The 115,880-nt window shown below is 43.6% G+C and overlaps 4 protein-coding genes across 4 annotated transcripts; all 4 read left to right on the forward strand.

Annotated features, from left to right (window-relative positions):
• The first annotated feature begins 41,810 nt into the window (after positions 1-41,810).
• On the forward strand, positions 41,811-51,406 carry AHSG (alpha 2-HS glycoprotein). The gene is made up of 7 exons (XM_067536572.1): positions 41,811-42,097; positions 43,561-43,671; positions 46,285-46,369; positions 48,258-48,421; positions 48,712-48,822; positions 49,628-49,702; positions 50,822-51,406. Exons 1-7 carry the CDS (start codon positions 41,879-41,881, stop codon positions 51,107-51,109), a joined length of 1,053 nt encoding a protein of 350 aa, XP_067392673.1. The 5' UTR covers positions 41,811-41,878; the 3' UTR covers positions 51,110-51,406.
• Positions 51,407-53,384: 1,978 nt separating this feature from the next.
• FETUB (fetuin B) lies at positions 53,385-67,446 on the forward strand. The gene is given in 8 exon segments (XM_067536530.1): positions 53,385-53,478; positions 56,398-56,699; positions 59,528-59,638; positions 61,303-61,390; positions 63,218-63,384; positions 64,447-64,560; positions 65,994-66,083; positions 66,756-67,446. Coding segments are annotated over 8 exon segments (1,578 nt in total). The 5' UTR covers positions 53,385-53,393; the 3' UTR covers positions 67,377-67,446.
• Positions 67,447-70,898: 3,452 nt separating this feature from the next.
• Positions 70,899-84,518, forward strand: HRG (histidine rich glycoprotein). The gene is given in 8 exon segments (XM_067536534.1): positions 70,899-71,188; positions 73,075-73,182; positions 74,821-74,908; positions 75,410-75,576; positions 78,026-78,139; positions 78,970-79,056; positions 82,371-83,073; positions 83,369-84,518. Coding segments are annotated over 8 exon segments (2,346 nt in total). The 5' UTR covers positions 70,899-70,990; the 3' UTR covers positions 84,250-84,518.
• Positions 84,519-87,038: 2,520 nt separating this feature from the next.
• KNG1 (kininogen 1) lies at positions 87,039-109,390 on the forward strand. Its single transcript, XM_067536464.1, has 10 exons — positions 87,039-87,352; positions 90,354-90,464; positions 91,985-92,069; positions 96,232-96,404; positions 98,053-98,160; positions 100,620-100,701; positions 102,146-102,318; positions 104,443-104,550; positions 105,760-105,843; positions 107,951-109,390. Exons 1-10 carry the CDS (start codon positions 87,158-87,160, stop codon positions 108,788-108,790), a joined length of 1,959 nt encoding a protein of 652 aa, XP_067392565.1. The 5' UTR covers positions 87,039-87,157; the 3' UTR covers positions 108,791-109,390.
• Positions 109,391-115,880: the final 6,490 nt, after the last annotated feature.

The following is a 115,880-nucleotide window of genomic DNA, read 5'->3' on the forward strand; positions in this document are numbered from 1 at the left end:
CCCAGGCTTTTTGGCCCTGCCATCCAAAACCAGTTTGGTGGGCTCCATGGAACCAGTCTCCTCAGGGCCTGTGGCTCTCCCATTATCGCGTTCGAGCCCCCTAGCGTTTACTGGAGAGTGTCTTATCTACAGTGATTGCTTCCCCTTCCTGTCAGCTCCCCAGCCACACTGTTGATTTAAACACAGTCATTCAGCACACAGCCCAACAAGCAGGTCAACATACAGCATTCATACATTATTACAGAGCAGCTCCACACCCGGCACACCAATGCTGCAAATGCTTACACGCACGAGTGACTTTACACACGGGAGTATTCCTGTTGAATCCACCTTCAACAGATAATGCTGGTTTGAAAGAGAAAAAGTCCATCAGAGGAAGACGGTTGAAACCTCCCTATAAAACAGATGCTACTTCTTTACAAAAGGCTCCCGTTCTGCAGAAAGGGAGAGCTCAGCGCTTCGTTATTAGCTGCCAGTTTCTTACTTCTAGATGAGTGGAAATGTGTGCTTGGAGCTGTGAAACCACGTGTGCCGTAGACGCGGATTGCAGCTACTCTGAACTGGTACCATCTGTTCAGTCTGATGCCTTCCAGCTGCACGTTGCCCTCCAACATCTAGAATTTCCAGAGGAGAAGTCACAGGGTTGGTGCAGCAATACACACAGTCCAGCCAGTTTTACAGACCTCGAGAGGGGACTGTGAGCTCTGGGGGGCATGCCGTCTCCTTGTTGGACTAAGGGTATGAGAGTCTCCTCTCCCTGGCTGTGCCATTTACTCTCTGCGGCCTGTGACTGCTCCAGGCCTAGGTTCAGCCACCTGTAAAGTGGGACATGTGTTGCACAGCTCACGCAGTGGGTGCTCCAGGAGGGATTGGTCTTCCCTCAGCGCAACCCCACCCACCTCTTTGGACCATCTAGGTGCTCAGCAGAACATGTCCCCCCGCCACTGCTCCTTGGGATGGTGCCCTGTGCATACCTCCCTGCACCTAACCACCTCTATCAGCTGGGGAGGAAGGGGCAGGCCATGGCTCTGTAACGCACTGGTGAGTGTGTGTTACAGGTTGCCTCACTGTGCCCTGGTCCACACAGGAGATGAGTCTGCTAGACCCCCAGTTAGGGAGACTTCACTCGTTAGCTCATGCAGTAGCAGCTCACGCTTTCAGCTCTGGGGGTCCTGAGTATATTGGCCAAGGAGACAGCCGGCACAGCTCCAATTCTCTCCTGCCTCCTTTGGGTGGCCACTCGGAGGGACTGTGAATGGGCCTGGCCATTACACAGGGGGAGTACAATGGCCTGGAGAGGTTTCTTCCGCCCTCCCTCACATGTGTACCCGCATCGCTGCCAGAGAGAAACCAGGCCTTCACGCTGGAAAAACACATTGAAACCCTCAGAGGAAAGGGGTGGCCTAAGAACAAAATATCCATTATTACGTTTCCTTTGAAGAACAAGCGGCATGAATTTGAGTTTTGGAGTTTGATTGATACAGGTATTTTAGCTTGTAAAATAGCAGGATTAATAGACAAGTAAATATCTGCTCAGCACCCTGGATTTCTGTGTCTATCACAGTCCCAATTTTCTAGCATTCTTTGTCATTTCTGCCTCTTTGACAAAAGTAGCAGGACAAAATGACACCAGCAGCAGCAGTTTACATCCACAGTCAAAGCCAGAGGACTTAAAAAAGCCAGTGGAAGAGTCACATAAAACCAGTTAATTATGCTGTCTGAGATTCTTGCATATATATATGATCTCTTTCTCTGCAACATCTGAGCACCTCACAAACATGAGTGAACAGATCCTCACCACACCCCTGTGCTGAGGAAGTGTTATCATCTCCACTTTACAGGAAAGGGAAACTGAGTCAGAGAGAGACTGCAACTTGTTCAAGGTCACAAAGGAAGTCCACAGCTGAGCCAGGAACTCAATCCATATTTCCCAAGTCCAACTCCAATGCTTTAACCACAAGACCAGCCAGCCTCTCTTTAGCCCACCTTCCTTCTCCACTAGCTACTATTCAGCTAAGGTTCAAATAGCAGAAGTAACCATCTTGCTGCAGGGTCAGTGACTGGAACAACCAGCTCAGTGACCAAGAGTTCTTCAATTGTTAGTGAAATGTCCCTTTCTGAAGTTGTTTAAATAACACGAGTATCACCTCTCAAGAACACTCTCATAAAGATGTTTCCTAAATCCTTTTCCTATAGGAGAGAGGGAGATAAGTACATACAGGCACCTGACCTTTGGATTCCCATCTATGCTACTGCTTATGAAGATGCGCTCGGCAGAAATAACCATCAATATGGAACTAACCAATCTCTCCATCTGCCATTCTGTAACTTCTCTTTACTGGGGTGCATCCTGTAGTTCCACCTTTTCTGCAGGATATAAAATACAGGCTCCACAGACACGCTGAATTTGTATTTCCACAATACTTCTAAGGTCCCACTGGAGTCCTCAAGAAAAGCGAGGTCTTTTCTGGGCTTGAATGGGACAGATAGAAATGGCAGACAGGCAGTGAGAGTGCAGGTGCAGCAGCAGGCGTGGAGGTGGAGCAGTATTCAGGTGGGTGTGTGAATTTTAGCTGAGATGTGCCTGCTTGAGAACCCTGGAGCCTGAAGTCCTTGGTGTAGGCACAGAATGGCACGACTGACACGTGGCAGCTAGAGCTTTCCCACCAACAGTGTCTCAACCTTCACCTTAAGGACCATCCGTGGGGCAAAAGGATAGCTGAGTTCCTGCAGTCAGTTCCTCCCTGGGCCTACAAGCAGAGGTGCCAATTAGCGCTAACTCTGGGAGTGCGCTTTGTGACACAGCCGCGAGAATGAAACAAGACAAGCCACGTCAGGCGGGCCGCCTCAGAGCCATGAGAGGGGCAGGCGCCGTGGACCTGGCGCGCACTCAGACGGAGGATGTGTGGCAGGGTGCCATCCCTGGAGCATGCCCCCTCCTGCCCCAGCGCGGCCCGGCAGGCACACCACCCTCAGCTCCCTCTTGCTTCTCTCAAATCACTTGTTCCAGGCCCAAAGTACTGAAAGTCAGCTTGCCCTCCAGGGGTCCAATTTATTATGTCTTTAGAAACATACAGTTTCCTTTGGTCCTCTCAGGCCCACATCCTTTCCTCTGGCTCAGGGATTCCACCATCCTCCGTCCTGGGGCCGTGCAATGGTTCAGACCAGCTTCCCCATCCCACCGGTAATCAGGCTCTGCTCTAGCCCTCTTTCACAGATCCTCTCTTGCTTTCCAGAGGTTTCTTTTTTTACCTCTTCCACCCCAGGAAGCCTTAATTTAGGCACAGGGGCCTATCTGTCATGTGACTCTGCTTATTTTCTCCACCTGAAAGGTGAGCTGAGTGTCACAGGTGGGGCTGGACCCATCTCTCCTTTGAGGGCCAGTCGCCCTGTGACAGGAGGATTGTTGAAGGGCTCTGTATCACATTACCAGTATCAGAGCACGCACTCAGCCCCCTGTTAGCAGATCCCACAGCGCCCATTTTCCTGCATCGGTGTAAATACTTACCAAGAAAAGACAGGAAAATGTTATTCCACACAAGATTAAGCCGTCTAGATTTTTCACAGGCCGCCGTGTTCGTTAGCTGTCAGAGAGCTGCCATGGAATGATGTCTATTGTTTCTGAAAGAATAATTACCTCTGATTAGCCCAGAGCACACTAATTCATCACGATGCAGAATGACAGTTTAACTGGGAGCTGAGGATAACGCAGTGGCTTTACCTTTGTACATGTTCGCTGGGGGCTGACAGGTGTATCCGCACTGGCTTGAGTAACACTTCTTTGTCCCCAGGCACTACACCTCAGCCCTGCAGCTCCGCACACAGGCAGCCACAAACCTCCAAGCCTTGTGTGGTGGGGGGCCTTCCCCCTGCTTCATTGTCTGAAGAAACCTCAGGAACTCACAGCTGGTCAGGCACTCAGGATGGCTCTGGGGACATGAGCACAAACGGCACTGAATGACACGGAAGATGGGAACAAAAGGAGTTTTCGTACAGGGTTAGCTAAGCTCTGTGGGCAGATGTGCTCTGAAGTGACCATTTATCCCTGTTCTGTTCTACTCTGGTTTTTATACAGCCTCCATCGTACTGATGGTGGAGCACCTGTCCTATGCACCTGCCCTCACATGAGGTCTGTGGACAATCTCACCCAAAGAAGGTAGCACTAATCAATGAAACAGTTGACCTCGGCCATATTTGCATTAATTCAGGGGAGTCGGAAGCCCACCTAGACTAACATGTGGGGCTCTCTGTACTGACTTCTGAAAACGAGCATTTTAAAACAAGCCTGGTTTGAATCAGTATGGGGAACTGTAGCATGTGGATGGCACAGTTGCACATCATGCAGCTTACAGCTCAATTTCTGGGGGTCATCTGGAAATCCTGCACACAGTGGGAGGGCATGGGATGGACCCTTGTGCCCTAGTTCTGGTACCCCCTAGAAATCCACAGAAGGTACTTTTACAAGCCTCATAAGCAGCGGCACTCATTTTCTGAATGATCCACACTCCCATCCTGACCCAGTAATGACAGAACAGCTACTCACCTCCCCGCCCACACACACAGATTATTCCTGCTGCCAGCCGTAGACAGTGCTTCCAGAGACAACCATAACGCTGGATCAAAATTGGCAAGGTCCCCAGTGCAGAGTGGAAAGGCCAAAGAGGTAGAGATGGGCCCAAGGTGCAGAATCTGGATCCGAACTTTCCAAAATCGTGGAGTGGGGGCGGAGGGTGAGAAGATATTTGAATTTGGGAGTTTGAATGAGGTCTCCCCATGTCTATAAACCGGTGTGTTGTTTAAATAGTCCCGGATTCTGAAATCCCTCCCACGCAGAAGGAATCCTGCATGAAATTTGAAACCTATCACAAATCTATAGCAACGTGAAAGGAAAACTTACTTTGCATTTCCTGTGACACTGGGCCCTCTGTGCATCTCACGGCTCTGTGCATGGCTGCAGGCACTGTACAGGGAGAGAACAGCTAGGGAAAAATGTGCATATTTATCTCTAGGCATGTGTATAGCACCCATCATAGTATCTGAGCTCTGAGTAACTGGATTTCAGCCTTCGGAACTGTCAACACAGGACCTGTCATCCGCACTAAATTCATTCAAATCAGTTTAAAAACCCCAGAAAAACAAAACCAGAAAAACAAAAACGAGCCAGCTGAGGAGTTTCTTGGCTGGCTGATTACAGGAGAAAATGGATGCCACAAGCGATCAGATACAAGGCCCAGCCCTGCCTTCATTTATAACACACCCAGAATTCCCATTGACGTCAATGCAATTTGCAAATTGAAAGCCTACTCCAATTGAAGTCAATGTAAGCTTTGCCATTAACTTTAGTTAGCCTTGATAATATTACATAGACCCAATTCTCCATTGTCTAGCAACATGTGAATAGTCACACCAATGCAAAAGGCCAGCAGATCAGAACACAAGCATTTTACACTCACTTGGCACTAGTGTCACTGACTCCGGCAAAGTTCAGGGCAACAAAAAATCAGACCCCCAAGCTTTTGGCCAGGTGGGATTTTCCAGAACGTTTTGCACATGGAAGCAGGAATGCCATCAAACCAAATCATTCTAATTACAATACAGACACCTGCCCAGTGTGTGACATCCATTTAAACATCCGGTGAAAGCCTAAGCAAATATTTCAGAGTGACTTCAATTATTGACAATGAAAACATTGCTAGGATACTGCTCGGCACATAGAAGCTAACTGATACATTAGAAGAGCCTACAGCGTAGTTTCAAGTCAGCATTTATTGGCCTAGTTCTGTTTATCACCAATGCATCAGGTTTTCACTTAAGTTTCCAATTTTCCATGAATTCAGAAAGTTTCTTGAATTTTAAAACAAAAAGAAGAAAGGCCCAAATGTGACCATTTCTTAAAATCATCCATTAAAGAATAAAATGTAGAGACATTTATGAAAAATAAATGTGTGTTTCCTCAGGACAAACATTCCCAGCTTTGAATTGTGCACTGAAAATTAAAATAACACAATAAATAAATAAATAAATGTCTTTCTGTTGTTTGTGTTGGCTTCATGACATAAGGACTGATAAATCGGTGGAGATAAAAGAACAGCTGGAAGATACGTTTTTTGTTTTGCAGTTTTAAGTATGAATAAAAATACTACATCCGTATTAACATTAACACATCCAGTTCTCCTCCTCCAAAGGTTGTGTATTGCTTAGTGAAAGTGATAAAGCAGATGTCATTTTCCTTTTAAACCTATCCTGAGGTTGTTCTGGTGATTTAAATTGAGTTACCCAAGGATGAATTTGACCCTCAATGTCTATTTAAAAAAAAAAAAAAAATCCTGATAGCACCCTTGAATCAACTTCATGACAGTGGCTGGTGTTATTTAGCAGTTCTAAGTACAATCAAACCATAAACGTTATTTAGCAGCTTCTTAAACCACTACATTCATTACTCCCTACACAAGTCGTTCAAAATCAGGAGTTCTCAAATTGGGTATCGTGACCCCTCAGGGGGACATGAAGTTATTAGGGGGGATTGTGAGCTGTCAGTCCCCCATGCATGCTGGTAAGCATGACATGGCATGGGGGGGGGTCATCACTTTTGTGGGAGGGTCATCACAGCCTGAAATATTTTCAAAGGGATCCCAACAAAAAATGTTTGAGAACCCCTGTTCTAAATCATCCATCTGACAGCTCAAGGGATCCAGTACCTTGACTACTGGTGCTGCTGAGACAATCAAGGCCCAAACCACACTCCTACAAAGCTCTCCTTTAATCAGTGCTGACATGCACATTAGATTTCACTTCAAAAGGTGCCAGAAGAGCTGCTCGGAGTCTGTGGCTTATCATTAAGAGGACAGAATATTATTTTGTCAGGGGGTCAGAGCTATGAACTCAGCAGTTTACATGATTCCCAGAACTTGACAGCACTAACAAAGAGACTCGCTGTCATTATCAAATCAGTTTTTACCCCTTGAATTCTGAACCAAGACTGGATCTGCTCTGCTACAAGTGAATAACAAAGGCAAACAAATTCTGTGCTGCTGGCCAGGGGGCATTCAACTATCCTGGCATTCAGCTGCCCATACACACCACTGTAACTAAGGCCCTGATTCAGCAAGGCACATAAGAACCACTGAAGTCAATTACATGCTTTAAATTAAGTGTTTGCTGGTTCAGATCTAACAATATAACTCTAGCAGCAAACCCTAGACAAGATCTAAGGTAGCAGTCCCCAAACCTTTTACCCCACACCCCCCGCTGGGGCTGGGAGCGGGGCCACGTTCGGGGGACTGCATTTGGGGGCAGGGACCAAGGCTGGGAGCAGGACCGCCACGGCCCGGGGAGTCAGGCACCAAGGGCCACGGGCCGAGGTATTGAGACCACGGCCGGGCGCTGTGATCAGGGGTTGTGTCGGGCACCAGGAGCCGAGCCACAGCTGGATGCCGGAGGCCAAGGCAAGGTGCCACAATCAGTGGCCAAGGCGGGGGCCAGGCATTGAGGCCGTGTGCTGTGACTGGGGGCTGTGGCCAAGCCAGGGGTCAAGGCTATGGCTGAGCCAGGGACTGGGGGCTGAAGCCACAGCAGGGCCAGGGTACGTGGCTGGGGGATGGGGCCGGAGCAGAGCTGGGGTAGAGTGGGACTGGATAGTGCTCTTTCCCTGCCTCCCCATTGGGGCTGGCCCGGGCCCTGCCACACCCCCTGACTGTTCCTCCATGCCCCCCTAGGCAGGTGCATCCCACAGTTTGGGGACCTCTGGTCTAAGGTGTGAGTCAGCAAAGCAAGTGCTTAATTTTAAGCACATACTTGACTTTAATGGGGCTTAAATGCCTTGCAGAATCAGGGCTTTAGTTGCACTGGTTTATATGCAAAGTAACTCCTTTGATTTCAGTGACATTGGCCTGGATTTATCTTGGTATAAGTGAAAAACAAGATCTGGGCCCTTGTTCTTTGTCTGGCCCTTTTTCCTTATTGCGAAGGACCATGTGCCCCTACGGTGCTGCATCGATTACAATTAGAGATGGTCAGAACATGTGTTGCTTCCTATGGAGAATTTTGACTTTTTGTCAGAAAAGCAAAACCCAAAAGTCTGACCCAAAAAAAAAAGAAGCCTACATTTTCCCACTGAAAGCAGAATGTCCAACCAAAAATAAAACCGTTTTGTCAACTCCCCAATTTTCCATTGAGAAACAGGTTTGACCCGCTCCAATAAAACTATACTATGGATTTCCCTGTGTGCAGTGAGACAAGAGCCTCAGAACCACTGCAAGATCATGAAAACGAAATCCTCTGTAAGCCATACTTCCACTGAGGTGTCCCTTACAGTTGCAGGAGCCTAGGATCCAGCCCTGACTACATTTAACATTCATATACTGGACACTTGATCCTCTCCTGAAGCAAAAGCGTAGCAAGGTCTACCCCACAGCAGGAAGAGCGATCAACGCTGCGCCAGTATCAATGCTAATGTCAGTTGTTAATCTGTCTACAGCTGTGTTTCCTACAGAGTGCTACAGCTGAAACGCTGCACGGCAGGATGCTTTTCGACACCTTTACACTTGCTGCTGGTGCTGAGGAAACTGCTGAGAAGGAAACCAACAACACACTACCGGAGGTGGAATTTTTCATTTCATTTTTGAAGGTCTATCAGAAAGCTGCAAAGGACTAATATGGACGCTGATTTATCTAGTCTGGAAACCAATGTACAATCTCCATGTCCTCTGATCCTTACTCAGGCAAATTTCCACTGATTCCATCAGGAGTTTTGCCCAAGATGGCAAGATGGGAGGCTTTGACTATTTTAACTGCATAACATTTAAGTGCACTTGACATAGAAAATCGTTCGTGATTGTGTATTGAAAAGGTTGTTTATGAATCAGGAAGGATTCTACAATTCCAGTATGGGATTGGGTGAAAATGCTAGCCACTGCTGTGATTAAATATGGCTATTGCTTGTGGACTTCAGCCAGAGGTTTAGTTTTAAGCAGTCTTGTAACTCGTTTCAGCTGTCGACCGTGTCAATAAACTGACAGTCACTGTCCATTTTTTTACCAGTCGGCAGCCCAACTCAGTTCTCACTGAAGCAAGCAGGCGTCTTTCCATTGACTGCAGAGGGAGTTAGACTAGGCTGCTGGGCAGGCCAGGTGGAAAGAAAAAGGCAGATCACCCGGTTTGCAGCTTGCAGGCCTGGTTTCCAAAAATGACTCCACTCTTGTGCCCTACGGAAGGGGTGGCGTCTCATTATCTCCACTTTACAGGTGGGGAAACCGAGGCACAGACATTAAGGACCAAGTTTTCCAACTTAGGTGCCTAAAGCTAGGCATTGATCTGGGGCCGGCTTTTCAGAGGTGCTGACCTCCACAATTCCTACCGAAATCGATGGACTTATGCCGCTGGTGACAGCAGAATCTGGTGACAGTGGAGTCTGGTGACAGCAAAATCTGGCCTATGGTCTCCTTCCCAAAGCCACCATGAGCCATAGGCAGGAGCTGCAATTAGAACCCAGGTGGTATGAGGCCCAGTGCAGGGCTCACTTCACTAGACGCAGAGAAATACTGTTGATGGAACCTCTCAAAGAGGCATTGAAAAACACAGCAGTTTTGGCACGTGGAGAGACCCAGACAATTGCCATCTGCAAGTCAATATGAAATCCTGACCAGGAGGAAAATGACTCATGCAAAATCCAGCGTGAGACATCATGTAATGCTCTCCTATGGCACCAGACACAATTATATTTCGTCCCATTCGTTCTCCCAGCTGACGTCAACTTTTCCATCAGTTTGTCCTATTAGCAGAGCTTTTAGAACCTAAGCAGGACTTAATTCCAAAAGAAAACACCCCGCTGCTCCTATTTTATTGCCGATCTGGCTACGCTGAGCTACGGCTCAGAGCCGGGTTTTTAGTGTACTTCGTTTTACTGTGCTGGATTCATATTGGTCGCTCCCACAGCTTTCAAAGTCAGCCGGAGAAAACAGACCTTCACAGTGAGCAAGGAGGAGAAAACGTATCAGCAAATCATCTCCCGAGGGCAAGCTGGTGAGAGAGGGGGTACTCCACACACAGATCTCCCCGCTTCTTCATATCTCTGGGGGTATGTCCTTCCTCACTGCAGGGTTTTAAACTGATATAGTTAAAGGTGTGCAAAAGGCGGTGTGGGAATCCTTATTTGGGTTTAAGAGTGGCTTATTTTGGTTTAGCTTAAACCTAATTAATTTAAGCTAAACTGAAACATGCCTCTCTTGCACCAAATTGATTACACAGCCTTTTTCTCCAGTTTAAATTCACACCTGAAGTTAATCAGTGCAATTTTCTCATTCAGACAAAACCTATCTTATTCTGCAGCTGTCATTTGCAGTGTTGGTGTACACGTTGGTGCCAGGATATTAGAGAGAGAAGGTGGGTGAGGTAATATCTTTTACTGGACCAACTTCCGTTGGTGAAAGAGAAGCTTTGGAGTTCATGCTCCTCTCCCTTACAGCTGTGTAAATCAGAAGCGACTCTTTTGAAATCAGCAGTTACACTGGTGGAAATCCAAATGTGTGAGAACCGAATCAGGCCTTTTATGTGTATGTCTTCACTGAAGCTGGCAGCGAGCCTCCAGTCCCAACTCTGATAGACAGACTCGTCCAAGCAGGGCAAAAGCTAGCACCCTAAAAATACATTGTGGATGCTCCGGCTCTGGCAGAGACTCAGGCTAGCCCCCGAGGTCAGACCCACAGGATCAGGTGGGCTTGAGAGCCTGTGCTGACTCCCGAGTCACAAGGTCCACACTGCTATTTTTAGCCCGTTAACTCAAGCCCTCCTAGCACAAGTCTGTCTACCTGCACTGTGGGGCTGGCTCCCAGCTGCAATGTAGACATGTCCTATCAGTCAATGACCCTAAAGAGGAGAGAAAAGCCTGAAATAGCCTAGAGACTGATGAGACATCAGTGGATCTTATCCAAAGGGTCAAAAGTTTTAGCAACTGCAATTGACTCCAGGTCACAAGCAGTTAGACAAAGCCCAGAGCGCAGGGAAGGAATTTGTGAACTCCCTGCAGGATGGACTTGCTGGTATAAGTGAGGTTATGGATACAGGCTGTTGGCAGCTTTATACTGCTGATTGTCCTTTGAGGATCACACAGATCATCAACACCGCAAGATTTTTTCTAGGTTAATGGTGCTCATTTCCTGGTTCCTCATTTCAAGCAAGGCTTGAAAGCAATGTATCAAACTGAACTAGATACTGAAAACTATTGGGAAAGCCACAGTGATTACTTTTTTAAATAAAAGCACAGGTTTGTAATGATCCTGCTTGTCCTTTACACTAAGAGTCGGCAGGACACAGGGCTAGACTGGGACTCCCCGGCTCCCAGTAGTCACATGACAAGTTCCACCAGAGCCACTGCAGAGCGACAAGGAGTTCACAATATGGCCCTGTTTAGGCCAGAGAGATATACAGATGAATTGTTCACATAAAAATGGAGGCATGCTTCCTTTTACAGGACACAGCTCAGAGCTCTCTGTATTCGAAGACTCGTCTCTCGCACCGATAAAAGGTGTTACCTCCCCCACCTGCTCTCTCTAATATCCTGGGACAACACAGCGACACCAACACTGCCCACGGTTTATTCCTCGTTTTTGAGCGAGAGTCATATGATGAGCTATAAAATCTCTGTTCTACAGGTAGACTAAGGCCTTGTCTACATTACGAATGCTTTGCCAATGTAGGTGTAGCGCCAGAGCTCGCTAATGGAGACGCAGCTTATCCCGACAGAAGAGGCTGTGCTCTTAGCCACCACCTCCCCGAATGACATTAGCTGTGTCAACCGACACAGTCTTACATCGGCACAGCTGTGGCTACACTAGGAGTTTTTACTGCATACCCAGCTCACCTAGGAGCTGTAGTTTTTTTCACACCCAGGAGTGCCATAGTTATGCTGACCAAACTTAGTTGTGTATCTGGCCCAACCTTTAAGGGCTTGCTCTTGGACCCAGTGCAGGCAGTTCAACCACTGACTTTCAACTTTCAGTTATATTACCCCGGGCCCAGTCCCGCTGGTTCCTATTCAATCATTGATTTCCTTTTGAGTTTTGCCTGCATTAGGATTGCAGGATCAAACTCCAGGTAAGTCACAAGAGCTTGTCCAAGCGATGGAGAGCATTCCCTCCTGTGTATCCATGAGAGATTGAAGGGCACAGCTTCTATCAGTATTAAAGACAATTATCCACCTACAGTAGAACCTGAGAGTTAGGAATACCTTGGGAATGTAGGTTGTTCGTAACTCTGAAATGTTTGTAACTGAACAAAACGTTACGGTTGTTCTCTCAAAAGTTTACAAGTGAACATGGAGTTAATACAGCTTTACTCTGCAGAAGGAAAAATGCTGCTTTTCCTTGATTTTTTTAGTAGTTTATGTTTAACACAGTACTGTACTGTATTTGCTTTGTTGTTGTTGTTGTCTTTGCTGCTGCCTGATTGCGTATTTCCAGTTCCAAATGAGGTGTGTGTTTGACCGGTCAGTTCGTAACTCTGAAATTCTGCTGTATATCGCTGGTGTGCTAAATGGAGTGCAGGCCCCGCTGGTATATCGTATGGCTTTTTAGAATCGCTGCAGTGTTATACGCTTCCTGTAAAACATACTGTACATTGCCATGTGCATGTTTTCAGCCAAACATGGTAAGCAGGGAAGCAATAGTAAGCCGTGATATGTTGGAACCTGCACAATCACACCACTGAGTTATGTTTTCCTTCTTTCTCTCAGGTGGCGGCTGGACAGCAACAATAATGGATTTGCCCCTCCACAACACTGCAGCTTGGCTATATTTTTGAGAAACAGGCCCACTTAGACCCTGATCTTGCATTCCCAGCTAGCTTTTTCAGGCCTCAGTCCTGCAATTTGAGCACATGTGAACGGTCCCAACAAGTACAATGGGACAGTTCAACGTGCATAAAGTTGCCCACATGAGTAAAGGTTTGCAAGAGAACAGCCTTCAACTGGGAAGCACCCATTCCACCATCCCTTCATTGGGAAGCATGTGTTCCAAATAACCTCTATTACATCCAGCACAAGAGCATTGATAAACATCCTTGAAACAGCAGCCATGTATTTTTCAGGCTAAAAAGATGGTAATGGGGACTGACTGTTGTCTGTACATGAACCTCAGCCTTTCACTTGTGTGGACCAATGACACTGCTTGTTTTAACATATCTTCACAAAGGCATGAAAGTCATTAGGAGGCTGAAATAAGGCATATATTCCACCAACTTCAACCTCACTGTCTGAGGAATATTAAGCTGTCATATTTTTTTTTTACAAATTCTTTTTTTTAAATGTATTTTAACTCATGATCTCCTTAGAGCAGGGGCCACCATTGTCAAGAAACTGGGAAGTAGACAGTAGGAGTTAATAGTGATAACATTTACTTTGTTTTCAATGTACACTGAACTTTGATTAATCTTTCCATATTAAATCATCTTTCCAAGGTATATATTAATACCAAATAAAGGATCTTTAACCGGGAAAATGCTTGGTTTATAGTAAATTGATGTACATTTTCTTTTCTCTATTATTTTAAAAACATTTACTGTAAATACAAGATTCCGTATGGTTTATAAAAAGCAAGGGAAATTCACACTTTTATTTTATACACACACAGGCCCTGATCCTGCCAAGGTTTACGCACATGATTCACAGGTTCAGGCTCATCATGTCTGTCTCTTGAGCACTGCTACATGAACCCAGATCCCGAGCATATTTCTAGTAAATGTGTATTATTATTATGCTGTGGTATCACCTTGCATCCCAGGATCTCAGCGCACCAAATCCATGAATTAAGCCTCCCAGCACTCATGTGAGGTGGGTGTTAGCCCCATTTTTCCACTGGAGAAATTGAGGTAGAGAAAGCTTAAGGGACTTGCCCAAGGTCACAAAGGAAGTCTGAGATAACTAGGAATAAGACCTTCTGGTAGCCAAATTTTCAAATATTGCCACTGATTTGGGCTGCCCAACTTGAGACACCTAAGGTTTGAGCCCTAGGTATCTTAGACATGCCTTTCTCTCCATGCTTGGAAGTTGGAACTACCAGTTAAGATGGCTCAGACTGTTTGAGTGTAGACTCCTACGTCAGAGGCACAGTGCTGTAAACAGAGGGGCTTTGTGACAGATAGCCCCTGTTCAGCACAGCCACGTAAGCATGTGCTTAAACACTTTGCTGAACTGGGAACTTGGGCATTAGTTTTATATCAGTTCTCTTGCAGAGTCAATTCTGGTTCAGCAAAGCACGTGCTTCACTTGAAGTGCAGGGACAAACCCAACCCAGAGCAAGGTCCACATGCAAAAGGCAGCATCCTTTCCAATCTTAAAACTGCTAGGGCAATCACTGTTTTCTAATATTACTCCATAGGGCATGGATCTGAGGGGGCTGATGCTTTGTGCAGGTGAACCTTCCAACAACCTCAACTTTATCATCTGTGAACAAAACATGAATCATAGGAGAAGCTTGTTCCATTTGTATTATTATGGGTCATCTCTGGAAAAAAATCAGCTTACACTAACATGTACTCAAACGCTAGAAGAGCCGGCGTATGCCATCTATTTCTGTACGATGACATCCCTGGAGGGTCAGTAAATAGGGCTACCTTTTCAAACAAGCTCAGATTCCTAGTAGGCACCAAAACAAGTGCCTAGATTTTCAAACCAGCCCAGCTCATTGGATGTTGGGAATATCTGCTCATCAGTGTCACAACAGGAACAGCTGAGTGCTGCGTGCTTAAGAACATAAGAACAGCCATACTGAATCAAACCAATCAATGGTCCATCTAGCCCAGTATCCTGTCTTCCGACAGCGGCCATTGCCAGCTGCTTCAGAGGGAACTAATGGAACAGGTGATCCTTCCCCTTTGCTTCTACAAATCTGGCCTTGACTGTCAGATGCACAATGTGTTAATTGTAGCCTTGCTTTCCTCGCTCCACCCTCTTGCTTTCCCTTGCACATATTTTGCTCCATCACTGAACCTGCAACACATGGATAAAACATTTTTTCATTGTCATCTCTATTCAAACTTGTGAACATCTTGAACAGAAAATGATTTTCTGCCTTAGGAAACCGTGCCCTACTCTCCCTATGGGTCACTCATTCCAATCAAGTGAGTAAATTTACAACTGTAAATCCTGATCCTGCACCATTGGACTAAGGAGGAGTTCAGCCACTGAGTTCAGAGGGAGAGGGGGCAGGCACAGAGTTAGTTTCAGGCCGGCAGGAAAATGAAATAACATAAATATTACCAGCTGCTCATGCAGCGCTGGGTAATGTGTGCCACTTTAACTGATGTCAAACACACATGACCCTGGAGACACTCCAATGGACACTCGCTTTTCAGGTGTGGATGTCCCTCTCCTGCATTTCTATAGCCAAAGTCCTAGGCCAAGTTTTTGGTTCCAAACACTGAAGCGGAGATTTTCTTTCTAAAGCTGGCAGTACTGATAAGCATGAAATAGGGACACACATTCCATCCCATTCTGGGTTGTTCTCCTCCATCCTGTCATTCGGGCAGTAACTCTTTGAAAATGAGGGTACTTTGTCACTCCCATTTATTTACCATCCTACTCATGCCTTCCACATCATCGCTGTGGGACTAAGTTGTCCCTCCTGGATCCCCCATCCCCACCCCTGCACTTTTACTGTGCCTGTTCATATGCATCACAAAAGTTAATGGCAGCCTGTTTAATCCGTATCTGGCATCGCGTTGAAACAAAGCCCGTGGTCTGTCATGTTTCTCAGCAGACACAATAACAAACCTACGCTCACACACACACACACACACCGCCCAAATATTCAGCTTTTCCCAATAGGCCACAGGTAATTCCAGGGCCTTGTGATGGACCCTGGAATCTTCTTTTCTCTTCAGTTAGAATCTAGGGATCTCTCTCTCTCCCTCTCAGGTCCTTCCTTCCCAGTCCCTCCACGCCCGGCTCTTGACACGCTCGGGGATGGCACAGAGATGGAGATCTGCCACCCCAGCCCTTGGCAAAGAGCCAAGCCCAGCCTAGAGTGGAGCAGAACACCTGCCAGCGCAGGGAGGCGCCTCTCTGGCCAGGCTGGGGGTGGTGACGTCTGCCATACAGGTGGGCTGCTTTAGAGCCGGTTCCTCCTCTGCTCTGGGACCGCAGCCTGCTGGGGAAGTGCTCAGAGCTGCTGGTGTCATTGCGCTGCTGGAGAAGAGGGCATAGAAGGGGCAGGTGGGGGGCGAGGAGCTGCAGGGGGAGGGTAGAGAGGATGGCAGGCGGAGGAGCTGGAGGTGTGCGCGGGAGGGGAGGTCACTCCACACCTGCAGACCCCAGAAGGCAGCTCTCAGCTGGAAGATGTGCAGCACCAGGCACCGGGAGGCGCAGTGGGTGGTGCGCTCCTTCTGGCTCAGACACAGCGGCTGCTCCGCTGGGGCCCCGATCTCCCTGCGGGGCTCAGTAGCCACCGCCAGCAGCACCAAGCCCAGGAGGAGCACCGGGAAGCTGCCTCCCCTGGCCCACACTGCAAGCCATGAGCTCCAAGCCTCTCTGTCCGCTGCCACCAGGCAAGCTCCTGTGAGCTCCGCTGTGCCTGGTACTGGGCGAGCGGCAAGCTCACCCTGAGGCTGCAGGCAGGGGGCTGTGCCGGGAGCAGCAGCCCATAGCTCGCCACCTGGGTCTAAAGCGGGGAGGGGTGTGCGCTGAGAGCAGGGACCTTCCCCCATGCAGCGAGCCCCTGCAGCCCGCCCTTCAGCCAGCCCCCCACTCTCCTCAGCACCCACCCCGGTGGCAGCCCCTGCACACAGTAACGGGAAACTTGCGCACTTTCAGCTATGGCTAAGGCGTCTCACTCAGCACCCCGGGCGCACGGCGAGCTCCAAGGAGCGCTAGGCATTGTGGCAAGCTCTGAGCAGCGCCCCGGGGAGCTCCAGCGCATTGCCAGCCCCACCCCACACCTAGGGCAGAGCTGGGCTGAGTGCTAGTTATCACCCTCGCAGGGCAGAGAAGAGTGACTGTGCTCAGGTGTCCGCAGCACCCGGCCGAAGCAAGGGGCCAAGTTGGTGCAATGCTGGATTCTGTGCCAGGCGTTTGGTTCCTGGGTTTGGCCATTAGGCTTCATGCTCCCACCAGCCCTTAAGAGACTGGCAACAGGTCATCGGGCTCCGGACACAGTCAGCTGCTAAGCGGAAGGGGTCAAGCATGTTGGAGGCAGAGGCTTGACATCAAGTGGAGAGTGGGAGGTTAGACTGTTCTGCATCAAGGGTTTGCAGGAGGCAGTGAAGGGCCGTGTGTTGTGTGCTGCAAACGGTGGTCATGAGCAATAAAACCAGGCTCCCTGGCGAAGACTTTTCGCAAAGCGATCCCCCCATACCTGATCTTTCAGGACTTGCCCGCACAGCAGTTCAAATGAAGCCCCGCAGGAAACCTGCACAAGGCTCTCAAAAGATGATTTAACAGAGGCGCTGGTTGTATGGCTCATTGTTGTATGGCTGTTGTATGGCCTGCCACCCTTACCTGTCCACTTCAAACCCTTCATACATAACAATCTAACCCCCAATTGCCCGCTTCATTCAACTGACCCCCTCCAACGTGCCTTACTCCTTCTGCTTAACTATCTGGCCCAACTTGTATCTAGCTCTGCCGCTCTGCTTCCTTCCTCAGCCCTGAAGGATTGCTCTGTCTGTGTGGCTCAAAAAGCTTTTACCTTCTGTGTAGCTAGCAAACCAGGTGGCAGTGTATGCCAAGGTCCCCGGGCCTCACGTGAATCCTGACAAACACGTAGCTGGAATCAGACTGGTTCCCCCGCGTGTTAGTATGGTTAAAACAGGCATTAAAACGATACAAATGCGCTTAGTGTTTAGACTTTATCAAATCTCTGTCAGCGCCACGTGCATTAACCTCGCTTGTAACGTCTATATCCCATGTTATAGGGTAGTATTTAAGTGGTTGCATTATAAGCCTCTGTAACTGTAAATCACCGGAGAGGAAAGCAGCATTAACTAATGCGAAGTTCTAGTCTCCAGCAGGAGGTGTTATCGCCTGCCCAGCAGAGAAGGCCCATTGTGGAACATCAGAGCTGCCGGGCACCCTACCCTGCAGAGGAGCTGCCAGGCTGGCCTACCGGCTGGAGCCCCACAGACCTGCCAGAGCTACCTGGGCCTGGGGAGCAATCAGAGCTCCCTGCAGAGGAACTAACTGGGCCCTGCGACCTAGATGAGCTGCTATCTGCCAGCAACCCCATGGAGTTGCCGGACCTGCCGCGGGTCGACGCCGTCGAGGAGCTGTGGAGCCTGCCCCTAGCTGAGTACCTTGAAGAGACAGAGGGTGACTCCGAGAGCCATGTACTCCAGGGAAAGGGGGGAAGGAAGGAGCCCAGGGAAGCCAGCTGACAGACCGGCTGTGTTGTGGCCTGCAGCAGAGCCAGCGCGTTTCGGCTGGAGCCCCGCTGACTCAGTGGTGTGACATCCCGCCACAGCTAGGCCCTGGGCTGGGATGCAGTGGAGTTGGGTGGGCCTGTGTCTCCCTTCCCCCTTTCAACCCCAACCCTGGGGTGATCGCCCCTGGGGCCGGTGCGGCCACCTGGGCCTTCGACTGGTCGCTTGCCCTGCGTAGGGCTATAGACTATTCGCCAGGCTTGCCCCACTCTGCCTGAGAGCCTGGGCTGCAGACTGTTTGCTCGCCCTGCCTAGGGCTATATAGACTATTTACTTTGTCTGGATGAGGGCTAGAAACTGCTGTGCCTGTCCCGCCCTGCTTGAGGGCTGGGGTCCAGACGGTGATGAGCTAATCCCTTGTATAAAGTTTGTCTACACAGGTGCGACAGCAAGGAAGCGGGGGCCTCCCTCTGAGACAGACAGGGAGGGATGGGGCACACCAGCTTTATCCCCAGGTAATGAAACCGAGAGCAACAACCTGCATAGCCCCCCATTTCTGCACATATTTTTGGACATAACGGAGTGGAAGGGTGGTACAGTTTGCCTGGCAGGATTCTGTTGAATCACACGGAAAGTGAGAAAGTGGTTTTTAATTCTGTTTGTAAGACTGACAAAAACAAACACACAGGCCGTGCATATCTAAGAGCAAATTTTACCTCTTAAAAAAAGGGCTGCATATTAAATGTCACTAACTTCCCCATTAAAAGTAATCTGCAAAGGAAAAATTAACATTTGCCTTTTTTTCTTTGTATCTGCAGTACCATGAAAATGCAGCCAACTCTGGGGTGGAGGAGGCAGCGCACGGAACTATGTGCTATAGTGTGGGGAGGGGGAACATTGCTCAGGGACACTGGAAGCAACCCCGCTCACACTTAAGTCCAATGACATTTTGCAGAACAGTTCGGACCTCAGTTTTGAAGGTCACATTTGAAAAAGCCCAACATAGCAAATTGCATGTTGCTCAGTTATTAGCTGCAGAGAAGCTTTTAAAAAAAATCACATTCCATACATGCAGTGAAATAATATTTAACTGCTTTGATGTTCTAGGCAATAAAAGTGAATTTCTTGTTTTTAAATACAGCGTCAATACAACTTTACAGCTTTCAATACTGCTTTAACAATTGGAACTACAGATCTTGTAACTGAAACCTTTCCTAAAACAAGCTGGAGAATTTTTACTAGTGCTAAGAAACAGTTGGTTGCGTATACCCTAGTCAGAAAAGAATGTAAACCAAAACTAGTAAAACAATATAACTGACTGGCAGCATTTTCAAGGCTAGATTTAACCATTTCTTAAATATATTTAGTTTGTCTGGAAATAAAAGGATATTTGCACTGTATAATTTCATACAGATCTGGGAAAAGGCTGCATTCATTAGCTGCTGGATGCTGCTAAACTGAAGAAACTAAATTGAAACCTGGACAGCAGACGCCTTTAGATAAACATGGCATAGATAAAAATATATATGTTAATTTCTAGGGTACCAAAAAAACCCAAAACTCTTTGAGGACAAATGTAATGGTAAGTTCAAAAGAATCAGTCATGGAAATGTACTGAAGATCTGCCTGCTTTATTTGAGATTGTAGTGTTACATGTGCACACACATACAGGTGGACTATGGGCCCAATCCAGCCCCCACTGAAGTCAGTAAGCATCTTCCCATTGATTTCAGTGGGTTTTGGGTCAGGTCATCTGGGCCTTATCCAATTTCTAATGTAGTCAATGGGAGTCTTTACACTGACTTCAGTGGAAGTTGGATCAGGATTATTATTATTATTTTATTTATTATCCTGATTTTCAGCCCTGGGTAAGCGGGCTTGTTCATGTCCAAGCGACCAATCCAGCAGGTGCTGTGCACATTCAACTCCCATTATACTTAATGGGGAATAAGGGTGCTCAGAATTTCATTGCCAGAGCCTGCCCATTGCAAGACCCTTCTGCACACCTACCTAGCCGTGTGCACGCGCAAGCTGGATGTGAATGTTCGCATTCACCAACAGTGCACAATGGTACTCGCCTGGGCAACTTTTTTTGTTTTGACAGTTAAGTAACATATGGTTTGTTTTTCAGTTAGCATCATCTCCACAGCAAAGATGAGCCAAGTGAATTTGTGCCTGGGCTGGTACATTTTCATGATGATGGTTGAAAGTTGGGTGTGTAATTTGTGTGACATTTTTGCAGTGTTCCTTAGTAGCTGAGAGTAGTGCAGCCTTTAAATGGAAGTGGCAGTTGGCATTGGTGCACATAGCTCAGCTGATCACTTAGAGAGGAGGAATGGTTCAGGGGTGAGGATGCCAACAATTTGGTGACCTATGATAAAAACTGTCCAAGTGCAAATTTGGTTGTCTCTTCACCCGTATTCAGCATCCCATAACACTTGAATTTACCAAATTTCAAAGAGCATCACTCGCAAGGGTACCTGACTGGCTGAAATCCAACAAGTAACAATGATAAACTTTGGTGAACTCTGATGAAAAGATGACAGGCCAAATCCATCTCATCGCCCCTGACTCAGCAATTCATAATGAATGAGCGTACCAAATTCCAATAGTCTAGCACCATGGTTTTCAACCTCTGGTCCACAGACTCCTGAGGGACCACAGATTATATCTAAGGGGTCCGCGAAAGGTAGTTGTTACCATAAAACAGTGTTTTCAACCTGTAATCCAGAGACTCCTGGGCGTCCGCCGACTATGTCTAAGATTTCCAAAGGGGTTAGCACCTCCATTCGAAATTTTTTAGAGGTCCACAAATGAAAAAAGGTGGAAAATCACTGGTCTAGCATAATGGCGACATAGATAGTTATTCCACATTGTCTGTCAAATCTGTATTATATCCGTCATGTGTACATGGTGTATGGAATGGCTCCCGGGACCATTCCTGTGCAGTGGACTGATGCCATTTCTGCTGTTGGCAGCACCTGGCATGCCCAGAGAGGAAGGGGTAAATTTGCTCCAAATAAAATAATTTAAAAAAAAAAGGCTGAGAGAGATCAAGAGGATAAAAAAGGTAAAATATCAAATAATCCCTGTGCTCCTCCTATATCTAGACATCTTCCAGCCTGATCTTTCAAATCCTGGCAATAATTTTTCAGAGTGCTTCTACGCTGCAGCACAGACCAGAGAGAATTTTTTATAAACTCAGGAAAATAGATTTAAAATTCACAAAGTCTCTTAACAACCACTGCTCTTCCTGCTGCTCTTCTGCATGGCCCTTTTCCAGCAGATGAAGAGAGAGCACGGCAACGCCCAGTGGACAGAGGAAGGGCCGTGACTGGGCTGCTAAGCGCCTGCTGATGTGTAGGAGATGCTGCTCTACAGCTCTTGGCTTGCACAAGATTTGAGATCTCGAATCAAGCTAAGCCTTCATTTGCACTTTTAAGTTTTGCCTCTGCAGTTCAAAAACCCATCAAAGCCACACTATGGAGTTCCGTTAGCGCCATCTACTGTTACCTAATCAATATTGCACATGAGCTACCTTTCACGTTTCATTTGGTTACCTTTCTAGTTATCTTGTTAAATATAATGCAACCCAGTTAAAACAACAAAGCAGGGGATGCCCATGTGTGACTTCTGTCCTATCGATCCCATTTGAACAACCAGTGTAGCAGTTCAAATGAAGTCCTACCAAGGAGATCATGTAAAAAATCAGGGCCTATTGCCCAAAAGGGGGTGCGATTGTATTTGGATACATACTTTTCTCTTGCCTACACTGTTGCTCTCCTTAGTAGGGCTCCACCAATTGTAGTGTACCAGGGAGAGAGAGCCACTAAATTGCCAGTGCAGAGAAGACTGTTGGCTTTCACCATGCTTGTACCTCCTTTTACTCACTATTCATAAGCACTCTCATGGGGGGTGGGGGAAATGGCCGCTCTACAGACAAATACCCACTGAACAAGGGGACCTGTCTGTGTGCAAATGAGAGTATTCATTATTCAGTTGTCCAGTTAGGGAGCAGAAACCACACCATGGGATTTAAATGGCAACTCACGCGCAAATAGCAACACATCAAAGTGAACGTCTTGGGATCCACCCGTTGCCTGACAATTGCCCACCCTAACTATTCAGCGAATACTCACAAATAACTAAGGCAATCCCAGAGTTTGGGATTGATTCATGAACAGAACAAAAAGGGCTAAATATTGTTGATCACTTATGCCCAGTGAAAAATGTGACTAGCTTTATTACATAACCACTTTCCACTTAATGGTAAATGGAATTTAAATAGAATCCTAGAATCATAGGACTGGAAGGGATCTTCAGCGGTCATCTAGTCAAGTCTCCTGCACTTATGGCAGAACTAGACCATCCTGACTTGGGTGGGGGCAAGGAAAAAAGATTCCCGTTGAAATTTCTGTAGGTTTGTTACTGCAGGTCAGAGTGGAGAAAGTCGAGCAAAATCGTTCCACTAGGCCAGATCCTCAGCTGATATAAATCAGTATAGCTCCATCAACCTCAGCTCTGGCCCAATTAACTTTGCCTTGTATATAGAAATAGGTTATGTATGTTTGCACAATAGGTTAAGTCATCACAAGGGACAGAGATTACGACAGAACTTTTTATCTGCTCTCATTTGCTCATAAAAGTCCAAAGATAAGTGGCCAAACAAGCCCTTAGATAAGAAACATATTTAATCTGAACTATTGCAGAACATGGACTAGATTCTGATTTCCTTTGCACTGGTGTAAATCCAGAGTAACCCCAATCACTTTCATGGAGTTGCTCCAGACTTAGGCAAGTGTAAATGAGGCCAGAATCTGGCCTCATGTCTGCATTTCAGAGTCTATGGATATAGGAAAATAAGATTCTTAAGGATAGTGTAATGGAAAATTGCTTAGCCCTGGTCTACACTTATCTGGCGATTCGGCAGCAGACGACGGGAGTTACACAAGCTATGCAGAGTAGCCTGCATAACTCCCGTCGACTGCTGTGCTTCCCTTCTGCGCGCCGTCTTCACTGCACTGTGCCAATGGGAACCGCGTTCCTGTTGATGCAGTGCTATGCCACTTGAGGGAGTGGATTAACAGCATCGACTTCTGGATCGATTGAGCGGGTCTTCACTGACCGCTCAGTTGATCCAGATAGGTCGATCTGACGGTAGCGACTTTGCCGCCGTCAGTATAGACACACCCTTAGTCACAGTATCCACATACAACATAAGAGAAATGGACAACCAGGGTTTAAGCCTAACTTTTACATTCACTTGAACATATGGTCATTTGTCTTTCCTATCTGTTGTGGTAGATTCAGAAGAGGTCTTGACTATACCGCTTAAGTTTAAACTAACCCACTCTTCCCCTACAAACTCTCCATTGCCATGATGCCTACAAAACCTTGACAAGAGTTAGGCAGCTGGTGTAACCAGACCACTATCAATCCTGCTGACTAGCTAAATCATTCTCTCCTTGAGCTTTCATCTGCGTTTACACCTGTTGTTTCTTTCCTTACCATAAATACCATTCAACTGGCAAACATCTTTGTCCACATTGGGCAGGAATAGAGAACTCAGAACTCACCACCTACCCCACCCCAGAAGCTTTCATTGATTCTGATTTGAGTACAAAACACATGCATTTCTCCTCCCAGCAACATACCAGCATGGAAATCACATAGCGGGTTAACATCAGCAGGTGCAACTCTAATTATGTCAATGGAATTGCATGCCTACCTATTCCAGATGAAGGTGGCCCATTGCTTAAGATTTACTGCAAGTGCGCTGCTTCTGAAATGGCTGCAGTAGATTCTACGAACCAATCCAAATGTCATTTACAACAACACTGTCAAATCTCAAACCATGTTTATTGTAGACCCAACATTGGAAATGCTGTAATAAAACAGCAAGCTCAGTTTTAATCAAAAGCTTATTATGCTTTTCATACTCCCAAATCTTCATTTTCAACATTGACTCCTCTCTCTCTCTCTCTATATATATATATATGGAGCCACATCCTCAGCTGGAGTAAACTGACATAGCTCTATTGAAGCCAATTTACACCATCTGAGCACATAGCCCATAGAGTTTCTGTATCTGTTTAATCGATTTATAGCATGCCAATTGCAGTAACAGATTGTTACTTATTTTCAAGCAACGGAGCCGTAACTTATATAAAACGATCCATTAACATTAAATCATTGCGGCTTGCTACGGAGATGCTGGCAATGATCATATCATTTCACCATGGATAAACAAGATAAACGCGAACAAACAGAAACCCAGAGAACACCAGAGCTAACCCCAAGTAAATAAGTGCTGTGCGGCATCCTGACTCTCCCTTGGGCCCTGGCAAACCTCAAAGATCTGCAAAGTACCTTGAGTGAGAACATCGTGCCAGTGGGATCAGAAGGTTCTCACTCACACACTCACTTGCACGGACACACACAGGCAGATCCAAGAGCAGGAGTCTGCCGGCTGATTTCAACTTCCATAGCAGGCTATAGAGTGACGGGTAGTTTCAGATCATTCAGGGCCTTGCCCACACGTTGAAGAATACCTGAAAGAAGAAGAAGCTAGGCATTGTGGGTTCACGGTGGCTCACTTTGTTGTGGAGCTGGGCAGATGCATTCTGCGCTAGCTGGATCCTCCAGCTAGACTTCAAAGCTAGCATTACACAGAGTACAGGACAATGACAGAACAAGGAGCAACGGTCTTGACAGAACAAGGAGCAACGGTCTCAAGTTGCAGGGCGGGAGGTCTAGGTTGGACATTAGGAAAAAGTTTTTCACTAGGAGGGTGGTGAAGCACTGGAATGGGTTACCTGGGGAGGTGGTGGAATCTCCATCCTTAGAGGTTTTTAAGCTGAGGGTTGACAAAGCCCTGTCTGGGATGATATAGCTGAGGTTAGTCCTGCTTTGAGCAGGGGGTTGGACTAGATGACCTCCTGAGGTCCCTTCTAATATTCTATGATTCTATGGTCTAGCCTGGATGAGACAAAGGCATGGATGAGCATTGTGAGTACTGTATCAGAGAGTACTCACAATCTCCAGAATAGCCATAGATGGGGAAAGGTACCACAGTCTACCCAAGAATCCAGGTGTGGCCCTGGTTCAAAGGGGATCAGCAGCTGCAACCCATGCCAGAGATGAGCAGGTATACACCCTCAATAGATGGTACAGATACTATACAAGTTTCTCCCAGTGTTTTCCCCTGCCAATAAGTAATTACTTCTGTCTTCTCTAGGTGGATTTGCAGCCAGCATGCCACAGCTCCCTGTCTCAGTCAGAGCAATGAGGCTGTTAGAATCTGGGTTTCAGGAAAGGAGACATACCCAAGAAATATTGTTCAAATTTTTGCTGGAATAAAGTGACCATGAACTTTTAATTATTACATCAGAAAGTGTTGGTTTTACAAACACAAAGAAAGAAATTGCTCTGTTGATTTAAACTTTGTCCATTAACCTATTTTCTCTCTCAGTGTTTTACACTAAGCTACCAAACCTCTTATAAACCTTTGCTAGAACACGGCCCTTGCTCCCTTCAAAAACATTTTTGTAAAATATTGACAATAAGTACATATTTGTTTTAAAAAGAACTGTTTGCTTCTGATCCAGGCTGAAACAGTTTTTGTACAGGGATGGAGATATGTTTTCCTTTTCTTAAGTACTGCATGACTGTGTAGGCAAACACAACAGCCATTATGGCTGCAGTAAAAACTCACAGGTAATCATGGGATTAAGATTTATGGAGAAAAGGATGGTTGGCTGGGCCAGTGAGATAATCCCATCTGTAGAGTTTTTGGGACGGGAATATGACCCTTCTTAGCTATGCAAATACTTGAACAGATCTGACCCTGCACCTAAATGCTAGTCTGTACACTACAAATCCCACACAGTGGATGGCAAAAAAAAAAATCCTATGTCAGGAACCCAGAAGTTGGGCTTGGTGATGATAGTTTGCACTTTACATTTGAGGAACTCATGGCCCTTTACGAATTTCCCCACACCCCCGTGAGAAAGGTACCCGTATTTCCATTTTATTGATGGGGAAAGTGAGGGGCAGGGAGGTTTAGTGACATGACTAGAAAGCCAGATAGTTAGGGACAGAGCTGAGACCAGAAGCACTGACTTTCAGGCCTGTACTGGAAACAATAGATCCCAGTGCCTGTGACGCTAGGCCCGAAAAAGCCAAGCAACTTTACAAATTGCAAGGCCCAAATCTGACCTTTAGAGACATATTATAGGAGAATACAATGGTAATGAGAGTTATTCCTTATAAGTAGACTAGAGCTTTGATATGCAAGTGTATTATTGGCAGTTATTTGAGGTTGTTTACATATACCTTGTTAGAAGTTAGCAATGTAGATTAGATAAGCTACTTTCCTGTCTATCACTGTTCTATTGATTGAGTTCAAAAGGAACATATGAACATTTAGATGGAACTTGAATGTAACAATACTATTGCTTGTATTTCTCTTTGAAGTTTAAGTAGTAAATACCTGTGAATGGTTGTAAATGGCCAATTACCTTGTGCTAATGTAACTAGTTACCGGTGTGCACAGGACATAGAAGATGATACTTCAAAGCCACAAGCAATCATCTAGTAATTGTTCAAGGAGGTACCTGCTGTCAAAAAGATACCCGTCAGCCTGCCTGGATCTATAAAAGACTCTAGTGCAGGGGGGTCAAACATCCGGCCCATGGGCCGGATACGGCCCACCAACCTTTTTGGTCTGGCCCCTGGCAGCAGCGACATCTCGCGGCGTTGTACTCTCTGGCGGCGGCGCACGCTGCTGTCAGAGTACAACACTGCGAGATGTCACGGCGTCACGTGCTGCAATGAGATCTGTGCACTCTGGCGGCAGCGTGTGGAGCGCTGTGTGCACGAGACACAGCGCTCCAAAAGGCAGGAGAGGGACAGTGTGGTCTTGGGGCATCGCGCAGTACTGTAACTCTTAATCATTGATCAATTCTTTTAATCGTAAAATAGCAGTAGTTATTGAAGTTAATTTTTTGCAGTTTTTATATTGCTGATATCTAGCAAATAAAATACAATACTACATACAAATGGTTGTGCCTGGTATTTCGATTTATGGTATGTATGGCCCACTTGAAGTACATTTAATTCAAATCTGGCCCGCCATAGCAAATGAGTTGGACACCCCTACTCTAGTGGATTGATCTTTTTATCTCAAATCTGTCCAGGCTTGTCAGGGAAAGTTTGGATGGCAAGGCTGAGATCCCAGCACCAGCCTGGAATCATCCTGCTAATTCTCATGGGAGAATTTGAACAAACTCTGCACATGGACTATTTAGTCTTTATTTCACGGGACTGGATTTCTAACAAAGCAACTCTAAACAAGGACTGATGATCTCCAAGCTGTTTGGGTAATTTCAGAGACTTTGCAATTTAATAACTTTGCAATTCAGTTATCATCTCTATTTTGAAACTGACCTAAGAGCTTTATTTTCATCTGTGTATGTATACTGACCTTTTAACCATTACTCTTTTTCCTTTTTTAAAAATAAATGTTTAGTTAATAAGCATTGGCTTTGAGCGTGTATTTGGGTAAGATCTGAATTATTCATTGACTTGTTTGGTAATGTGTCCGATCCTTTTGGATTGGTAGAACTTTTTTACATATGATAGATAAAGATTTTCAGTAATCCCCATCGTAGCCGCCTTGGCTGTCTGGGTGCTAGCCAAAGGGCTGGTCAGTTTTAAGGAAACTGTGTTTTGTCTACTGAGTGGCCAGTGAGGTCATCAGAATGTGTTTGTTGCTGGCTTGGTATATCTGATGGAAGAAAAACCACCGGTATTTAGGGCTTTGCCTGCCCCATTCTTTGCCGTTTGTCCTGTTTAAGCTATCTCAGCATGGCTCCCCTGGGGCCAACATCACAGCCTCGTCCCCCACTCAGTTGGCCACAACGTGCCATCATTGGGAAGTTCTATGTAGAAATCAGTGGTACAACATGGCCTCGTATCTAAATAAAAATGTGTGCAGGACAAGCGTCCCTGTTTGGGAGAGGCAGCACCTAACTTTAGTTCTGAAGCAAAATATCTGTAATGCTTCCATTCTGTTCTTCCTGTAAGTTCTTCTAGCCCAAAGTATTTCAATGGAGTTGAAAGGGGCCTTCGCCATTATAAAACTGAGCAGAACATGATCAAACCCTATCTCTGCTCTGCCCACAAAGCCAGCCTTTACAGCCCATTAATCAAGTAGTTCCCCACAAGCTTTGCACTTTCTCCAGTGCCACTGGTAATCACCGGCAAACTCACAACCCTATCTCCCTTCAAATTTCTCCTCAAAGCTCACTTCTGCTGTGATACCTACACACCACTCAACAATGGTTAGACAATTGCTGTGCATGACCACTACCTGGTGTGCCAGTCATGACCATCTCACAGCTACCTTCTGCTCCTCCAGTGTGTTTGTCGTATCTATCTCCATCATACACGGAGGGCTTGTCTGCACTCGGAAGTTAATTCGGATTAAAGTAGGGTATGAATTTAAACTGCAATAGCTATTTCTGAATAACACCATATTCAGACACTTTATTTGAGAAGAAGGGTAGTATAAACCACTTGGGCAAGATGAACAGGAACTCTCGTTCCAGAATGAGAGCGTCCACATGTGGAGTTATTCCGGAGTATCTATTCTGGAATAACTCCATGTTTAGACAAGCTGCCAGATTGTAAATTCTTTGGGGCAGAGACCATCTTTGAATTATATGTGGAGATTGAGTCTAGCACAATGGGCCCTAACAGGGACTGCTCTAGCTATGGGCAGACTAGGCAGCTGCCTAGGGCAGCAGATGGTCGGTGGCGGGGGATATGGCTGGAGGGACTGCTTGCAGGAGGAAGGAGCCGTCAGCCAAAGCTCCAAGGAGCAGGAAGTGCTCCCGCCACTCCCCTGCCACTCCCTGCCCCTGACGTGGGTAAGATCACAGCCACAGCTCAGGCACTGAGTGGGTTGGGGTCTAGGTCAGAGCCCAGCCTGGACCTGCCACTCCACGCCCCGCAGCCTTCCGTCCCTGCCCTGGATGCCATCACTGCAGCTACACAGGTTTGGGGCTTTGGTGCTGCCATCACAGGCTCCCACAGCAAGCAGTTCATCTGGAAAGGTGTGGGGGATGCATGAGGGAGTGTGGGAGTTGCTGGGGGCCAGGCAGGAGGTGTGGGGTGGAGGTGCAGAGTGCAAAAGGGGTGGGCAGGGAATTAGCACTGCAGAGGGCCAAGATGCGGGGCCGAGATAGATATGCAGGGGCCAAGGTGTGGAGACCCCCCCTGCTCTGTCCAGCAGGATGGACCCTGCCAACCCGTGGGGGGGGGGGGGGGGGATCAGTGGCCCCAATCCAGAGGGCTTCATGTGGGCGAGAGGTCCACACTGCCCATTAGCTGGGCCCTATGGGCTGCAAGCTGCCCCTTGCCAACGTCCTGTTGTGGTTGAGCTGAGCAGCGCCGGGGAAGGAGCCACGGCTGTGGAGGGGTGCTGAGCTGGGGCTCACTTACTTCTCTCTGGACCCACTCAGAAAGGGCCATTGAGAAAGGCAGTCCCGGCTGGGGCATCTTTTGTCCAGAGAATGGGTCTCAGTCACTTGCAGAGGCTGGCCTAGGCTGGCTCCGCTCACCCGGGTGTCAGACAGTTCCCATCCGAGAGCTGTCACCAGGGCCCAGTGGCCTCTGCAGCCCCAGGCTGGGATCTGCCCTGCCAGCCTTTAACTTGGCTGCATGACATTTGGGGATGGGAATGGGGGTGACAGCAACAGGGGAGGTACTGGAGGTCTTCCGCAAACTTCCAAGGGGGCAGAAAGGGGCCGTGAGACTGAAGTTTTACTGAGGGCAGTAGATTGTCTTGAGCAGCGTCTGGGCCCTAATCATGATCCGGACCTATAGGCACTGCAATTAGGTCTTAATAGTAATTAGTTTTGTCCTCCCACTGTCACAACGACAGAAGCAGTTTGCTTCTCATTGACTGGCGTTTTAGGGGCAATGAGTCTGAACACAAATGATTTAATTATTCACCCTCTCTGTACCTTTGATACCAAAGCAATGTTAGCAGAGGCTGCGGCATAATGCACTTCAAACAAATACCCTGGAAATCATTTCAGGATTTTCCAGGTAATTATTTTTATTAGTATCGGGCTGCTGCAATTTCCAAATCAAACTAAATATACGTTTTCACCTCTCATGATCCACCAGGGGTTTAAAATTATGCAGCTGATTCTTTTGTTAGCGTGTGCCCAGCTGCCAGACTGCCAGGCCCAGTTATTGTCACTGCTCCGCTGTAACACTAGAATTTCTGAGAAAACAGCATGTCTGGCTCTTGGTTATATAAATTAACATGGAACCGAGGCTACAGACTCAGCCTGAACAGAACCAATAGAGTTTTTGTGAGCCCACCAGGTTGGAATCTGCAGTGAGATGTAATTTTAGTGCTGGTCTTGCCCAAACTGATGCTTCATTGAAGGTGTCAAGGACAGTCGAACCTGGGAACTGGCTGACATTCTGATCCCATGCAGCAGGTGCCATTTCTCATTGTCCTTTGCTATAGCAGGATATATTCCCAAGCACATAGGCCTTGATCCTGCAATTAACTCTTGAGTGAGTGTACGCCATACCACAGATTGCAGGACTGGGGTCTTGTATAGTAACAGTTGGGGGAATTATTACAACAGAACTAGGGCAAAAATAAATGGAGAACTCATTTTAAGAGACTAATTATTTTGTACCATAATTTGATCATCAGACCAGTTGTGGCACTTACACTGTATTTGATTGACAATGGTATTTAGTCCAAGAATGTATATATATTGTGACAGGGTCAGACCTGATGGCTACAGGAGGGTAGTGGAGGGGATCTATATTAGCCCCAGAATCAACAAATCCCTGTTCCCTGGGTGATCCAGCAGGCGCTACTCCGGGGCAATTAGGCCAGCTGAGGCCAATCAAGGAGCTTGCCCCAGCAGTTAAAAGCCTCCCTGTCAGGCAGACGGGGGTAGCTGGAAGGGCGTTAGGAGGAGAAGCAGAGCGGCTACAGGACTTGGAGCAACCACTGTCACATATTACAACCCCAAAAGGTACCAGAGACAAGAGGGGGTACCTGTCCGGCTACAGCCGGGGACCCAAGGCACAGGCCTGAGGGAGAACCCCTCCCCACCCAGTTCCAGGAAGCAGACTGCGAGCAGTGGGGCCAAGGACAGGCGACCCAGGGAAAGGAGTAAGTCATGGACTAGGCAGTTTGGAGACTACTCCACACAGGGTCCCTGGGTCGGGGCCTGGGGCAGAGGGCGGGACTGGGCCCCCCTTCCTTCCCCCCTGCTCCCACCCAGGCACATCGTAGTCCTAGCCGAAGAGGGCACAGTACCCACGAAAGGGCTGAACAAGCTGCCCTTGCCACAATATATTCCAAAGTTCTGTTCCATGATCTAATCATTTTATTACACAAAACTGTAAGATCTCTTCCCATGTAGTTGAGGCCCATGACAGTAAAAATACAAGGCACTTAGGCACTTGATTTGTGGTTTAAAAAACGATCCCATTGAAGTTAGTAGCTAATCTTCCTTGGACTTCAGTGGGAGGAGTTATAGATCTGTTTTGGACTCTGAATCTTCCGTGGCCTTGGACAATTCAACAGACTCCCTATCTACCTACTTTCTAGGAGTTTTAACTGATAACGTTTGCAAAAACTCTTTGAAGAAAAAAAGCGCCAAAGAAATACCTACTGTGATTATAAACAGGTAGCTCATAGCATTATAAGGCTACTCATTACTTTGTTTACTTCTAGAGAGACAAGGTGGGTGAAGTTGTATCTTTTATTGGACCAACTTCTGCTGGTGAGGGAGACGCTTTGGCGCTTACACCAAGCTCTTCTTTGGCTCTTTGTTCACTTTTGATCCTTCTCTCTAATTGGCTCTTTAACTTACATTTGGGCAAACAAGCTGTACACTCTTCCCTAGCTGCTGAGGATGGATTATGAGGATGATTTAATATTCAGATTGCAGTCGCACCCACAATGTGCTAGGGCGCTGTCTAAACACAGATGATACAGGCCCCAAAGAGGATACAACCTAAAAATATCTTACATTATGTTTACAGCCTGTTCTCTACCTTTCCAGGGGACTGCAGGAAAAGTGTACTACATGGCTGTGCTAGAAAGCAAGTGTTGCACCAGAAACCATACACCATGGGAGAACTGTGAAGTTGGGTCTTTGGTCGAAACTGTAAGATGCATTCATATATTATACACAATATACCTGGTGCTTGGAGTTTGCTTTAATTCTTGATCATTGAGGCAGAACTATTCAGGTTAGCAAAGCCACATACGATGACAGGCTTAATAGCTGGCACTGTCTGAAGTCTACACAGGATGCGGGAGGAGAGGGAAGGAGAAAAAGAAAAATGTTTCTCCCCCTTCATGCACAATGGCAAATGGTCCAGGCTTATTCTTGTTGAAAGGAATGTGAAGTCTCAATCAGTGCACTGTCTAATGAGTTACCGACATCCCTCTCTCATCAGCAGCATTATTTGAAATGGCCCCTACAGACACTAGGTCTATTAATACAGTGACCCCCCAAGCATCTGAGAGTTCAAGTCCTGGCTAAATTACACTGAAAAGGAATGTGATGTGGTGGATCACAGCAGTGAAGTAAGAACAATCTGAATGATTGCGGGCTTCTTTCTTTCTGAGGGGATGCAGAAATCCTGGTGTATGGTATTCTCCCCAGCTAAGGATTGCCTTTGATTAGGGAGTGGGGAACATGGGAGATCTGAGTCTCTTTTACAGGTGTCCTCTCTATGCAAACATTAAGCACTTCCGTGGCGTGGTGGTTTACATCTCCGAAGCACAAGTAACTCATCTGTTCATCTAGAGTTCAACAGCCTGCCCCACCTCTCCTATTCTGGGGAAAGAGGAAAGCAATATTAGAAGTCAGGAGATGGACACTGGCAATAGCTGGTGAATAGCCTTTTACTCCACCACCACCTCCTCCTCTTTGTTTGAAGATCTGTAGGAGGTGGAGTTAGTGACCTGGTGGTGTCAAGTTATCTTTAACAATACTTTTTATGTTCCAAACATGGAACACTCAATTGTGGCATTGAGGACACTATGTTTACACACCAAGCAAAAGATGCAGGTCAGTGGAAGATGACTAGCTAAATCCCCTGTGCTGCTTTGAAAGTTTTCAGCCCCGTTTTCATCCTAAAGTGTAAAACACTATTGCACGCAATGAAACAAAATGTGGGTGGGCTGCTTTGTCATACGTTAGATCTACGGTAACATCTAATGCAGTGATTCCCAACCTTTTTGTCTCAAGGGCCACAGATATCCGAGGGTGCTGAGGGAGTTGGCTGAGGTGATTTCAGAGCCATTGGCTATTATCTTTGAAAGCTCGTGGCAACTGGGGGAGGTCCCTGATGATAGGAAAAAAGCAAATATAGTGCCCATCTTCAAGAAAGGGAAGAAAGAGGATCCAGGGAACTACAGAGCGGTCAGTCGCACCTCAATCCCTGGAAAAATCATGGAGCAGGTCCTCAAGGAATCCATTTTAAGGCACTTGGAAATGAGAGAGGTGATCAGGAACAGTCAACATGGATTCACCAAGGGCAAGTCTAAGGAGAGGAGATTAGTAACTGTGGTTGGTATGGTCTTGAGAAGATCAACATGGGCCAGAAAAGGAAGCTGCAGTAATCAATGAGAGGTGATCAGGGGTCTGGACAAAAGAGTTATAGCTCTAGTTGTAAAGAGAAGATATGGGTTTTAGAGATGTTTTGGAAGACGAGGAGCAGAGTTTGGATATAATTTGGGATGTGTGAGACAAGGTGAAAGAGGAATCAGAGATGGCTCCCACAGATACAGGCCAGGGGACAGAGAGGAGGGTGGCACTGTCAGCAGTGACAAAGAATGGAAATGTGGGGCAGGACGATAAGGAGCTCATTTAAGGCAATGTTAAGTTTAAGCTGACGGCCAGGCATCCAAAAGGAGAGCTCGGAGGGATAGGCTAAGATGACTATATTGCCAAGCCCTTGAGCCTCACGGAAGTGGTTCTGGTGAGTTATTTTCTCTCTCCTTATCGAGAAGCTAATGAGCATAAAAGCTGTAGCCGACTATTGTCACTTATGTCCATTTAGACATATGCTTTCTCTCTTTAGCTGGTAGAACCTAACTTCACTCTCTGTCTCTGAATTTCTGGTTGTACAGTGCGAACACTGATGTCAATCTCATTTATCAGATGTTACAAGATTTGCCCAGTTCACAATCTTAGCCAACGAAAAGCAGGTGATGCCCCTCTTTGTATAAATCAACACTGCATGGTGCTTGAAATCAGCCAACACTACTAACATCTGTGCCTCCTTTTCCTGTAGGCACTAAGGAGGAGGTCACCAGTGTCTGTTCATACTGCTTCATGTTTATTGCTCTAGTCTAGACAGCTTGGAGTCCACGTCTGCTGTTCTTCTGACTCTTCGTAAACTCAACATGGAAAGCAACATGTCCAGCAACTTTGCTGTGACAAGAGTCCGAGCTTTAAATCTGGCATGTGAATTTTTAATTCGCTAAAAAAAGTCCATATGAAAATTAAAAGTTATGCTAACCAGAAAAGACTCACTTTCCCTAGCCGTCACATGCCCTGAATATTTTCTTAAGAGACTAAACAATCCCTGCCCGAGGAAGCATAAATATTCCTATAACTTTTCTTCTTTTTCTTTTTTTATTCCTAGATTTTCCAGCAAGGTGGCTGAAGGGCAACATAAAGGGTGTGTGTGAGATGGACGGAGGGGGAGGACCCAGTCTGCACACTGTCCCCTCCCCCTGAAAACTAACTCGGCCTTTTGTACTTTTAAAACCAAATCCCAAGTGTTAGAATTGGGTAGGTCTTGTCTGAGGCGTTTCACTTGGGTGTGGCATGGTCTGCAGGCAGTTCCCCAGGCTAAGGTGTTGCCTTTTTTAGAGTGGAAATCAGGAAAGGGAAAATCCAGTTTCGCCATCCTCCCTGTTGCCGTACACCAGCATGGCTGCCTATCCTCTCTCCATTGACTTTACCAGAATGGGACCTCCCATCATTTGTGTGTACAAATCTGCATGTGCAAACTCAGAACTTTGCAAAAAGGGGCCCATCGTACCTAACTAGCAATTATAGATTCTTATGAGTAGTTTAATTCAGATAAGAAACTCAGGGTCAAATCCAGCCCAACATTAAAAGTGCATTGCTCCTCCCATTGACCTCAGTGGGAATGACATCTGCTCATGTCAGGGTTGAACTTGGTTTCCGGTCTAAGGAAGTCTCTCACCAAGAAGGTGTCTCTGCAGCTGACAATGTATGGCTCAATACAGTGCACTAGGTTTCCCTAGCACTCTTAGTAAATTTCAGGCTTTGGCTCACCAAGGCCAGGATTATCATGCAGAATTCACCATCAAAGAGAGGGACTGTATCATAAGACATGACAGCATCAGTGTAAATTGCACATTTAACTCTCCTGAACTTAGTAGAACTGTAAGTAGAAGAAATGAACCCTGCAGGTTTCAGGTGTCCTGCACACTAACCTTCCTCTTTTAAATGGGGAGATGAGTCAGTGATCGGTGGATAGTCATGCAGCAAAAGCATAACCGATAGGCCTTATGATGCGTGGAGCTTTATAAACCTTCTATATCTTGAAACACAGTGTTTCCATTTAAGGTGCTGCAAATCTCTTGGGACACAGCAGCAACCTTTTTTGTTCCTTTCCCCTAGTCACAGGTTGTGTGAGTTTCCACATTTGTAGGTTGTCTTTAATTTTCTTAGGTTGATATGGGCGGAGAAGGGTGCTGTTTAATCAGTGGGTGTCTGTTTGCTTAGTTGTTAGGCATATTTAGTTTGGAGAACTCATTTACGTAATCTGAAATATCTCTGGCTTCGTTTCAATGCCCTTCTGCTCTGCAATCTCTTTTCAACTCATGTTGCTTGTTACTGTACTAGATGCTGGCATGACAGGCAACTCTCAGAGCTGGCAACCAGGAAGGCTGGAAATCCAAACTGTACAATACAGACCATTTATGGTCAGCCTAAAGACTGACTTCAGTCACAATAGATAGATGTGTGAGCCTGCTCCTATAATTGCCACCCATCCCATCTTTGATGGATCTTGTCCTCTGTCCTTCAAGTTGGACAAGCAAGACCTTAATAGCACTCTGAAATACCTGCAAAGCTGATGCAAAAATAACCAGTTGCTATTGCTCTGCAATGTGGCATCAGTTGCAGATTAGGAAATTATGGGTTAGGAAATCATAATAATGCAGATTAGTTGCATATTGAGGAAACCAGAAAGACAGGACCTACATAGCAGGACAGAAGAACATGTGGTAAGACTCAATGAGGGACCGGAAACCTCAGATCAGAAAATATTCTATTCTGTTATTGACCGCATAATCAACACATACCAAAGAAAATGAGGAAATGGAAAGAAAAAAATCAAAATCAAAAACCCAAACCAGACAATTTCATATCATTTTCCCATTGGCAAGAAAAAGAGAATCACACAGGACAAATGCCAATCATGTTGCTCAGTGTTCTTCTGGAAGGTACTCGGATAATTCTGATAAGGGGGGTATAAGAGCAGGAATAAAATTACTCTGCATACTCTCCTAACGTAACCTGATTAAAAACTGCTCCTCCTACAGCATGGCCCCTAATCACAGGGATATTTATGAAATTCTACAATTATTTTATGTATGATTTTTAAAGCTCCCAAGTCCCTGGGATCTAAAAGGGGGGAGGTGAACCCCTCCCTTTCCCACATACACACATGCAATTTAAACCAAAACTGCACTAGGCCAGATGCAGAATTGAGTAAAGAAAAAACCTTCTCTAATGGAGGGACTGGAAGTGTTCTGTAGAGCAGGAAATGGTGCAAGTAGTTCATTAACCATTTAATGTATTGTAGATAAACTTCTTTCTAGTATATACCTTATATCGTCCCTGATTCATGGAAAGCTACCATGCTTGAGGTAGAAAGAATTATCCAATGACTAAAGTCCAAGAGTGTGTTGACACTGCGATAAAAGACCCGCGACCTGGCCACAGCTGGCCCGGGTCGTCTGACTCAGGCTCACGGGGCTCAGGATGTGGGGCTCAAAATATTTGGGCTTGGGCTGGACCCTGTGAATCCATGAGGGGGGAGTCTGGGCTCTAGCACCTAGGCTCTAGCCTGAACCCAAATGTCATTGACACTGCAATTAAACAGCCCCATAGCCCGAGCCTGAGTCAGATGACACGGGCCAGTCACAGTTGCTTAAATGCAGTGAAGACACACGCCCAGTAACTTCCCATAGTCTGAATTATTCAAAACAAGATTCCTCTTCTGGGATACAACTTCCGGTAGCCTTCCAGGCTCAGCCCTTTCCCTGTTGGCTAAGGGATTCCGCAGCCTTCCTTCCAGGGCTTGTGCTGTGTTTCTCCCTGACCCCTTTCCATTGCCCTCCACCACTTCCACCCTGGCCGGCAAGAAGCTCTTTCAAGAAACAGAACTCGAAATGCAACCTTCAGAACAACCGTCCTTCCCCGCAGGCACACCTGCTGGGGTGCAGATGCCCTGCCTTCCTCCATGGCTAGGAGGCCAAGTCACCCACCAGGCAGCAAGTAAGCAGCCTTCCCCTGCTGAGATTCCCCTGGTGTCTTGGGGTCTGTTGCACAAGCCTCTCTGCTCTGTTAGCTCAGACCCCTACTTCACCCAATGTCTTCCTCTAGGTCTCTCCCTCATCTACCCCAGAAGTCTACCTGGGTCACATGACCCACCAGAGCCACGTGACCTTCTTCATTTTCCCCACCTGGAGAGGCGAGCTGGCTGTGTCACTAGTGGGACTGAGGCCCGTCCCCCTGAAAGGACCAGCCACCCTGTGACAGGCTCCTGTATTGACATTTTAGACATTTGAAAAATAAAATAAATGACTGGTAGAATGGACAGTGGATGGAAGACGGAAAGCGCCATATAAGTGCTAGGCTTTATAATTTCACTTATACGGGCCCATAATATTGGACATAATATTTTACATATATGGGCCCCCTACTAGCTGACAGCCTCACAAATGTTATTGACTTTATGCTCACAACAGCCCTGAGAGGTAGGGAAGTGCCATTACTGACATTTTACAGATGAGGAACTGACACACAGAGACCAAGGCCCAAGTCTTTAAAGTTATTTAGGTGCCTGATTCCCACCGACTTCAATGCCTTTACAAATCTGCCCTTAAGTGACTTAGCCAAGCTTAAACAGGAAGTCTGGAGCAAAAGCAGGAACTAAAGTCAGATCTACCAGGCCCTGATGCACTGCCTCAGCCACAAGACCACCTAATACTTCAGATACAGCAGCTGTTTTAAAGGGTGTTTGGGATAATCTTATTCTTCTGTGTGAACTATTTGTTTTATTTATCTATTTCAATTTCAATACATGAACCTAAAAAGGAAGGCCTGTCCCTGGTTCTTGGTGCCCAACAGAATAGCTAAAATGCAATTGAACCAGGACAAAAAACACTAGACAGTAGCCAACTGCTAAGGCCTTTCTTTGCACAAAAACAACCTATTCAAGAAACCCCAAATGTTCCCCTCCATTCCCCCGGTTTCTGCAAATGCTGGTCTCCCAATAAAAATTCACCGTCCCTACCCAGCCTCCTCAGGCCTTCCCCAAATGCCTGCCTAAATATATGAGCTTTACAACATGCAGAAAAGGTCAGCAGATTCAAGCTATTTTAGACCAAGGTGGAGACTGAAATTCAAAGTCCAAAGGACCTCATGGAGAAGAGAAGGGGCCATGAAAACACTTCAGCATCTCCACTGTGTCAGTATCAAATGGTAGAAAGAGATGTGTCTCATGCAGCTAGATCTCAAGCCATTTAAGGGTTTATAGGTCAAAACCAAAACCTTAAAGGTAACCTTCAAAAGACTGGCTGGGACCAGTGGTCTGTGCATTGCCACCCACGCACTGTAATACTCCTGGACTCAAATATTTTCCCATTTGACTGCAGACTAGTTGTTATGTGAATATGTTTGCACTCTGTCTCAAAGTTTGTTTGATTAAATTGGATACATTACTGTACAGATAGGGCAATGTGCATAGCAAAAGGGGATGAGTTGCATTTTATATACTAAAGAGGGAAGTTGTTTAAATTCCTCCTGTTGGGCACCACAGACTATGGCAGATTATTAGATATGGCAATGTTAATTCACAGATTCATAGATTCCAAGGCAAGACCTCACGGAACTTCCTGAAAATAATTCCATTTGAACGAAAGCATTTTTAAAAAAAAAAGTAAATCTTGATTTAAAAATTGCCAGTGATGGAGAATCCACCACAACCATTTGTAAATTGTTCCAGTGGTTCATTACCTTCACTGTAAAAAATCATGCCTTATTTCCAGTCTGAATTTGTCTAGCTTCCGCTTGCAGCCATTGGATCTTGTTATATGTTCAGATCAAACCACACAATGAGTTTCAATTTCGCTAGCAGGACATGCATCACCACACTCCTTGCTCTCCTGATACTCACAGGTAGCATGAGGAATCTCATAGATGGCCCTAGACTGTGGATGTGATGAGTTGGGTTCCAGGCTTGGATGTATTAATGAGACTTATCTGTGTCAGGCTGGATCAAGCCCCAGCTGTGACCCTATCATTTCCTTTTGACAGTGAATGTAAGTGGTGGTGTCTCCATTGGATCCACTCTACCAGTCCATCTTCCTCTTCCAGGACCATCCGGCTTTACATTTCTTGACTCTCTTCAAGGTGAATTTTTTTCTTCACCATTTTCATTTTTGCTCTCCTCTGCATTTCCCAGTAGAGGCAGAGGAGAAAGGCAGCAACACAAGGCAGGCTATGCTTGTGTGATTTCCAGCCCAGTTTTACAGACCTAGCAGATTCAGATAAGCACTCAGAGAGATTTGTCTGATGAGAACAGAATGAAATTTCTGAACCTTTTGAAATCCACCCATCATTTATTCTGAATCTGGAACTAATTACCTAACTCCTTAAAAGGGTTTAATGGATATATAGATTAATATATTTTAAAGCCAGAAGGGACCATTATGATCATCTAGTCTGACCTCCTACATAATACAGGCCATGAAAATACATCCAGCTATTCCTACATCAAGCCTATAACATCAGGTTGAACTGAAGCGCATCTTTGAGAAAGATATCTAGCCTTGATTTACGGACATCAAATCATGGAGGATCCACTTTGGTGAGTTGTTCACATGTTTAATTACACTTACTATTAAAAATGTCTTCATTTCCAGTTTGAATTTGTCCAGCTTCACCTTTGAGCCATTGGATCTTATTGTACCTTTGCTAATAATTTGAGAGGTCCAATATTTTCACACCAAACCACTGTTTATGATTTTTGTTTGCTAGAATTACGAGCCCTTTGCTGCTGTCATGTAACACTCTGGACAATGCCAACCAATTTCTTCATGGAATTCTGTTCTTACTTGGTGCACCTCTCCAAAATATCTCCACACCCCATTTTACATCTAATCTATTTGTCTAGTTTATTATACTGCCCCATCACTGTATTATCTGGTCCCCTACCTAGACTGTTAATAGTGTCATGATTTTGTTAGTCCTGTGTACCTTGGGACTTGATCCTGCCAACCTTATGTGTTTAGTCCCACTAATTTAAATGTGACTATAGATGTGAATAAGGGTTACAGGATTTTTGCCCTTGATTTGTTAGCACAGAGGAATAGCAAACATATCTTATTCCATGGGCCAAATCCTCAAATCTGTATTCCTTATTCCAGTAAAATTTCCACTGAAGTCAGTTGGCTACACCGAATGAAGACTTGGGATCAAATTCTGCTTTCATTTACATGAGAGTAAATTTAGAGTAACTGCACTGAAGTGACTGGAATTATTCCACATTTACTATGGGATAACTGAGAGCTGAATTTATGGTAATCCATAGGGTTTGGAACCTGTCTGCCCACTGCTACTACCATTGAAGTCAGAGGCAAACCTCACATCATAATTTAGTTCATCACTGATTTTGACCCCCGAGAAGTGATTTTGATTTAATTTATGCCACTGTAACTGCATTGATCTTGTTGGACCGTCTCCTGATTTACACCAGGATGAGTGTGCCCCACACCTCAGGATTTCAGTGGCTTTGGGCCCACGTACAATCCTTCTGAATTCTTCTGCAACTCAAGTCAGCAGTAGGACTTGTTTCCCTCTCACATGCACTGCACTGCACATGACTGTCAACAGAGTTCCTAAAACTGTCTTACATTTTGCTGATGCTGTCTTCTTTTTAGCAGATTTTGCAATGTCCTACCTGATAAAATTTACTTTGGCTAATATTCATCAGGCAGGTTGATGTTCTAATGTATTTACCTTTTTTTTTCATTGTTTGCAGTAGCTTCTTGGAACTGGGACAAACATCAGTGCTATGCTTATGCAAATTTTCGTTGTGGTATATTATATAAATGAGTCTCCTCTAGCTCCTTCTATCTTGCCATTAGAACATTGTTCCCAGTTCTATTATACTGACAGGGATCAGATTTTCTCACTAGGCCATGAAGGTGTTCGTAGCTTTACTATTGCTTGTTCAGCTTCTAAGCTACAAAGCCGTAAGGATCAGGCCCCACGGTCCCTTGAATCTACGGGTCATTGACTGTGATGACCCAGAGTCTGAAGAGGCGGCTGCAGTAGCTCTTAACTACATCAATGCCCATCATCCTCATGGATACAAGTACGCGCTGAACAGCATTGAGAAGATCAAGGTGTTGCCCAGGGTAAGTGCTACATAAAAAAAAGAAAAATTGCAGTGAGGTTGTCTGGGAAGTCAAATGCTTGAGACACAAAATGCTTAGAAATGATTGATGAGATAAATGTAGAGTGAGGACCTCAGCTGGTGTAAATCAGCCTGGCCTCATTGACATCAGTGGAGTGACACTGATTTACACTAGACAACAATCGGGCCCATTATCTTTAGGATGAAACGTGTCTCTTAAAAAGCGAGAGGTGTTGAGTGATATTAATATAATAATACGATGGGCCTAATTTACAAATGCGATCTCCTTATTAGGGCAGATTGGCAGTTAGACACATAAAATGCTCATTTATGTGCCTACCAGTGAATCTGAGCATCCAAATTGCAAAGATTACCCTTATGAGGTAAGTAAATATTATTTGATTAAATTTGTTCCTAGTGCAGTTCCACTGACATTAATGGTGTTACACCAGGTCTAAATTTGACCCAGTATCCCCACTGTACAGATGGAGGCAAATGTGGCCTGAATTTGCATTTACACGAAGGCCATTTTACATCACTCTAGCAGTGTCCACACAGGACGTTACTGTGCAGCAAGCTGGTGCTCTGTAGATGCACATCCTGGCTTGCCACACAATAATTCGCTGGGCAGGCAGGGCCTAATTCTCCTCTCACTCGTACTAGTTTTACACCAGTATAACTCCATTGGCTGTAGCAGAATTACTCTTGGTTTACACTTGAATAAGTGAGGAAAGAATAACGTCACAGACAGAGTCAGTGACACAGACAGAGTCAGCGACAGAGCCAAGCTTAGCACTCAGGTGTCTCTGAGGCCTAGTGTTGTGCTCAGATGACTAATGCTATAGCTGAAAAGCTGTAAGTGTAGTTGAAAAGGGCCCTGCAGTCCTTAGGCAATAGAGGCATTTGAGCCAATGCTCAACCTCAGTAATTCAGCATATTTCCATTGAGGTTAGTGGAACTAGCTCAATACTCACCAGCTGACAATCGGTTCTTTCACCTGAGTGGGGCCAGTAGCATTTAAACCGTTCCTGATTCCTTGCCATAACACTAGGGAATTGCTCAACTGCAGTTTTTGTGCCAGCAAAGCTGCCCATCACTTTTAAAGGACTGTCAGACAGTACGAAACTTAATGACTCAGGAGATCTGGGTTTGGTTTCTGGTTTCTTCTTCTTACAACCCACTAAATTCAGATTGGACACTTCAGACATTTATTCCTGAGCTGGTGTAAATCCATATGGCTCCGCTGATATCTATGTAGCGATGTTTATGCACTCCAGCTAAAAATCTGGCCCATCTTTCTTACAGAGTTCAACACTACAGGGCAGTTCCTGATCTCAGCTACCCTAGTGAAAACCTAGAATTATTCAACTGAAATCAGGAACGAGGACCAGAATTTAGCTTGACGGGAGAAATCTGGTGATGTTTTGGGAAGTAATTAGCAAAAATCTTTTATTTTCCTTCCAGAGGCCTTTTGGAGAGATATTTATGCTCGAACTTGACTTATTAGAGACTATGTGCCACATCGTGAATCCCCTACCCATCGAAAATTGTACCGTAAGACCACTGACAGAACACGTAAGTGTCTGAAATCATCATTAGCTCTCTGGGTAAATGTGAATGTACAGCACATTGTATGTGTTGGTTATAGCAGGACAAGGTGAGCTGTCACTGGGTATCCCAGCCTACCATTTTTCTCTTTTTCCAGGGTAAAAATCTCCTTTGAGATCAGCCTCATAAAGCTCCAGGCTGATATTCTGCTTTCCTTACATGCATAGATAATAATAATAATACTTACCATTTTACCTTTGTCTAATGGCTTTCATTCAAGAAGATCAATGCACTGCACAAATACTAATCAGTTAAACTTTCCAACACCTTTGTGAAATAGATTAATATTATCCTCATTTTACAGGTATGGGAAACTGAGGCACAAGAAATAAAGTGCCATGCTGAATGCCCCACAATAGCTCTGTGGCAGAACCAGGAATAGAAGCCAGCTCTTCTGCCCTCCAGAGCTGTGCTTGAGGCAAAAGGTCATCCTTCCTCTAAACAAAGGGAGAAATCAATGGCAAATGCCACATACAACAGAAAAAAACAGGGCAGAATAACAAAGTCGACCATTGGTATGCATATCAGATAGGAGATCTGTGCCCTAAGTGAGCTTGTGCAAAATTAGAGCCTTAAGAAAGATATTTACATATATCCATGAACACTGATACAGAGTGAAGGAAAGCTGGCTTTCTTACTGTATGAACGGGCAAATCTCTAGTTGACTTCCCAAAAGCAGTTGCTGGCCTTGTAGCACACTGTAACCGTCCAAGCAGCCCATTCTGTGTATCTTTGGTTAAGTTCCTCCAATATATTCTTTCTACATCCGTCTCCTAGGGCGTATCTCACTCCCAGCTTGGACAGGCCGACTCGTTCTAGCAGGGCTCAAGCAAGTGTGCTAAAAGGAGCAATGCGGATGCTCCGGCTCAGGCTTTCAAGTCCACCAGATCCCCAAGGCTTCCGAACCCAAACTGCAGCCTGAGCCAGAACACACATATTGCTATTTTTAGTGTGACAGCTTAAACTCTGCTAGTGTGAGTCTGTCTAGCTGGGCTGGGAGGCTTGTTCCCATCTACTGTGTAGAGATACCCTAAGGAAACACACTTTGCCCCATCCACATACGGTTAAACCTGTGAACACAACACAAATGTTTCTTGCACCCTACCTTGAAGAGCTTTCCACGCCTCCCCCCTCCCCTGTTATAACTGTGGGAGTGTCCAGGTGTGTGGAGGGAGGTGGTTAAATTATAACATAGTTCCCAGGAAAGGATCTTTGTTTGCACAGGTCAGGGAGTCAGTGCTACTGTTGTTTCTGGCATGGTTTCCACCACCACATGTTCCAGGCCAAAGAGTTCAGTGTGTTGAAACACTGGTAGAGAACCATGAAGGACTGCATGCAAACATTGCTTAAAACTGCAGTGCCCTTTCTTTCTCCCGGCCACTCACATATGAGCAATTACCCATGGCTGAGGCCACCTTCTCACCCTTCCTCACTCCCTATAGCTCCCTCCCTGCCCAGATTATCTCCTGGATTTCCTTCTGGTCTTGTTATCCCACCTTTCAACAAGAGGGGAGGGCACTAGAGTAGTTTTGACAAAATACCAATCCACCCTGGGTGACACTTTCCACGTAAGGCCTGTGCACATCCTGAAAGGATTCAGCCATGAGTCAAACCCAAGTTGCAGTCAAGGAAAACTGTGATTTGCACCCTTTGAGCTCACCCTCACTTGCTACTAAGGTAAGCTTCACGAGTGCAAAGCACAGCTTTCCTTGGCTCATCTGGGGCTTGTACTGGTGCAGGTACACCAGAGGCTGGACACCCATGGTGAGATCAGAGCTAATCTCAAGCCCTTAAGTAAAGCTTTTCTGGACCTTAAGTGACCCTCTGCATGGGGTGAATTTCACCTCTTCTGACTGTTAGGCCAAAACTGAAAACCTTTCTGAGCCAAAACTCTCATACAAGTCAATGGGAGTTATGCCGGAGTGAAGGCTGAGTGGAAAACAGCCAGAATTTCAGGATTTAGTCTGTTGTTTATAGAGACAGGCCCAAGCAACACAGTTCAGGGTGGGGTCTGAATTCAAACTCTCCCTATGTTCAGCAGGGTTCAGACCCCGTAGTCCATCTCAGGGCCATCGCTAATTGTTACACTTGTCCAGTGAACCCTACTTTACTTTTTGATATCCCCTCTGCTCATGGGTCACATACACTACGTACTCAGGCATCACATTATGTTGCCACTATGCCATTGACCAGCAAATGGTTTATGGGAGCATTAGTGGTTGCACTGCAAGAAGCCTTTATTTACAAATAGGTGTGCTAAAATTGTTCGCTTTCTTGGAACCCTTGTATTAGAGATAGGCTTGAACTAAACTCCTGGACCTGGAGACCTCTGAACTACCAAGAATTCTGACATCTAGATATTTGTAGCTTGGGTCTACCTCTGCCTTTTATAAAGCACACATCCTGCGAATGGTTTGGCAGGCTCTCCAGGAATCAGACTGGATTTGCCAGGAAAACTCTGTGCCAAGCTTCATTCCCCTACACTCACTAATAAAATATCTGTCTTCTTCTAATCCTGCTTCCTTTTTGAGAAGCTGCTACTGATGTGGATGATGTAACCCTTCGCGTTTGTACTTCCAGGTTGTTGAAGGCGACTGTGAGGTTAAATTGCTCAAGTTGGATGGAAAATTGTCTGTATTAAGTTCCAAATGTCACTCAACTCCAGGTAAAGGCTTTGTTCTTTGTCAGGGTTTATGCTTAGGGATGGTGATGGGAAAGCAGGAATGCTATCAGAATAAATTTTGGGGGTATTTGGTTCTCTAGTCCTTCTGATTCTAAAGTATTGCAAAGTATTCTGAGATGGAAGAATTGGCTATCTTAGAAGTCCTTTTTCCCCTGGCTTAAATCCACTAGCAAGGAAGGATGGCCCAGTGGTTGGGGCACTGCCTTGGGATGTGGAAGACCCACATTCAAGTCCCTGTTCTGCCATGATCTTCCTGTGGGACTTTGGGCAAGTCACTGACCCTCTCTGTACCTCAGTTCCCCATCTGTACAATGGGGCTGACCTCAGGAGATAGGCACTGCTCATTGAACTGATGCCCTATGATCAAGGTGGGTGAAGTAATATGCTATATTGGACCAACTTCTGCTGGTGAGAGACAAGCTTCTGCGCCTAAATGGAGTTCTTCTTCAGGTCCCATGTAAGCTTGAAAGCATCTCTCTCACCAACAGAAGTTGGTCCAATAAAATATATTACCTCCCTCACCTTGTCTTTCTAATATCCTGGGACCAACACAGCTACAACAACACTGCAACCCCTATGGCCATGTTGATCATAGCATGGGATACGTGGACGAGGTCATTAGCCTATGAATTTATCCCTCTCTCTTTACTCATGTTCATCCTGAGTGTTGAGATGTGCTAGGGCCGTCTTGGGAACAGATCCCAAGTTTGAACTTGAGGTGGCAGACAGTCTGGCATTCCAACTCACGCCTCTGGAATTTGCTTCCTCCTTAGTATGACGTGGCCTGAGTTTGTTGACCTTCATGGCACTTCGCAAGGCGCAGCTCATTCTCTAAGCTCAAAATGTTCAAAAGGGGCCATTGAAAAATCTCCATTGTGGGGTGTTCGTCTCAAGGCATCTTGGGCCTGATTTTCAGAAATGAGGAGTAGCATTGCTCCACGGAGCACCTAAAGTGCTGCTCCCCTATATTAGAACTGAGTGTTATGTGAGGGGGAGAGAAGGACTAAGAAGCTGATCTGGAACAGGGTGTCAGGCCATAAGGAACAGAGCAGGGTCAGAAGTAGCAACCAGAACGGCAGCAGCAGGAAGGGGAGTAGAGTGGGAAAGCAAGTTGTTCCTTGTCCCACTGCCTAAGTTCTCCATGATGGTTCCAGTTACCTAGAGATTGTGTTGCTTTCTCAGCCAATGGTGTACCATCTAGCTGGTGCCCCACAGGGACCCATTCCTGGGTTGCAACCCACCACCTGAACACCACTTTTGTGGGATATTCTTGGGCAAATTCTGCCCTCATGTAGGCCTGTGCAACCCCAATGAATTCAATGGACCTGGACAGCTGTTGTGATGGACAGTATCTAGTACCTTTTTTCCCATCCACTCATTCTCCCTACCTGGCAAATTTCATGAGACATGCACTCCTTTTAGTGAAGGAGAAACACACACAAACACACAACCAGAATTCCAGTAATTTAGAAACTCCTTTAATTTCTCACATTCTTTCATCAATAATGGGCTAGATCCTGAAGCCCATTTAATTTGCACTTAGGCAAACTTTCATGGGTGTCCCTGGTAATTTATCTCAGTAAGGATGGATTAAAACTGAATAAAAACCTTGAAACGAAGCTGCTGATGATCAGGGGAAATTTTCTTTAATAAAGACTTAAAAAGCTGGCATGCAAAAGCACAGCCACCATCTGCGAAAGGCTGCCATCTCTGGGCTAGAATTTAGTGATTCTTTCCCATAACACACCACCACCAACTGCAGTGTGGAACAGGGTATAAAAAATAATACTGTATCCCACTGAACAGATCTATAATGCATTCTGGTATCTGTCATTTTGTCAAAACATAATCTGTTCTGTTTTGTCTACAGACTCAGCTGAAGATGTTACTGAAATCTGCGCCGACTGTCCAATATTGGCACTTTTAAATGACACTCGGGTGATAAATGCTGTTGACCTTGCACTCGCCAAGCATAACAAAGAACATGATGGTGCCTACCTTAGACTCCTTGAAATTGGACGAGCTCAAATTCAGGTAACCGTTGAAATTATGATCCTTGGTATCTTACAAAACAGAACATCCCTCCTGCGGTTTTTATGCTACGCTCATTTGCTTGTGTTTGCAAACAAGTCTGGTTTCCACTAAACATGGTGTTAATTTCCCAAGAGTTCTGTGGCATCTAGCCATGTGATTCGCACAGACTTTAGAGGGAGAGACCATGCTAAAACCTACCTGGACTTAGAAAATTCACCCCTCTATATTTTCTTGGTAGTTCTGTAGCTTCATGCTGCAAAGACATTTTAACAGTATTAATGTTTTATCAGCATCTCCCAGACTCTGTCTCTGTCGAGTTTGCCGTTGTTGTCACTAACTGCTCAACCAAAGATGCCCAGGATCATGTGGATGACTGTCAGCCGCTGCCTGAAGATCTAACTGTAAGTATGCTGAGACGTTAATCCAGAGCAATCCAGTTCAGAGTTAGAGATGAGCCAGGCTATACTGGGCCTGATCCTGTACAGGATTAGACCCTATATGAAGATAGGGTGCAAGGGGCGTATTCCGTCTGTGACATGATTTCCAAGATCACCTCACATCTTTTTTCCCCTTTATCATACAGGAGTTATATTTTGGCATACCCTAGTGGAGACCGTTTTAAAAGGATGAGGCAAGGGGAATCATTCACACAGAACATTTTATTAAACATGGTGCATGTTATCATGTATTATTTGTACTTCAATAGCGCCTAGAGGCCCCAACCCTGTTGTGCTAGGCACTGTATGACAAAAGAACAGCCCTTACCCTTAAGTGCTTAGTGCACTTTGTTTTGATACCTAAACTCCTTAGAACCTTAGGATCAAATCCTGTATCTATTCAACTCTTCATCTTTTTGATCTATATAGATTAAATCCCATGCAGTTTTACAGACTGTTGGTCTCTTAGCTGGCTGACCATGCAAGCCTCCTTGCATACACACATGGACAAAGGGGCATCGCACTGGAAGAGCGTTAACAGGGAGCTACCACATACTTGCTAACTGTACATTTAAAGATAATTTTGCCATTGACTTCAGTGGGAGCAGAACTGGCCTCAAAAGGAAGCATTTTACAGTCTAAATATGTACACAATGTTTAGGTGCTTGGGGTTTTTTGTAGACTGTACTATCCCTTAGGTACTGTAATGCAACTATCCTCCACTTTATAACTACGGCTTCTTTAACTAATCGTCTTCTAATTTTGACAGCAATTCGGCTTCTGCGAGGCAGCAGTTACCAGCAAAGATAACGTCAGAGTGTCCTGCGCTATTTATGAACATCAGGTACCAAGTCTAAATATCTGCTTTATTTTCAGAATATTTCCACAAGTTTAGAACCATTTGAAGCACCTGTCTCAGAGTTAGCTCTTTCTCCATAGTTGGCACTAGTTTCTAGGTGCAACTCAAGGGGTTAACTTTAATTTATAAAGTCTGGTATGAATTGCTTCCTGGCTGCCTTAAGGTGTTCTGTGCCGGAAATTGAGCCACTTTTGCCACCTGACATCAGACATAGTACCACTTTGGTTCCTCAACCGTGGCTGAACGTGGTCATAGTTCTGTGCAAACTGGGCCAACCTGCGCTCAAGGTCCGTTGTTAGAAAGCATGATCAGTCCCTTATTCTAACAGGTGTCTATCACACTTTCTGAATCAGTTGTTAAACACTCTTTGGTCATGTCCATACCATGGACAAATTGTGTTCAACTAGGGTTGAGGGATGACTAGCAATAAGCCATATTTGACATTAAAAGGGCCATGAGACTGATACCTATGCTTGGAACCACCTCAGGAGATGAGATCAGCTGGGGTGTTTTTGCTAACAGTTTCTAGATTTGATTGAATTAATCTATATTAGACATTTTTGCTTAAAATTTACCATTACTGCTACCACAGGTGCAGTTCCACTGGTGATAGAAATAGTGGGAATGCCCATGTAGACCGGGGCTCAGGCATCTGCTTGTGTTTTAGCCACCATGTTTCTCTGAGCAGGGTTAGATGACAGGGTGGTCAAAATGCTGGTCTCTGCTCTAGCGTTCCCGTCATTGATACCACTGGTAGAGCTGTACTAATGGTAGCAATGGTGGAAGTTTTATGGGGGGAAAAGGTAAGGTGCTGATAGGGCAGCATCTGGATCTGAGTATTTCATTGACTTCATAGGAATTGCTCACGGTTTACTCTGGTGCAATTGCAAATAGATCCCACAGAGCTTCTGGTTATTAAAGAATGCACAATAGCAGGACCTGTATCTTCGTTCACATCTGTAGCCAAAGTCTTCTAAAATTCAGGGATGTTTTGGATCTGGGGCTTTGCTTTTGGATCCATCTCTAGTTAAAACCAAAGTACCCATATATGATAAACTCCAAGTCCCAGAGCACACTAACATGACAGATGACTTTCTTTTCCAGCCTGGAGTGACCCACCGTCACCTGATTCATGATCACTTGGGAGGACAGCTTCCCACCCTGGCACTAGGCGTCAAGCACCATGATCTCAGGCATTTCCACCACGGCTCAGTCCATGATAAGTCACAGTCCAGCTCCGCAGAAATTCCTGTTGGTCTGCAGTCACCAAATCCCGTGGTCAAAAGAGATGTGGGGGCTGTTCTTGACCCAGCCATCTCCCATCCCCCTATAGATCCAACTCCTCAAAAATTCCCTGTATGTCCCGGGAGGATCCGACATTTCCAAGTGTAGGGTGAGGCACAGTAGTTAGCCAGCTGATGAAAGAATTAGCTGGTGGGATCACCCACATGCAGAGCACACTGCCAAGTACAAGTGTCTGAGAGCACTCGAATCCCTACGCTCCAGTGGGTTTCACCCTGATATATGAAAGCGATGGAAAGCTCACAATAATCTGCTCCGAAGAGGAGGTGGCCACACACTGTCAGAGCCGTGCTCTCTATCTGCAGAGGTGATGCTGCTCTAAAACCCATAACCTCATGATAAGAAAAACAACCAAAGGTGCTCCACAAATAAAACGTTAAGCATGAATGCCTCTTCGCCTTCTTTCCACCTGTATTTATTATCTGCATTGCCTCTCGTAATTGCTCAGTAACCTGCTTCATGGGGTGATACACCGGGTCCCATTTTCAAAGGCGCTGAGCAGCTGCAGCTCACATTGATGTCCGTGGGATATGTGGGTGCTCAGCACTTCTGAAAATCAGGCCAACACAGTTCTTAACCCACACACAGAAAGGACTTGGGGGAAAATTGGAAGTGAGATCTTCTGCTTTCCTGCCCATCCTTTGTCTATTTTAGCTCTTAGGTTCTCTGAGGCATGTTTGTGCCTGTCTTTAATATATGTTTAAAGCACCTAACTCACTCGGGGCATGGCAACATCAGTGTTCATTTACAAAAACAAAGAGACGGGCTATTTAGCAGAATGCACATAATGTAACCATAAGATGGTCAGGCGTTCTCCTGTTCCCTAATTAAATAAATAAAAACTCAAGGCCTTGAGTGGTCTAATACATCTGACATTTGCTGCAGGCTGCTCTGCAGTAATGCCACATGCTGGAAGCATCTGCAGTTCAGGAACAGACACACTTGATGGCGCTCGCTCTCCTGGTAGGAGATCATGATGTGCTGTGTAAGTGCCTGGATGTGAGAGGATCTCAGTTTAAAGTAAATGCTACCTGCATGCAGTCCCACGCTACCGTAGCAGGATGGTGCTTGCCATTTACTGTTGTGTTAGTAGACAAGGTCTCTCTGTGCCTCTCTCAAACATGTAAGGGCCAAATTATACCTTGGCTAGTGCAGTGACGAATGATCAGGGAAAGTGACTAGTGTGTATTTTACTGTAGCAATCCGATCAGCCAGGCTGAGATTCCACAGGTCTGGGGGAACATGCTGGACACACACTGATGCTCTTCTGAAGTATACATGCTAACCAGATGGATTTGCGGACCACATGTCTATTTCATTCTATACTTTGCTCATCGCCATAGTATCTGAGCACCTTCCAGTACAGCATTGAGCAACACAACTAACACCTGTCATTGGTGACATGGTGCACTAGAGAATGCACCAGCACAGCCTCTCTCTTACTATCCCCTACAGAGAGATTTTGTCCTGCTGCTTTTGGGGGAGGATGGGGGAAAATTCCATATGCCCTGGTCACACCCACTCATTTCTTGCACATCGGTGCAATACAATGCAGGCTTTATCTAGACTGTTACTGTTTTATTTGTTTTATCGTCAGCCCAAGGACTATACCGAACTGGCTTCTTGATTCTCTCAGAAGGAATAAGGTTCCCCATCTTTTGTATTTGTACATTCTGGTTTTCCCTTCACTAAAACTTCAATGAGTGTCCTGAGTATAGGGCAGTGTGTATTACCCTTCTGAAGGCACATCCAATGCTCTCTGTGGTCAGGAAAAACTTCTCTTCTGTGGCAGTTCTGAGCACGTGTTTGTAGCCGGAATCTCTGCAGATTCCTATGCAATAACGTGGTAGCAGGAATCGTTCTCTTACTGTATTTCCTTTATTCCTTAGCCATAACACACCAAGGGCAAAAAGGAGATTTGCTGCTTCCAGGCTCTGAACCACTCCCTCCCTCCTCCTCCTGACATACGCACTCACTCTCCTTCCTATCCTGGCTTGCGCTGACCTAATGCAGCAGTTAATAACCACAACTCATCTCCCCTCTCCCTGACACCTACACCCATTATATACAACTGACTTTAAACACTGTTATTCCTCTTCCTCTGCAGCATATAGTGATGCAGATACACACCCCTATTGCTCTAGCTCAGGGGTTCTCAAACTGGGAGTCGGGACCCCTCAAGGGGTCACAAGGTTATTATGGGGGGGGGGTCACAAGCTGTCAGCCCCCGTGCATGCTGTGGCTGCAGCTGTCAGCCCCATGCATGGCTGATAGCCAGAGCCCTTCACAGCTGTATGGCTGGAGATTAGCAGCTACTGCCCAAGTACTCTGAAGGCAACACTGACTCCAGCAGCAGTGCAGAAGTAAGGGTGGCATGGCATGGCATGAGAAGAGCCGTCACTTTTGGGGGGGAGTCGTCACAGCCGGAAATATTTTCAAAGAGAGTCGCAGAAAAAAAGGTTTGAGAACCCCTGTTCTAGCTGATCGCCTTGTGCTTAGCACTCATGCTATGGTGATGAGTGACCTAGAAATGCCAATTAACAAATAAATCAAGCCCCCTCCCTTTCTTTGAGTGACAGAGCAAACAGCCGTGTCAGAGCCGCATGATTAACTCACTGTGCTTCTCACCAGTTTTGATTGCCATGACTCGAAAGGCTGCTTTGCTGCGGCATGGCTATTGTTGGTGCATTCCAGCAGGACATACTGAGCTTTACTGACTCAGTGCACCAACTGAAACGAGGGACAGAGATCAGCTACTTAACAGAAAGGAAGCTGTTTATACCCAGCTGGGCAGTGGGGTGAATGGGAACAGAGCCAAGAATGTAGCAATTCTCCACCATTAAAGCCACCAGCACAGCCTGCACTAATTGGCACCTATGGCAGTGTCAGAACAGAAGCCAAGAAAGGCATGGAAACAGAAGGTGAGTTATTACCCTTTACCCATACGGGAGGACTGTTCCAGGGCAGGGTGGAAGGAAGCTGGCAGGAGGCAGGGTAAGTGAGTTGCAATGCTGCTGCCTTCACTCGCCTGGGCTGTTTCTCTGGCATTTTTCACTGGCACTAAAATCATCTTTTTAAAAGTTACCTTTTTTTTTTTTTTTTCTTTTCCTTTTTTTCCCCATAGAGAAAGTCTTTCCCTTTCCACAGCACTCTTCCTTCCCAGGTCTTAAGAACATAAGAATGGCCATACTGGGTCAGACCAATGGTTCATAGCCCTCTCCAACAGTCCACTGGTGTCACTCCAAACCAGTTTTGCTCTGGAAGGAATTTCTGAGACCTTGTTTGGTTTGTATTTTGAAACTCACCTGAGAGCTAATAGGTAACTAGTGAACAACTTCTTAGGCTGATGGATAAACCTCATAAATCAGTAACGGGGTGTGCAGGCTCATAGGATTTTATAGGAGTGTTATTGCTGCTGAAAAAGAATGAAGCCAGCGCACTGATCAGTGCTGACATTTAAAACTAAAATAGGGGCATTGCAGCAGCAATTTACCGTATCTCCTGGCTTGTAGTCACATCAACACAACAGTGCTGTATATTCCTGTTGCATTCTGCAGCCTAAACTGAGATAGGCTATGTCAGTACATGGGTCGATGGGAGAATCCAAAGAGCTAACAGTTCAGGAGGTGATCTTTCCTCTGAGCTAGGACTCAACGTATGTCTGCTTACGGTGTGAGGGGGACAATCACACTGTCTTTTGAACACCAGACCGCGTATAAGGAGCTGCAATTCCTATTTGGCCTTTTAGTGGCGATGTAAACGGCGGTGTAAATGGGTCAGAAAATGAGTGAAAGTGCAAAGTCATGTTTGGTGCACCAGAATGGCATTAAGTGAGCGTGCAACACACATGTAATTTCCACAGACACCAAGGCAGTGTGAGGTGGGGTTAGCAGAATGCGACTGCTTAAAAAAGGCTGTAAGATAAAGCAATTCCTCCCTTTATTTGATCCTGCGCTCTCCTATTACTTGCTTTTTCTCCCAGCTCCTCCCCAGCAATCCCTGGGCCTGGCAGTTTACATTCATCCATGCCAGTGAGACAAGTTTATCATGGACACCCTGTGTCTGCACAGCTCACAGCTGAGGTGTAATTTACAGCAATATCACCACTGGGTTTGGCCCATGGCTAACAGAAATGTCGCTGTGTGTTTTTATGAGCACAGAGGTTATTTGGTGTCCTGCTAATAGACACCTGCCTCCATCTCAACACCCCAGTCAGACAATTCCAAGTGTCTGTCCATGCATGGGGAGGAGAGAGGAGGAAATGGGAGCAACCTTCGCAGTCCCTGGCCATCAGCAGTAATGTGGAGGGGAGGGGAACTTGTGCAGACTGTCAAGGGGCCTTACGGCACGTTTGCAGGGTGAATTGCCTGGGGTTGCCCTTGGAGTGAGAGTGGAGAGTGGGATGGCAAGAAAGGATGTGGGAAAGAGGGAAGTTTGCAGAGGGAGGAGAGGTGGTTGGATGATGATGGAAGGTGAGGGAAGATCAGGGAGCGGGTAAGTGTCAGATAGTGCGCGAGGCATAGGAGGGCAACAGCCCCAGGAAGGGGATATGAGTGGGTTGCGGAGAGGTTGCTTTTTATGTGTTTTGTAACAAGACGTAACTACACAACCTTATTTTGGTAACCTTTGTCCACTCATCCTATCTTCTCCCACCTATGGTATTTGCTCACATTTTGCATCATGTCTGCTAATAATATTTCAGCGTGTTGGGGTAGGGACAGTGTCTATCTATATGTTTGAGAAGCACTTAGCACTCCAGGCTCTTTGTAATAAATCGATCACCATCATCATCTCTCCCCACTGAAGTCAGTGGCTAGTTCTGCTTTAAAACAAGCAACATGGTATGGCCCATAGGCCTTTTTAGGATGTGTCCCTATTATTATATTATCTCATACTGTGAGGCAGAGCTGCATTCTCCCTCTCAAATACACATGGCTCTCTACGTTTCATGGAGGCTTGTTATTTTATTTTATTCAATATATATTTAAGTTAAAAAATTAAAAAGTGTAAACTCAGTTACCCAAACTTCGGTCCTGGTCATGTTTCTGTTAAAGTTTGACTTTAGAGGGAGCAGCATTGGACCATTTATATAACAGATCTTGCTTTCAGGGTATTGCACACAGATCTATTGAAATCAGCGAGGTTAAATGTCTGAGACCCGCCTAATGAAATCCACCTTGGACATATGAAACCAAGAGCAGAGTTTGGCCCTGGTCTACAAGTCGCTACACTGAATGTACAACATTCTAATCATTGACTTAGTGTTTGCAGTTGCCATGTATGCAGGTTTAAAGGTGATGGTCAGTGTGTTCTATAAGGGGGACACAACCAAGTATATAAAGAGGCTTGACTATGTTTCAAACGTTTATTCTTTCCAGCTGGCTGGCCCTGGCCTCTCTGTTGTGGCTTCCCAGACATTACAGTATTTTTTATCTGCTACACCAGTTTTCTTAGCAGAATGACCCTGCTCGTTTTGCTTCTCTTTGGCATTCAGTCGCTATGTTCCTGAGCTACGTCTCCTCCAGTCAAGGAACCCCCACCTGCGTTCCTTTCCCCTGCATGTAATGGCTCTGAAGTAGAGGCAGCTGCGGACCTGGCTCTGCGCCAGATCAATGCTAACCAAAGAGAAGGCTACGTGCTAGGCCTCTATCGAATTTTCAGCATCCAAGAAACTCCCCAGGTAAGGAACTCTCGCATTCTAGGGTCGTGTTTGTCATGGGGCAGAGGCTTTGTCTGGCTGCCCTAGCAACGGGGATCTGAACCAAGGAATGCTCAGAAAGACGTTTCACAAAGGCAGGGGATTCATTCTAATGTGTAGAAAATGTGAAAAGCTAAATTTTCCTAGGACTCTAAGGGCAATGGCAACTTCGCACACAAATGAATGGAAATAATTTCACAAGAGCAAATTAAAGCAGCTAGGGTAATTGGAAGTAGGGGGATCTGGTTCTCTATGGCAATGGACCTAGTATAGTCATTGGCATCTGTCCAGTGGGAGTGAAGCACCATCATTATCACTGAATAACACTGTACACCCACCTTGCTCAGGTCTAGATGACTATACAAGATACAAAGTAATAGTGAATTGGGCCCAGGGAATTTTTTCACATACATTTGGGCACCTCACTGAAGGCTGACTTGCCGAGAGAACTTTGAAACCAGATCCCATGCAAACATCAGACTGGCTTTAAAAAGAAATGCAGATCTAAGAGGAAAGTGGATCTCCGTGGCTATTTTTTTATTGTTTGTATTACAACAGCATCTAGGAGGCCCCACCAGGAGCAACGTGACAGTGTGCAATGCTCCAATATGCCAGGCACTGTATAAACATGGTAGTAACACCCCCTTCCTCTACTGCACACTAATATAATCATATCTGGGTACTCCCTTGCATGGTTTAATAGCTAATAGGGCTGTACCTGAACAAAAAATCCATTGCCAGATATTTAAAGATCTCCCACATCTACTTGAACCTTTCACTATGGATCTCTTGATGATTACCTGTTCTACTCATTCCCTCTGAAGCACCTGGCATTGGCCACTGCTGGAAGACAGGATACTGGGATAGACTAACTATTGGTCTGACCCAGTATGGCCATTCTTATGTTCTTATTTCCTACCCATCAGGACACAGCTTCCCTAGTAACCCACAAAGGAAAATACCACGATTAAATGTATCCTGTAGTGATCAGGAATCGTGTCAATAAAGTTGCACATGTGCTCTACCGCTCTTTGGCCCAGATTCGCTACCCTCTGCACTGCTCATGCGGCACATAGTGAGCAGAGAGCAACCAGATCAGGCCAGCTGAGAATTTCCCCCATGGAGTCACTCTCAGCGCACACAGAATGAGCACAGCTAGTACCAATGTTATTCCCTGAACTGACTCCATCACATGTTAATGGACCTCTCCGACACCTTTGTTCCTCAGAAAGAGTAGAGAAACTTATTATTTGCCTGTGTTATAAATCAGTGAAAAAGCCACTCACTCCCTTTCCCGCTCATTTTTGTTATCACTGCCTATGATGAAAACATTTTCAACATGCCTTCAGACGGAGGCTGATGCATCTGAAACGTGGCAGAGAAAAGTGATATGGACATACAGTATACTCAGAGCCCATCTGTCTGTTAGAGTTGATCCAGTATTGGAGGGCTGGGCTGGGTAAAACAAGGACTTTGGTTCAGTTTGATTGCATTCAAGCCCTTAAATATTCCCAAATTCACCAAGCTTCAAAACAGGTCTGCGTGATTCAGCAGAATAGACATATTTGACATTGAACATGTGTTTGATCGCAAATACACCTGTTTGATGTGGAATGTGTGCGCTCCAGAACACTTGGGTGACTAATTTGGAAGCTCAAATACCAACTTCAGTTTCTTTATAAATCCCTCCATCCCTGTCCGCTCACCTGTGAAATTCAGAAGAATGTTTTTCTACGACAGGATATATTTAAAAATAACGAGTCTGACACCCAAATGCTGCACAGAGACAAAAAACATTGACATTTGCAGAAATGTTCCTACTGTCTGTCTAATCTGTAATCTAAATTAGCCAATAGCCGTTACATTTCTAAGACACATGTCACTGCAGTACCTAGGTGCTATGCACGTTAGTAAAAGCCGCATCTCATTTCATCTGCAGAAGGACCAGCACTCTCTAACTCACTTGCACTATATCCATTGTCCTGAGGCTAATCACTGAGATGATTTTCTTCCAGTGGAACATTTATAGCGGCAAATAACCATCATATTGTATCTGTACAGTGACTGCAAAACGCAGGAGAAGCCTGCAGTGCCTCTTTCCATAATAAGAATAGCTAGCTCTCATACAGCACTTTCCATCAATAGATCTCAAAAGCACTTTACCAGAGAGATCAGTATGATTATCACATTTTACAGATGGGGAAACTGAGGTACAGAGAAGGGAAGTGACTGGCCCCAAGTCACCCAGCAGGCCAGTGGCCAAGCCAGGAATAGAACCTAGGTCTCCTGAGTCCTAGTCCAGTGCTCTATCCAGCTTCTGATGTCATATGCTCAGTGCATGCTAGGAAACTTCAACAATATAAATTCTTTATTTACTGATACAACACACCAGTAGATAATTCTTTTGTTTTCACTAGAATTAGAACAGACCTAAATTTCAACAAACCATGAAGTTCTGTCAACTATTTTAAAAACAATTTCCCATTACCATGGTTCATCCTTATTCTTGGGTTCTGTTTGGCACCAGAACAGGAAGTGTGAAAATAACTCAAGAAAGGTGGTTTTTCCAATAATTCTGACCTCACTGAGGGCTGGAAGCATTAGAAATATTTCAAGAGAGCATGTTGTTACAGGCCAGATACTCAACTAGCATATGCTGATTTACACTAGCTGAAGATTTGGCCCACAACATTTTCAGTCTTTTTTGGGTGCTTGTATGAACTTTTTGACATTTGTCCATCCCTCATTTTTAGTCCTTTTTCTTTGTGCTGGGTGAAATTGTGACGTAACCCCTTCTTCGTTGTGTTTAGATAACCACTGGTTCTGTCTTCTATCTCATCTTGGATGTGATAGAAACTGAATGCCATGTACTCAGCAGAACGTTGTGGAAGGATTGTAAGAACAGACTTGAACATGAAACGGTAAGGATTTTTTTTTTTTAGATTTAAATGTATGTGGGAGAGTATGGCTCAACTACCACTGAAGAAAGCAAAGATCCTTGCACAGATGATTCCTATAAGCAATAGGCTGGTTAAAAATTGAAATTTTTTAATGAAATATATTTTGAAAAGCATTTTAAAAACATGTCCATGAAAATATTTTGCTGTTTTTCAGCCAGTTTATGAGTTCTGAAATTCAAAATGTCAACAATTTTTTTCCAACTAGATCAAATAAGCAGTTCCTAGTAAATATGCAAGTTAAAGCAGTGTTTAGAAAACAGTGGTTTACTTTCTATAGCAATCCTGTAAGGGTTTCTTTGAAAAATAGCCAGACAAAAGAGGAATGAAAGAGACTCACTTTACTGATCTTAATGCTTTTTTTGTTCTCACAATCTAACAAATTATAAGCCTGCAAGAGTAAAAAGAAAGAACAAAGAGTAAGCTAAGCATCACAGACACAGAAAGCAACCTGGGCTCCCTGCTAGAGCCAGTCAAAACTTTTTTTGACAAAATATTTTCACTGAAAAGGAATTTTTGCGTGAAAAATTATTTTAGCATCTGATGAAAATATTCAGGTTTTGGTTGAAAACAAACAAAAAATGTTTGGTTTTTGTCAAGCAGTTTTAATTTTTTTAAACAAAAACCTGAAATTCAAAAATAAAACCATTTCCTGAGCATCACAGCAGCACTTTTGATGGGGTTGGGCCCCAGCCCTTTTATACCTCTGGAGCCTTCCACAAAGGGAGAAACAGTGACAGGTGAGTGGCCCCAATGGAGACTGTTCATCAGAAGATTTCAGGAGCTCCCGGCACAGGTGCCTTGATCCCACAAGGGAGAATATTCTCAGAGGCCATTCAAAGAACCACCTGATCATTCACATTTAAAGTAACTGATAGGATGAACAGACTGGGTGAGATTCTTTTCATACTGCTGGTATAAACTCATGCTAAAGCCAGCGTAATCAGCCCAGGCTCCTTGTAGTATGAGGGTGATCCTGCAGTGCCATAGAGCTGATGTACAGACTTTTATGCCATTCTCCCTCCTTGCTACCAACGGAGCATGGCTGGAAGATAGCGGGAGGGGCTAGGACATTTACTCTGTGCTGAGCTCCTGCTGTTTTCAGCTGGTTGGGCTCTGTGAATACCCTCCTCCTGGCTCCCAATGGAGGGGGCAAAGCCAGGAAAAAGGAAATGTGCCAATGTACTCCATCAATCCCCAGTAGCCAAAAGGATTTGGGGGAGTCTGGGCAGCTGACTGACAGTGTGCAGATGTAGCATCAGCCCAATGACAATGGAGCTGAAAACAGCTCCTTTGTGCTATCTCTTCTCAGCTGTCCTCAGTGGCCAACTGAGAATCTGAACCTACTGGCCAGATTCTCAGTTGGTGTAAATGCGCATAGCTCCACTGAAGTCCAGAGAATTATGTTGATTTATATCAACTGAGAATCTGGCTTTTTTTATTTCTTGAAAGTCTTTTGTGGTGAAACACTTGCTTCATTCTCAGCTGAACATTAATTCAAAATCTGTCTTTGTAAAGAATTATATAAATGTCTGAAAAAGAATGCACTATTTAGAGCCTTTATGGCTACTGACAGGTTGCAAAACTAACTGCGCCAACAGTCACAGCACATATTTATAATCCCTTAGGTTTTTGGACAGTGTAAAGCAATCCTCTACATTAACAAGCCAAGGAGAATTGTTCACCTGCGTAGCTATGAGTGCACGTTACAGCCAGGTATGTTATTACTTACTTGGTTTGTTATAATAAAGGATTGGAGGAGAATGCTTCAAGTGTGGCTCTACTCTGAAAAGTGACTAACAATGGCATCATGATGTTTCATGTTGTTTTTCTCTCAATGGCATCTGCCCTAACTCACCTTCTCAGGTCAGAAAGATACAGGTTTTTGATCTTGAGGACTTTTAGGGCCAACATGGGTACACGTCATAATTAGAAAGGTCCCATCCTTTGAACTGAAAAGAGGATGAAAGATTTTTTATATCTGTATTTGGCATGGCACTTTGAATATGATGCAACCCCTTTGCATCTACACAGCTCCTTTCATCCAATGTTTTACAAAAGCAGCTAAATATCATAATCCCAATTTTACCATTAGGGAAAGAGACTAAGAAGGAAGACTAAGCAATTTATCTAAGGTCCTATTGCTAGTTAGTGGCAGAGCTGCGTGTAGAACCCTTTTCTCCTCACTCTCTGTTTCCTGCTTTAATCACTAGACACGTTGCTTCTCATATTTCAATATGAGAAAATTACTGAATATTTCTGCAAAGCACCTAGCATGCTGCATAAAAATGAAATGCATTATCATTATTTCCAGCATGTATCCTCTGGTAATCAATATGACATGGACAGCAATGGACATGGGGCAGCAAACTCCCCAGAATTGTTAGTGTTCTTTCATGCTGTTTCTGCTAAACAAGAGTAGGTGAGATCCTTCACCCATATTCAGGCAAAACTCCCATCCCTAAATGTTCTTTTATGTCACCTCTCTTCAGGGATATTTTTCACATTTTTCTTGTTCTGTGGGAAATCCATCAGGATGATGCTCCTTCTTTTCCTTCTCTCACCCTGAACTCCATGCTTTTGGAGAGACCCTCTTCCCAGTATCTCTTCATTCCCTTTGAAGCATCTGCCCTAATAGACTTTTCACACCTGAGATGAGTCCGCCAAAAACCCAGATACAAACACTCCTGAACTTTGCCGATGTCTGGATCTAGAACTGACCTTCCTGACTGACCCCAGATCCATAATGGGCTGAACCAAACACCCATATTGGAACGTTATGGTTTGCGCTCAACTATTCACATCTCTCAATAAGTTAAAATCTCTATGTTTTATTTTCCCCCATTGATGCTGGGGGTGCAAACTGCGGGCAAGGACCACAGCCCCCTGTGGAGGGGGAATGGTGTGTGTGAGGGACGCATGGGAGGCATCCCTGAAGGACATGCAAGTGGTGTTGCACCGCTGTCTTCTCTCTGGTTTCCAAGCTTTAAAGTACATCTGTTGCTCTAAGGAAGCCCTGCTGATGGAGGGTGCCCAATAGATGTGCTGAACCATCCTCTGGGTGTCCTGGCTACATGCCCCTTCCTGGCCAGCTCAGCCAAATGGAAGGGCTTTCTTTGGCTGGCTACCAAGCAGAGCAGGGATTCTGGGCCCTTTGTGCCATTGCAACCTCTCTCCAAGCAGCTGGCAGGAGAACTCTGAGGGTGTCTGCCTCAGCAAAAGCCAGCAGTCTCTGGAGTGAACTAAGCCTTCAATGTTTGGAGATGGGGCGGGCTCATGAGTTGGATTTGTGGGGTTTGATTCATGTGGGGAGAGTCACATGACAGTTTAACTACTATATCAATGGCTATAATCTCTGTATTAAATATTGTTGTTAGAAATTCTGTGAAATGCCAAGAGCATGTGTGGGGCTGGGGCTTGAAACCCTAAAAAGATAAATAAGAAAGAAATAATTGTATACCTACCTACCGACACATGTCTGTCAATGTGACCATAGTGCTTTGAAGCCTGTCTTATCAGCTTGTATTTGTTCTTTTCTACAAGTTCCATCAAGCTCATTTTTAAGGCTATGCCCTGACTGTCCAGTCCCTGACTGTCCAACTGAGCCCAAGTATTTGGAAGCTGCTGTTGTGAGCTTGGCCAAATTCAACAAGGAAAGTGAGCAAGCTCATTATTTTTCTGTCCTCAATGTCACCAAAGCTTCAATGCAGGTAAGGCTGAGATTCATACGGCTCATTCTAGGCCCTGGGAAGCATTGATACAACTTCCGAATGTTTTACAAGTTGCTGTGTCAGGTGCAGAGATGGGCTTGAGCACCAACGGCTGGGTCAGGGTAGGATTCTGAACCCTGCAAAGTTTGAGGCTTTGTAGATCTGGGGCTTTGATTCAGCTTATTAGAGAGAGCAAGGCCATTTGCAAAATTCAGATCTAGATTTGAGTTCCATAGTTCAGTGGTATTCCAATCTGGGCTTTTGATTCAGGCCTGGCTCTAGCAAAAGGCCCATATGGTAAAGTACTTAGTGTAGCATGGATGTCCTTTTCTATGCACACCTGTAACTCGCCAAATTATCTTAAAATAATTTAAAATCTCATTGCACAGTGAGGAGGTGCTAATTATCAGTGTCCTGGCTAAATTCCATTTGGGCCTCACAATTATATCTTGCCTTCCTAAAATTAATTTAAACTGGATAGTCTCTGTAATGGTTGTGTAATGTTATTTGGTGCTGTTTACATTTTTCCACATTCCAACCCAGAAGTGGCTGCATTTCAGGACTGGGTCAAGTGATTCCTATAGATAAAAAGTTTGTTGAGCCACAGTGAGGATCTTTGGATGAAAAGCTCTGGGGAAATAACAATTATTAATAATATTTCAAAGAATACTGGGAGGGTGGAGGTTGGACTAGATGACCTCCTGAGGCCCCTTCCAACCCTAATATTCTATGATTCTATGAAAGAAAAAAGCATTTAAATCTGGTTTCAGCTTTGATTGATGCATGAGCTAGAGGGATACTTCAGTGGGAATTCTGTATAAAAGGTAAGGATCAGGTTGTAGGGCAGCATTCAAAGAACATAGAAAATGTATCTCCTGCAATACAGCTAACAAACTCAGAAGTCTAACCTTGCTCCCTCTGTTGTTCATGGGAGTTTTGCATTCAATGCAAAGGGTGCAGGATTGGGATTATGAGTTTGTTTTTCTCTTGCTGGCACATTTGCAAAGGCTAACAATAACACTAAATGCTCTCTCTCTCTCCCTACATACAAAACATTGACAGTGGGTCGTTGGTCCTTCACACTTTGTAGAGTTTGCAATTCAGGAGACAACCTGTTCCAAAAATGAATCCATTGCTGATGTCTCCAAGTGCAAGCCCCTCTCACCTGAATTGGCAGTAAGTAATTCTGTTTGTAAAAATACATATTGTGGATATTATGATTTTGCATTAAGCATTTTGCATATCCCCTTCTGTTTTGTTTTTTTTTCTTTATGAACATGATCCAAAGTCCACTGAAGTCAATGGGAGTCTTTTCACTGACTTCTCTGGACTTTGGATCAAGCCCTATATATATATATATATATATATATATATATATATTTATATATGATTATTTTTTATTATTTGTATTACTGTAGTACCTCAGAGCCCCGGTCCTGGATTAGACTCCCATCATGCTAGGGGCTGGACAAACACAGAACTAAAACAGTTCCTGCCCCAAAGAGTTTACCATCTAAGACAAGATAAAGAAAGTATCCCAGACAAAGTTCTGGATAACTGTCCAGAAGTGTATGAACACGGATGGCATAGAAAAATACAGTATAGAATAAGCAGAGTAGCTAGTGCTTTGCAAAAGTTATTAGTTCTCACGGGCTTCTTCTGTATAAGCAGTCACAAATAACAAATTATAAAGAATGCATACACAATATATGCACATTGTGCTCAAGAAGTCAAATAAAGAAAACCTTTAGGAATTAGAGGAAGGAACTTCAAGACAAGACCAGTTGAAAGGTTAAATTAGCATATAAACTAATGGATTCTGTTCTCTCAACCTCTGTCTGCGCTGAGATTAGAACTGTGCTACCTAACAGCATGTGTCAATCTAGGGCTTGTCTGCATGGCTGCAATTCATACTACAGGGCTGTGAAAAAAGTGTTGCATTCTCATTGCCCAATGTAGATCCTACTGGCATGAACCAAAAGATACCTAGTTTGCACTGATGTGGTCCCATTCCAAACAGGACTACATGCACATGTACTAAATACCTTTTAGTTCACACCAGCAGGGTCCACATGGGGAAGTTAGATAGCAACATGATAGAACTCTCTACAATTCACACTCCTGTAGTGGGGACTGTGGTACCATGTAGACAAGCCCACAGTTGTTACTATCAGTATTCTAGCATGGTTTTCTTGATCTGTGTGAAGAAAATTTTTTTTCTCTGAGAACCGTTATCTAATATTCTTTTATAGGCCTTGCCTCTAGTGGCATTTTCTAAAAGTGTCCGCCATCACCAAAGCAGTGCCACACTGGTATTAACAACAGAGTTAGCATAAATGGGGCACATGGGGCTGCCAGCATTTTTACCATCATGTCAGCTAACCCTACTCAGAAATAAAATATTAATCTGGGAAATCTGTCCTCCTAGGTAACTTTGCCAGCCCCAAAATCAAAAGTTTGTACTAGCTATACATATATGCAGATGTATTTGTGGAGCTAAATCTGTTTGGACTTTCAGAATCTCCTATTTTACAATCATAGGATCTAAATATTAGTGACGCAATGTGGCTTGATGCTCACTTGTCCTAATTAGCCATTTATTTTTCCAGCATACTGGTTTCTGCAAAGGTTCTGTAACGAAAAGCCAAATTGATCATCAGCAGTTTGTCAGCATATCCTGCCAAATCTATGATCCACAGGTATTTCTTCATCTGATTAACATTTTTCAAAATGGTCCTTTATAAATTAAAAGTGGAATTAATAAAGGCTGATCATTCTGTGGTGTTGTTATCCACAAAGAAACAGACTGCATGCATAATGGAAATGTATAGGCCAAATCAGAAAGAAACTCACTTGTGATAAGATCACTGGAAAAAAGACAGTACAATACAATTTCTGGCAAGCCACTGCCAGGATCCTGGGCAGGCTTATACAGCCCATGTAGTCAGGGTTTCACTGCTATTGTTATTCAAGCTAGCTAAATCAAAGAGAGCTTAGCTATGTGTCGTCCTGCTGCAGTCACACGTCAGACCACAGTATAGACATACCCCATAGTCATTAAAACAAATTGTATCAAACATTTTACAATGTAATTGAAAATAATACAGTTACAGAATTAAAGCGACCAGCATAATAAAACTACAGGGAGAGAGAAATTAAGAAATAGCTGAATGACCCTGATTCCAAGCACGGGTAATCTCCCCCTGTGTGTTGCAGCTGCTTTGCTTGTCTACCATAGGACTTTGCACTGGTGCAGCTGCTGGAATTTGGACTGATTCTGAGTAGAGACTAAGTCTGAGTCTTTCTTTATATCAGAGAAAGGTTTTTAAATACCTTCAGTACATGTGTGTGTTTGTCGTTTGCCAATTTAGGTGCCTGCCACTGGAGACCAGAAGCGGCATCCTGGCCGTAAATCTGAAAAACCTGATCAAGATGACGATGAAAGCCATGAACACCCTCATCACCCTAGAAGGAAGGGGAACCAGCACCACCACAAGCATCCCCACAAGCATGAGCATCAGCAGGACCATGAACATGAGCATCAGCACCACCACAAGCATGAGCATCAGCAGGACCACGAACATGAGCATCAGCAGCCTTCCCCTTCTGAAGCCAGTCACATCTCCCCACATCTTGAAAAAACAGTGGGTTGGGTTAAAGTTCTCCCTGTTACAGAGCAGCATGTGTCCCTCCACACCTTAAGTCAGACTGAGCATATAGATGGAAAGCCCGTTCCCCCGGAAAAGGCAACGCTAGGGCCTGCCCTTCCAGACACTGATGGTGTCGCTGATGTGAAAAAGCATTCGACAGACAGGCCAGAAGGAAAGCCAGGCTTGAGAAAGCCAGCTACTGGCCCTGCCATTCTCCCTTTCCCTGAAGGGCCTTCGCAATCAGATACGTGCCCAGGAGAGCCCAAGTTTGTTAATTCCATCATCCTCCCTTTGCTTCCCAGAAAGCTTATCAAAATATCACCAATAGAAGTATCGCCGTGACAAACTGACACTAAATAAAGTTCATGTTTCTCATCGGTGTGTAAGAACTTTCAATAAATAAAATATTCTTTAGAGTTATGGTCTCTGGTGTTGTGTCAGCTTAAAGTGATCTCAGGGACTGGTTATGATAAGGAATTTTATTAGGCATCTTCCAGCAAGAGAATTTTGAGCCAAACTCTGGCTTTTCCCTACAGGGTGGAGCATTAGTGAAGGGCAATTGTAGAGCAGTGACCAAGGCACAGTTGACTGAAGAAGGCAAAACACTGGAGAGTGTTACCAGATTTGCCCATCACCTTGGGGTATGCTCATTTATTAGGGTTTTTGTAGGGAAGAAACAATGGTTCAAGGGAGAACACTAGGTTTGTTTATGGGTAAACAATGACTCAAGGGAGTATACCAGAGTGGTTTTCTTTATGCTGGACAATAGGAGCTGATCATTCTTGGCTATGGGCAGTGTTCCTTGAGGGAGCTCACAATGCAATCAGGCAGATTCAGTGTTTTGGATATCAATAACTAGAATGGTCTGATAACTGCAGAGCTGGGTGTGTGCAGGTGTGGGTTCATTAACATCAGGAGCAGAGATCTCCCATCATGCCGTGTGTCCCTGCTTTGCCAATCCCAGAGTTCAGTGCAGTTCCTCCTTTGGAGCTTGGTTCTCCATTCAGTGTGCTAATTCTTGTTCCATCTTCCATGTAGATGAGGCTTCTCTTCTCCATTCGATGTGCTAATCAAGATGCCTCCTTTTTACATCATCTTTGATGTAGATGAGGCTAGGAGAGTTGCCTTAATCCTATCACCCTTGTTTGGAAGGATTTAGGTGTGTCTCCCACTGCCTTTTCATTGCTTTTGGTTTCTGGTTCAAGCAGAGGCTGGGCGGGGGATTCAGGTGAGCCAGAGAGAGTAGGGGTTTTGCACCCTGGTTCCCCAAGAACACAGAGCTGACAGGTAACAACAGACATAGTCTGAAAGCCTCAGGGAAGAGCATTTTAAGTAGCAACATCAATTGCCACCTTGCACCTAACATCTGTTAGTGGATGCTAGCAGGAGTCCAAGTTGGACAGGACCCTGGCTAGTCTCAACGTAGCTGCTCACAGATGTTTGAGAATGTGAAACCTGGGCATGCTAGCTGCTTAGCACTCAGGCAGCACTAGTGGCAGAACTCTGTGTGCATACTGACTGCAGTAGTCTGTAAATGGGGAAGAAGATGTTTTTATAGATGGAAGCAGGATCTGAATGAGCTTTCCCCTGACATCTAGAGATGAACTAAGAGAAAAGACTTCTGGGGAAGTGTTTTGATCAGTCTAGTTTGAAATGGTCAAGGCAATGAGGCATTCTACTACATTTCACACTGTGTCTGATATTTTTAGATGTTTTTAATTTGAAGTTTCCTCATGAGACATGGCCCCAAACCAAAACCACCGAATCAAACTTAGTGGACATTTGGATCCAAGAGTCTAAAATTTGCAACTGATCTTTAATGGACCAAACAAAAACTGGATCTAAATCCTCCTGTATGTTTGAAATTTTGATATTTCAAATCCAGATTAGGCCCATTTCTATTCTTAATGTAAGTTTAATTATCAAAGGAATTATATTAAGAGGCCTATTTCTTGCACTAAGGATGAAATAGGTTTTGACCTGATTGCTTGATCTTAAAAGACCTGACCAGTCAAAGAAAACATTCAGCTCAAACACAGAATGTACAGATGAGAGAGGCCACAATGGGCCATTTAAAGGCACAAGTCCATGCATGGGGGATAAGGGATGGGGAGAATGCACTATCCCAGGGGGATATCTTAGGGATATCAAGTTTGACTAGCTCTGGTGGTCAGTGTAGCAACTTAGGGTCATGGCCCCACTCCTTCCCTGCCCCTTTTGGTGTGGCCTGTGCCCTAGGAGGTACTTGTGGGGGGCAGTTCCTGCACTCAAAAGAGTGCACCAGAGACTGCAATTGTATCTGGTCCTTCTATGTGGGGCAGAGTGGAGGAGGCCCCACTTGCGCAACATCCAGTCACAGTCTGACCTGAATTGTTTATTCTGTGGTGGGGGGACATGCAAATATCACATGGACAATGTGTCTCACTCAGGAACAGACAGCCAGCGGCTGATGAACTCCAGTGCATTTGGCATTGTCAGCTAACATTTGCAAGGTTTTGTTGCTAAATAAACAGCCTGCATGAACACAGGATGAAATTGGCAGTGACAGTCTGAGCCTGCTGGACATCTTCAGGAAGGAGCTATATTGGAAAAGCCAGTTATTTCTTTAGGTTTTTCAGCTACCCCCTTACACTCTCTATATTGCCAACCCTAAGTGTTCAAAAATCATGAGTCAGGCCCCGCAAAATCCTGAGACTGGCTTAAAAATCATGTGACTGTTAAAAAAAGTAAATTTGGAGTTCTTTTCATTTACCTTCTCAGTTCTGAGCCTTCAGGTTACACTCACTTCATATTTTCAAGCTTTTCTCTGCAACCAGAATTATCTCTTTGTTAGATCTATCCATCTACCTATCTATTTTAAGGTTTTGTATAATACCCATTATCTCAGTATTATACAGACAAATATACTATGGCAATTTCAATAATTATTAGTCACCTTTTTTCCTTTTAAATTTGCCCAGGCATAAAAGGCCATCCATCTAATTTTCAATGGAAATTTGCAAATAGGTGACTAAAATAATGTCCATCCACATTTGCCCAAATGTTATTAAAGGTGTGCAAAACTGCCAGTTCTCTCAAGCACTTTGATACCACCCGTGATGTTATGAACTATCATCTAAGAAGTGGAGTGAGACCACAAGCTCCTTTCACATATGCTATCTATATGCAGTCCTGATGTTATAATCACTTGGAGGCACCTACCACAAATCTGGGCTGGAAGTGAAATAAGTGGTTACCCAGAGGAAAAAAGCCATTATCCTTATCTATCTGGCCCAGTTCCTCTCTTGCCCTAATGTCACCTGCTAACCAGGATCAAGGCTACTAAGAGCCAGTCAAACGTCAGTCCTTGTGAGAGCTCCTCAATATTAATGGCACTGCATTACACGACCCCATAAGAGCCACGCCACGACACCATAAGAGCCACGACGCCATAAGAGCCAGATAAAATAGTCCCTTTGGCAGCTGTACTTTAAGATTTTGCTTTTGTTCTGTCTGCAGCCACACACTGACAATTCTACCCTGTGCAACACTAAACATTTCAACAATACCGTTTAGCACAGAGTTTCTCAACCGTGGGTCGGGACCCAAAACTGGGTTGCCAGAATGTTTCAAAGGGGCGCGTGGCAGAATCCAACCAAAACCACCGAAGGACTTCCATCCATTATTTACTGGGTTGCAACAGGTCATAAACATTTACAAATGGGACCTGTGCCCAAAAAGTTTATCCTGCTTTCCTCAATATTTGCTCAAGCATCATTCAATCATTTACTTTCTATTTGCAGATATTAATCCAGGGTCAAGGTATTAGCCTTTAGTTACACAGTAGCTATAAATTTATATAAACACATCCTTTTGGCAGATCTATACAGGCTTTCACAGGCAATTCTGATATAAACACAAATTGCTGGCTTTAGCAAAGCACAGAAAGGAGAAAGTAATCTCATGTTTTAAACAAAATGAAGCTGCTATTTGCAGAACTCTGTCTCACATTGTTGCTCTGTTCTAATGCGCAAAACCAAACATCTGTAATTTCTGCAGACTGTGGCACTGTTGAAACTGATGCAGGGCTGGCCCTGGATTTGATCAATAAACACCGCAGAGATGGCTACATTTTTACTCTGTTCCGTGTTGCTGATGCCCATGAACAACATGCAGTAAGTATCAATTTAAAGGTTGATTTACGAACTACTCTAGTTTAAAAACAATGGGCCAGCTCCTGGTATAAACTGGCATAGCTCCATTCTGTTTAATGGGCACTATGCTGATGTAAATCAATGGATCTACACTGATTTATGCCAGCTAGGGATCTGGCTCTGTTTTAATTTGAAAAATAGCCTGGTTTGCTGTGTATGAACTTCATGCTGCTGTGTGCCCTCAATTCACATAGACTCCAGTGGGATTTTGGGATTAGGGCTACACCCTTAATAGCTCTGTATGGTGCCTGATTTTAAGCTGCAATCAGGTGATAGGTCTCAGGCATTATATGAACATTTTACATACCTAGAGCTTCTTTCATCTGAGGATCTCTAAGCACTTTACGCACACTAAATTAATTGACTCAAAGCACCTCTGTGGGCTAGCTATTATATTATTATTTCCATCTTGGAGACGATGACTGGTGGGGGAAGTGAAGAACAAAGAGCCGAAACAACACCCAGCAAGTCAGTGACAAAGCTGGGTAGAGAATCCAGATCAGTTAGCTCCCATTCCCATGCCTTAACGACAAGGCCATTCTTTCTAAATGACTGGCTTAAGGTCGCGTAGCAAATCAGTGACAGAGTAAGGAAGGGAACCTAGGAGTACTGAGTCCTAATTCCCTTGCTTTAGTCACTAGACATAATGGACCAAATCCATTCCTGGGGAAATTAATGGACATTGGCTAGGGATTCATTTAGCCCACTTGCTTTTATCAAGTTCCTCGGACTTTTTTATTCAATTATTTCAGTTTTGGAGAGTTCTTTTGGGTTCAGACTGCTGAAAATGTTATTATAGAAAGGACTGATTTGTCCAGATAAACAAGTAATTCTTCCCATTCATCCAGTGCAAGGTCATAAACACAACGTGGAAGAGTAAGATATTTCTGGTCCAGATTGTCTCCCCTGCTTCCCTCTCTTTGGCTTTATCTTCCAATCTGCATTTTTCCAGCAGATTAAACTGGCATGTTTAAATTACTGGGATTTATAAAAATAAACCTGAAAATCTAACCAAATCTCAGAAGGAGGGTAATCTTGTGGTTAATGCACTGGACTGGCAATTAAGAAATCTATGTTCTATTCCTGACGCTACCACAGATCGTGTGACCTCGGGGAAGTCATCTAACCTCAGGTTTGCCATCTATAAAATAGATATGCTAGTGACCCCCCTACATAGCTGTTCAGTGAAGCTAAACTGGTATTTACAAAGTACATTAACACCTTGAGATGAAAGGTGTTATAGAAGTAGAAGAGTTAGTTTAACATCAGCTGCACGAGTGGACATCACAATAATAAACAGTTCTTCTTAATTCTTCATTAAGTATTCACTTCAGATTGTTTCAGTGGACCAGTAATAACTGGTAACTTGTCAGGCTACCACACAGGGAATCTGGTTTCAATCTCGCTCCCAGACTTTTCCAGGCCAGTATCTATTAGATGCATTGAGGAGCCCAGGCTCTTGATTTTGGAGGCGTGAGTGGACGTTTGTAGCATCCCTTCCTTGATAATCTGGGTAGGAAATATTGCTCACATGGGAAATCTGGTTACTGGCCACAGCAGGAACTGATGTATCTGTAGCGTGGGCCAGATACAGTAAAGAATGGCGATACTTATGCTTGAGGGCCAATGGTTTGTGAGCTAAAGACCAAAAGGAGTAAAATGCAATAACCCCCATTCTCACTCACTTATACCCTGGGTCCTTGCCAGCCCAGACAAGATCATGACAAGGATTCTGGGAAGACCTACTGAAGGATGAGAGGTACCCAAATATAAAAAAAAAGTAATTAGATTGTCTCCTTCACAACAAATTTGTCACATGCAATTTTTTTTCTGCTCTTTTTTTCCAGGGGAATTCATCAGTCCTTTATTTGACTCTTGATGTGCTGGAAACTCAGTGCTCTGTATTATCCAGGAGACACTGGGGGTCCTGTGAACTCCCGCAGCACAATGTAATGGCAAGTAATGGTATCTCTTCAGAGCTATAGGTCAATCACACATCAACACTAATAATCCCTCCATGTGAATTTGTGGGCAATTTTATCATGTTTGAGTGTAAATCTTTGAGGAAACCAAGCATTAATGTCTGTATATAGTAGAATAATATCTATTACATCCTTGGATTTTCAAACACAAGTTAATTGGCTGAGAAAAGGTCATATGGCTGTAAAGCATGAAGGATTCTTTCTCCAAGAATCTGGCAGCACAGACAATACTAAAGAGGTTTATTCACGATACCAGGAAGTCTGATAAATCAGCTTCAACTTCATGGTGTTACAGTGGTCAATTCTATACGCTTTCTTATCGATTACATAGTACGTTTGAAATTCTTTATCTATTCACTTACAAATACAGACACTGTCCCATCCGGAGAGAACAACAGTGATAATGGTCGTTATATACATGCAGAGACACTTTAATCACTCTACTTACATCAAGGATGCTAGGGCTACACTCGGGGTAGGGGTAGGGTGGAGAAAGAAGGGGTGGGGGGGGAAATCCTTACAGATAGGTGGCAGATGAGACAGAAATTCTAAAAGCAAATGTGCTGTTCTCATTGGAATTAGAATCACTAAGAGGACATCTGGCTTCCTGAGCCATCGGATGCTTACACTAGCCATCGTCCTTGAGGATCAGGTATGCTCGTTAGCCATTTAAATGAGTTTCGACCTACAACTTGTTAGCTGAAAACAACCTCAAGCCTTACATGGCCTTGTCAGCTAAATACAGCTTCAGTTAACCAGTTTGATAAAATGGGTCTATACTCTTACATCGCACTGCTGGTAACTTGTTCAGCTCAGCAGCACTGATAATCCAGAAATGTTGTACCAAGTACCTAGAGCAACACTGGAAGTGCATTTTTCCATATACCTGGTATGTATACCATATACCATATACCTGGTAGTTAGGCAGAAGTGGGTGGGTTATATTTGTCACCCCCTCCTTTTCAATGTCTTTGTGATGCCACCATGTTATGGCTTGATCTGTGGTGCCATCAGCATGCAGATGACATGCAGCAATACATCATCTTTACATCAGATCCAAATGTTGCAATCTGGGATAGAAGCCAGCTGGCTGCACTTAATCAAGACAAGATAGAGATGAAGTCGGTAGGTAGAGGAAAGCATCAAGATCTCTGTGGTACAGAATAGTGTCTGCCCTTTTTAATGCCAGGGAAGAGAAGTATGTCCACTCTTTGTTAATGAGCTTTGCAACTTCTGTGTGCTTCTGGAATTGAAAGTATTCCTGTTGGCTAGAAACATCCTACACACAACGTTAGAGAGGGGCTGAGAAGGCTGCATTTTGCTTTCAGCATTGGTTTTGCAAAGCTTTTTCAGTTGGGCAAACTCTAAATGAAAACGCTTTTGGAGATGAGTCCCATTTTATTTGAACTACAAACTTCGGTTGCAATCAGAATAAAGGGTCTTGTGATTCTTACATGTATTTACTGTATATAAAAAGACGACCAAATTCTTCATTCAGTTATATCTGATAACTTCAATGAAATCAATGAAAGAGCCACATGCCCTCCTAAATCCTATCATATGCCTTATTCTGGAATATTATACACAGTCAATAATTTTGTTTCCTCCCAGGTATTTGGGCAATGTAAAACTATCGTGTACATAAACAGAGAGTTGAAGAAAGAAATACTGTACAACTATAACTGCACAGTGAGTCCAGGTACAATAACCAGTTCCATGAATCAACATATTTTTAATTCACCATTCCCAATACTGATGCACAAGCAGGTGTGCTCCTAATGTAGGATAAATATGACAGATTAACTAATCTGTACATAATTCATATTTGAATAAAGTAAAATAGAGTAAAACTAATGTTAAGAATTAATTATAGAATTATGTAAATCCTGCATCATTAAAAGCAAAACATGGTCCTAGAAATCAGCTGAAAAGGTAGACAGCCCAGTGGAGAGGACTTATTTGTGGTGATAAGATGCTAAAGTGGAACACAAAAATATATGAGTATATTTTAATTGATCTTTTCCCCCACAAATGGCACAGATAAACCCATGTGTGGGATGATAGGGTGGGTGGGTTATGTGAGAAAAAAATCCCCAGCTGTTCAATTTCCCATTGTGAGCTGATATTAAAGATGTACACAGTGCCATCCATAACACACTATTAATGTAATACAGTGTTAATAAAAATGCTATTGTCACAGATCCTTCACAGGTATACAAGTGTAAACTCTGCCCTGGAAGACCTATAGCCTTAGAAGACATTGAGCAGCACAAAGGGAAAGCTGAGAGAGCCCTGGAGAGATACAATCAGGACAGTAACCACACACAGTATTTCAAGGTGGATAAAGTACAAAGAGTTACCATGGAGGTATGTGACATCTTATCTTATTAGTTATCACTAAGCAAAATCCTGTGAGGGACTCAACTCCCATGGCTATCAAAGGGAGTTGAGGGCACTCAGTACCTCATAGGACCAAGCCTATTGTTTATAAACATTCAGTGCAACTAATCTGTTTTATGTTTTAAGCCTAGATTGCAAATAAGCTTACAAACTGCAAACAACTTACACATGTTCTTAATTAAAAGCAGGTGAGTTGTTCCATTGAAGACAATGGGAGTACTCATCTACCTAAAGTTATGCAGATTTATAAGCTTCCATCAGAGCCTCAATCTGTGTGTGTACTTTTATTTTTATCAACAATCTGTTTACAGAAATATTTTAATTAAAATTCTTTTTAATATACAATTAAGATTTAAAATTGTTGGAGAATAAAGAACTGTACATTAGTAGCTTGGGGTGAACAGCTGGCAATAAGTGATCAGCTCTGCAGTATCTGGATTGTTTGCCATGCTGAAATAAACATGGGGACCGATCTTCCTGTCTTTGAAGTCAAGGACAAAACTCTCTTCAATGACAGCAGGATCTGGCCTTTAGTTTTGCACATGGCTTTGGAGTAATTGTAAGTTTTCCACCTTTTATTCTTTGTGTTTATATCTCACCCATATGAAAAACAAAATGTTAGCAAAGTACATTTATTCCCTAGCGCCACTTAGTGTTTGCAATACAGGGAAGGCCCTTAGAAGGAGAGGCACAGAATTTAAGAGGTGCAGCCCAGACAAAGGGGGAATAAAGTGGCTTTAAGTCACCTCTGCACTTCCCCATTTCTAGGCTGCTCCACAGCCGCTAGCATGACATAAGCAGCCCTGATTGTCTAAGTCAGTGGTTCTCAACCAGGGGGTATGCAGAGGTCTTCCAGGGGGTACATCAACTCATTTAGATATTTGCCTAGTTTTACAACAGGCTACACAAAAAGCACTGGTGACGTCAGGACAAACTAAAATTTCATAGGGACAATGACTTGTTCATACTGCTGTATCTACTATACACTGAAAAGTAAGTACAATATTTATATTCCAATTGATGTATTTTATAATTATATGGCAAAAAAACAAAAGTAAGCAATTTTTCAGCACTAGTGTGCTGTGACACTTCTGTATTTTTGTGTCTCATTTTGTAAGCAAGTAGTTTTTAAGTGAGGTGAAACTTGGGGATAACACAAGACAAATCAGGCTCCTGAAGAAGGTACAGTAGTCTGGAAAGATTGAGAGCCATTGACCTAAGTGACTGCATCTGTCTCTGGGCCACAAAGCTGCTTGGAAACTCCATAGTGCTGTGTGCTGTGGCTCCCTCTCCGCCCCCATCCTTATCCTTATAGGTGTCTTTGCAGTGCCTGAGCCAGAGGGTCCTTGCTTTGGCCAGATTGGGACTTTTAAAGTCCCCTCATGCTACCCCAGCCCTTTTACCCAGTGTAAAGGGTCTAGAGTGGGGATGTGGTTCTCACCCTAGACTTCAACTTGGTCTACTTACAGTCTAAGCATTGTTTAGAATCCAGTTTAGTTAAATCACTCCAAAAATCTGGTGTGGACACTCTTATTTTGGATTAATTACTTAGACTGAATGCTTTATATCAATGTAATTCCCCCTCACCCCCAATTTAAGTTAAATCAATATAGCGTACTTAGTCTGAAATCAGAGTATCCACCAAAAATAACATTAATTTCATTACTATAGCCCAAATCCCACTCACCTTTCTTATTGGTTTTCACCACTTTCTTAACCAATTCATTTAAATTGGTGTAACTTTTATGTGTGGATAAGCCCTTAGCTGAGGTAATTCTCAATATAAAGGTGAAATAACATTGTGTTTCAGCTGAAATTGAAAATGGGAAAATCTAGAATCAGAAGGTTTGTTTGGTTTTTTATCTCAGCAGGAGCAAGGGCCAGATTCTTCCCCCTTACTCATACTGAGCAGTATCTTACTCTGTATCTTACTCTGTTGATCAGTGTGAGTTAAACACTGAGGTGACAGAATCTGGTCTTAAATTAATATCAGCACTTCTGGATCCTATTCTCCCATCACTGGATACAAGTACTCCCATTCAGTGGGCCTCTGGATTATTAAGAAAGTAGAAATTGTGCTTAGGGAGAAGACTCCAGTGGCCTTACTTTCGGAAAATGCAAACCTTGGACAAGAAATGGACAGGAGACGTGACAGACAGCACATGGCAGACACTGAAGCAGACACTCATGCAAACAATTTATTAGCAAGGGAATTATGTAATATAGTGTCAAATCCGGCACTCTTTACTCACCATGGGTGCACGTTCAAAAACTTAAAACAGCATAGCTAGTCAATGAGTCCTGTGAGTGGGATTTGGGCTACAGTAATGAAATTAATGCTATTTTTAAAATGATAAAGTATATTTCAAATGCATTAGGTTATTCACTTGATGCTCATATGGCCTGTTTGTTCCAGATCGCACCTCGTACAGGATACCTTGTCGAATTTACTATAAAAGAGAGCTGCTGCGCCAAATCCACACCACATGCAAATGTGTCTGAATGTGAATTTCTGCCCAACAGATATGCTGTAAGTAGAGCAATGGAGAACGAATTGTTGCAATGGGTGGGGACAAAGGTAAATTCTCACAATATGTCCCAGTGTTTCTTACATGCCCTTTGCGGAATGACTAGGTCATGAGTCCACGTGCCAGGGAAAAAGTAGGCTCCAAGGGGTCAGTACTCCTCCATATACAAGCAAGTGATGTGGGGAGAGGGGGGAACTTGACTCTCCCTCATCCCCAATGCAATGGCCAACAGAGCGTAGCTATCATGAGTGGGACATTCAACTGCCCTCTGTAAACATCTGCAGTAAATGATGTCCCTCAGGAGTAAGGGGGGAATGAGGGGCAGTCAATTGCCTCCTGGGGCAGCAGAGCCAGACACTGCCCATTACTCAGGGTTTTGAGCAAAGGGTCATTCTAGTCCTGTCTAAAGAGATAAGCAAACGGAGGGGGAGAGGGATAAAATCACACATTCAAAGGATTTTTTTTCCTTTGAAGAATATATCAACTGTTCCTACTGGGAACCAGAGTAAGCAAGCTAATTGCTAGTAGACATAATGCTAAAAATGGATCTTGAGGAGGTTTTGAAGGAAGTGGAGTAATGGCCTGATAGACTGATGCAGGGAGGGTGTCCATGCTTACAAAGAACTATCTGGCCCCAATAATTCTTTGCACTTTATATATGATTTAATAGGTAAATATAATTGACCATGATTTTCAAAACAGGTGCTTAAAGTTAGGTTCCTAAGACCAGAGATAGGTACCTAAATAAGTAGTCTGAATTTCAAAATGCCGAGAACTCACTAGCTTCAACATGATAAGAACCCAGATATATGTTGTTGTTTTTCCTGCACAGCACGTGGGATTCTGCAGGGGAAAACTGGCGAATGACACAGAAAATCCTGATGCCCTTGAGATATCTTGTGAAATCTATGGTCCTTGGGTATGTAGTCAATTACCTTAACAGTTACAAAATTGTCCCTGGCAATTTCCGAATGCATGCTCCTCAGGCTTCATGGAAAGAAGCAGGCTGAATAGGCCCAGACAGACAGCTGCAGCTGAGGAGTGCACTTAGCAGAAGAGTGCAATGGTGGCTGTATGCCACTTCTGCGTTCTCCCCTACATCCCCTGTGCATCAGGCCAGTTCTCTGGAATAAGTTAAAGCAGACTGAGGGCTTCTCTAAATTATGCTTGCTGCCAACGGCCCCAAGGGATTTACATGGCAGCCAAGGATCACCCAGGTACAAGGATAGGGTTGCCACCTCTCTGGTTTTCACCCGGACAGTCCGGGTTTTGGCCATTTGACAACCCTGATGGCCAGGTTTTTTTAATCTATGGCAACCCTAAGCAGAAGGAAGCAGGCAGCGCAACAGAGGAAGCAGGCAGTGCAACAGCAGAAGCAGCCGCTGCTACCTCCTGGGCCAGGCTGCTCATGCAGCTCATGGCAGCAAGTGGTGTGCAGGGGAGGGGCCTTGAGGGGGGAAGAGGCTGGTAAGGAGGCAAATCTTGGAGGAAAGAGGTGGAGCAGAGGTGGGGTTTTGGGGGAAAGAGGCAGGGCAGGGGGTGGGGACTCAAGGGAAGAGGCAGAGCAGAGGCAGAGCTTTAGGGGAAGGGATGAAGCAGGGGTGGGGCCTCAGGGATTGGGTTACCAGCCATTAGAAACGGGGCAACCCTATACACAGAAGCCCTGGTTATGCCCCCTTTTTCTCAGTCATGCCCCCTTCACTGGCTCTATGCCATCTAAGGATCCATCTAAACTGGGATGATCCACCTATGGCCAGCTATGCCAGCACATCTCTTCTGACATCTACAAATACACAACTCATTCTAATGAACAGAAAAGCGAAATCACATATTATATCCCAACATGAAAGGGCTCTGCCGTTCAAACCTGATCCTCAATATAATGCAAGGCTCAGCAGTACATTGTAGGTAGGTGACAGGAGTACAAGCCTATATTTTAAATATAAAAGGTGAAAATTAAATCATAATTAGCCCTTAGGATGAGAATATTCATGCACTGAGCTATCACAGATGAATATTCTCTTCTTATATATATATATAAATGCCCATGTGAGTGCCAGGAAGTTATCCCAATAAGTGGGCAAATAACCTACAGCTTACTTGAATTTACACTCTGGCTGAATGAGCTACCTTCACGAAGCAGCCATGGGCTCCATGCCAGAAGCCCTTCTCTCCTGATCTCAGCTGATTATAAAATCGTAGATTAGGGTTGGCAGGGACCTCAGGAAGTCATCTAGTCCAACACCATGCTCAAAGCAGGACCAATCCCAACAAATCATCCCAGCCAGGGCTTTGTCAAGCCGGGCTTTAAAAACCTCTAAGGATGGAGATTCCACCACCTCCCTATGTAACCCATTCCAGTGCTTCTCCACCCTCCCAGTGAAAAAGTTTTTTCTGATAGCCAACCTAGACCTCCCCCACAGCAACTTGAGACCACTATCATCTGCCACCGCTGAGAACAGCCTAGCTCCATCCTCTTTAGAACCCCCCCTTCAGGTTGTTGAAGGCTGCTATCAAATCCCCCCTCATTCATCTCCTACAGACTAAATAAGCCCAGTTCCCTCAGCCACTCCTCATAAGTTATTCATGTGCCCCAGGCCCTAATCATTTTCATTGCCCTCTGCTGGACTTTCTCCAATTTGTTCACATCCTTCCTGTAGTGGGGGGCCCAAAACTAGACACAGAATTCCCAATGTGGCCTCACCAGTGCTGAATAGAGGGGAATAATCACTTCCCTCGATCTGCTGGCAATGCTCCTACTAATGCAGCTCAATATGCCATTAGCTTACTGGCAACAAGGTCACTGTTGACTCATATACAAATTCTTGGCCACTGTAACCCCTGGGTCCTTTGCTGCTGCTGCTTAACTAGTTGGTCCCCAATCTGTAGCAGTCATGGGATTCTTCCTTCCTAAGTGGAGGACTCTGCACTTGTCCTTGTTGAACCTCATTAGATTTCTTTTGGCCCAATCCTCCAATTTGTCTAGGTCACTCTGTATCCTATCCCTCCCTCCAGAGTATCTACCACTCCCCACAGTTTACTGTCATCCACAAACTTGCTGAGGGTGCAATCCACCCCATCATCCAGATCATTAATGATGCTAAGCCTTGCCTATCCCCTGCCGTTTCCTGACCTGAGTGCAGATGTTAGATCTAGTATGGGGATAAGCAGAGTATGGTGAGGAGGCAGGAATGTGTGATTTCCAGAAAGCAAGAAGCAGTGACAGTGATGATTCACGGCAGGCAAGAGTTGCAATGTGACCTTGCCTGCTAACAGACTCCCTTACTCCCTTCTACACCAATTGCTAGAATATATACATGCACACCCTGGAAATTAGTCACGGTGACATCCATTTACGGATTAGCTAATATCCTGAATGCTAAAAGGGCCACATCATACCACTGCCTTCAGTGGTACACCAAAGATGAATTTACCACATACTGTTTAATAAATATGTAATAAAGGAAAAGATTTTTTCAATCTAAATAACCTCAAGAGACATGGTCACATGTACAAGACCTGATAAGGTAAAGAAATAGAAATAATGGGCCTGATTATCATTAAGGCCCCTTTACACTGCTAATTACATTGACATCCACTTTAAGACACCATTAATCTGGCAGAATGGTGTAAGGGGTCCTACTGTAAATGAGACTCAGGCCCAGTATGTTGAGCAATTTGATAGTCTATTAGTAAGATGTACCACAGATAAAATCATCAGAAAAACAGAGCGGGGAAAACTAGGTAAATAAATAAATGAATGAATACATTTTGCCTCTTTTCTTTTTCTTCTCATTATTGCTATTTATTTTCTGATTGCACCCAGAGGTGTCAATTAGAATCCGGGTCCCACAGTATGAGGTGCTGCATAAATACATATGGAGTGATGGCCCTTCCCCCATTCACAAGTAAAATTTTGCTAATTTTGTTTTTGTAATTATTTTGCAAAATGCTGTTTATGAAAATTTTGGTTTGATTGATTGGTTTTGATTGTTTCATTTCATTGCTTTGTTGTTTGTTATTTCTGGTTGCCTCTGGATAACACAGATTGGTCACTTGGTATCATATGGTATTTCCACTTCTGCACCTCTGCTTGAGACTTATAGGTGTTAGTGAAACTATAAATGAAAGCCTTGTAAATAATTCCTTTTATTGCTTTCTCCCTTTTTGTGTGTGTGTGTGCGCAACACGAACATCTTTGATTACTATTTACTCTGGTTTGGTTACGGAAAGTATGACAGACCTCGCTTTCACCATCACCCCCACTCAGGAGAACATCACCACTATCACTTCTCTGGGAAAGGATGCAGACATCCCCTTGTAGGTCCATCACACAGATTTCATCATCATCATCATGGCTTTGGGCCTGGACATCATAATAAACATTACCACAGATGCCCGCTACCTCCTGAAAATAGGGTCATACACCCTGAAGGATCTGAGCATCATCACAATTTCTCTGGAGAGGAACGCCAACATGGGCCTCCTCATCCTCCTCCTCCTCCACCAGGTCCTCATTATCCTCCCCCACCACCTGATGGACCACATCACAGATATCATCATCGTCATGGCTTTGGGCCTGGACATCATAATAAACATTACCACAGATGTCCGCTACCTCCTGAAAAGAGGGTCATACACCCTGAAGGATCTGAGCATCATCACAATTTCTCTGAAGAGGAACGCCAACATGGGCCTCCTCATCATCCTCCTCCACAAGGTCCTCATTATCCTCCCCCACCACCTGATGGACCACATCACAGATATCATCATCGTCATGGCTTTGGGCCTGGACATCATAATAAACATTACCACAGATGCCCGCTACCTCCTGAAAATAGGGTCATACACCCTGAAGGATCTGAGCATCATCACAATTTCTCTGGAGAGGAACGCCAACATGGGCCTCCTCATCATCCTCCTCCCTGAAAATAGGGTCATACACCCTGAAGGATCTGAGCATCATCACAATTTCTCTGGAGAGGAACGCCAACATGGGCCTCATCATCCTCCTCCACCAGGTCCTCATTATCCTCCCCCACCACCTGATGGACCACATCACAAATATCATCATCGTCATGGCTTTGGGCCTGGACATCATAATAAACATTACCACAGATGCCCACTACCTCCTGAAAATAGGGTCATACACCCTGAAGGATCTGAGCATCATCACAATTTCTCTGGAGAGGAACGCCAACATGGGCCTCCTCATCATCCTCCTCCACAAGGTCCTCATTATCCTCCCCCACCACCTAATGGACCACATCACAAATATCATCATCGTCATGGCTTTGGGCCTGGACATCATAATAAACATTACCACAGATGCCCACTACCTCCTGAAAATAGGGTCATACACCCTGAAGGATCTGAGCATCATCACAATTTCTCTGGAGAGGAACGCCAACATGGGCCTCCTCATCATCCTCCTCCACAAGGTCCTCATTATCCTCCCCCACCACCTGATGGACCACATCACAGATATCATCATCGTCATGGTTTTGGGCCTGGACATCATAATAAACATTACCACAGATGCCCACTACCTCCTGAAAATAGGGTCATACACCCTGAAGGATCTGAGCATCATCATAATTTCTCTGGAGAGGAATACCAACATGGGCCTCCTCATCTTCCTCCTCCACCAGGTGCCCCTGATGGACCACATCATCTTCCTCCCCCTCCTCCTTGTCCAACCCATTCCCCTGTTGGACCCCCCACTACTCCTCCGCGTGGTTGCAAACATGGCCACAGACATATCCATCTACATGGTCAGAGGTCTAGCAATTCTACCAAGGAAAGAGGAGATGAGAGCAGCTCCTCAGAAGAGCACATTTCATCCCAAACACTCCATCCTTTCCCTAAAAGACAGGTTGGATCCATCCATCATGTTCCAGTTTTAAATCAGCATGACATCCTCCCAGCTCCTGCTGCAAACTTCCCTGATCATCCGTCAGCTCCCCATGATCTGTTTGGCAAAGGTGTAAGTGAGAAGCCAGCAATTCAGCCTTTTCCACAAGCCCCTTCAGAATCAAAATCATGCCCAGGAAAACCCAAATATGACACGTCAGACCTTCTGCCTTTATTTCCACCTAGATCTTCACAGTGAATGTTTTTCTTTTAATGGAAATGGTCATCATTCCAAGCCCTCAATTGGTGTAAACTGGTCTTGCTCCATTGACTTCAGCGGTGGTACATCAATCTATACATAGTCGCGAAGTTGTAACATGGAGGGGAAAAAATACCCCAACAATGAATATCAAATCACAATTTTTCATACTGAAAATTAGAATATATGCTTCTATATACATATGTATGTCATATTGCTTCTGACTAATGTACCCATTCCAAATTAAGCCAATAAAGCTCTGCAGTTCAGCATGCAGTCTCACTATATCGTCTACACTTTGCACTTCTACACTTTGCAGGTTTCATAACCTACAAAGACACACAAAAAGCTGAATAGCTCAGGGATTATTAATGGATAAGGAGCTTTTTTCAACTGAATATCACAAGCTCAAATCCAGCCCAGGTCTGAACTGAAAACTGTTACGATGTGATGGGTGTTCAGGGCCCTATATGAAGTGAACTTCGTCTTGCTCCAGTTAGAAAGGTGTCCACTTCACAACACTACTGCTGTCATTAGCAGTTTCAGCAAGTTTTGCATAGGAATGGAGACTGAACATCCAGTACCATCTGATCTGTATACCTAGTTCCTTCAGTCATAGTAAAGGCACTGTGGCAGGGCGGCATGTGTGGAGCTTGTGCGGCCTATACTCTACCCACTCTGGATAATCCAGCACTACCTTCATTTCTGAAAAAGTGTTAAAAGAAAATAAAACTACAGAAAACTTTGGCTTTTCCTGATGCAGAAACACTTGCCACTCTATGGGCCTGATTTTTCAGAGGTGCAGTTCCACAGAGGACAGAAATGACAGGAGAACTAGAGTAGCTCAACTAACCCTGCAATACCAAAGGTTTGACCACCCAATTGTCTAGACCTGCTCTGTGTAAGATTAGATAACACAGTGGTACCAGCCCCACCTACAATCATATTAATGTACTTACCTTGCAGGGACCTTGTAAGATTTAACTAGTGAATATTTATGATGCAAAGAATCAGGCAGGGTATTGAGAGGGGACTGAGACTAGAACTGGGAATCTGTGCTTAAGGGAGGGGAGAGAAAGACCAGATGAGGAGCCAGGAGGGGGAAACTGAGAATGGCTGGGCACAGAGAATGTGACTGAGTGTGAAGAAGGGGATAGAATGGAAGTTGGTGGGAAGTTGGGGCTCAGACAGTGAGCCCAGAGAGAGAGATCAGGACTGCCTGAGTAAGGAAACTGGGACTGGGATGAGAAGCATAATAAGTGGTTTCACACAACACATAGTCAACCGGTGGAACTCCTTGCCAGAGGATGTTGTGAAGGCCAAGACTATAATGATATTCAAAAAAGAACAGGATAAGTTCATGAAGGATAGGTCCATCAGTGGCTATTAGATAGATGGCAGGTATTACTGTTTGCCAGAAGCTAGGAATGGGTGATGGGATGGATCACTTGATGATCATCTGTTCTATTCATTCCCTCTGAAGCACCTGGCATTGGCCACTGTCAGAAGACAGTATACTGGGCTAGATGGGCCATTGGTATGACCCAGCATGGCCATTCTTATGTTCTTATGGAGACTGAGACCAGATAGGCAAGGAGAATGAATGTGGGACAAGGAGCCAGAGGCGGAGGAGAGACAGGACTGGGACAGGGATAGGGGAGAAGAGCACAGAAGGGGTCACACTTGTGAGGGATAGGCAGAAGAGTCTGTGCCCACTTGAGAACAAACCCCTTTAAAGCCTGGAATGTAATTCAATATTCCTGAGTCTTATCATTCCTCTGCAGCCATCAAATATCTATGAAACCACTGGCAAAGTGTTTGTCTTAATCCTGTCTAGTGTTGGTCTACAGAGAGGATGATAATCTACTATTGCTATCAGTTACTGTTAGCTCAAGGGGCAGAGGTCTGGGCAGGGGAACTAAAGGTTCCAGTCCGAGTGGTGACCCAAGCGGGTGTAACGATGATGCCACATGATGAACTTTCTGTTTTTTCAGTTTGCTTTTTTTTAAAACCTAGGAAATTACGAACACAAAAACTAAGTTAAAAATACATTAGGTCGGGTAAGTCACTTCACTTCTCTGTGCCTCATTTTCATCATCTGCTTAATAAAGCATATCCAGTGCACCAAGGAGTTGTGAGGACTGGTTAGTTTATGACCCAGACGCAGGATCCACAGAGTTGCAAGACTTGGCACTAGCAGTTCCAATTGCAAGACAAGGTGTAATGATTGTACAGCACTATTTAAATGCAAAGTGTTATTCAATGAGGCACATTTATGCAGAGTAATTTTTGAAACATGAGCTGACTTTCTAGAACTCTTGCACCTTATTAGTAAACCGTTCCCTGAAGGTTACAGTCCCACTGTCCAGATCTAGCACTTGTCATCTCTGTGCTGTGCCGTGCGTGACCTTTCTGGGTGTTTTTATAAGCCTTATGTAATGATTCATTCAGAGTGGGTGTTCTGATGTCAAAAAGGAACCAGCAGCCAGAGGGCTACCAAATGTTCATAGAATCATAGAAGATTAGGGTTGGAAGGGACCTCAGGAGGTCATCCAGTCCAACCCCCGTTCTGAGACTCTCCTGTGCTCAGGGCCCTGTGCTACTGATGCTGGGAATCTAACCCTGTGACTCTAACGTGCAGAGGCTTATCCCATTATCTTGATGGCAGGTAGACAACCTTGGTGTCATTATGGTGACTGCACAAAGTTTGTTTGGATAAACCCAGAGGGCTGTTTGCTGGGCAAACAGAATATGATGAGAGTCCACCAACTCCCACACTCCATTTACTCAGTTTACTTGCTTACTGCTTCTGAAAAAAAAGGAGATTATTAAATCTCTACCAGGGGTTCCTTTTTCATTTGTATTTGGAAGAGTCCCTCAATTTCAGAGGGGGCTTCTTTGTCCAGTTATGAAACTTTCCGCTGTGCTAGTTCTCTGCTGCAGTTTTTTCTCTAGCAGTGCCAGCCCGCTCCCAACCCAGGATGCAGACTGTGATGACCCTGATGTTTTTGAAGCTGTGGAAATAGCACTGAGAAAATATAATGGAGACAAAACAGATGGCAACCAGTTTGCTCTGTACATGGTGATGGAAGCCAAGAGAACAGTAAGTAAACTTTGCAAAAAGCGTCTTTGAATTTTATTTTTTTTTTACTTATGGCCAGATTGTGCCCACCTCTGTCATGTGAAATCGCACCTGCGGCTGCATGATGTCCCAATGAAATCAAAGGAACTGATGCAGAGCAAGGTATTATTCATCATGAATAAGGGTAGCAGAATCTGGCCCTGTAGTTCTTCTTTTCCTTGATACTTAAGGCTCTACTGAGCCCTTACTCACACGGGTAAGCCGTTCCTGTCAGTGGGACTACTCCTACCAGGAAACGTTCACCATTGTGAATAAAGGGTTCAAAATCTGGCCCTATTAAAAAAAATGTTTAAATTATTGTAACTAGGTTGAGGCAAGTACTAAAGGATCTATGAGCAAAGTAGCTCCATTGAAATCAAGGCACTATGCAAGGGGGTTACTTGAGTAGTAACGTACTACTCATCATGAGAAATGACATCAGAATCTGGCCTTGTATTTACACTTCATGGCAGAGTCTCCCCAGTACTAAGGGGTCAGTAGGTTGCAGGACTAAGTCAGGAAACATAGTTTCTTTTCACAACTATACCACTGACCCACCGTTGTCACTTTACATGTGACATTTATCCATACTAACATTTATCCATCATGGAGAAATCTTTGAGATCTATGCTTATTATTAAAAGAAGCTTAATGTGGTCTTGTCTTGAAAAGAGCTGGTTGCAATGTGAAAATATATTAGCAAATAATTGATTTGACAAATTTTGAATTATTTGTGAATATTATTTGATCGTCTTTAGTCCTGAGTCATATATCTACTTAAAACATCAGCCAGTCTCTTACTCATATATGGCGACAAGTCTAAGAAAAGAGTAATTACTTCTGAGAACCACACAAAGATGATGTTGCTATAAGGATAATGATAAGCACTACTTTACTTGGGAACAACATTAACATCTTTCTACTGCATTGGATTTTAAAATGTAGAACATCAGAAACAATATATTAATAAGAATATTTAGCACTCCAAGATCTCATAGCACTTTACCCAAATAAGAAACTGAGTTCAGGGAGGTAAAGTGTCTTACTCAAGATCATACAGTGAGCCATTGTTAGAGGTGGGACTTGAACCCACATCTCCTGACATCCAACCCCCTTGCTCTAACCGCTAGATGACATTGTCTTTTCTGCAAACAGAGAGTCAAAAATCTTGCCTGTGTTTTCTAGACCTGAAATGAGCCAATTCATGCTGGAGGAAGGTGGGGGGAGGGAGTTGAAGAGACCCCCTAGCACACAGTACCAAGTACAGTCCTGATCATGCAAACACTACATTTGTTGATGTTAAGCACACTAGTCCGATCATCTTCAATGAGACTACTCACATGTTTAATGTTAAGCACATGCATAAGTCGTTGCAGAATCAGAGCCTTGATGACACCTCCTTCCTTTCTAGTCTTCCAGTAATGCACATTGTTAATATTCACAACTATCTCTGCTGGACATTTTTATTTTAATATATACACGTTTATTGGAGTCACTCTTTGCCTTTCCTTATCTAGACACATTGATTTAATTTTACAGAGGATCTGAAGTGAAAATTACTTGTTTCTTTTAATTTCTGATCTGTCTATGTTGGGGAGGGAAGGGGGGAGCAAGAGGGAGGATTGCCAAAACCCACAAGGGAAATTTGATCATCTTCTTAATTCTTCTTCTAAATATAGTCTAGATTTGACTTATCATCAGTCATGCAGTGCTGAATTCATCAATTAAATGGCTTATTATTACACTTTCATGTATATTAATTGTTGATAAGATAATTAAACATAAAGGCTGACTAGTGCAAGATTGAGTCTGCCCTAGTTAAAGACATAGCTCATGGCAATAACAATGAAATATAACAACAAACAACGTGACATACGGAGCCAACTCTTTCTCTCATTTACATCTGTTACTTGCTGAAGTAAACTTATTCCAGATTTACACCAACGTAACAGAGGGCAGACTTTGGTCCATTATGGGCTAGATCCTCAGCTAGTGTAAATTGGCACAGCTTCGTTAAAGTCAATTACTCAAAGTGAGGATCCAGCCCATTATGTGGTTTTCATTCTGCTGTAGAGCCTTTGGAAATTATTTCATGCGCCACTGAGCTGCAGCTACTATTTTGTGCACAACATTGCACAACAAAGAGAAAGAACAGTGAGCCGAATTCTGCTCTCAGTTACACCAGTGTAAATCCATCATAACTTCGTTAAGTCAACTAGACTTTAATAGAGTTAACTGTGGTATAATGAAGGCAAGAATTCTCTTGCTATATCCAACTGAAATTGCAGGGGGAATTTAAGACTGATGAACATAGTTCCCCATGTTCAAATTTGGCCAGGAACAGAGGTTAATAACTCATCTTTTATGAAAAAATGCCACAGGATTTCTAATGACTACAAATGGTCATCCAAAAGATACATCCTCAAGCATTGCAGTGCCTTCCAATACCACCTGAGGGCATTGGTTCACTGAGTTTGGAGGGTGAGAGGCAGTGCCTCCTGCTGAATTACCCCACATTAGCAGCATCTCAAGGATTTCCTCAGAAGTATCCCATCCTTCTACCGACCAGGCCCAACCTAACTTATAATTAATAAAGGCTGACACAAGCATAGTTCAAAATGGGAGAGCTGCAGATCACCTGAAGCAGTGGCTCATATTTGCTGAATCAGAGAGCATTTGACATATTAAGATACTATGGAGTTGAAAACATGGCTGATTTCTTGCACTGTTTTTTCACTCTAGAGACAGTATGTTGAACAACTTTGGCAATGGCTAAATAGAACAAATTATGTAATTAAATGTTGTTAATTACTGAGTCAGAAAGATTTTGGAGATCTGCTCAGCAGAGATGGTAGCTAATTTGAAGCATAGGTTATCATTCCTTGTTATACACAGTATGAAAGTCCTTTGAAACCCTCATCCCCTCCAGTGACTTGCTGTTTTATCACTGTGCAAATGATGGCTTGCATGTTGTTTTCTTCAGACAGGCCCCGGCATACAGTTCTTTGTGAAGTACCGAATAAGAGAGAGCTCTTGTGCTGTAGGGGGAGATAAACTCTGGCAAGATTGCGATTACAGAGCATCTGCAGAAGCTGTAAGTGCTGCCTTCTTTCAAAATTCCATATATGGAAGTAGCAATGTAATCAACAAGATAGCAGGCTCTTGGGGACAGAGTGCACTTCTGCTATGAAAAGTGACTCTGAAAATGATATTGTGCGGTTCCATATTTATTGCGTCTTGGTCGAGTTGCAGAGGAAGTGTTTTCAGTTTACAAGTAAAATGATGCATCCTGAATCTCCTCTGACTTATTCCTAACTGGCAGCCGTACAAACCCACCATGGTGTCTGATAGTCAAACTGGGCAATCCCTTCTGGCATGATATCACAGTAATTAAGATCCTGCAAGCCAAGTTATGCCCTCACTGACAACTGTGCAACCTCTTGTTGCTGTCAGTGTGACTGCACAGGTGTAAGTGCTTGGAATTTAATAGAGAACTTCGTTGATGATGCATGAGAAGGAAGAGAACCCAGCTCACTCTTCTAGCTGTGATATCACTGCAAGGCTAACAGGAGTAACACACAGTACAAATGTATTCATCACTAAGTCAACAAGCATGACCCTAAATACATGCAAGGAGCAGATCTGTGCAGCAAGGAAGAGCTATTTTATACAGAGATTTTTCAAAGTAAAGCTCTCAACAGAAGGTACAAGGAAGTAGCATGAGAGCCTGAAGCTGCCTATCTACACTGAGGCAAATTTCATTCCATATATTACATGCATATAATGAAAACTTGCAGGAACAAATTGACTCTGGGCTGCACCAGTACAAACCCTGACAAAGAACCCCATCTGCCAGAAAATTTATCAGGCAGGGTGTAGCTGTGCAAAATTCCTTGAATCTTCCCTCTAATGCAGACAGCCAGAATGAGGGATGGAATGTGGCTAATGCAACCAGAGAATTCAGGACACACAGGGGCTGGCAAGGTTCCTATCTCAATTCTTGGTGGAGACGACTGTTGCCCTCATATTGCAGAAACTCCAAGATAAGGAGGGAAGGAAGTGATACTACTGCCTGAATCACCCTGAGGTGCAGTGAGCCAGGATGCTACAAGGAGATCCAAATTCTACCTCACTGCACTAGCAGAGGGAATTTAGACCTCAGTTGTTAAGTCTGCAAATTATCTATACCTTATTTATTTAAATCTGTTCATTGCATCTATTTTAGGGTCCAGATGCATTAGCTAATTAATATAAACAATTGCAATAAAACATTACAGCTTCCAATCATGTGCATTAATCATAAAACAAAAAGGATCTTCAGTGCTGTCTTTCTAGCCATTTCCTACTTCCTTCAATTGATCAATTAACCCACTAGTTCTGTAGAAAAATCCTGAGCAAATATGAGACAGCAAACCTGAAAGTCTTTTATTCAACAAGGTACATGCACCTATCAGTTTGTATCTCTTTTGTCCACTAAATACTGGTTATACGTTCCAATTGTGTTTTATTATTGCAACAAACTACTACAGAAGTATTTCACAGCAATAAATATGGTGCTAACTGCATTTCTGCATCATGTGGCTTAAAGACAAATGGTTTCATCTATGTTTGTAGGAATCAGGCGAATGTACTGCTCAAGTTGATATTGACAAGGCTGAGAAAATCAGTAGTGTTACACAGGAATGCAAAATTATCCCAGGTATGTAACTGCTCAGAAGGGCATTATATAGCTGTATTGAATACAAAGAACAATTACAAATGGCAAGAGAACTTTGTTGAGACGTACAGGTAATTTTAAATTGTTGTTTGCTGTATTGTTGTAACTGTGTTGATTCCAGGGTATGAGAGAGACAAGGTGGTTGAGGTAATATCTTTTATTGGACCAACTTCTGTTGGTGGATAGGACAAGCTCTGGAACGCCACAGAGTTCTTCCTCAGAGAAGGTAACCAGAATGCCAAGCTAAATGCAAGGTGGGACAGATTGTTAAGCGTAAGGGATTCACACATTTTACAGGAGACCATTTAAAAATGAAATGAACAATTAACACCTCTGCAGTCATAGGACCATGGAAGGTTAGTAGGTGCAGAATACATTACAAATTGTTGTAAGGGGTCATAAAACCAGTGTCTCCGTTAAATCCATACGTCTTAGTGTCCAACAGAGTTAGGAATTTAAGTTCTCGGGCTTCTCCTTTGAAAGTGTTGTGCAGGTTTCTTTTGAGGATGACGACTGATATGTCAGCTGTGGAGTGATCACTTTGGGAAAAATGTTTGCCTACGGCTGATAAGATGTTTTTGTCTTTTATCATTTTTCTGTGTGAATTCATTCAAGATCATAGTGATTGTCTGGTTTCACCCACATCATCGTTGTTGGGATATTTGTTGCACTGGACATGGTACACCACATGTTGTCATAGGGAAGTGTAGGACCAGGGAACCTTGAAAAGTTGTTGTGAAGGTATTGACTGTCATAGCTGTGGAGATATGTCTGCATGTTTTGCATCTGTTGTTCTGGAAGGAACTGGTGCTGCCTTGAGTAGATGTGTACTTGGTCTTTGGGGAGCTTGCTACTAAAGATCAGTTTGGTGAGGCTGGGAGGTTGTTTGAAGGCCAGAACAGGGGGGTTAGGAAAGATTTCTTTCAGGATGTGGTTCCGATCAAGTATGGGATGTAATTGTTTGATGATGACCCATATGGGTTCTAGTGTGGGGTGGTAGGCAACACCTGGAGGTGTGCAGTTGGTGGCTTGTTTTATTTTTTTTTCTGTATAGAAGCAAGCTCTCAAAGTATTTGGGTGGCCCATTCAACGATGCAATCTACTTCTCTGGTGGAGTGTCCTTGTTTAGTGCAAGCGAGTTTAGGTGTGTTAAGGTGTGTATACTCAATTTTCTCTTTGGAGCATTTTCTCCACTCGAAAGCTTGTCCTTGCCACCAACAGAAGTTGCTCCAATAAAAGATATTACCTCACCTATCTTGTCTCTCAGGTAATTTTAAAGGTAGGAGCCTTGCATCATTCCATTCATAACCTCACAAATTATCTTCCAAAGGCAACTATACATTAAAAATGAAATTCCACTTCACTCTCTTCTGCTAGCATGGGCTGTACCAACAGAACACAGGTAGTTTGCTATAAAAATACCTATTATCATGTAATGAAAACCATCATCTGCATGACAAATGGTTTTTAAATCTTTAAATCTCAGCCAAATCAAAACTGATTTTCACTGCACCAAGGGACATCCGTGACCTATGGACTGGATATCCCCTAAATTATGAGACTCCATCTGCACCCCTGAGGAACAACTGATGTTCTAATAACGGTAGCAAAAAGATGTGTTATATAGCAAAAATGTATCTTTTTCACTTTCTTCTTAGTCAAAAATGGCTGAACTTGGTTTTCTTCATATTTACCCCCCCCCCTCTCCCCAATGACTCTTCTGACCGAGTTAAAAATGAGCAAAAATTCATTCCAAAAAGTAAAAGTCTGACAGGATTATAATAACCAGAAAAAGGCTCTTTGGAATGGAAATACTTAGGCAACCTTAATAATAGTTGATGCCACAGGGTCTGTTTATAATCCACAAATCCCCCTGTGACAGGGTGCTGAAGGGGTGAACTTCTGGCCAACCCCCTGCCATGCTAGTTTAGCTAACTCAGGGGTAGCAGAGCAGGTAACTGGGCGGAGGCTTGATTGCCTAAGGAGAGGTAGCTGTGCGTAGGCCCAGGTTGAGCAGCCTCCCAAGGGGTTTGATTCAGCCATGAGCTGCAGCTGCCCTACTGGCCCAGCAGGGTTTATAAGCCAGGCCCCAGAGGGTTTGGGAAGCCAGAGGGCAAAGGAGCTGAGGGCTGGGCCCGGCTCCCTGAGCAGCCCCTGGCAAGGCCCTATATGGTGGTGGGAGAGTCCTGTGTATGTTGTAAATAAACCACTGGTGGGTGCAAGCTTGAGGGTCTCTGAGTCCTTTGCGGTCCAGAGGTGTACCAAAGAGAGGCACGGCGAGGGGATGCCTTGCTACACCCCCCCACCCATACATGGTCATTACGTCCATGCATAAATTCCTGAATTAGAAACAAGTTACGATTGAGAGCAGCATTGCTGAGCTTTCTTTCAGTGTCCATGTTTTACTACCATCTAAATCATACTTTGTTTCAGATGCATTTGTAGAGCAATGGTGACATCTAGTTGCCAGGAAGGTTAATAAGCAGTATTTGTATTCCATGGAGAAACTCAAGGAAGGGATACATTTGATTTTGTTGTTTTGAAAGCCGAAAATCTATATTTGACATGAGCATATCAGCTGCACAGCATCAGAAACACAACTACAGTTTTGCAAAAGGTGTCCAAGTTTTTCACTGCTCGTGAAAAGAGCTAAAATTGTGGGTGTAAGACCACAGTCATTTTAGAACAGGAAGTGCTGTATGTTTTTCTGCATTCTGGTTTGTGAAAATAGGGTCAGCTATCCTGATTATAATAATCTCTGGTGGATTCTCTGTACCTTGAAGTCTTTAAACCATGATTTGAGGACTTCAATAACTCAGTCATAGGTCTATTACAGGAGTGGATGGGTGAAGTTCTGTGGCCTGCCTTGTGCAGGAGGTCAGACTAGATGATCATAATGGTCCCTTCTGACCTTAAAGTCTATGATGTAAACTAGGAGTAGGTCCATTGCTTACAGTGGAGTTACTTCAGATTTACACTAATGAAAGCAGAAGGTTGTCCAATGATTCCTATCTGCAGGAAGAGGTAAACAATGGGGTCCATCTGGTAAAGGATTTCACAGCTCAGTCTCTAATGTGTAAGTAACATTGTTGTGCCTTCACTAGTGGAACTTTTCCACCTTGTCCTTATATAAATATTAGGTCAGTTCCTTGGCTGTGTAAATTGGCATTGCACCCACCAGCTGAGGTTCTGGCCCACAGATCTTACTGAAATTCCCCCAGTGATCTAATATTGTCTCACTTTGATTCTCAAGGTCACTGAATTGTGAAATTAGATTTATGCACTGAAGTATGTAATTAATATATGAAAATCCAACCCATGCTTACAAGGAAGGAAAGGGGGTTAATAGGATTAGTGGCAGGGAACAGAGTCTGGAGCCTCCTCCTTCCAGATTGCCTATTCAAATCCAGCCCAGGTTGGTAGTGCCTGAAAGTTGATTCTAGCTGGTAAGTCTTTGGCAGCCTATGCAGGGGCAATTCTGACAATACATCTGAAGAGTAGCTGGACCCACATCTGTAGGGGAGCTCTGAGTCATGGTAGCTCCTCTCAAAAGGTGCCAGATGAAATGTTAATGTGAAGTTTTCCGTTGCAGCATGGTGAGGAGTACAAGCTGCTGCACATTGACTCTGAACTCTCCGGTAAAAACCAGAACCTTCTGGGGAATCTCCCTTTACTGCAGCCCTGGCAGGCACAACCCTGTGGGTTCTCCTATTCATGGCTGATGGATGACTCCCTTTCTTGCACAGTTTCAAAGCTGCAGGCTGTATTTCACATTAAAAGTAGAGAAGAGCTCTAAACAAAACCTTAGATCCAAAGACTCCTGACCTTTTGTGGGTGAAGGGTTTAACATCTGAACCCAGGTCTGGATCCAGTTTTCAAAAATGCCCCACACAACTATACTGAGCTGAGCCAAAAAGCCTGGTTCTGAACACCTTGAATATCCTCGCAAGTGGGCTGAAATGTGGATCTGTATTTTGCTGCTCAAGCTCATTTCCAGTAAAAAAGAATGAGGATTCTTGCTCCTCAAACTCTCTTTCTTGTTCACAAAAAAATTTGGGAGCTAAACATCTGAGGCTGTTTTATTAAGGAAAACGCTGATTTTTTGTTTTGTTTGTTTGTTTGTTTGTTTGTGTGTTTGTTTCAGTTGAAGGGAAGGTGACTGTTTCCCATGCTGCATGTCTTGGATGCTTTCATCCCATACCAGGAGACAGCCTACAATTGTTACCCATTTTGAGATATGCTATTCAAATCTTTAACAGTCAGAGTGATCAATCCTCCCTTTTTGACCTTGGTGAAATAATAAAAGCCACCAGGCAGGTTTGTATATCAGATTTTTTTTCTTTATTTTATAAAAGAAGGTACTTTGGTCATTTATATCTATCTAATCTATCTATCTATCCGTAGTTCAATATTACAGTCGTAAAATATGTGATAAAAATAACACTTAACTTCTACATATGGGGACACCGAAGCACAAAAAGTTAAATGCCTGATTTTTTTTCAGTGGTTTTAACCATGGCTTCTGAACCGCTAATGAACATAGTTTGTCCTTGTCTCCAGTTTCAGCTAAACTGTGGTCAGCACTGGTTCAGCTGCACATGTTGCCAACACACATTGTCAGCAACTGATGTATTTTGTGGTTTAGACAAGACTAATGAAGGAAAGTGGTTCAGAAAAATAAAAAGTCCACACTCTGCCTGTGAGATAGATGTGGATTTTGCATTTTGTTCTTCAGTGGGAATTTTGAGTGTACAAGGAATGCACGCTCAAGTCCCCAAATGTCCATGTTAATTTGTGTTCCATATCTGTGCCAACGACTCAGCTTAGGCATCGGTATGACAGACCTCTAAGATTTACAATTCTAAAGAGATGTTTCTGATTTGACTTTTAGTAATATATTACCTAACACAAACTACGTATCCTTTTCCTTTGCATATTTGTAAGCATTTATCTTTTTGTGTTGTTGCACAAGTCAGTTTGAGTCACTGTTTAACTTGCACAAAATATCAGGAACCAAATCAGTTGTATTAAGAAACCAATTTCCACCTTTTGTTAATGGCATTTCTCACCTTAGCTGCAAGACACACAGGTCTACACATTCCTTAAACCCTGGAGGGCTGCTGTGGAGCAGCTGAAGAGGGGATTGCCACACCACCTGTGCACTCTGAGTGGTCTTCATGTCAGACTAGAATAAACTAGTCAAAGGAGTTCACTGGGATGGACTGGGGAAAGAATATCCTGTATGCTTATGTTGATCCAGCATACCTATCACTTCTGCATGTGGAGCTGATCCAAAATGCACTGAAGTCAGTGGGATTATGTCCACTGTGATGCAGAGAGGATAAGGCTACTTTGCTGTTCCATGAGCTGGGAGAGTACTTGGGATACACGTGCATTAGGTAAACAGCACTCTTACAGTCGATATTATTTTAAGTCGCTATGTTTCAAACAAGAAGTGACTTAAATCCTGAACAAGAGAAAAGAAAATGCCCAAAGGCAGGCACAATTCCTAGTAAATAATAATTGCAGCACACCTGATAATAAATGACACCTACCACTGAAAGTTGTATTATTCAGATACTGTTATGCCATGTGCTATACCTAGGAACTGCCATGCTGGATCAGACCAATATTTTCTAGTCCAGTAGCCGGTACCAATACTTCAAAGGAAGCTGTAAGAAACCCTGCACTGTGAGGCGGGGGGGTTGGAAACTGAACCTGAATCTGGTTACAAATTTACAGCTGGCCCCCATGACTCAGTTTACCCTTCCATAAAATGAGAATAATAATTTCCCGCTGCACTGGGCTATTGTGTGGTTTAGTGACTGCATAGCAATTTGAAACCCTTGGATGGAAGGCATTATAGATGTGCAAAGTATTATTATCTTGCTATTTATTTGGTGATTTTATTTAATAGTTTTTCTTTCAAATACATATTGAATCATCTCCTAAATATTTGTTCCAGGTGGTGGCTGGATGGAATTATGCAATTGAATATGAAGTCAAGGAGACTAATTGCTCCAAGAATAATTTTCAGGATTTAAGTCCTGTGTGCAAACCCATTTTTGGAGGCGTAAGTGATATTCATGTACAGTTTATCAAAACTGCTTCTCATGTTGGTGATTAACTACAGTACTAAGATTATGATTCAGCAAAGTACTTATGCACCTGATTAACTTAGGATATGTCTACACTGCAATAAAACACCTGTGGCTGGCCCATGTCAGCTGACTTGGGGCTCACAAAGTTTGGGCTTCGGGGCTATAAAATTGCAGTGTCGTTGTCCAGGCTCTGGCTGGGTCCCAGGCTCCAGCCTGAGCCCAAATGTCTTGCAATTTTATAGCCCGGCAGACTGAGCCCCCGCGTCAGCTGACACGAGTCAGCAATGGGTGTTTTTATTGCAGTGTAGCCATACTCCTAAAGTCAATGCAATTTAACCACAGGCTTAAAATTAAACATCTGCTTCAGTGCTATGCTCCTTAGGAATGGATTTAAGTACATGTTTAAGTCCTTTGCTGAATCAGGGCCTAAAAAGGCCACGCCCTTGAAATGTTTGCAAATTCCCTTGCACAGCCAAAATAGTCTCATCAAAGCCACAAAGTCTAATTTTTAAGGAGAGCCTGGCCAAGGGAGCTGCATTGGGAGAACAGTAATGTGGAAATTAAAATGCTTTTTAGGAAAAGCAAGTCACTAAATTACTGTTATCTGCACTGCAGTCTGTATGGGAAAACTTCAAAGGATATGACAAATAAATACACATACTCCAGGCAGGCTGTGTCATGAATTACCAAGTGTCTTGGCTACAGGTACATCTTTCAGGAAATGGTTGAAGCATTCATTCTTTTTCTTCCTGCCTGCTACTAGCGGTGGCTAAAATTGTCTTTTGGATGGAAATGACCATGCTACAAAAACCCACTTATATTTTACCAAAATCTATTTGTTACAGACAAGTGCCTATGCAGAATATCTCTCCTGTTGCTCAAGGGTGCCTTGAGAATGCTACCAAACTTCAGAAGTGTTGATGCAAAGGAGAAGAAATGACTGCATAGTATAATGGATTGAAAGAAGAAGGGGCAGGGGCAGACTATCTGGGTTCAGTTTCTGGCTCTGACACTGACTTGCTCTTTAACTGTTAACAAGTCATTTAATCTGTTTGAGCCTCAGTTTCCCAATCTGTCAAATGGGATATCTGCCTATGTCACAAGTATTCAGGAGGGCTACCAGCAATGGCATGTAATATTGACCCACTTATGGCTTATAAGATTGGGCCTTAGCCATATAACACCTGAACCACTGAGCAGTTTTATTAGCTACTCATTGGTAGGTATTAGCAGGATCAGCAGGTCCTTTCTGCACATGACCAGCTGTTGTAACCTGAGACCAATACTTCTGAATTGTTATCTTATGCTGCAAGCTTTACTAGTGTGTGAACAGAAAATTGTTCACAGCAGTACTAGAGAGCCTGGCCTCTCAGGGTATGTCTACACTGCAATGTAAATCCTGGGTTTGAACTCAGGCTCAAGCCTAACTTCTTTTCTGTCTGCACACAAATTGTACTCACTCAGGACTTGGACCCAGGCTACCAGAATCCCATGGGCATGAGTCCAGTGGGGCTGCATCTACATGGCAAAGAAATAGGGCTTGAATCCTGGGTCCTGGCTTGACTCAGGCTCAGACCCTCCACCCCTGTGGGGTCCTGGATCCGAGCCCTGGGTTAGCATGATTTGTGTGTAGACAGAAGGGGGATCAGGCTTGAGCCTGAGTTTAAACACCGGGCTGACATTGCAGTTTAGACATACCCTAAGGCATTGGTGCCCAAACTTTTCCTCTCTTCCCCCCCATTACCAGTAATAGAATGTGTCTGCACCCTCCCGGGCTGGAAGTAGAGTTATGGACGGTACGGGGACCGCAGCTGGGAGCAGGGGCCAATGGCTGAGAGCGGGGGCTGGGGGCAGCCAAGAGCAGGGGCCAGTAGGCAAGAGAAGGGGCCGGGAGCAGGGTTGGGGGCAGAGTGGGGCTGGGTAGTGTTCTCTCCCCGCCCCGCCATGAGAGCTGCCCTGGGCCCTGCCGCACCCCACCTCCAGTTTGGGGACCACTGCCCTAAGGGTATGAATCTGTAGGTACTAAGCATTCTAACCTCCCATTGAAGTAAAAGGGAGTCAAGGGAGTTGTTCAGTACCTTGCAGCACCAAGTCAAAACTGATCCCATTAATCTTTTATCAATATCTATCTATAAAGGGTTCTTCCATTTTCCCAGGAGGATTTCCCAAGGTCATCTTTCTCTTGATCAGAAATCACTGGCCCTGAGTTTGAGCTCATTCACACCAGTGTAGATCAGGAGAAAATTCACTGGAGACAATGGAGTTAGACCAGTGTAAAAGATATCACAATTAGGCCTCTCATCTTTCTCTGCATGACCTAGCCTCTGTTTGCTGTGAAGAAGGGCATCAGGACATTTACAAATGTGCTTGTTAAATATTTCTAAGAGAAAACAAAGAGGGCTTTTTTTTTCTCCCCCCACCCCCAATCCAGCATGTAGGTCGCTGTGACGCCAAGGCCTACGTGGATCTTAGTGACACAATTGTAGATGTTGTACAGAAATGCAAATTTCCAGGTACGTGACAACCATCTGTCAACTCAAAAATGTTAATGGTTTGTTATAATTACAAATTGATGTACAATAAAAATGCCAAGGGACTAAAAACAAATCATAGAAGGGGGAAAGTTATTCTGCTGGCACAGCAAAACAATGAGGCCTTTTTCTCCACAACAGAATATTAATCGATAATTTTTTCACTTTCCTACAAGTATTTAAAATGCAGCAGAAAGTTCTCTGATCTTTACACTGCCATACTCTATGACATGTGAAGCTGGCCACTGACCCATGTACGGGGATCAGCAGAATTAAGCTCCAGGTCAAACCTACTATGAAGATCAGCAGGGCAGCTCGGAGAATATAACTGTCCCCCTAAACTTTATTTACACGTAGAATAAACCCCTATTTCTTTCCTCCTCCATCATCACCATCAGGAGATATCCTTTAAAGAGAAGTCAGTATCACACAGTATCTTCAGTAAGCAGTTTTGTCTGTTGTGTTTCCAGAAGAACTATATTTTCCCCAGGAACTCTGTTCTACTCCTCCAACTAGCAGTAGAGCTGCAGAGATGGCCATCATTTAAAGAACTTTCACAAAGATACAGATATATCCAAAAAAGGCATAGAGGAACAACCCCTTAACATGCACAAATATATTCCACATTCACAACTGGATTTTGTATGTACATCACCTCCTTAAATTAAAGAGCCATAGCCACTTTGGCTGGTGCTCTCCGAGCTCGTCAACTGGACTCAAGAATTCATCTAATGAAATAAAAACAGTGATAGCACATTACATCCATTCTTGAATTTGATAACTTGGAAACTTAGTTTCTTTTCAGGGGTAAATTACCCCACCTATACCTGATTACTTATTACCCAGCATCATGTCTCTGGCCAGACAATTTTCTTTATTGTCACTTCTTTCTAGTTTCCTATTGGACAGAGATTGTTACCATTCCAAGGTTTTAGATCTGCAGGTACAGGGTCACTCCATGTAGAATGTGCTACTTCCCCACCCATTCCTAGACTTGTTTTGCTTCAAGAAATGGTTATGTAATTAATCAAAATACAATCACTCATTGCATACAGTGAGCACTCATAGATTTCAGGAATGAAAGGAGCCTCCTGTTTCCTCTAGTCCAGCCCACCACACAAGTGCCGATGTTTCTTCTCTAGCAGTCACTTGCCACCCTCAATTTGTGCACACTACTCATTTCCATGAGGAACAGTGTGTTGATCAAATGCATTGTTTAAATTATGCTCTCTCCTGAACACATCACTGATGTGACAACACAAACATCTACTTAATCAAGCCCCAAAATATTTAGGTTCCACTTCACAGATTCAAACACAGCCTGTCCTGGCAGGGATAAATTTCTGTCTCAATGGTTCGCCCAGGTCCCCATGCACACTGAATCATTTGTTTCTTAGATTTACTTGAAACCTGATGTTTCTTTCAGTTGAGGAAACTGTAATTCCCCTCACTCCTATTTGTGCTGGCTGTCCAAGGCCCATCCCAACTAACAGTACAGAACTGGAAGAACCGCTGAGGGCTTCCCTGGAGAAGTATAATGAAGACAGCAATGATGGCTTCTATTATAAAGCTGAAGCAATATTATATGCCACAGTGCAGGTTGGGATTCTTCTTTCCTTTTCACGCTCAGTTTTATTTAAGACCACCTCTCCATGTTTCATAGAGATGGGCCAAGAATGCCAGGGGTGAGGGCTGAATCATGTTTAAGGTTTGGATTTGGGTTTGAAATCTTGGGAGCTGGTCTATCTGCCTAGGTGTTTATAACAGTTTGATCACAAGGGTATCTGAATGCCTGTTCTTGCAAATTTCAGCCACTTTAGGTTGCATCCAAAAGGATCCAAAAAACATCCCTCAACATATTTTTGTCTGACCTGGACCTAAAATAATAGGGCAGGGTTCAAATTCAGGAATCTGAGGTTTGTTACACCCCTCTTCTTTACTAAACCTTTTGTCATAAATTCATAGCACATCAGAAATAGAAAAGACCTATGAGGTAAGATCATCCAACCTATCCTCCAGGCCAGCATTCTATACCATATATTCCCCTTTGTCTATCCTACAGCAGATTTAAAAATTTCAAGCAATGGAGCATTCACTATTTTCCTTGGCTTACCTTAGATCCAAATTCTGCTCTGAGTAATGTTCCAGACTAACTCCACTGAATTTATACCATTATAACTCAGAGTAGAATATGGTCCCATCTTTTATTTGTCTGTAAAACATCATGTACAATTATGGTGCTACCTAAATAAATAAATAACCATTCCACAGTCTAACAGATCTTACTATCAGAAAATACTTAATAATTGACTTACATTTTCCTTTGCTGAATCTCATCTACTTATTTCTAAATATAGAACCCCTTTAATCACTCTGAATAATTTTTCTCCCTCCTTCTGTTTACACACACAAACATTTACAAGCAATTATTTCAGTGCTGAGAGCTGCAATATTAGGTACTCACTACTGAAACTTTAAGTTGGCAAATACTGCTTGGCACATGGAAGACACTAAAATTCTTACTGATGATGATTTTCAAGGTAAAAATATTCATCTAGTTGGGAAAAAACAACATAAATTAGTTTATACGTGGTGTCCGATTAAAACAAAACAATCCTCACCTTCTCCACTTCACCAGGAATACCAGCCCCAATGCCCCGATTGCTTGTCTCTCCCATAAAAGTCTATGTACCTCTTCCACATTGCCCCAGACACATGGTTCACCCTTCCTGAGCTGGTCTGAAAGGCCACTAACCACTTTCTCCTCCCTGACAATGCTTCCTTATTGATCTGTTCCAGCACTCACTGAAGTCAATGAAAAGTCAATTGCCCTCGATGGGCATTGGATCAGGCCCCAAGACCCACTTCTTCTGTGAAGCCAACAAAAAATTAGCCAAGTAATAGATTTGTTAAATAATATCATAATATTAGAAACACTTCTAGCCTACCACTGCATGGACTAGACTTGCAGAGTAATCCATATTATTTTATTGATATATGCTTCCTTCTTCCACTTTGTCCCTATTGTGTACTTATCCCCTTGTAATATCATGAACACAATTCGTATATAAATAGATTCAGGAAGGAAACATAAATGAAATTGTGGGCCCAGTGAAATCAATGGCAAACTCCCACTGACTTCAGTAAAGCCAAAATTTCACCCCATCATGTCTGTTGTTTCTACTGTGAGATGCCTATGACCTTTTTGGGTGTGGTAAAAATCACTAAATAATAATATCAACAACAAATTAACTGTCACGGGCACATTAATGAGCCATTACAGTTTAACTCTTTAATCTGTTTGGCAAATAGGATTGTTTTTCACTGAGATTGTATTTATCAGACTCTTCATTTTACCCTCATCCAACTTCCCTTACCTCATATTTGGCTCCCTGTGTCTGTAACGATTTCCTTTTTTAGTAATGAAATTACTGCAGCCATGCAGTAAAACAAACCCAGAATTGTGCACCTCACATTCTTTTGACCTTTTTATCTCCTCCAATTTCAGTGCTATGATGATTTTTGAGGGTGGAATGGAAGAAAAAAGGTCAATTAGAAATTTATACTGATTGTCCCTTGTACTGTCAAACGGTTTTGTTTGTTTGTTTTTATGCACACAGCTCTGATGGGAAGGTATTAAGTTTTTAGATCACTTGTCTTTTCTGTGAACCTCTTGCAATAAAAACACACTGAATGAGGAAAATCTTCTTATTGATTTTTCAGGTGGTTGCTGGAAAAAATTATAATATAACATTTATAATTCGGAAGACAAATTGCTCAAAGTCAGATGTCAAAAAACTGAATGAAGATTGTAAGGCTACAATAGACAGTGTAAGTGATTGGGATGCTGCAGATCACCAACTCAGAGGGATGGTTCCCAATTAACCAAATTGAATTGCATCAGAGATGATCATGTCATAAAATAAATTAATAAAAAATAACCCCCACCAAACCAGCAACCCAGGTTTGGTGTTTTTATTAGGTAACTTCAATTGGCCTTTACTGCCACTAACCAGCCAGATCAATAAATGCTAATCATTCCTCAATAAACAGAGGGAGTTCTCTGTTCTAGCATGATCTTTACCTTTGTCATTAGCTGTGTGTGTGTGTGACCCAAGATACTGCCAAGGACAGTAGTTGTTTTGGTCAAGTCACTCCAACTGTACAAATCTTTCTGCTTAATGCAAAGTTAATGGGATCATTTTTTAACTATTTTATGGATTGTGATCCAGTTGTATGGGTTGTGATTAAAAAAAAGCAGGGGGGAGGTTTTACTAGGGTGTGGGCAGGTTGGTATTGCTGGAGTGGAGTGCTTGTAGGGCTAGGGGCCAGAACACTTGGGGCAAAAGGAGTTATGTTAGTTGGGTGCCACTGAGGTCAAACGATGGGTTAGTGCTGGTGTAGTGAGCACTCTTGAGGCTAGGGAAGAAGGCCTGGTCAGGAGAATGGTGCTGTTGGGACTGGTGTTCATAACTCAGTGGTGGTGGTTGGGGGAGTTTTTCTTCATTCTCTCCCCCACACACACTTTCTCTCACCCAGAAGTTCTCATCTCTGAAGGTTGAAAAACACTACTGCAAGGGGTGGTAACATCAGTTCTACTGAGGCATCCAGTAACAATGGCCACTTTTGAAATATTTGGCATTAACCTCTCTGTATCTCAAGTTTCCCCATCTTATATAGTGATAACATCAACATTTACTTACCTCTCAGAGGTGCTGTGATGATCAACTAGCTAATGCTCGTAAAGTACTTTGGAGATGGAAAGTGCTAAGAATTAGTGTTCTGGGTTGAATTGTGATGTTCATGCCAGTTTGCTAAAGCTAAATAGAACTAAACGGAGATGGGACTCCAATATAAAAACCTACAGAGATAACACAGATGGATTCCACAGATATTCATGTAAAGCTCCAAATATAAAAGGGTCTTTAAAAGGTCATTAAAATGTATATCCTTATTCATATATAATCCTGTTCCCGTGTGTGTGTGATGTATTGTTGTTTTAAGATCCCATGTTGGCTTTTTTTTTTTTTTTGATGACAGGAACCTTTACAATGCACAGCACAAGTTTATGTGGTGCCCTGGACAAAGACAATACAGCCTAATGTTAACTGCAAAATACAGGAGGTAAGAATTCTGAATACATATATTATTTCACTTCAGACTACTTACAACACTATGCAAAGTTTGTAGTGGGGAAATATTTTTATGCCTTTATCTGTCTCCCAAAACATTCAGTTCTCCGATTCGCTCATACCTTTAGCCTCAGATTAGCTCATAACCTTGAATTTAAAAAAAAAAAAAAAAAAAGGGGGGGGGGGAGGGGGAGAGGGAATGGTTACTTTTTATCATCTTAGTAATGTCATCATCATTCCTCTTACCCTCTGACCTGGGTAGCCTAGGCTGGGCTAATGCAATGCATGAGATGAGATGCTGGGCTATGTAAGATCACATCTACACTGCATCTGGAAGCAAGCCTCCTAGCTCAAATCACAATATCAAAGCATGGTTTACACAGGCATATTTAGTGTATTAGCAGGAGTCCTGCTAGCACAAGTCTGTGGTCCTGGACTGGGAAGCTCACTCCCAGATGCAGTGTAGACATGTACTAAGAAACTGCAGAAGGGAGCAGAATAAGACAACGTTACAGTATAGAGACTATTCTGCCTGCCTGATGACTGGTTCTTTGCAGGATCTGTCAAGCTCAATTCCCTGAGGTGCTAAGCACTGTCAAACCCCACCGATGTCTATGTTGACTGAGTTTGCAAACTTGGGGAAATTTACCATCTTGGGAAGATGCACAGATATCCACAGTGTCTACTGATCTTTGCACATTAGTAGGACAGCAGACATCAGTCCAAATCCCCTTTTGCCTGGCAGGATGGGCCTGGAATTGTAGATTTGTCTGCAGGAGGCATTTCCAGATCTCCCCTATCCAACCATCATCCAGCCCTGTATCTACATCAGAGCTTGGTGGTTTCAGAATAGTGATATAAAAATCAAGCTTCTAGAATTTTGATCATTATGGGGCTTTTTACTAAAATCAGGAAAATAAAACACATGTGACAGACCCTATTCAATGAATGAAATTAAGCTCACATTCAGCAATTTTGGTATGTTCAACAACTTCATAACATCCTATCCATTGTGTATTGACTGTAGATGCCTACTCTAGTTATGTCTGCACTACAGATCATATTGTACCTGACTTCAGTTTTCAAACATGGCTTCGCCATGAACTTCCCTGAACAATGGTTGAATAGGGTTCAGTCACTATTCTATTCAGTATTCTGCAGTATTCAGTATTCAGACTGTCACTATTCAGTCACAGTCACTGGTGGACAGGAACCAAGCCAGGCTGGACATTTGATATAGAAAGAGCAATAAACTTTTGTTGATCAGCTGATTAGATATTCTTACAAAGGTGTTCTACATTAGTGGAGACAGGGAGGATGCTGTGTTGGTCACCTGAGGTCAAACACTTAAGTTTTGTAGTGTAGACATTAACCTATGTTTATTATTCTCTTCTGACGCCATGCAATGCAGCTCTTCAATCCAGAAACTAGAAATTCAATAAGTAATACTTCACTTAATAAAATAATCCAGGTCTTTGATTCATGCCTGCTTTGAGGCTAGACTGAAGTGTGCATCACAATCCTTCCTCAATATGATATTCTGTGCCTATGACAGGGGCATTTAGTTCCAGAATTCAAAAGTATTGTTCACAGACTAAAACCAATATATTAACTTCTAAAATGTGTCAGCTCTTGTCGTACTATGCTATACTGTACTATTCCATCCTAAAGGAGGCTGGATTTCAGGGGTGAGTGAAATGTTTTCTTCTTTAGCTAGAATCTCTAAAACACTATGAAATTTTTCAGGAGTAAAGGTGCTAGACTATATAAAATGTTATCATCCTTATAGATGTACATGATTATCTAGTTAAGTTCAGAAGATCTGTTAACACATTTTTGTTAACTGGTTCGCATTTACACATCATCTGCAATTTGCTAGTTCTCAAATATTTGAAACTAATGTTCTGAGGCAGGCAGTCAACAAAGAAAAACCCCACTCATCTTCTCCTTAAGCACTATTTAAAAAAAAAAAACACGTGTCAAGGGATGTATATCTTTTACATTGAAATCACAAGCAGAATTGTTCTAAATGGTGTAATAAGTGTAGATAATAAAATTATTGCTACGTATTTGTCTAAATATCTCTTGTTCCTTTTTAGACTATTTTGGCAAGAAGGCCTCCAGGCTTGACTCCTTTCCGATCTCTATTTATGGAAGCAAAAACCACGCAAACCACACCCCAAAATAAAAATGAAAAGGGGCCTAGAGAAGGTCAAGCCCCTGGCAAAGGGCCAGGAAAAGATATTAGGTGTGGACCAAAACATGGAGGTGAGGATAAACATGGGCACAGACATGATATTGGGTGTGGACCAGAATGTGAACATAGACAAGGTCCCGGACATGAGCATAAACATGGACATAGACGTGGACCAGAACATGAACATGAGGAAAAACATGGAGGTGGACATGGGCATGGGCATGGAAAACATAAGGATAAGCAAAAGGAGATAAAGGGCAAACATAAATATTCAAAAGATGAGTCTTCTGAAGAATGCCATGATGAAGTTGCTAACCAAAAGGAAAGGCTGCGTACACAATCTTTAAAGCCTGGTCTTGTAGAAGTAGGTGCGTTACCTATTCCTCAGCCCACAAAAGATCTAACAGATGGTTTTCCTGAGTTCCCTGATCTCCCTGCAGAAATCCCTGATCTCCCTGCAGAAATCCCTGATCTCCCTGCAGAACCAGACAGCACTGGCATTATTCCTGATATTCTTTCATTTGGCGGGTTGCCGGATCTCCCAGAACCATCTGTCCCAAAGTGTCCTGGAAAGCCATGGAAACCAATCACGGACTTCACAACAGCTACTAGCAAACCCAAAGTACTGACAAATGAGGATCTTTTAGCTCATGTGTCTGAAGACACCAACCCAATAACAGAAAGTTACAGACCCCCCTCCCAGGACTTGACAGATTTTGACCTCAAGGATCTCTTACCATAATTCAAACAGTTTATGATCCATTCAGGCAATAAACAGAAAATCATAAAAAGTATTCTCTTTTGAAACATAAAAATGTAGAGTAGTGATTCTCATCCTGTTAGCTATGATGCTTAAGAGGGTCACCAGCAGTTTTCTGGAGGAATTGAGAGCATGAGCTAATTCTCTATGTTTGACTCTCCCCTTACACAGGTGTAGATCAGGAGTGACTCTATTGAAATCAATGAGTTATACTGGCATAGAAAAAATATAAGTGAGAGGAAATTAAGGCTACTTTTCTCCAATTTTTGCTGAAGTGGATTTATTCAGTTACTTGCAACTTATCCTCAGATGCCAGAAGCATCCTAGGAACCATGGCACCAATTCCATCACAGCATGTTTGAATCATTGTGGGAACAGGTACAAATTCTGGGAATCATCTGAGGAAACCCAGTCAAATGTAGCTTAAGGGTGGGGGGAAAAGAGGGCACAGTATGAAACAGGGTGAGAACCCGTTCCTTAAATGTTTAAAACCATATTTTTCACATCTGCAGGACTGACAAATTTTTGGAGAATACAAAACAACAAAATAAAAGGAAAATGTATGTCTTGTTAATTTCTTTATTCCAATTAACATTCCCATCAGTCCTTCACTTAACAGGTTGCCTTCTTGGAGGAGATGTTAGAGGTCAGCTCAGAGAATCCCAGATAAAGAATCCTCACTCATGCAGGTTCCTACTAGTATACATTTTCAAAGCTGCATAACTATTTTCTGTATATAAAATATTAACTATTGTATATAGAACTGAAACCACAACTGAGAGAATTTCATTTGGCAAAGGTGCTCAGACCCCCCTGGTCTGATTACAGTATTATAGGTGACACAGTCTATACTTAAGACTGTCTGACACTTTCATTACAAGTGACATTACAAAATCTTGATTTCTATTGCTTATAACTCTGCCAAATGTCCAGGCTGACATTTTCATAAGAACGGCCATACTGCATCAGACCAATGGTCCATCTAGCCCAGTATCCTGTCTTCTCACAGTTGCCAATGCCTGGGGCATAAGAAAGGGAATGAACAGAACAGGTAATTATCAAGTGATCCATCCTGTTGCTCATTCCCAGCTTCTGGCAAACAGCAATCCCTCCACATCTGATTAATAGCCATTAATGGACCTATCCTCCACGAACTTATCTAGTTCTTTTTTGAACACTGTTATAGTCTTGGCCTTCACAACATCCTCTGGCAAGGAGTTCCACAGGTTGACTGTGCATTGTGTGAAGAAATACTTCCTTTTGTTCATTTTAAACCTACTGCCTATTAATTTCATTTGATGACCCCTAGTTCTTGTGTTACGAAAAAATAACACTTCCTTATTCTCTTTCTCCACACGTCATGATTTTATATACCTATATCCATATCCCCCCTTAGTTATCTCTTTTTCAAGCCGAAAAGTCTGTTTTATTAATATCTTCTCATATGGAAGCTTTGCCATACCCCTCATCATTTTAGTTGCCCTTTTCTATACCTTTTCCAATTCCAATATATTTTTTTTAGATGAGGCAATCAGATCTGCACATAATATTCAAGATGTGGGCACACCCTGGATTTATAAGGAGGCAATATGATATTTTCTGTCTTATAATATATCCCTTTCCTAATGATTCCCAACATTCTGTTAGGTTTTTTGACTGCTGCTGCACATTGAGTGGATGTTTTCAGAGAACTATCCACAGTGACTCCAAGACCGCTTTCTTGAGAGGTAACAGCTAGTTTAGACCCCATCGTTTTATATGTTCCATTGGGATTATGTTTTCCAATATGCATTACTTTACATTTATCAGCATTGAATTTCATCTGTCATTTTGTTGCCCAGTCACCCAGTTTTATAAGATCCCTTTGTCACTCTTCTCAGTCTGCTTTGGTCTTAACTATCTTGAGTAGTTTTGTATCATCTGCAAATTTTGCTACTGCACTGTTTACCCCTTTTTCCAGATCATTTATGAATATGTTGAACAGTATTGACCACAGTACAGAACTCTGGGGGACACCACTATTTACCTCTCTCCATTCTGAAAACTGACCATTTATTTCTACCCTTTGTTTCCTATCTTTTAATCAGTTACTGATCCAGGAGAGGACCCTTCCCTCTTATCCCATGACTGCTTATTTGGTTAAGAGTCTTTGGTAAGGGATCTTGTCAAAGGCTTTCTGAAAACCTATGTACACTATATCAACTGGATCACCCTTGTCCACATGCTTGTTGATGCCCTCAAAGAATTCTAATAGATTGGTGAGGCACGATTTTCCCTTACAAAAAACATGCTGACTCTTCCCCAACAAATCGTGTTCATCTATGTGTCTGATAATTCTGTTCTTTACTATAGTTCCCACCAGTTTTCCTGGTACTGAACTTAGGCTTACCAGCCTGCAATTGCCAGAATCGCCTTCTGGAGCCTTTTAAAAAATTGCCATCACATTAGCTATCTTTCAGTAATCTGGTACAGAAACTGATTTAAATGATAAGTTACATACCACAGCTAGTAGTTCTGCAATTTCACATTTGAGTTCCTTCAGAACTCTTGGTTGGATACCAGGTGGGCCTGGTGACTTATTACTGTTTAATTTATCAATTCGTTCTAAAATCTTCTCTAATGGCACCTTGATCTAAGACAGTTCCTCGGATTTGTCACCTAAAAAGAATGGCTCAGGTCTGGGAATCTATCTCACATCCTCAGCTGTGAAGACCAATGCAAATAATTCATTTAGTTTCTCTGCAATATCCTTATCTTCCTTGAGCGCTCTTTTAGCATCTTGATTGTCTAGTGGCCCCCGCTGGTTGTTTAGCAGGCTTCCTACTTCTGATATACTTAAACATTTTTTTGCTGTTACTTTTTAAATCTTTGGCTAGCTGTTCTTCAAATTCTTTTTTGGCCTTCCTAATTATATTTTTACACTTCACTTGTCAGAGTTTATGCTCTTTTCTATTTCCATACTGGGTGTCTTCCAAAGGCTGATTTATTTTATTTTATTTTGAAAGTTTCAGCTAAAATGTTTCAGCCATTTTAGAGAAAGATGTCAGGAAAAAATACATTGTTTTGCCCAAGGTAAAAAAAAAACTATGACAACATTTTGCTAATAAGCTTTAGAACCTCAGTGCTTTGGAACAAAGACTTTGGTAAGGGGTGGGGCTGGGGTTCATGCTGGTGTCAGAGATCTGTCTTTTGCCATGTCCATGAAAATCCACCCAAATTTGGCCAAGTTATAAGCCTCTGAAAAATTGCAGATGGCACATACTTAGTATAGGTTTGTTAGCATTTGGCGACTAAATTCCCTGAATATTCTATCTGCACTGAGCATGCTCCAGCCCAGGTTTTCAGAAGCAGCGCTGGACTTTCCCTACACAGTAGAACGTCAGAGTTACAAACACCAGAGTTACGAACTGACCAGTCAACCACACCCCTCCTTTGGAACCAGAAATACATAATCAGGTAGCAGCAGAGGGGAAAAAAGCAGCAGCAGCAGCAAATACAGTACAGTACTGCATTAAACATAAATTACTAAAAAAATAAAGTCTAAAAAAAGATTTGATAAGGTAAAGAAACTTTCATTTAAATTAAGATGGTTAAAAGCAGCATTTTTCTTCTGCATAGTAAAAGTTTCAGAGCTGTATTAGTAAATGTTCAGTTGTAAACTTTTAAAGGAACAAACAATGTTTTGTTCACAGTTACGAACATTTCAGAGTTACAACCTCCATTCCCGAGGTGTTCGTAAATCTGAGGTTCTACTGTAGTTGTGCTTCCTGGCTGCCAGGGCCACTGTGGCACCAGCACCAGAACTGGTATTGGGAGAATGTCTATCCTGAGCTCACATTGCTCCTGCTGTTGGCCCCCAAGCAGCAAAGAGGAGGAGTAGGAGGAAGCACCCTGACTGGAGTGCAGGGGGAAGCCGGGGTTGGAAGAGATACAGATTGTGGGGAGAGAGGCAGGAACTTTGCGGGAGGAAAGATGATAGGAGCCTGGAGAAGAAGGGATTTAGGAGCTGAGGGCGAAAAGAGCAGGAGTGGTGGAATATGGGCATAGAATGAGGACAGGGGCAGGAGCAGTGGAAAGAGAATGGAGACAGGATCCGGGCAGGGGATAATAGAAGCAGAGTGGGGAGTCAGGGACAGGAGTTGGGTGGCGTTACTGGCAGGAGCAAGGAGGAAGTTAACATGGTTCCACTTGATGCCACACAATCAGTGGGGCCACCAGTCAAACAAAGTGCCAAAGGAGCACTCAAGGAAGACAAGGCCGTTGAGGAGAAGCCAAATTAGTTATTTGCATCAGTCTTCACTGCAGAAGATGTGAAGGAGATTCCCATATCTGAGTCATTATTTGTAGGTGACAAGTGTGAGACTCTGTCCCAGACTGAGGTGCCAACAGAGAAGATTTTGGAACAAACTGATGAATTAAACATTAATAAGTCACCAGGACCAGAGGGTATTCACCCAAGTTCTGAAGAAACTCAGATATGAAATTGCAGAACTACTAACTAATGTAACTTTATTGCTTAAATCAGTCTCTGTACCAGATGACTGAAGGATAGCTAGCGTAACGCCGATTTTTAAAAAGGGCTCTAGACGTGATCCTGGCAATTGCAGCCAGTAAGCCTAAATTCAGTACCAGGCAAATTGATGGAAATTATAGTAAAGAACAGAATTATCAGATACATAGATGACCATGATATGTAGAGGAATAGTCCCAAAGAGGAACCATAGAGACAAACATGTATTTCAGTCATCTATTCAAGAATCACAAATTCAGCTGGAGGCCTGCTCCTCATTCAGGAATCACAGCCATGAGTCCAAAGTGGGTTTAAAAAAGATGCCAAATCACAATTACATTTTACCCCTACTGTTCTATAGATAGGAGCTGCCCTGCAATTACTGGTGCTCAGAATTCTCAGTTACTATTACAAAATGCTGGAAAGACCTGATTTTTTTAAATTCCAAAGTCTGGTTACACATTTGGGCCATGTACAATGCTTAGTGTCTCAGAACCATTCAAAGAGACAGGATCTCTGCCAAAGAAGTGTACTTGGCCTCATGACTCAAAGAGCTAGCACCCAAAACAAATTTCTTTTGTGAAAAGTTACAGTAAAGAATTCAGCAAATGATGCTGCATGTTACAGATGCACTTATTATTGGAGCCTAAAGTGATCCACTCAGCTGTCAAAATCTACCGCAGGTTGGAATAGAAAACACTTGAACAAAGGAAAAAAATTGAGACAGTGAACATATGAAGCTAGCCAAGAGACAGAGAGAGAGGGGCACCTTTCTAGCTTCCTTTGCCCCAGAGAGGACTATTTTTAATGCGATGCTCAGATTACTATAAAAAAATCAACTATCAGCATTGATTCAAAATGGTTTACTAATGGCTCCAAGGAGGAATGCAAGCACTCATCAGTAGAACTGTGATAGCAATAACTCATTTAAACAGTTTGGCTAATGTATCCAAACTCTGTAGCTCACTAGCTTGAAAAAAATAGTCAGACACATACAAAGAAATATAAATGGAGATGACTACTTTTCTGTTTCTTATTTTGACCCTTGGATGCCAGCAGAAATATATTTCCTGCCACTCATTTCCAATTAAAGAGATTTATTTGTAAAATGTCACAAGGAGCAGCAAATCTTCCTCTCCACCCACACATACCAGCAGCTCCAATAGTTGGGTATTAGCTAAAACAACCAAAAACAGGACATATTAAGACATGCCCCCATTCCCTAGGAATTATAAAGTATCTGCTACCCTAGCTAAGTGCTTGCTTCATGAAACAAATGAGTTACCGACTGTGTCTAGGGATAACACAAACTGGATCACTTTAGTAATCATAAGACTGTTAAACTAAAAATATCTCGTTTAGGCACTGAGGGCATTTCAGATGAAGCTCTGATTGTAGCTAAGGTAGGCATGCCCATGCTAATTTTAATTTAGCTAGCATAGGTAAGAGTAGTAGCGTAGACATGCCAGCACGGGCAAGCACCCGGAGTACATATGCAGGACCCCAGGCAGGCTTGTACTTGGGCACCTAACTCATGCTGAAGCCTGTGCCACCAAGTCTACACTATTATTACAAGTACCAGCTAGATTAAAGCTAGCATGCACATACCTACCTACCTGCAATGTAGACATACTCTAAGAGATTAATTGTAAATTGTGCTGAGAGGCTCTCGCTCCCGTTAACTTCAAATGGCATTGTCGATGATCAGTACTTCTGAAAATTAGGCCCTAAATGACTGAGTCGATAGTGGAGAAATAGGTTACTACTTGAAAAGAGGCAGCCAGCCTCTTACAAGAGAATACTTCACTGTAGTGTAAAACCCAGAGGCTATGATTACACTGCAATCAGAGGTGTGACTGCAGCTCAGGGAGAAATACCCAAGCTACCTTTGATCTAGCTAGCTTGAACAATATCAGTGAAGCTACAGCAGCATAGGCCATACAAGCCTGGCCATATATTTGAGCATCTAACCCATGTTGCCATGTCTTTGCTGTTATTATTCCAGTTAGCTAGATTACAGCTAGCTCAGATATATCTACATGTGCTGCAGTCACATCTCTGATTGCACTGTAGACATAACCAGAGTTTGGCAAAGTGTACCTTGAAGCCTTCTGGGACCCCGACAGCTTATCCTGAATTTAAGCTTTCTTTAAAAAAATACAACTAACAACTGCATGTTTATGTTTTTAGCCCTTGAGGTTGTAAAGAAACCCTTCCAAATGTAACCTAATGCAGTATTGTTTTCCTGAATCTGCAGACAGGTGTAAACTACCCTGTCCATCTCAATAGTGAATTACATTTGAAGTCTAACATGGAGTTTAAATGTCAACATTGTACACTATTTTACCATAGATTACTTCAGCAGAAGTGTCAAGCTAATATACTGAACATTTGGTTTATCTGGATAGAATACACTTCAGAGCCAGAGAAAATTCAGAGCCAAATTCTGTGCTGTACAATATAGCCTATATAGTGGAGAGAGTGTGCAAAGATGGCTTTAAGCTTCCTTTGTGGCTGCCAGATTCTGGGATGCTCTGGGGGCTAGTGCAGCCCCTGGCATTA

Source organism: Emydura macquarii, unplaced genomic scaffold, assembly GCF_026122565.2.
Source record: "Emydura macquarii macquarii isolate MOO-44397 ecotype Brisbane River unplaced genomic scaffold, CSIRO-AGI_Emac_v2 contig_3603, whole genome shotgun sequence".
NCBI lineage: Eukaryota > Metazoa > Chordata > Testudines > Chelidae > Emydura > Emydura macquarii.

Bases quoted from the DNA above. Each gene is read 5' to 3' on its own strand.
- AHSG (XM_067536572.1), top strand. From the start codon at position 41,879: ATGAAGGTGTTCGTAGCTTTACTATTGCTTGTTCAGCTTCTAAGCTAC. The intron at 42,098-43,560 runs GTAAGTGCTACA...TTTTCCTTCCAG, and splicing joins AGATCAAGGTGTTGCCCAGG to AGGCCTTTTGGAGAGATATT. The intron at 43,672-46,284 runs GTAAGTGTCTGA...TTGTACTTCCAG, and splicing joins TAAGACCACTGACAGAACAC to GTTGTTGAAGGCGACTGTGA.
- KNG1 (XM_067536464.1), top strand. From the start codon at position 87,158: ATGAAACTTTCCGCTGTGCTAGTTCTCTGCTGCAGTTTTTTCTCTAGC. The intron at 96,405-98,052 runs GTTTGTATATCA...TATTTGTTCCAG, and splicing joins TAATAAAAGCCACCAGGCAG to GTGGTGGCTGGATGGAATTA. The intron at 100,702-102,145 runs GTACGTGACAAC...TGTTTCTTTCAG, and splicing joins ACAGAAATGCAAATTTCCAG to TTGAGGAAACTGTAATTCCC.